General features: G+C 38.6%; 3 protein-coding genes and 1 non-coding gene across 7 annotated transcripts; all 4 read right to left on the bottom strand.

Annotated features, from left to right (window-relative positions):
- Positions 1 to 10,681: 10,681 nt before the first annotated feature.
- Positions 10,682 to 12,766, bottom strand: LOC104609330 (trihelix transcription factor ENAP2-like). The gene is made up of 2 exons (XM_088888133.1): positions 12,746 to 12,766; positions 10,682 to 11,437 (listed from the first exon to the last, which is right to left on the bottom strand). Exons 1-2 carry the CDS (start codon positions 12,764 to 12,766, stop codon positions 10,682 to 10,684), a joined length of 777 nt encoding a protein of 258 aa, XP_088744259.1.
- Positions 12,767 to 13,814: 1,048 nt separating this feature from the next.
- TRNAI-AAU (transfer RNA isoleucine (anticodon AAU)) lies at positions 13,815 to 13,888 on the bottom strand. The gene has a single exon. It is a non-coding gene; the product is annotated as a tRNA-Ile (tRNA).
- A 1,157-nt stretch (positions 13,889 to 15,045) lies between these two features.
- AGP10 (arabinogalactan protein 10) lies at positions 15,046 to 15,931 on the bottom strand. The gene has a single exon (XM_010268531.2). It carries the CDS (start codon positions 15,721 to 15,723, stop codon positions 15,265 to 15,267), a length of 459 nt encoding a protein of 152 aa, XP_010266833.1. The 5' UTR covers positions 15,724 to 15,931; the 3' UTR covers positions 15,046 to 15,264.
- A 5,386-nt stretch (positions 15,932 to 21,317) lies between these two features.
- On the bottom strand, positions 21,318 to 104,010 carry ISA3 (isoamylase 3). Of its 4 annotated transcripts, XM_019198910.2 has the most exons (25): positions 103,875 to 104,010; positions 103,145 to 103,524; positions 102,296 to 102,350; positions 102,017 to 102,085; positions 99,374 to 99,528; positions 94,547 to 94,628; positions 93,271 to 93,507; positions 92,735 to 92,839; positions 89,512 to 89,616; positions 88,739 to 88,873; positions 88,542 to 88,628; positions 75,967 to 76,024; positions 73,773 to 73,836; positions 72,988 to 73,087; positions 51,612 to 51,712; positions 36,617 to 36,668; positions 34,749 to 34,811; positions 34,025 to 34,114; positions 33,863 to 33,935; positions 32,475 to 32,554; positions 31,540 to 31,644; positions 31,345 to 31,443; positions 26,011 to 26,072; positions 25,305 to 25,413; positions 21,318 to 21,677 (listed from the first exon to the last, which is right to left on the bottom strand). In XM_019198910.2, exons 2-25 carry the CDS (start codon positions 103,291 to 103,293, stop codon positions 21,564 to 21,566), a joined length of 2,349 nt encoding a protein of 782 aa, XP_019054455.2. In that variant the 5' UTR covers positions 103,294 to 103,524; positions 103,875 to 104,010; the 3' UTR covers positions 21,318 to 21,563. The 4 variants fall into 4 exon arrangements, with proteins under 4 accessions (XP_019054455.2, XP_019054463.2, XP_019054461.2 ...); XM_019198918.2 differs by lacking the exon at positions 103,875 to 104,010 and having other exon boundaries at positions 99,374 to 99,524; positions 103,145 to 103,341; XM_019198916.2 differs by lacking the exon at positions 103,875 to 104,010 and having other exon boundaries at positions 103,228 to 103,336.
- Between the last annotated feature and the right edge of the window lie 6,938 nt (positions 104,011 to 110,948).

The raw sequence follows: 110,948 nt of genomic DNA, 5'->3' as shown, positions 1-110,948 counted from the left end.
CTTAATCAAACAGTCCATTTTGATTTTGATTTTGATTCGGACCACAAACCTAACATACTCTTATAAATAAAAAAATTTTGACTTCTTCAAAACGAGCTTATTTTCTGAAATAATTACTTATTTTACTTATTCTTGAAATGCATTTTTTAGTAACATTAATAATTCTTCTAGAAATAATGAGAATTGATAGGAGAATTGTAAATAGCATACGTGGCAACCGAACCACCACTCGGTTGGCGGTTATTGCTTTAATTTTGGGACAAAGAATCAATTAATCCAAAGGTGAGGATGATAATTTCTGTGTCGTCACTAGTCGGGATGGGGTTTGGTAAAAACTAAAAAGGGAAGGGAGTTGGTATGGCAGCAATTTCCCCTGTTCTGCATTATTAGTAGTGTGTGCAAATTAGCGTTCAAAAGTCGCAATAACTTTGGTACAAAGCAAAAAAGAAGCAGCCATATCTCATCTGTTGAAAATTATGTTTTTAGGAATCCCTTACTGCCCAAGCTTTTGACGTGTTCCCCGTTCAAATCAATCATCCATCCAAAATATTCTTCCAATTTTGTGAAAGCGCGTGAACATTCGAAAGCATATCAACATCTCATCACAAATCGGAAGAACCATTCCAACTTCCAAGAACCGAAGAGTATGGACTCCAACTGAGGATGGCTATCTATCTGTTAAAGTGAAGGGCCGGGGGATGCTTTTTCCTAACACTGATCAGGTTATATTTTTGTTCTGAAACTTTGGGTAGTCTGTAAATTCCAATGAACCCTAATTTTCTTTCTCACGTCAGTGGGGTGGTGGTTGTAGTCTTGTAGACTACAATTATTAATCCAAAAGCATCAAGTTTGTCATGATACATCAAGTTATCAACAACTCAGACTCCAATTGTCATAACTTGTATGGGCCCTTATAATAGTAGTGAGTAGTCTATACTCTATAGTATATATGTGAAAGTCATGCATGCAATTGAACGGCCGGCCCTACATGAAAGATGAAACACTCAACATGCATTCATGCATATCTTTCTTTTCTTAATTAAATTGCGTTCAATCGTAGGCCATACCATCAATGATTTGGCTTAGGGTTCCATAAGTGGTCAAGCCGAATTTAAGCCGAGTATCAATTCATTAGCCTGTCTGGTTTCTAAAACAATATTGCTTTCAATTGGGAATTAGGAATGACAAATTCCACCCCTCCATCTGCCCCTATCGGTCCAGGTATGTGTAGGGTACAGTATTAGGTTAAATTCTAGTCTCCCTCGATATATAATATATATTATAAGATATGCATATGAATTTATGTATTTATGTATTGAATTTAATAATATTTTGAATTTTATGTTCATATTTTATTTGTTCATTGGTTATATATATCAACATGAAATTAGATATGGATAGAGTAGGGCTGAGAGGGTTTTGCATTTTCATGTGTGGGAAAGAATTGGATTTTGAAAATTCAACCTGTTATAGGTTTTGCTGGAGGCAAAAAAGGTCTAAAATTTTCAAAACACTATTCTATAAATCAGGTGTTTGGAATAGTTTAATTTTCCCACAATCTTCAAATTTCTCACGCTAGAAAAGAAAGTGAATATGGATTTGCTGAATGCAATGGCTAATTAACCAACAATAATGCGCCATGCCAGCAGTAGAACCCATATACCAATAACCACCCAATCTCTCACTTTGAGTGCATGGCTGGTGTGGGGCTTTATTATTGAATTACATCTCTGGCCTAAAGCAGATTAGCTGAACTTGACAACTGTGTTATGGGTCGTAGGACCAATTATTATGCTCCACACAAGCCATAGATGAGAATTGAGACATTGATTGGTTGTGGGCCTTGTTTTGCTTGTAAGAGATCCCTTCTAATAGTACAGGGACACAGGGGAAAGAGAGCAGAGCGGCATAAACATGAGACCCGCTACTACTAGCCATAGCATGGAGAATCTGTGATTCTACGGGTTTGATATTGGGCCTATTATTTTTATTATTATTATTATTTTGGAGGGATGGTAATTGAGCATCTAGGGATCATAGACCAAAGTAAGTTTGCCTCAGCTTTTTATTGGTTTTGATCAAGTCCAAAAGCCCAACTAATGAGCTAAACAAATCTATGCTATGCCTGGCTTACCTTGGGCTCAACTCTGGCATATATAGTTGGTTAAGCTATCACATTTCTTCGGTTGGTAAGTTGGTTTTTCAAATAATGTACGCTTTTGAGCTACTATTATGCGTGCAAAATATTGGCACACGTTTAATATTGACATCATTGGGACTTTGGGACTGGTACTGTCATCGAAAGATGTTTGGGGATATATTGTGGGGTGGAGATGTGATCTACAACTTAATAAGCTTTCATTTGTCTTCTTCCTTTTTTTTATCCAATGGTTATAGCATTTGTGACATCAAAATCTAACAAAAAAATGAATTTGACAATGCTACAGCTTCCAACGCAATTCAAACCTTGATTATCATCAATGGGTTTGACAGTTGAAGTGGCTGACCCGAAAAACTTGTTTTTAGTTGCAAGAACTGAGAATATTGCTGACTTTCAGTGAATACAATTTTAAAGAAGTTTCAGGCTTCTTAATACCTGAATCTAAAGTTGTGTAAATCACATGTTATAGGGGATTTAAGGGGTGAAGACTGAGCAGGGTGCACGCAGGCAAACTCACCATATCTAGGGGTGTCAATGGACCAGTTTTGGATTGGACTCATTCAAACCAAAATTAATTTGGACAGATTAGACGGACCAATAAGACATTGAATTGGATGAATCCAGACTTAATGGTCCAAAGTATTTATTGGTTTGATTGGACCTGGTCCATTGATAATGAATTTATATTAAATTGGATTGGATTAAGCCAATATATGGTCAATTGATATAGAAGATAAGAATATAGGTGTCAAACTGTCAATGATCCACTTTTGGGTGAGAATTAATCTAAATTAAAACAAATTTGAACAGATTGGACAGTTCAAACATTGAATTGGATCAATCCAAAATATTCATTGGATTGAATTGGACCTGGTCTATTTATAATGGAATCACATTGGATTGGATTGAATTAGACCAAATTCAGTCTAATTGACACCTCTAACCATACCGCAAGAGTGCCTGCAGATACACCAGTTTAATCCTTTGAATATTTTTATTATTAATCAGGACCTGTGTGATGCACAGGTTCAGCTCTTTTAATAGAAAATTGGTCACATTTCTAGATTCAATTACCACCTGACCCATTATTTTTCAAAATTGAAAATATAGTTGATTTGATCAATGAACCGTTGATCCGGTCCACAGGTTGATAACTATTTTTCATAAGAGTAAATTACAAAGCCCCTGTAATATAGGTCAGTGAAAAAACATGAAATCAATAGGTCGTTCAATTCAGCAACTTAAAGCTGTTACTATACGGCCCTTTAACATTTATTAGTGAGTATCAGCTGGTATTAATTGATACTCATTCTGTATCAACCGGAAAATTAAGGAAAAAAAAATATAGAAAAAACAGTTGATCAGTAAAATTAGTATTTTTAATTCTTTCACCATTTTCTGAAATTTCCCAAATTATATATATCTTGGTAATTTAACCTCATATAGACTATTAAAATATGTATTTATTATGTTTATACTTATAGTCATCTAACCCTTAAATTGTCTGATTAATGCATTCATGAGATTTAATGAATTTCCTTAATGTCTTCATATGTATCTTAATCATTCGGGCTTGAGCTAGGCTTGGGTTGGTCAAGATAAGATTGGCTGAATTCAGCCTACCAAAGGGTTAGAAATGGACTCAACCCAAAAAATTTAAAATATTGCAGATTGGATTGATCTGGGCTCAGATTGGGCCCGCCCAAGTTGCACCAAGAAAACTGTCAGGAAGCTTTCAAGCATATCTTTGCAATCTGCCAACTGAACTCGTAGTGCTAATGAATTACATTAAGGCTCAGGAGTACAAATGCAAATAGGTACCATACAAATAGAGTCTAAATTGCAATTAATTTGCTGTATTACATGGACTTAACTTATAATTTTTTAGGGAATATAACAATATAATATTATTGCTATTCAAATCCAAATATGAATGCGACAACTAAGATTTGATTCATATCCAGACATTAAGGTTGTGTTTGGTTTGAGGAAAAAAGTAGGGAAAGAAAGGGAAAGGTTTTCTTGCAGCCAAAACTTCTCTGAGGTTGGAAGGAAAAACCTTCCTGAGGTTTCTGACAATCATAAAAATCTCCCTCAAGTAGTCAAGTTTCATTTTAACAAAAACCTACTGAACTTTTGGAAAATTCGACAAAAACCTCTCTTCTGTCACTGACCCAGATGAAAAATGTTTGACTAATGCACTATTTTTTTTTTTTTAAATATCCATTTTACCATTTATATGATTTCAGATAGAACTTCACTAATATAACCCTAAAAGAAATTTTAACTTGAATAACCCATTTGCCAATCCACTTCTTCTCTTTCCATCTTGGAGTTCACATTAGCGCCCCAAAGAGCACCTCATGGTATATCTCAACTGTGTTTAGAAGCCTCTTTCAATGACAAGGTGTTCCCAAAGTACCCTGAGATATTATGTGGGTTGTCTATGGGGCGTGTCCTATTGGGTGCTGATGTTATCTCTCCATCGCCTACCCCAGAAACTCCATCGTGTCAAGAAAAGATAAGCATTCAGCCACTGTAAAGTAGTGCGACCGTCAAGAATGGGGGGGATTGTAGTTATCTTCATTCTTGCAAGAAGTAGAAAAGTGTTCACAGATTGCGACTTGAAATCTCCCTATAATTACGAAAGCGCCCTGCTAGCTCAAAGTCGAGTTTCCCTGCAACCACAAGAAGCCACTTCCTGACATCCAAATTGGTGGGTTTTGGGGAAGTAGGACCGAAAAGTGAAATAGAGCTAGAGGCTTCTCCTTCTTGTGTGGTTACTCTGAAAGCATTATTCAGAGAAGAGGAGTCGCCTGACCAAAGAAATGCACAAAATGGATCTTCCAAAGAAAAGCCGATTCTATCCAGAGAGGTCAGCTATACATACAAAAAGAGCTCGCATGACGAATTTGAATTCTCAGACTCCCATTTTCCAAGTTCATGGTGAAATCACTGAAATGGATGTCAATTCCTCAAAGGACTTCAGTTTGAATGGAGATTAACAGAGTCTGTTGTAGCAGGTTGGTCTTCTTCCCTTCTAGACTTCAGTTTGAAGTAGCCTTCTTTTTCCCTTGTTCATTTTGAAGTGACTTTCAGTGTAATGAATTTTGCAGTGATTTCACTTCCAAATTTCGATAATGAATTTTGCAGAAATTTTGTAGAAATCAGTTGTTTAATTTAGGGGTGTCGGCGGTTCAGTTAACTGAATCATGGACAATTTTTTCAAATTGAACTGGTCTTACCAGTTTTTCAATTTCTCCAAACTGAAACCGAATTGGTACCACTGGTTAACTGGTCTGCTAGTTTCGATTTTTAACTGGTTCAGTTCTTTGGTTTTTTTATATTTATAATATATATTATATAAATATATGTATAATATTATATTATAAATAATAAATGATATATAATATATAATATATTTATAAATAGATTATTATAAATATTATATATATAATGCATATATATTTATATATAATATATAGAAAATATTTGACATATATTAAAAATATATAAAATATACACATAAATATATATGCCAGTCGGTTTAGTTAACTGTCAGTTTATTTTTTTTTAGATTAACTGAAAACCGAACCAATTCTTCGGTTTTCCAAAAAGACCAAACTGGTTGGTTTGATTAACTGCATTTTCTGGTTCAGTTCAGTTTTCGTTTTTTTATGAACACCCTTAGTTAAATTTGAGAACATCAATTCTTTGGGGATAAAAAAAGTTGAACTTCTCTAGTATGACGACACAATCTACTTTTTGTTAGTCAGATTATTATTAATGGCATAACATAAAATGCAGTCGTTGTAAACACAGTGGTTGTGAGAAGATCTTTTTGTATCCAGATTTCATTTTCTTTCTGAATTTGATTATAGTAAAAGCAGTTGTTGTAAATGCCTTGCAGGTCACAATGAACGCCCATGTTTCATTTGTTTTCAGCTATGGTGGTTGGATGCTTCATCTTTTCTTGACCAGAGTTTCAGGGGTCAGAGATTGAAAGAGGACGATCAATGGGTTATTCAAATTAAACGTTCTTTTAGAGTTATTTTAGTAGAATTGTATGCAAAATCATATGCAAAAGGATAAAATGGATATTTTAGAAAAAATAGTGCATCAATCAAACTTTTTGTCTGGAAGGGATGTCAGTAATGGAAGGGAGGCTTTTGTACTTTTACCCTTATTTCAAACCCGTGAGTGTTTATAGGGATGATCATTTTCAGCCAGCCCCAGAAATGTAGGCCCATTCCAATCCAAAATTTTTGGGGTTCGGCCTAGGTTTTCTGTTTAGGCCTGGCCCAGGCCCGGGCCCACATCAGGCTCACAAATTTTAGGGTCAAGCCTAGGCCTAATACTTCAAGTTTGGTCTGAGCTTGGCTTGCTTATTTATAAAGATATATAGTTTATAAATAATTTATACATATGTATATATTTTACTAGTCAGGACCCATGCAATGTACGGGACTTATTGTAAGAAATTGAGCTACTAGTCTCATATAATGCTAGAAGTCACTGTATGAAAACCCTCCCAAATAGGCACAAAGGCCTCTTTGAGCTAGAACTAGGATGGTTGAGCGTGTATAAAAGAAAACATTTTTATTATTTATGAAGCTTTAAGTTGTTATAGGACCCATTAGAAAAAAAATTATGTTATATTGTATGTTTTATATAAATAGTATAAGATGATACCTATAATACATATTACATATAATATTTTATATTACATAATGTAAAAAATAAATTATGTATGCATATTATATAGCATAACATATAATATAATAATATATGTAGTATTTTTTAACATAAAAGGAAGATCCCTAATTAGGCCCAGGCCTGGACTTAATTTTCTGGACTGCAACCTGGGACGGACTGGGCTGGGCCAAGCCCAGGCTATAATCCTTATCATCCCTATGTATTCACCATTAATTAGAGGTCACATGTGACCATGGTCGGAGCAGAAATTTTTTTTTTTCTCTCTCACATTCAAATCCAGGGAAGCACAGGCTTGATGTATCTGTCTGCATGTGTACTCTGCCACCATTAATCTACCCGCTGAATGTATGCGTTGGGATATCTCAAAATTGTATCTATTTGATTCCGTTTATGTTTATTGAGTAAATGTTTTGTATTTATGTGGTTTTAAAATCAAGAAAAACAATTAATGAGGGCGTTTATGACACATAGGCGCCATTAGGCACCACATCAGAAAAGGTGCCAATAAATACTTACCCGTTGGGGAAGCTCCAAAATGAAGCTTCCTGAAACGGGAGAGGTGTACAGAAATTGATGTTTACTTTTGCAAACGACGATACGTAAGGATGCACATAATGAGGCCTTTACTGATGGAGCACCTATGTGGCAGCGTTTACTCAATAAACATAAACGAAACCAAACACATACGAGATGTATGAACACATCATGCCTGAAATGTCTTTTAGTGGGAGAGATATGGATTCCTAATATGAAATCGGATTTGCTACTCACATAACGTGTCTCACACCAACTTTACAATGCATTGCAGACATACATTAAGAACATCTCCTATACATTGATGTTATCATTCGTGGAATAGATCCGAACTCTCCTAATGTATAGCACGCTACCCTTGTGGGAGCCAAAATTTCATCACATGTACCAAGGGAAAAAAGTCATTTACCTGGAAGTGTTTATTGTGATAAGAGTAGACAATGATGAAGGCTTGTGTTTTTTTAAATTTTTGCTTTATTATTATTTTTATTATTTCTTCTTCTTTAAAAGAACTTCATACTATTTGAATGGACCAAGATCTTTCATATGGAAGCATCGACTGAGATACTCTTTGAATTTCATAATGGCTATAGTATCATTTCCCCCAACAATCAAATCATCAACATATATCAGCATGTGCAGACGAACATTGTGTTTGAAATAAGTGAACAAAGAGTAGTCAGGACACGATTGAACAAACCCGAACTGTATCAAGGCCACTATTAATTTCGAGAACCGATATCTGGGAGCTTGACGTAAACCATAGAGAGATTTCTTCAGTTTGCACACTTTTGTTCGATCCTTAGATGCGAAACCTGGCAGCAACTTCATGTATACCTCCTCATCCAAATCCCCAAGTAAGAATGCATTATGTACATCCATCTGATGCAACTCCCAGTTCTTAGTAGCAGCCACGACTAAGAAAGTGTAGACTGTCGTCATTTTGAACACAGGAGCAAAAGTCTCATTATAATCTAACCCCTCAACCTGTCTATTCTCGAGAATAACTAGGCATGCCTTATGCCGTTCAACCATCCCATCTGAATTATATTTGATCTTATAAACCCATTTACTCCTTATTGCCTTTTTCCCGGGAGGTAGAGTTTCCAATGTCCAAGTACCATTGTTCTCTAGAGCCTGGATTTCCTTTCTCATAGTTTCTCTCCATTTCTCACTTTTCATTGCCTCAGAAAAGCTGGTGGGCTCGGCTTCTGCAGTGGCTGCAGCTAAGAAAGCTTGATGTTTAGCAGAGAAGTTAGTATATGTCACATAATTCGCTATGGGATAGGGAGTCGTACCTGAAGACTCTGATTCAGGGTTGGCTTGAGTGTGAATGGGGTCTTTCAAACATCGAGCAGTGTAGGTCACGCAGGGCTTTAACAAAACAGACGGCGTGCGGTGCCGATGTCCCCTACCAAGTTGCTCTTCCGGTGTTGTTGGATCCACACTAATTTTGTCCTCACTGCCATTAGTTCCCACTTCCTGCACACTTTCTTCATCTCCGTGCTCTTCCTCTCTTCCATCATCATTAGTTTCAAGGCTTCCCCTATCACAAATGTCGGCTACATCACTCCCCCTATTTTTATTTCCTCTGTGGTTGTGAAAAACATCATCATCAACCACAGTATCAGCTGGTGCAATGGCTGGGACAGGGTTGTCTTCCAGAGTTGCTTTTAGATTAGCGACATATGGAAATACATTCTCATGAAAGACTACATCACGGGAGACAAAATATTCACCTCTTTCAACATCATATACGCGCCAACCTTTCTTTCCGTAGGGATAACCCACAAAAACACACTTCCTACTTCTTTTTCCAAACTTATCCTTGTCTTGAGGACTCTAATGAGCATAGCAGCGATAGCCAAATACTCTCATGTGCTCGTATTGAGGTGGCATCCCGAACAGTACCTCATACGGAGTCTTCCCGCCAAGTACAGAAGAAGGTGTCCTGTTTATCAAGTATCCGGCGGTTAAGGCACACTCCCCCCAAAAACCAATGGGCAAGCCTGCTTGAAATCTCAATGCTCTCGCAACATTCAAGATATGCCTGTGTTTTCTCTCCACCCGACCGTTTTGTTGTGGTGTCCCAACACACGAAGTTTGATGCAAAATGCCATGAGTCTCAAAGTATGATTTCAACCTTTTAAATTCTATTCCATTATCACTTCGAACAGTCCTGACTTGCTTGCCAAACTGACGTTCTGCCATGGCACAAAATTTCTCAATAATATGTGCTACTTCACTTTTTTCCAGTAACAAGTAAACCCACACAACACGAGAATAATCATCAACAATTGTTAGAAAGTAAACTGCACCACAAAAGGCAGGTACTTTATAGGCGTCCCATGTATCACAATGAATTAGAGAGAAACAATCATCAGCTTTATGTTTACTTTCAGGAAAAATTTCCCGTGTTTGTTTTGCTCTGTAACAAACATCACATGGCTTATCTCCTTCAGTTCTACTATTTAATTTATCTACTTTAGAAAGAAAAGATAATATCTGTTTAGATGGATGCCCTAATCTGCGATGCCATAACTCCCATTCATCCATACCTTTTGTTCTATTCGCCAGAACTGGTGCTGCTTCTCTAAAATGATAGACCCCATCACACTGCTCACCCACTCCAATCAGAATCCTCGAGGTTTGGTCCTGTATCACACATAGCTTGTCAGTAAAAGTGACAGTACAATTTATCTCTTGCAATAATTTTGCTACGGAAATAAGGGTGCAGTTCATTCTTGATACAAAAAGCACATGATGTAGATAAATATTTCCACCCAAATGTAAAGTCCCTTCCTTCATTGCAGTGGTTTGCTTCCCATTGGGAAGTCCCACCGAACACGGTGTAATATTCCGTGTATCCATCAGTAAGTCAATTTCTCCAGTCATATGGTGCGACGCCCGGAATCAATTATCCAATCAGTAGAATTTTTCTTACCAGAGAGTTTTTCATTAGTCCTGATTTTGTAAGCATCAAGCATGTTTACAAGAGTCTGCCACTACTTCTCATTAAGCCCGTTTAGTCCGGTCTTGTCTCCGTCAGTTACGGCTGCATTAGCAGCCACCTCATGCCCTGCCGATGATTGACCAGCATACGTTTTTGTTGAACCTCGCTCACGTCCGCCAGAGGGTCCACCCCCTTTTCCTCGACCTGCTCCATGCCTGGTCGATGTAACGCGGGGTCTGTCTCCGCACCATTACGACTTACTTGAGCTCTCACTGTTCCGATCGTTATTGGCAGCCACGGTGACCAATCAGTAAGAATTAGTAAGAAACACGACAATTTTTGATTATCCTCTGCTTTTCCAATTCAATCATCTGCCTTTGTTTCGCGCCCTCCACTCTCTCATAAATCTCCTCAAATCTTGTTATAGCTTGAGCCAGCTGTCGAAACCCATCCGCCTCCCCATCTCGACGTCGACTCTCCGTGATCGACCTCGATGGCTCCGAATCCGTGTCGTTCTCTGTAGCCACAGCTGCAGCAGCAACCACCGAATAGTTCCGCCGGAAGAAGGAATCATCGACCGCAGGAGACGGCCGCTTCTCCTTCGTCGACCGAACGGCGACCGATATCAGAGAAGCGTGCGGCCGCGAAGGAGGTGTCTTCCGGTAGAGCAAGGGAAGGGCAAGTGGAGGTGATGGCTTCTTCACCGGCACGGTCGAGCCAATCAGGGGATCGAGACAATAATAGAAAGACCAACTACTGGTTAGGGTCTCGTCCGAAGCCAAAATCCTACCTTTCTCAATCTTGTACTTCTTCTTCAAGGTATCGATCCGGTTCTTGCACTGAACATCGGTGCGACGATTCTTCTTAATGGCGCCATGTCGGACGTTAACGGCGTTAGTGACCTCCTGCCAATCCTTCCGATGAAGGTTCCCGCGGTTGAGCTCGATATACCGATCGCTCCAGGCTTTGATCAACGTGTAGGTGGCTTCCTCACTCCAGCAATCCTCATAGAAGGGCAACGGATTGTGCGACGGGGTGGCTCTGATACCATGTGAAAATCTTTGTGGAGAATTCTATCTCATTGTTATGCAACGTTCAATCATATATATACATACAGTCTACGCCTGAATTTTAGGAGGAGACTCACTTCTAGTAGGAACCTAACCTTGTAATCACATCTAGTTAAAGACGCCTAGGGAACTACCAGGAATCTGCGCCTAGATACATGCATGAGAGGAGTTCCCATGCAAAATTTCCCAGTCCATGATGAATTCCCAGTACATGACAAATTCCCAATATGTGTAAATGGTATTTGAAAATTTGATTTTGAGTTCAACATTTGATATAATTGAATCAGATTTGGATAATTTGAATCTTTTAATTATAATCGGTCAAATTTGAAAATGATATGATTTGATTTGATAAATATCCAAATTTATTCGATTATTTAATTATTATATATAACATAAGAAGTAATTAAATGTTCTATATATAATTAAATTATATAAATAAAATGTTTAATTTATCTATTTACTAATTATTTAAGATAATTAATTAATTGAATATGAATTAAATCAAATATTAATTTTTAATACTACTAAATATCAATTTTTTTAAATCAAATTTGAATTTAAATGTTACTTGATTCGATTCAAATTCCATCCATTTACACCGCTTATTCGCATGCCTTGGCCATATAGCCTTTTAGGCTGTAAATGTGAAGTGAAGGCCTGTAGACAGTTGGTACTAGACTTGTTCATGGGTCGGGTAGCCCGATGGCCCGGCCCGGCCCGGATCGCACCTCGGTTGGGTTTGGTCATGTAATTAGGCCCGCGGGCCTGACCTCGAGCCTAACACAGTAAGCCTGACTATGTTTCGGGCCGGGCTCGGGATTTATCGAAAAGCCCGGCCCAACCTAACTCAACATTATATATTTTATAAAATATATAATATGTATTTTATATATTATATAAAATATATAAATAATATATATATTTATAATCTAATATATACATTTTTTATTCTTTTCTTTATAATCTCTCTCTATTCAGCCGCTAACAATATGGGCTAAATTTTGGGCTCGGGCATAGGCCCGGGCTTCGAGCTTTTTATGAGGGCCGAGCTCAGGCCCAAGTTGTAAGCCCAATGGTCGGGCCAGGCTCGAGGCCTTAGAAAATTCTATTAATCCAGAATGAAAGCCCAGCCCGAGCCCGATCCCGATCCGACCCGACCCATGAACAGGTCTAGTTGATACAGTTGGTATGGACGGTGGGTCAGGTGCGCAAAGAGAGAGAACAAAGAAAGTCTATTTCGCAAGGAAATAACAAGTGCACTCTCCCAGTCTCCTCTATTGTTGTTTCTTCTCAACGTCAGCATCTTACCCATTTCCCCTTATCTGCCATTCATTCACTCTTTCAGATATGCCAGTTTTAGTATCCTTTGAATCCGTAAACACTCCCACCAACTATGTTGATTGTGTTGAGTAGGTGGTGTTTGTCTGCTTTAGATTCATTCTAAACCATGTCATTACTATTAGGAGTTTCCAGGTAGCCCAATAGCCCTTACCTTAGTCAGCCTTGTCCTGTTGATCGGTTGATGCCGATGAAGGGCCAAAAAAGAGTAAAAGAATTCCCTTCTTTTATTTTAGGACAACAATCATTAATACAATATTTCATCACCTCATTTATTGTCCCCTATTTCTTAGCAAGGATATTTGACATTTTCTTCAAAAGGACATAATCAATTAATCACACATTAACAGTTTCACACGTTTGTCCCACTTGACAATTGCTCGATGTCCCTTTTGGTTAGGCGACAAATGTACATGTAACACTGCTCATCAATAAGGGATCATTTCATAATACCCTAATGTTTTTTCTGGTTGAAAATTGAAATGGAGTTTGTTATACTATAAAGTTATTTTTGCTTGATTCTTCGGGGTGAGCAAATGGGTAGGTTATACTTAGAATTGAAACCTATTTTAAATTATCTTTGAACTGATATTATTCAGAGTAGGGTATGATTCTAAATTATATATTTTTAAGAATTTATTACAGATTTGAGCTCAAACACTCATAGTTACAATGTCTCATTAAGTGATTTAATCATTTATTTTTATTTTAATATTTATATATAATAAATAATATTTACAAGATTAAAATCATAATGACAAATTTTCAACCATATATTAATATACTATGATAATTATTATTATTATTAAAAATCAAAATTTTAAAAGATTTCATTTTTTTCTTGAAAACGAAAAAAAAAAAACAAAAAGTAAATAAAAAACAGGTTAATAGATCCTAAAACCAACCCCAGAACAATAGATCCTAGAACAACCTGATCCATTCTCACCCTTAGCTCTTCCTGCTTTTCAGGTTTGAACCGGTCCAATCCTGAATCCACACCACCTCCTGTTTAGCAGTCGCAAAAACTAAAAAGAAGAGATGGCCCATGCAGGTCTCGAACCTGCGACCTTCGCGTTATTAGCACGACGCTCTAACCAACTGAGCTAATAGGCCCATTCAAAATAAGTTTCTAGACGTTATCAGAAGAAAAAGAAAATATTAAGACGACAAAGGCGAAGAATTAATCTGGCTGCAATCCGCACTAAGAGTCAGAAGATGCCGGGCATGAGATAAGCCTAATATGCCTCGCATCACATCAATCTACTACAAAGGCATCTCTGGCAAGTGATAAGCCTGGAGACCCTACTTATTTGCAGAGATAATAAAAGATTCAGCATAATTCTTCATCTTCTGTCGGGATTCTCTACTTCTATAAACATGATCAGAGGCCAGTTGTTTCGTGAAACACCCGAAAAACGATGCCAAGGGTTGGCCTAGCCCAATAGAAGGCCAAGGGAAAAGTGAGACCGGCAGGCTCTGCCTCTGTGATTGTCTGTCGATGATCAGCCTCAGCCAACTTACTTGTCTCTCCATCATTTAGCCAAGTACATAAAAACCTATATTGTTTTGTCGGTTTGCAAAGTCGTCTTCCTCATCCTCTCGTTTTTTTTTTTTTAAACAAAAAAAGCAATTAAGCAATTGAGAAACCAGTTAAAATTACTTTTGAAGTTGTGACTTGTGACGTGACCAAACCAATATTAATTACCTAAATTAATTAAGGCGCGTTTGTACTAAATTGAAAATTTTTCATCGAAACAAAATCTATTCTTAATTTCTCCTTTTGCTCTTTCCTCGCAACCTGTCCAGAATGCACATGGAGGGGGGGGGGGGGGGGCACTCTTAAAACCAGCTGTGAAGCACGTGACCATCTGAAAAGACAGCATTTTTTATTCTTCTACGAAGTCGATTATATTATAAATAAATGGATATCACAACGTTGGAACGAATAACTCCAGCTGGCCCTGACTGCACAGTCTGCGCTTCACAAAGGACAAAGTAACTCTGATATAGGCGTCCATGACCCTCCCTTTCTTTTCCCATCTCTCTCTTCGTCCTCTCCTGATCTTCATTTTAGGCTGTGTTTGGTTTGAAGGAGGAAAAAGTAGGGAAAGGAAGGGAAATTTTTACAAACTTTGCATAAGTTTCTTCCTTAAACCAAACATAGCCTTAACGACACTAGAATGTTCTTCCACATTCATCACAATTCACACAGCAAAGAAAGAGTCAAAGAGAGGGTAGGGAGTCGTCAATAGTCATCATAATCGAAAGAATAAAAAGAATCCAGCAAGTAAAACTGCGATTAATGGTAAAAAACGAATAAACATAATCACCATAGCCCTAATTCATCATCAACATCGACCACCGCCATGGTGATACCCAAAATAAATAAGACATAAAATTAAAAGAAAACGGTAAAAAGGGCAGAATGAAACAAGATAGAAAGGAATAACTACTGTGTCCAACTCTAATATTTCACTCCCGCAAGAGATCTACAGCAACACAGCGGCTGCGAAGATTCCGACAATCGCAGATCCGCCGATGGTCACTCTGTTCAAGGCAGCGTTGTTCCCAGATGGGGATGATGAGGGTGTCTCAGACGGAGAGGATGAAGGTGGTGTTGATATCGGCGTGGTTGGAGCGACGCCGGTGGCGGTAGGAGACGAGGCGGAAGGAGACGGGGATGCAGTAGGAGGAGCCGGTGGAGACTGAACGGTGCTTGGGGAAGGAGCAGAAGCCGGTGGAGTGGTTACGGTTGTCGGAGCAAGAGATGAAGCCGGGGGTGGTGATGAGACCTTGGTCGGAGACGGGGCCGGGCTAACTTTAGGTGGAGGAGACGCTGGTGGCGATTTGGTCGGTGCAGCAGTTGGTGCTCCTGTGGGTGCCTGTGCGATAGCAGATCCAACGACCAAAGCAAACATCATCAGAACCACAGTGCTCGAAGAACCCATTTTCCTCTCTCTCTTCCCACAGCACTAAGAGCGAGACAGCGGAGTAGAGAGCGAAAGAGATGTAGCGCAGAGATACGAAGGTAGAGAGAACGGAGAAGGATTGACACACAGAGAAAGGAAACAGGGCGAGAACGAGAAAGTTGGGGTTCTGGAGTAACAAGGAATTGAGCGTACACGTACAACTATTTATAGGGGGAGTGATGGTTCCTTGAGTCGGTTTGAAGACCTTATTGTCGTTTTGATTTATAAGGAAACCATTCTAAGACCCAAGACTTTCTGCAAATAATTAGCCAACTAAGCACCTCGGCCCCACCACATGCAATTCAATTATGCAAATCTCCACAGACCACGCTCTTTTCTGTTACTGCCACGTCATTTTCCCGAGGATGTGGCGATGTTTATAACCCGTGAAAGCCCAAAAACGCCCTTGGGATCAATAGTTATCCCCTGCCAAGTGTCAATTACGAAATGTAACAAGAGCGGTCGGGGTTTGCGGTTCCCTGCCAGCTAACCCTTTTAGGGTTTCGAGTTTCTTCCTAATTTTTAATTCCTGTCTCCCCTCCAATCCGTAGCAGCCTGGATTTTCAAATAAAAGGGAAGGGAAATGTTTTCGTAGACAAAAGTCTACGGTCTGTCAATAAATCACCGGCATATCTGGGACCAGACGTAAGGACAGTTGCTCGTTCAAAGCCGTTCAACAGACGAGACGATCGAGAGGGCCAGGCTCTGTGCACCGGTCCAATGGTATGGTAGTCTCTGCCTGCCGCTCAAGTGCTCAACTGTTCAAATTCTACCAAAAAATGTAGCCGTTGGAGTTTCAAATTTACAATTAATTTAGGAATATCTCAAATTCTCGACTCAACGTCGGATTTCCAGTAAGATGCCACGTCACGGACACAAAGACATCTCTGTCATTCGATTCGACTTTCTGTTGGCCAAGATTGAGTAGAGGAAGAAGACATGATGAATCAAAGTTTTTAACCAAAGCCCAAAAAACCGTCAAAGTTAAGCTTAAAGCTGTTAGTTGAGGACTAACACTCTAAGTTGTCACGTTGACGAGGTCTAACAGCTATGACGTGGTTTTAATCCATTGGTATCAAGTACTGGAATCATGCATGATTTATAAATGAGACACGTGGCAAGTTAAGCCATACGGCCCATTACCGTTGTACCGGTTAACACAGACCCGGGTCCCGGGCCCAAGATATTGCCTGGTTTTCTTGGTCGTAGGGACCGAGTCTCTCTTTCTCTATTCTCCAAGCGGGTTTCGCCTTTTCCATTCATCAATGAAAGGCGAAATTTCAACGGATCCAGTCCAGCGGGACTGAGCAAAATGATGTTGCATCATCCTGTCCTGCAACTTTCAACTTTGTAAACGAGTCATTCATTATTCATTAGGATAAAATTATTAAACATTTATGCTTTGAAATTAAATATAAAACTGCTGGTAAGTGGTAACTACATTATGTATTAATTTGAAATAAGATTGGCAGACTAACTACCCCAGCTCCAGCTAGAATCCTTGTTATTAGAACCAACTTAAATATATTATTATTGACTTGAGGAGGGCAATTTGGTATTTAAGCCGATTGATTTTCATTTTACTATAAATATAAATATTGCATGTTCCAAACCAATCATAATCTTGTAGCCGTTGCCGCTTGACCTTAAAATAATATGATTTTTAATAAATATATTTATTGGGCTATTTTTTCCAAACAGCCAAAGTGACATCTCACTAACTAAATCGTGTTTCTTTCACCATACGCATATATGAAAGTGGTGACAGACAACGGAGGGTTCACGATGTCAATGTGGACCCTGTACCCGTTGTGTTTCCCCTTCACTTTTTGATTTGCTTCGGCCAAAGCCAAACGGGACCTCTTCACTATCACACGTGTTGTCACGTGGAGATCTCCGTTAAAGCGACTACCTACTACCTGCCTGGAAGTAGGAAAGAAGCTTCTGGTTCGGGTGGTCCCCCTCCGCGTAAGGCGGAGCCACAAGAAAGCTGTAGCCTGTAGGAATAGGATTGGCCAAGCCACCGCCGGCCGCGGCCGATGCCGGTCCTCCCTACCGAAACTAAAACAGAAGTATTCAATTTCAATCAATCTCTATTTCTAAGTTAGTTGAGCAAACCCACCGCGTTCCATCAAAGTAAACTGTAGACAAAGACAAGGTGTGGGTCGCATGGGGGCAAAACATAAGGAGCTCTGGAATCTGGACGGTGCCTAATCCAAGTCCAAGGCTCCAAGCATTTGCATTTGGTTGCTAACCAGCTTTAAGCATTTCAGGGTAAAGAAGTTCTCCAGAAAAAAAAAAAAAAGGTCAAACTTGAAAAAACAGAGCAAACCAGTTGGGTGGTTCACTTTTCAACAATAGCTGGCCTTTTTTACATTACCAAATATCATTCAAGATATTCATGATTCATCTAGAAACTTTTTCGTTTTCTCGATAGAAACATTTAGAAACTAATACATGGTCTCTGCTAATACCAAAGAATAAAGGTTTTTACTCTCTAACCAAAGTTTTTTTTTAATATACACGGCAAAGCTCAATGTGGTTAATTCCGTCCATCCTTCAGTTAGGGGGGAGGGGTGAGTTAAGAGTGGTCAGGTCCCAACTATAAACAGCCATTATAGACGAATAATCTTTGTTTTAAGGAAGGAACGGGCATGATCAACAGATGAAGCTCTCTATAGTCTATACATACAACTGAAATGCCACATCACATGGACGATTATTAAGTCACTAAAACTACATATTTACATATTTTAAGGTATCATAATTTAGGCTCAATTTGGAGAGAGCATAAATACAAGTATGTACAACACAAATATATATATATAAAATAATACAAAATGTAAAATTTTACATTATATATTTGCATTACTCCTTCCAAATTGAACCATAGTGATTTCTATGGCTATGGCTATGGCTATGGGGTTTGAGTTTTCTTTTGGTAGAAAGGTTTGAGATTTTGAGCTCTTAGATTATTTTTAGATAGAATTTTGTTTTGAGGACTGATGATGGGTTGCATTTTCCCGCGATTCCCTTTAAAAGAAAGAAAAGAGAAGGGGGTAAAAAATGGAATAACCTTGCGCATAATGATCTTGTGTGCCAACTGCCAAATGCCAATTGTAAAGGGATGCAAATGGTATTCGATTGTTCAGATTTTGAATTCAAATTCAACCCCTATTAAGAATGATCGAATTCAATCCTTTTATAATTGGATAAAATATGAATCCACCCCTATTTCATCTGATATAATCTGATTCGATTCAATATAAAAATATTTTTTCATATACACTTGAAATTTATATTGGATCTGCTAATAAAGATGGTTTGAATGTTGTGTTTGACTGAACTGTCATATGCTCAAAGTATCATGCAAGTAATTTCCTATTCACTTTGTTCATGAAATACAATGTAAAAGTCATTTTTAATTTATTTTATTAGTAATGTATAATACTTTTATGATTTTTAGAATTTATTTATGCTATTCAATGTCCAATTGCAATTCGAATTCGACTCTAGTCCCAGTATACATTATTGATAAAATCCAATTTGCATTTGAATATAAATGAATCAAATTCGAATAGTACCTCTATTTGATTTGATTCAATCTGTTTTGCAGCGCTAATATGGATCTTATTTGTAGAGCCTTTCCTTTCATTTTTACATGAAGTTTTCTCCAATCCAATTCCCAGGAAACACATGACAAGCTGCAAGGATACCAAAGACAAGTATCCAAAACCAGAAGAGCTAGGTATGCAATAGAATTGAGCTTAAATTGAATAGTTTGGGATTGAATTCAATTAGGCCCAGTTTGGAAGGAGCACAAATGCAAATATGTAGAGTGCAAAACCTTATATTTTGTATTATTTTATTTGTATTTGCACTATACATATTTGCATTTGTACTCCTTCCAAAGTGAGCCTTAGGTTCTATTCGAGTATGAATCTTAGAATAAGTTTGATTAGTTTTTTGCACTCAAATTCAACCAATATATATATTGGCTGTTATATTCTATTCATTCGTAACAAAATTTAGTGGAGAACTTGACTTTTAGTTCTATGTGTTGTTGTATTAGAATAAACGATATTTCTTGTTTATTTCAAATCTGAAAAAGCAATGTTGATATGTCAAATTTAAGCTCGAATCCAAACTCACGAGTTCAAACTTGCAAGTTCATTTGGTTTTTTTCTAACTTCCAATCTAAACTAAAACTTAGGCCCTGTTTGGTTTATAAGAATAGGGGTATGGAATCGGAATCGGAATCGGCTATTCCGATTCCAGCTGTTTGCTTGGGCAAAACGGAATCTCATTCCCATTCCTGCTGGAATGGCATTCCCCAGTTTGAAGGAATAGCCATTCCCTGCCCCTCCCTAAGGAATGAAATCTCATTTCTGTTTATTCCAATTTCCATTCTCATTCCCATTCCTGTCTAAACCAAACAGACTATGGGAATAGGCCATTCCGATTCTAATTCCAAAGAATTCTAATTCTGTTTTCAAACCAAACAGACCCTTAATGAATATTTAGTCAAACTGAACTCAAATAGGAAACTAAGAACATATTCACATAAAGGATTGTTGAGCCAAAACATGCAGGGCTTGATTCGACTGCACCCGTAAAAAGAACTAGACCCTCAAGCATGGTTCTAACTGTCAATGCGTTGGATATGCAAAAATTGCATGTCTAGCACAATACTTTGAACCCTGCCCTTGAGTTAAAAGAAGAACAAAAATCTTTAAATTCCTAGGAAATTTCGGTTTCTTCTTCGGAGATGCTATTATTCCAAATCGGAAGCCTGTAAAAAATTTCTTTTACAAACATAGACAATCAGATTCGGCAACATAGAGGATGCTATTGAGAAGGAAAACAGGATTAACTACTAAAAGATTGTCAGGAGTCAGGATGCTCACAATCAAATAGCGCTGGATAAACTGAGCAAACCGTCTTCAACCAGAGAATGTTCATGAACATTAAGAGGCCAAGGGTTGCGAGTAAAGCAGGTGAGAAACCACCGGGTGGGCTAGAATTCCCAATGAGGGATCATGGGGCAGGGGTTGGCACTTGGCAGGTACTGAGATTGGAGACGGGATGGGCTTCCTACAGAGCGCGCCCCACAGCCCATCCCCTCTGAATTGACTATTGAGAGCATCTCTCCATGACAAATACGGGAAATGGGCTGTGGAGAGCCCATCCGAACTCCTGACATTGGTAAGCTTTTATGACTCCCCATTCTGCTCTATTCTCGAGAGACGTAGGAAGGATTGGTTTATTTACACCGGTATGGTCCATTTATCTGCCTAGATTTTTTTTTCTTCTGGTTAGAACTAGCGAACCTCTACTTTGGGATCAATTGCAAAAATTAAAAAAAATTAAAATTAAAATAGCTAGCTCAACTATAATGATTAAATAAATTGATAAAATAAAGGGGGTTTTTATACTAGGAGGGGGCTGCAATTCAGATTTCTGAGGTGGATTGCAGTCCACTTATCCCTAAAATAAAATGAACTTGTTATGATTTATCATGTCATGTCAGTTTTTGGACTAGATCACGTCATAAGATTGCACAAACAAGAGCATTTCCTGCATGTGAAACCATCCTTAATTATGGTAAGATGCATAGAATTATGGAAATGCAATATTTTCATGCATAAATCTGCAATTCAGTAAACAACTTCCATCCCTGGAGTCCGTTCAAACTTTGAATAATGCCTCCAAGGAGTGCTACCGTAATATGCAGGTGAAACTCCCAACTACCTCCTGGTACTCCAGAATGGAAAGCCCTGTATCCTTAAAATTTTCATCCCGGGAAATTCATGCTGTTTTCATGGTTTTGCTTCGAGCAGAATTGAAGAATAAGGAGCAATGTTGTATGTACGTTCAATGCCTGGAACGCCTTCTGGAACAAAGTCATCAGGGGACTCGAGATTCGTGTCTACCTGCAATTCATTAACATTATGGTTGCTTAGGGAACTATATTCACGTAATTCAGGTAATACATAGTTGAGATAGAAAGAGAGACACGTCATTATCCTATCTACAACATGCTAGACCAACACTGTCAAATCACATGAAAGTTAATCACAAACTATCATCATCCAAGCCTTACACCAACTATATGTTAGTTACATGAATCCTGTTTTGCCATTCCGTTGTACTTAATTCCACAACCATTGTTCACTTATGTGTGCTTAAATCATTTCTTACTAGGACCCATACCCTTTTGTAGAACAAGTTGCTGAAAGGTTTTCAGAGGCCCAAAATTAAAAAGAAAAGAAAAAAAGAGGCCAAAACAGGCACTGATACTTCAAACAGCCATAACTTTTGATTTGGGCATCTGTTTTCAACATATAATATGTTAAATGATCATCTCAACAAGCACTGCACACTGGGAGATTAATCCTTCGAAATTTGAATTTATTTGCATTTTCTGGAACCAAATTCCATTTTTTGGCCTCCAAATGTTTTTTTCCTAAAAATTTTTCCTTTATAATAAGTTTCATATCTTCGTTGTTTTAGCTTGTTTTGAGTCAGAGTTTGATTTAACCCCAAACATTATCCCACTGGAGGGGCAAACACACACACACACACACAAAAGATCTTCAGCTCATAATATATACAACGAATAGTTTGAAGATACTTTACACAAGCAAAAAGGCTAATTAGTTCTAATATAAAGAAGAAGTCTATCACGCCACAAAGCCGACCTAGTTGCTTCATTCAAGGCAGGAGTATTGGGGGTGAACAAATGGGTAGGTTCTACCTGGAGCCAAATGGAACTGACCCTACCCAATGTTACCGGGTAGGGTCTGGTTCCAAATTCTAGGAACCGACCCCCACCCAGGAAGGTTCTAGGGTTAGGGGTTTACCCTACCCGAACTGACCCAAAGAAGCAGCCTTGGTTGGCCTTGGTAGAACCGGCCTTGGAACCAAACTTGTCTTGAAATAAATCCTAAAATACTTTGAGGGTGTGAAGATTTGAACCCAAGTACTCATGGTGACCTTGGAACTGACAAGAAGACTAGAACCGACCCTAGAACTGATCTTGACAGGGTAGGTTCTGGTTCCAAAATCACCAAACCGAACTGACCCATGCCCACCACTATAGGAGTTCAAAAACTATAAAGTTTCACTCATCACATGCAATATTAGCCAATGGATCAACCACAATGTTCCCTTCACGATAGATATGTATGATATTCCAGTTGATTAGAAAGTCTTCTTTCATTAAAATATCTTTGGAAAATTCAAGTACGATTAGCAATTTTACTATTTCAGGAAAGTTGGGCTTTGGCTATAAACAGACCATTGTACAAGCTCGAATTCAAGTGAATTGAATATAATCTTCTTTGAGTTGTCTCTTCTCTCCTCCTTGTATCCAAGGCTTTCTTTTTAAAGAAGACAATGCTTTTCTTCCTACACGCTTCCTGCTAGCCATCTATTCTTTAGCCCTTTAGCCCCTTCAACATGCAACAGATCATTTCTTATGGGTGTTGTCAATGGTCTTCTATGCACGTGATTCTCATAGAAGTTAGTTTCGTGTTTTATTAATGACATGTAAAGATCAAAGTTCTTTCCAGTTCACTTTATTAATTAAACATAAATTAAGATAATTTTAGTTTATTTATTTAATCACATATAATGTCCAAATCCAGTCCAAGATTGACCCGAATCTAACAAATATGATGCAATTCAAATTGGAATAAGGATCAAGTTGAGATTCAGGTGGGGTTGAGCATTATTCGGTTAAAACCGAAAATTTCGGTTTTTGGCTTTGGTTTTCATAATTAAAAATTTGGTTAACCGAATTAACCAAAATTCATTATATAATATATAATATATAATATGCTATATATTTATATATTAATATATTATATATAGTATATTATAATGAAATTCAGTTTCATAATATATAATATATATTATACGTTATAATATACAGTATTTTATATATGTTAATGAAATTCAGTTTTAACCAAAAATTGAACTGAAAATTTTGGTTTATTCGGTTCGGTTTTTAACCGAATGCTCACCCCTAGATTCAGGTATATCTGATTTGAATCCAATCTATTGACAGCTCTAATAAGTGGGCATTTTTGGTCTATATCTACAATTCCGTTATCTGCAAAGCTTCATTGTTTCTATGCATGTCCCTAAAATGTACTGTTATAATTCTGTACAGAGAAAGGCTTATTTGATCAATCATATTTCACCCAAGGTTCTTCAGTTTATATTTCCCACCATCTTATATATTTTGATCAACCTATTTTTGCTCTCTTTGCATCTTTTGGTTGTCTGGTTTATGCATATTCCTGGTCCAAGTCCAAGCTAGATCCTAATTCCTACAGCCATTCAAAGTATTTTCCGAAGTTAAAGCTTCAACTCATAAGGGAGTATGGGTGCTTTCATTTTGTTTATATAGTAGAAATGTTTTGTCACCATGGATATCTTCTTTTCTGACTTTGACTCCACTTTTCTCCTTCTGGTGCCTACTTTGTAGGGGAGAGCAGTTCAGAAAAAACTAAATCATGTACCTCTCCTTGTCTTATGCCTGTGCCTATGCCTATTCCTGATGATGTTTCCAATCCTCTTATTCTTGGTTTTCTACAGGAAAGAAATTGCTCATGCCGACAGATAACTCACAACACTAATCCTTCACAACCATCAGAATTCCAATAGCTAAATCCAGGTATTCTTAATGTTCCCTCCATGGTTATGTATTTAATGAAAGGGAAAGAAAATAATCGGAGTCCATTCCATTTCCAAAGTTACATGCGGAGGAAACCTCCATCTATAGTTTTCAGCACCAAGAGATTGTGGAATAGCACAACCACCTTTAAGGAACCTCTGCACAACCTTATTTGTAAAAAAATGAATAATGGACATATCAGATAAGTGTTTCTAGATTCAAGACAGAACCACAAGGACACAATGCGATCCAATGTTCCTCCACCAGCCGGTAAAAGATGCACCATCCACATGCCCCTATTCCTTTCAAGCAACTCACAAGAGTTAGTTTTTAGATTAGCCACCTCCCAGAAAAAGCAGGGATGGTTGTTGCACTTCATTTTTTTTATTACTTGAAAGGGCCATTGACAGTGTTAAAAAGGATCTCTCTCTCTCTCTCTCTCTCATGCTTTGTTCTTACAAAACCCTCTAGATCACTGTGTGAAGAAAATCTAGGTGGCATTACTAGATTAGCATGAAATCATGGCAGTATAAATTTAGGCAATGCAGAAACATACATGGCCTATTGCTATTAGTTCTATCTGTTCATATAAGTTTCTCAATTGGTCATTCAAATCTACTCGGTAAAACTCCTACCCAATGATATAGAAAGTATTGACAGAACAACTAGAGTAAATGACTTTGGGAAACTGAATAAAAGATGCTACAAATGAATGGGAAACGGATAAAAGCATATACATTAATGAGTTCAATTATGAATTATCTGCAGATAATGGTTCTCCAAGTCTACCTTTAGCTGTGATTATCATCACTTTTCCATGACCACTGAAAGCCAGACAATTTGGCAAATTAACAAAAAGGATAGCAGAAAAACATACCACCCGAAACCAGCGTCTTTTTTGTGGTGGTGAGGGAATTATGGCTCTTAAAAAGTAGTCATGTGCATTGAATGCCATATAGATATCTCCCCCAAGATTATCATGAAGCCTGAAAATTTATTTCATCAATGAAAAGTTTTAGGTAACGATACCATATTTTTTCTTAGTAAAAGGCATGTCAAACACAGAACAGATTCCGATTCTCTAATTAAAGTTGATTCCAATCCATCCATTACCTTGTTTACTATATGTATGTTATATATTTATTAATGTTGCATGGTCATATGGATATTCCATCTATACATTGTTCAGTGTTGCTCAGTTACTACTGGAATAGCATGTCGAAGTCCTAAAAACAGCACAAGCCCCTTCTATCTTATATAAAAGAATTTGTAAGTCTACCATTCATAGTTGATTTAGTTAATTGATGCATGGCAGGTGTTTATCTTGGTAATTTACAGAAATTGCAAATGTAGGGAAGAAAACCAAGAAAAATGGACTAAGATCTATACCTTAATTGTGAGAGAAAATGTGGAGACAGTAATTGACTTGTGGAACTAACAAGATATTGATTAACTTACAGAAGTATCAGGATACCATGCACATGGCTACCCATTTCTCAAAAATATAGCTTGGAGGTAAGCAAGTAAGGAATATGAGTTCATTTTGTCAACATACAAAATCTGCACTTGAGAATTTTTCTTACGTAAAGGCAAGGAACTTGCTCTCATAATTGTTCCAATTGTCTTCGTGCCATGTCACATCATTCTGCAGGAATTAAAAGGTGAATATCATATTTCATTTATTTCAGAACATACCTGGAAATGAATTAGATTTGGAAAGTGGATCTGCAATAAAATGAAAGGTCTTCCAGCATATTAAAGATTGAAAAACAATTCCTTTTGAGGTGGTCACTGGGCATCACTCTCCAAATGGAAGCATGGGATTTGTTGAGTGGGCCGATTTATGTTTAGTTTGTTTTCTTTTAAATTAAGAAGTTGTTGGGCCTTGGGCCCATTAGTTTTTTATTTTTAAAAGAATTGTAAGTACTTAGTTTGAGTTGCCGCCCTACTAGGGGCATCTTTGTAATATCTCATATTTAAGTTAATTATAAATAGAATGAGGGGCTGGCGGCTAGGGTTAGGCATTACTATCCTAGTCGACCTTCTTCTCCTTTTCTTCCCTTTCCTCTGTCTATTGCTGAAACCCCCAACTTTCTCCTCTTCCTTTCACAAGAAGCTTGGCCGAATCAGCACATAAGGCTTTCTACTTGGTATCAGAGCAGGTTGAAGGTTCTTGAAGAGATTCGCTCCTGCAGCCCTAGATCGGCCGACTGCATGGAGATTTAAGAGGCTGATCAAAGCTCTCAGGTAAGCCCAGTTTTTGGATTTTCTTGATGGATTTGTATGCCCTGTAGCTGGTCTAGGGTTTCTCATCAGAATCAGGAAAAACTGGAGAAAGGGGAAGAGTCCTGATTTTGTGGACTCTTCAATTTTGACCTAGGTAGTGGCGCCCTAATTTTTTAGGGTTCCTCTGGGTTTTTGTAAGGGGCAATTCAAGTTCCATGTGGTTTGGAGGCTTCTAGAGAGGGCAGTTGCTTTTTCTCTTTCTTCTCTCATCCCACAGAAAAGGAATCTTTCGTGGGAAGAAAGTCCAGGACACCAAAGGAGTGTCGTTGGTTCCAGAAGGTATTCTGTTTGTTCTTGCTGCATTTTTTGGTTGTTTTTTGTACCTCTTTTGAGACACGTGGGGGGACACAGAGTTGAATATAAGCCCGGGAATGAAATGGAACCAGTGGGAGGAGGTGCTGGAGACCCCTTCGGAGCTGGGACCATTACTACAGTTAGGTTGGATGGTACAAACTACTTGGAATGGTCCCAATCTGCAAAGATGGCCATTGGGGCTCGTGGAAAATTGGGGTATATTACTGGTGAAGAGGTGAAACCCGAAACTGGCAACTCTCGATGGGTGCAGGAAAATTATATGGTAATGACATGGTTGTGTAATTCTATGTTGCCACGTATAAGTAAAATTTTTTTATGGGCAAACACTGCTAAGGAGATATGGGATGGGGTTGCAGAAACCTATTCACAAAGGGAGAATGTTGCTAGGGCTTATCAACTGAGAAATCAAATTATTGCCACAAGGCAGGGAGATAGATCTGTTGCAGCCTATTTTTCAGTCCTTAAGACCCTGTGGCAGGAGATCAACCACCTAGAGACCTTTGCTTGGGAAACCACCAAGGATGCAACTACCTATCAAAGACATTTAGAGAAGTATAGGGTGTTCAAATTCCTTGCTAGCCTTAACCCTGAGTATGACATTGCACGACAACATCTTCTTTCTAGGGACAGTGTCACTCTCTCCCAAGCATATGCCTTTGTGTCAGGAGAGGAGTGCAAGAGGGATGTAATGATGAAAAATCTCAGTTCTGATCAGTTTGCTATGGTAAGTGCCGTGAGATCTAAACAGAATGGCAATGAAAACAAAAAGGAAGACAAAAGGGACTTGGTCTGTGACTACTGTAAGAAGCCTAAGCATACAAGAGATACTTGTTGGAAGCTTCACCCACATCTTGTGCCGACCAGATTGAAGAATAAGAAAGGAAATACGCACATGGCAGTTACTGGTGATACTCCGGCCCCCCTACTACAGCTGCTTTGGAGTCCGTTGCAGCTGCTGCAATAAGGGCCGAGCTTGAGAGGTTTGGGTTACTTTTGAATTAGAGGGATACAACTAGTTCTAGTTCAGCCGTAAGCGGACAACAAGGTACAGGTAGCACAGGTGGAGCTCACTCTACCTCCTTTGCCCATACAAGTAGTTCACATGTCACTGCAAACTATGTTTCTGCTTCAGGTAAGGAGAGATCTCCTTGGATTATAGACTCTGGAGCCTCAGAGCATATGACCCATTGCTCCACTATTTTCTCCTCTTATCAGCTCTGTTCTAGCAGAGATAGGGTCTCCACAGCTGATGGATCCCATGTTCCTATTGCTAGGAAGGGATCTGTTAAGATTAATGATTCTATTTGTTTACCCTTTGTCCTCAATGTTCCTAGATTGAGCACTAATTTGTTATCTGTTAGTAGTTTGACTAAGAATCTGAACTGCTCGGTAATTTTTTCTCCTGGACGCTGTATTTTGCAGGATTTGGATTCAAAGAGGACGATTGGGAGTGGTCGTGAAGTGAATGGAATCTACCTCCTGGATGCTCCTCCTCTTCACCAAAGCCATCATGTTTGCGGAGACAGTGAGTCAAAATCTGTGGGTCAGATTATGCTTTGGCACAACCGTCTGGGTCATTTATCCTTTTCTTCTTTGAGTTGTTTGTTTCCAAAACTGTTTGAGTCTGTGAGTCTGTCAAGTTTGAAGTGTAAGGGTTGTGAACTTAGAAAGCATTGTAGACACTCTTTTAAACCTAGTAATAAAAGATGTTCTTCTCCCTTTGATGTTATTCATTTGGATGTGTGGGGCCCTTATCATGTTCCCTCTATGGGCGGCTATCGCTATTTTCTCCTGTTTGTGGATGATTTCTCTCGATATTCCTAGATTTACCTGATGAAATCACGCGATGAAGTACCATCCTTGGTGAGGCAATTCCACCAGATGGTACTAACACAGTTTGGGACGAGAATAAAGATGTTCAGATCTGACAATGCTAGGGAATATTTTGAGAGACATCTTGCCTCATATCTGTTGGAGTATGGTGTTGTCCATCAGAGCAGTTGCTCCTATAGTCCATACCAGAATGGTGTTGCAGAGAGGAAGAACAGACACATAGTTGAGACGGCAAGAAGCATGATGATCACAGCCACAGTTCCGGTTCGTTTTTGGGGTGATGTAGTTCTCACGACAGTATATCTGATTAACAGGGTGCCCTCTCGTGTACTCAGATTCAGGACCCCATTCAGCCTTCTTTTTCCTCAGGGGGAGATGTTTCATATTCCTCTAAGGGTGTTTGGATGTGTCTGCTTTGCGCATATTCCTGCTATGATCCATTAGGCATCGAAGTTGCAAGATTGAAACATGGAATTTTTATCTCTCAAAGGAAGTATGTCTTGGACCTTCTCCAAGAGACAGGGAAGCTTGGAACAAAGGCAGCTAGCACCCCCATTGATCAGAACCATAGAATCAGTGCATCAGAAGGTGAACCAGTGAAGGACCTTGGGAGATACCAAAGACTTGTGGGTCGGCTACTATACTTGTGTATGACAAGACCAGACATCTCCTATACAGTAAGTGTAGTGAGTCAATACATGCATTCTCTACGAGACCAGCACTGGAAGGCAGTTGACAGGATCCTTGCTTATTTGAAGGAATATCCAGGCAGAGGCATATTGTTTACCGATCATGGACAACTGAAGCTAGAGACCTATACAGATGCGAATTGGGCAGGATACCTTGATGACAAAAGATCAACTTCAGGAGTGTGCACCCTAGTTGGGGGTAACCTAGTCTCATGGAAGAGTAAAAAACAAACAGTTGTGACAAGATCAAGTGCAGAAGCGGAATATAGGGCCATGTGGCACATGGAGTTTCAGAACTTCTCTGGATCCATTATCTGTTAGAAGAAATCGGTGTACAGGCAGAAGAACCTATGATGCTATACTGCGATAACCAGGCAGCAATCAATATTGCCCATAATCCAGTCCAGCATGACCGAACTAAGCACATTGAAGTAGATAGACATTTTATCAGAGAAAGGGTAACTTCTGGAGAAGTTTGTCTTCCATACATTTCTTCTAATCTACAGCTTGCTGATGTTCTCACAGAAGGCGTTGTGAAGAATAAGTTAGAACATGACCTACGCAAGTTGGGAATGTGTGACATCTATTCCCAACTTGAGGGGGAGTGTTGAGTGGGCCGATTTATGTTTAGTTTGTTTTCTTTTAAATTAAGAAGTTGTTGGGCCTTGGGCCCATTAGTTTTTTATTTTTAAAAGAATTGTAAGTACTTAGTTTGAGTTGCCGCCCTACTAGGGGCATCTTTGTAATATCTCATATTTAAGTTAATTATAAATAGAATGAGGGGCTGGCGTCTAGGGTTAGGCATTACTATCCTAGTCGACCTTCTTCTCCTTTTCTTCCCTTTCCTCTGTCTATTGCTGAAACCCCCGACTTTCTCCTCTTCCTTTCACAAGAAGCTTGGCCGAATCAGCACATAAGGCTTTCTACTAGATTGACCCTGCAGAATTGCAGGCTCTCCATGGTATGGCCAGTGGACCTGATGTGCACCTTGCAATATCCCCACCTAAGTTCCTGCTAACACTAACCTGCTAGTTACAGGTCTAGTTAGCACCTCACTCTTATGGGGGCCAAAGCCACATTATAGATCCAAAAACAAGTAAAATGAAATTTGTTAATGAATTATATGATGAGGAGGACCCTTTAATGGAAATCAAGCTTCTTATAGAAAGGAACAAAAAAAATCCCATATGTTGTCAATGGCAAGCATGAAGCAAGGGCCAACAATCTGCTCCAAAGAATGACTGATCAATTTATTCAGACTCCAGGTGCAGCATACCAATCCATGATGAGGGATACAATTGCAAATACATATTTGCCACAACTATATATACAGTACCAAGGGGCACAAAAGTAAGTAAATTTTAGAAATCTAAGATATGTTGCATGATTAGAATCAAAATACATAGATAAAGCTGGAAAATTAAGAGACACATGGAATTTGAAAACACTAAATGAAAAACTGTAAATAATAATATAATGAAAACGTTCAAACAATTAAAACAAAACATTATCCCAGATAAATGCCATCCACCACATGAATCCTATTTTGCTATTCTACTTTACCAAGGGTCATACATTTGGTAAGTTCTGAATCATAAGAATGCATGATACATGCATATGAACAATTGATGTATGGCTATGTGAATGTAGTTTTGGGGGACACTACACACTATTATTCAAAAAGATAATAAAAACTGGAATTTGATAGTAACTAGTGGTAATTAAAAAAACTTAAATAGATACATATGCTGATTCAAAATCAATTTCAACGAGTAGAAGATGATTGTGAATTACTTCACTGAGAAAATTCTCCTTTCTGAACACAGAATGCTTTTGTCGAAATTTTATCATCTCTGAGAAGAACCTAAATTGATTGCTTCTCCCGGAACCCAACTGTTTGTGAAAAGGGAGAAAGAAAAGGAAAAATGCATTAGTCACCCACATTAGTTGGGTAAAATCCTATATGAGAAGAGGAAAGGTAAAGGCTACCAGTCTCCACTGGAAATGGTTTATAGCAGTGTCGTGTCCATAACTGTTGTTATTTCCATAGCGAGTATGACCATACTCATCTCCCATTAGCATCATTGGAATTCCCTGTATGGATGCCATTATATGCTCAGATATGTCAAGATAATCAATGTTTTTGATCTAGCTAGTCAGCTCAGATAGAGGTGCAACTTGGGCAGGCCCAACCAGACTGACCCAAATACACACACACACATGCATAAATAGACACATATTTGCATGCATACATAAATATATGCATAAATAAACATATACATTTGTGTTAAATTTTAGTTTGGGCTGATTGACCAACCCAAGCCTGGCCCAAGTTGGATGGACTGATCAAGCTTGATCTTAGGCTTTGGGCCTTAAGGCTCAATTCTTGGGGTTTCTTTGATCATCAATAGAGAAAAGTCTTTCATTAATTGAAGTCAGAATTACAACATGAAGCTGGGCAAACCATCCAGATGCCCATTTACTTGTGTATAACCCATATTACAATTTTGCTCTGAACAAATGCTCCTATAAACTCTTGCTTAGCTAGGACATCTGCCAAACCATTTGCAGATCTTTTTACCCATCTGAAATCAGCTTCAACCTCTTTTGCTGGTTTACCCATCTCCCTTAGAGTTTGACTGTATATCCAAGCACCTGTCAGTTACATCTCATCCAAGAAATGACCAATCTTAGGGTTGGGCCTCGGTTGAGCTTAAACCAGGTCCTGCCTGCCAGAATTGCATCCCTAAGCTCAGATGGGGCATCCACTTAATTCAAGTGTTCAAGCTTCTAAACACACAAAACACTTGCATAGTTGAGTTGCCCCATTACCTAGAAAACCAGCCTATATCATGTATGCATGCTACTTATGTATTGGAACAAATGGTGGAATATTAAGGTCATAAAGAAGTAAATTGAGTTACCTGGGAAATCATTAAAGCCATATGGAAGTTTTTCATTTGACGCGACCGTAGGGCTTTAACATTAGCATCAGTAGTTTCTCCTGTTCAGTACATATAAAATGTCTGCCTGTGATTTCCATTAGTTACTAGGGAAAACATTCAAGGGTTAACACTAACTTGTACATTTGACTCTTCATCTAACACATTGATCCTAACAAAAGAGAACAATGAATTATGCATGAATTTTGTTTAATAATTGAAAAGAAACCACAGAAACCTTAGTTGTGCTACAAACTATAATTTCTTTAGTCATAAATATAAATTCTCATAAAGTTCTAAATTGCAAGAGAGAAGAGCTTAAATATGTTTATGTATGAGGATGTTATCTCAACTTTTCTCCTTTTTGTTATACCTTTCATAATTCTTGCTGACTCCCAAGTTAACACCTCAACTCCACTGAGTTGACTCCATTTCCAATGATGGGGAGTCAAAACATTGTGATGGATCCAAACGTAAATGACTCCTTCAAGTTAAGTAACTAATTCCTCTGCATCAACATTAAGTTATAACATTGCCACTCTCTGCTTTTTGTTTGTTCAGTTCAGCAGAAGAGTATGTATTTGGGGATAATCATGCTCAATATATAATGAAATCCTTTACCCTTCTCAAAAGACAAAAGTGATTAACTACAATGATTCCACTTACCCTGAGTCATTTGACTTCCTAGTTGGTAGTGTACCTCTAACAAGAAAATTTTCTTTGATTAATTCCTATGATCTTATGCCAATATTTAAATGCATGTGGGTGCTTTAAAACATATATGGTAGTTCTTTGAGTTTTTTTTTTTCTTTTTTGCATATTTTCTAATGATATTAAATAATAAAATTAAATATTATCAAAAATATTTTTTCTTTAATATTAATAATTACAATTGTTTATGATTGGATTAAAATTTGTGGTTATAGAAATGTAAGATATAATATAAAACATAATATAATGTAGCTTTCATATTCTATAAAATTCTAGAATTGTAGTGTGACTCCCCAAATCACTCCATGACCCTAGAGTCAAATCCACTACCAACCTTTCCAAGCCAAGTAAATAAGGGTTTTGCAAGTGCTTTTCTATTACCAAACATAGCTGGTAATGATAGCATTGTTTAAAAAAATGCTACAAGGAAAATTTTGCCCTTTCTTGTCACTTATTATTTATACCATGTAAGTAGACTTACCTGACTAGATGCTTACTTCCCTTGATAAGCCATCAAATATTGATACCATCAGATTATATGTACTCTTGGAGAAGTTATTGCATCTTCTAATTCTAAAGATCCATCCAGTTTGCTTTCAGCACAGCAATGAGAAAATAAAAAAGAAAAGAAAAGAAAAAGCAGAAAGCTATGATATTACCTTCAAAACCACAATTCCAACTTAAATTATCATTGCTTCCATCTTTCCCACCTTCTCCATTCGCTTCATTGTGCTACAAATTATCCATTATATAAGCAGATTTATTTATAAAATTTGGTTTAAAGCATCACAAAAGAACTTGTATTGGTACTGCAAGAATACCTTGATGTTGTAGGAAACAAGATCATTTAGTGTAAATCCATCATGTGCAATGACAAAATTGACACTATGGTAAGGCTTGCGCTTGTTTACCTATAGAACAAGTTAAAATATCAAATCAATAAGGTTGATAAGTCTTACTTTCTGCATAAGGAGATACTTATAATTGCAAGAGAATCTTTTCCTAATTATCTAAGTAATAGTATACTAAGTTTTTTTTTTTTTTTTTGAGAAGAAAGTAATAGTATACTAAGTTATCAACTATGTGGTTTTACTTTATCCCAATATTTATTGTTTAACTTCATATTTCATTAATAATTTAACATTCTCCTTTAAAACAATGATCAAATCATAAAGCATTATAGTGCTTTTGATATCTAAATCTGATATGCTTGATCCCATCTTTAAAATATTTTAACCCCTGAATTTTCTCAGAAAGCTGTTTCATATGGTTTTTTGGTCACTTTCTCAATACTAGCATTTTATTTTGCCTTTTCTTTTCCATCAATAAAATATTTGTTTTTCTTCTCTATTTTCATTCATAATAAATTCAAGTTAATATATGTATCTATGCATATAAATAAAAGGAAAAGGAAGAAATGTATAAAGTGGGGTGTTTACAAGCAACAGACATGAGGAAAAAAAAACAAGTAACCACATTTTCCCAACCTATAGAAAAGTCACATTCAATTTATGGAAAATGAATTTAATGTTATTCAACTCTTACTTTGTATAGATCAGAAGATCCAGCTACACAAGTTGCAAAACTCCCCTTCATACCCTGGTCACCCTATGAGTATGGATGTGTTGAATCCAAATCAGTAAAGAAAAATATGAGCACATCAACAAAATAGGCTACTTCTTCATAGTTTGAGATTCCATTTCCATTGTCTAGTAACTTGACTTTAGCCAACTCGCTAACTCATAAAAGAAGCATCAACCCATCTTTTCTTTCAAAAGTAATCACAATGGGCAAATGGGGAAAGTAAACATTAGTGAGAAACATCTAATGATACATGTATATGTATATATAAGAAATCATGGACACCTTATGGCTCTAATTATGCTTGAAAGAATATGATGCCCAGAATCTGATGTTGAAAAGCTTCTAACAGACATCCGATTCTAAATAGTTGGCACTTGGGACAAGGCTTAGTTAACCTGAGTTTCTTTTTCTTTTTCAAATGAAAAAAAAATACTAATTCTTAATATTCTTCAATCACTATGATTTAAAACCTTAAATGGCCAAATCAGGATAGAGATAAATTTAACATAACATAACTAAGAAATAATGAATTTATTGCTTTCAATTCTGAAGAAGAAAAATTCAATAGATATCCTTTCAATGATTTTTGAATATCATACAGCCCCCGACCCCCCCCCCCCCCCCCCCCCATAGAGAATCAAAATGCCAAAACCCAATACTGTAAGCCGTAATCAGGATATTGGCAACAGCTTATATAAAAATGAATATAACTTCTATGTAATTTTTAAGGATGAGGGAAGGCTTGCCTGGGGGGTTCATGGCAGGTGATTTTGGCCATAATTGTCTTTGGCCCTTACACTTTTTTTTTTCTTTTGCCCAGAATAGCTCAGGGTGGGATTAGGGTGGGGTAAACTTTTTTTGGCTGTTGGTTGTTTAGCCTTTGATGTAATGTCATTGTCCAGCTCTGGACTCTTGGGGTGTGAGTTTGGGGTTATCATGTTTATCCAAGTGTTATTAGCTTCTCGGTGTAAAGGGTAGTTTTTTCAGTATTTGCCTTTTCCTTCCTCCCATTTGTGCATACCTCTTGTATAAAACTTCCTCTTTTTCAACATAACAAATGCATAATTACATTGCAGTTTAAAAAATTGTTGAGGATGGATCTTCAATTGTGTCATGTTTTAATCATTTACTTAAATTCAAATCATTCATTTGCATTAACAAGAGAGTCAGGAAGGCCTCATAAATCATTAGACAGTATATTTATCAAGAGATCTGAACAAATTTCCAACTTTTGACACAATTTTAGAGCTTGTGCACCTAAAGCAGCTCTAATGAGAGGACTAAAACATGTTCTAGAATAATTTTACAAAAGGTATCACTACAGATCATACACTCTGACATGTTGTTCATCAATTTATCAATAACTTGAAAAGATTGGTTGGGACACCATAGCACCAAATTCTTGTAATTGACAAGGAACCATATTAATGCTCTATTTAAATATAAATTATCCTAGATTGCCTTGTTCAATATAGAAATAATATCTTAGTAACTTTTACCACTCCTTGCACAAGTAACACCAAGAGATGACACCTCATCTCAATTGTTGTAAACAAGTATCTAAGGGGTAAGGTGGTAGGATCCAGCCTTAAGTCAAAATTCCCAAATATTGTACACAGCATTCTTTATCAATCACAATTAACAAAGGTCCAATGTTAAATGTTACCTATCAGGAAAAAAATATTCTAGAAATTTCAAATGCTGTAATCTTCAAGTGCATTACCTTTTGCACTGTAAACTTTATATTCTAGTGCATGCTAGACCATCTCCTATGCTACTAATCAGTATTTACAATACATGGTTGAAACTTTTATTGCTGTTGGCATCACCTTTATGAATCTCCTGATATCGTCACGGTATTTTCCATTCCATTCAGCCCACCTGCAAGATAGGAATCCAATTTAGCAAATGGTTGTAAAGTGAATATCCTACATATGCTCCAAATAAAAACAAACAAGTTTCTTAACCCACAGATTGTCATAACATAAACACACTTAAGTATAGAAGTTAAACACTTTACTTTCTCAATGGTTTGGTAAGGGGATGGTCATAGTATGCTATGTAGAGCAAAATAGAAATGTATCGAAAGAGGCAAAAATTTTCAGGGCTGAGAATTTTATTCTATAATTATGTTCTTGAGGTATATAACATTAAAATTCAAAAAATATGAACTATTTTAATAGCATATACTTGTCTATAGACGCTCATGTATTTACAAGTCCATGTTTTCTCAACTTGCTGAGTCGGACTCTTGGACATGCATCGGATTCTGGCTCCCATTTTGTGTCCATACAACATTTTCGGAAAATAAACTTTATTGACCTCATGTCCACTTCCAATCATCTTCCCTGTGTTAAGGTAAAAAGAGACAATGATTAGGAAAGAAGGTTACACGACACATTTATATATGAACCTCATCCCCTATACAGCCAAAAGACCACCTTTTGTTTTGGATGCTAGAATAAATGAGAAAAGACACCACTGAAAGCTCAACACTCCTCAAAACCTGATGAAAACACTTTTGTTGGTTTTAGAAAAGTTAGAAAGATTGAATCCAAGCAGAAGAAAACCAGTCCAAGAATTTCCTACTTGTATAACAAGAAAAATAAGAAGGAAGAAGAGAGAAAGAGCTGTTCAAGAGAAAGAAGAAGAAGTCGGAAGAAAGACGAAGAGAAGAGAAGAGAAAAACGTCCCTCTGTCACTCCCTTAGTCTCTTTATATATGTGCTGGATTAATTTAAAGGAGAAATTACATGAGTGCCCCTGGTTAGTCAGCTGACCCAATAAACATAAGAACTAATTTGTCAAGGGCCCATTACAGCATTGGCAGCAACATTTTAGCCTTGTTCTCAGGCCCCATGGGTATAGGAGATTCTAATAGAGCTGAGCTTCTAGCAGCTGTACAAGGTATTCGGATTGCAGACCAGTTAGGAATTCAGAATCTGCTTATTGGAGGAGATTCCAAAGTTGTTATGCGATGGCTAACAAATCCAGGTTCAGTTATTTGGTGCTACAGGGACCTTCTGAGGAAAGTTAATTGGTGTTCAAGGAACATGACTGTTACCTCACAGTAGGTGGGTAGAAGTAAAACAGCTAATACCATAGCGGATGGGTTAGCTAAGCAAGGGGCCTCAAGGGAACAATTATTTTGGGAAGCTCTGTAACTTTTTGTTTTCTAGTCTGATGTAATACAATGTTGTTGTTTAGGAGAGGTACCAGCTTGTGTCTCTCCTTGGGTAGCCTGTATTGTCTTATCATCTTGATTTTTCTTTAATAAAATATTACTTGTAGGTGTTCAAGACTGCTATCAGTCTTGATCACTAAGAAACTTCAGGTTCGAAAAGAAGAGAGTGTGAAGAAGAAAGAGGAAAAAAATAGTGAGAGAGCAGTAGAACACAGGCTTTGAAAGGAAGGACAGAATCTCAATGTTCTGCTGCCGCCACTTCACTTTAATATTTATATGTTATGCTAGTTACATGAAAGGACCATCAGCTATGACTAGATACATTCTACCCTACGGACAGAGTGGGACCACAGCTGTGGGGCCCACATCAGTGTTCTCTACACTCCCCCTCAAGTTGGGAGTAAATGTTCATCATTCCCAACTTGGATAGATCCGCTTCTAGCTTCTTTCTTGATACGGCTTTAGTGAGGATGTCTGCTAGTTGCATACTGGATGTGATGTAAGGGAGGCATACTTCTTGAGATGAGACCCTCTCTCGTACAAAATGGCGGTCAACTTCAATGTGTTTGGTTCTGTCATGCTGCACTGGATTATGTGCTATATTAATGGCTGCTTGATTATCACAATACAACATCAGGGGCTTCTCATACTCAATACCCAACTCCTCAAGTAGAGATCTTAGCCATAGGATTTCAGCCACTCCGTTGGCCATGGACCTGTATTCTGCTTCAGCACTAGACCGGGAGACAACACTTTGTTTCTTACTTCTCCAGGAGACAAGGTTTCCTCCCACAAGGGCACAATATCCTGAGGTAGACCTTCTGTCATCAACACTCCCAGCCCAATCGGCATCCGTATAGACCTCCACCTTCATGTGGTTGTTGTTCTTGAACAGTATATCCCTACTCGGGCATCTCTTCAAGTAGGCTAAAATTCTTTATGCCGCAAGAAGATGTGTGGTTCTAGGAGAATGCATGTACTGGCTGACAACACTAATAGCATAAGTAATATCTGGCCGAGTGAGGCAGAAATATAGGAGCTTTCCTACCAATCGCTGGAACATAACTTTGTCTTCAAGAAGCTCCCCACTCTCTGCACTAATCCTGTGGTTCTGTTCAATTGGTGTATCTGCAGGCTTGACACCTAACTTTCCAGTTTCTGCCAACAGGTCTAGAACATATTTCCTCTGAGAGATAAAGATCCCCTGTTTGGATCTGGCAACCTCAATACCCAAAAAATACCGGAGTACACCAAGGTCTTTCACCTCAAATTCTTGATGAAGGAGTTGTTTAAGGGACTCAATCTCATGGCTATCATTCCCTGTGACCACAATATCATCAACATATACTGTCAGTAGTGTCAAGGAGGACTCCACCCTCTTGATGAATAGAGTATGATCTGACTGGGCCTGTACATAACCAAATTTCACAAGGGCTAGTCTGAATCTATCGAACCAAGCCCTAGGTGACTATTTCAAACCATACAAAGCCTTGTTGAGCCGGCAGACCTTCTTACCTGTTTCTGCATCATAGAATCCAGGAGGCAAACACATGTAAACCTCTTCCTGCAGATCTCCATTCAGAAAAGCATTTTTCGCGTCCATTTGGTATAAAGGCCAAGTGTGACTTGCTGCAAGGGATAATAGGACTCGAATAGTGGTCATCTTGGCTACCGGGGCAAAGGTCTCCAAGTAATCTATGCCATAAGTCTGTGTAAACCCTCTTGCAACTAACCGAGCTTTATACCTCTCAATGGATCTATCTGCATTATGCTTCACAGTAAATACCCATCTGCATCCAACTGGTTTCTTTCCTTTGGGCAGATCAACTACCTCCCAGGTGTTATTTTTCAACAGGGCATCCATCTCAACCTGCATTGCATCTTTCCATTTCGGGACAGATAGGGCTTCTTGCATTGTTCTTGGAATAGGGACATTGGAAATGGCACTAAGGTAGGACCTGTAGGTAGGAGATAGGCGATTATAGGATAAAAAATGGGAAATACAGTGGGTTGTAGATGTGGTACAATGTCGTTTCCCTTTACAGACTGCAATCGGAAGGTCAAGGTCATCTGTAGGAGGTGAAATGGCAACAATAGAGGAAGTCTCTGTGGGCCCTGGGACTGTAATACATGGACCTGGAGCTGCAGATGAGATTGGAGCTGGCCTGGACTGCTGATGATCGGGGTCAACTTGCCCACACCGCTTGTGATAGACCCTCAACTCCTGATCCCTCTGACCACCCTCACCATTGCAGCTCCCCCTCAACTCCTGATCCCTCTGACCGCCCCACCATTGCAGCTCTCATCACCCAATGGAATAAGTAAAGGAACTACCCCACTCCCATTGTTCTCCCCCTGAAGACAAGGACTCAAACCCTTACTCTCATTGCTCTCCCCCTGAGGAGAAACCCGAGGATAATAGGGTGTCTCCTCGAAGAAGGTGACATCCATGGAGACAAACTTCCTCCCTGATACAAGATCATAGCAGCAATAACCCTTTTGAGTTTGTGCATAACCAAGGAAGATGCATTTGGAGGCTTTGGGTTCGAACTTGGAGTGATGGGGTCCGAGAAGCTGAACAAAGCAGGTACAACCGAATTAAGGGGAATAGAAAACAAGTCCTCACGTGGGTGTAGAAGGGAAAAAGGAGATCTCATGTCAAGGACCCGGGAAGGAACCCGATTAATAAGATATACCACCGTGAGGATAGCATCACCCCAGAAGCGGATAGGAACATTGGAAGTAAACATGAGACTTCTAGCCACTTCCAAGATGTGCCTATTCTTCCTTTCGGCAACTCCATTCTGCTGAGGTGTATGAGGGCAAGAGCTCTGGTGTGGATAACCCCATGATGAAGAAGATAAGATGTCAATGGTTTAGCAAAGTATTCATTTGCGTTATTAGATCTGAGAACTTTGATCTTGGCATCAAATTGGGTTAGGATCATTTGGTGAAAGTTTTGGGTCAGGGCAGGTACCTCATCTCGTGAACGCATGAGATAAACCCAAGAGAAACGGGTATGGTAATCAACAAATAACAAGAAATATCTGTACCCACCCATGGAAGGGATGTGATAAGGCCCCCAAACGTCAATATGCACAATATCAAAAACAATTATCACTCCTTTTATTACTCAATAAATAAGGCTTCCTACAATGCTTAGCAAACTCACAACTTTCACACTGCAACTGAGACAACTCAATAGACTCAAATAAAGCTGGAAATAGACTCTTTAGAGACCGAAAGGACAAATGACCTAATCGGTTATGCCAAAGCATAACCGAACTCACACTCTGAGAAACAAAAGACATCTTCTCTACTGACTCTTCCTGACGGAACCTCTCCCCGAGCAGATAGATCCCATTCGTCTCACGACCAGTCCCAATCACCTTCTTCGTCTCCAAGTCCTGAAAAACACATCGGTCAGGGAAGAAGATTACTGAGCAGTTCATGTGCTTGGTAATACTACTGACTAAAAGAATGTTAGTATCAAACTTAGGAACATGCAAGAAAGATGACAGGGAGATAGTATCTGATAACTTGATGTCACCATTCCCAGAAATAGGAACCAGGGAGCCATCAGCAATAGATACTTTATCCCTACCAGAAGACAAATGGTAAGTGGTAAACAGTGAAGGCAAGCTAGTCATGTGATCGGATGCACCTGAATCTATTACCCAACAAGGTTCAGTAGTACCTGGAGTTGAGGCATGGTAGGCTGAAGCTCGAGTACCTGAATGTGCGAAGGCAGATGTGGCAGGGGCTGATGGTGACTGCGGTGGCTGAGCTGAATTTCCAACTTCCTTTTCTAACTGTATTAGGGCAGCCCGAACTGCAGCTAAAGTCTCTAAAGATGTTCCTTTTGTGCCAGATGAGGATGCTGAATTAGTGTTCACAGCCACATGAGCAGTGCCCTTCTTGCTTCTCAACTTCGCAGGAACCAAGTGAGGATGCAGTTTCCAACATGTTTCTTTTGTATGTTTGGGCTTCTTACAATGTCCACATACCACATCCTTCTTGTCTTCCTTCCTCCTGTCCTTCTCTGAATCACCCCCTGATTTGGGTGTGACCGCTACAAAGGCTGGTGTGGGGGGCTGAGGTTGCATCATAACTTTCCTTCTGGTCTCTTCACTGTCTACGAATGAGTATGCCTGAGAGAGAGTCACACTGTCTCTAGTCAAAATCTGTTGCCGCACAATATCATACTCTGAATTTAGGCTTGCCAAAAACTCAAATACCCGGTTTGTCTCAACCTGCTTTCTATATATCTGTGCATCTTTGGGACTCTCCCACTCAAGAGTCTCTAAGTGATCAATCTCACGCCACAGGGACTGCAAGGTAGAGAAATATACTGAAACTGGTCTCTCTCCTTGTTTAAGATTTTTCACTTCACATTTCAATTCATATGCTCTGGCAACATTAAGGGGTTGGGAATAAGTTTCTTTCATAACATCCCATAAGTTTCTTTCATGACATGGTTATGACACAACCATGTCATAACCAAGTAGTTTTCTTGGATCCACTTGGTATATGTCGGGTCTCCCTTGGGGGGTTCTTTCATATCTCCCAAGAGGTACCCTAATTTACCTCTTCCCCCAATAGCCATCACGGCTGATTGAGCCCATTCCAAATAGTTTGATCCATCAAACTTTATGGTTGTAATCTGACCACCCATCTCAGAAACACTACCATAACTGATGTTCCCAAAGCTGCCTTCTGTCTGATTTTTAAACTCCATTTCTGTCAAGTCTCAAGACAGCACTTGGACTACCAATCACAATCAAAAAACAGTATAGGCCTGATCTGTATTCACAGTGTATGTGCACAAAACTGGGATAACTCTGATCTGACTAGCCAACACAACAGTAGCTGTCCGTAGAGCTCTAACCCCTTAAGAGAGTTCGAAAACCCCAAAAGACTCTGAAAAACAGCTTAGAAGTAGGTCTGATATGCTTGGCAGATTTAGGGTTTTAATCAGTCCTTAAAGTGAACAATTCAGTTGCACAATCCAATCAGTACCGTATAGATAGACTTGCAGTAGGGTTAATAAGAAACCCTAGAATCTGATCAATGCTAACAATAAACTTGAGGACAGCTCTAGGTAGATCGCAAGGTTCAGTCTAACACTAGGGCTTGCCGCAAGATCACTTTCAAACCCTAGAGCAAAGAGAAACAAAGTTGAGACAGTTCGGCCCAACAGTAGGGTTTGCTGTAAAACCCTAGTGAATCGAAGAGAGAAAACCCTAGAATGGTTCGGCCTCCCTCTCTAGATAGGTCCAACTATCTTCTCTGATAGAACTTCTCTTATAAAATAAATAACTTACAAGGAAAAATTGTTCGCTGCCTTCTAAGGTTACCCGAACCCTAGTCTTCTCTGATCCTTCCTGACCACCAACACTCTGCAACCCTAACAAGCTTCCAACAACTGCTAGCACTTCTAGCGATCTCCAAGAATCAGTCTGCGAACTCCTCCTTTTCAGCTTCCAGTCCTAGGAGATTCTCATGTGGTCGGCTGGTATTAGACTCACATGAGAAACCCTAACTTGGCTCTGATACCATGTAGGTGTTCAAGACTGCTATCAGTCTTGATCACTAAGAAACTTCAGGTTCGAAAAGAAGAGAAAGTGAAGAAGAAAGAGGAAAAAAATAGTGAGAGAGCAGTAGAACACAGGCTTTGAAAGGAAGGACAGAATCTCAATGTTCTGCCGCCGCCACTTCACTTTAATATTTATATGTTATGCTAGTTACATGAAAGGACACATCTGCCCTTGGTGTTTACATCATAACACAACAACAATATAAAACTGAAAAGTAAATAACAACTAGAATAACAGAATAACAGAATAACAGATTGACCATCAGCTATGACTAGATACATTCTACCCTACGGACAGAGTGGGATCACAGCTGTGGGGCCCACATCAGTGTCCTCTACATTACTCATTTATCAAAAAAAAAGGGCCCGTTACAGCATTACAGCAGAAACAAAACAATAAATAACTGAACTAAAGCAAGGCCCATTCAGCCACCAAACTAAGGCCCATTTGGCCCAATCTCTCTGCACAAGCAAACATCATTATAAAAAGTCCCCGACTTGAACTCATAAATAAAAAAAAAAAAAACATTGGAACTATATTTCCAATTTTTTTCATAAAAAAAAAAATCCATAAAATTACCATAACAGTTTCAAACCCACTTGAAACTTACATCAAAATTCTTATAAAACCAAGCTTGACCAGGATTTGAGGCTTTCTACTGTAGATGGTGTGGCCACCATACAGGCTGTTAAAGTCAACAGTTGACCGTGATGATTCCAATTAGTGATGAAGGGTATTTGTGCTCTAATATCAAGAAGTTAGTATTAGAGTGGTTCTTAAGTGATTTGAAGGAGAAAACTTGGGACTGATGTCATTTCATTAGGCTTTATAATAAATAAAGTAATTACAAAATGACCTGATAAATGAATACTCACCAAAAAAACCTGATTAATGAATAACAAAAATACCCCTATAGAAACACTTGAATATCTCAACACTTTACATGCATGTTGTATTGTTGTTGCTTTAAGTAACCGTGATGAAACAGGGTTGTGGTTGATGGTATATAGGATAAAAAAAGGCATAAAATAAAGGAGACCATCAGGTTGTCACTTCATGGCAATAAACAGGAAAGGAAGTCCCATTGGTCTTCAGATTCATTGTTAGAGAGATCAACTCATTGGGAAGACAAATGAACTGTTCATTCAGATAGGTCCCATGAAGTGCTAATGTAGCTGCCAACAGTTTAGCCAAACCAGGGGTTTCTTCTTGTAGAGAACACTGATGTGGGCCCCACGGCTGTGGTCCCCACTGTGTTCGTATGACAGCACATGTAACCTTTGTTAGTTATGTCAGTGTTAGTTGGTAATTATCTTAGACAGCTTGTTATTTCAGTTTATTATTTGTTTTATTTGCCATGTAAGCATTAAGGGCAATTCTGCCCTTTCCTACATTCAGTGAACATAACCTATAAATATTGAGAGAGTAGCGGCGGCAGATTCATTCGATCTGTCCCTCCTTTCAAAACCCTTGTGTACTTCTGCTTTCTTCTCCTTTCTTCTCCCTCTTTCTTCTACTTTTCTCAATCCAAAATCTTTTGGAATTCAAGACTGACTGTAGTCTTGATCGACTACTTGGTATCAGAGCCTATCTAGGGTTTCTCATGTGAGTCTAGTCCAGCCGACCACATGAGAACTGTCTAGGGCTGGAAGCTTACAAAGGACTGTTCGTTGGATGATTCTTGGAGGTTACCAGAAAAGTTTAGCAGCTGTCCGAAGACTTGTAGAGGCTTGGAGAGTGTTTTGGTAATCAGGAAGAATCAGAGAAGGTTAGGGTTTAGGCCATGATTGAAGGTAGCGATCAGAGTTTTCTGGGTAAATCTTCATTTTTCCCTTGAGATTGTTGTCAGTCAAGATAGGTTGGACCTATCTAGGAGGAGCGGCCGAACTCTCCTATTTTTTCTCAGAGGTGATCAGTTTTTTAGGGTTTGTCATTAACCCTACGACTAGACTTGACTGTGAATTCTTTTGGAAGGTGCGGCCGAGCACTGTTTATGTTCTCACAAAGGTTTTCCTAACCCTACGATTAAAACCCTAATTCTGCTTCAGCATTACAGATTGCTTTCTAAGTGGTTTTCAGACCTGTTTTGGCTTCCGAGCCTGTTTTGGGGGTGAGAACTGTTATTGGACTGCTTATATTCTGATTGCCGATTGGTTTCAGATCAGATCTGAACTGATTTCATACAGATTTCTGATTGTGATCAGTTGTTTAAGTGCTGTTTTCTATTGCAGTAACCCTAATAGTTCTTAACTACTAATTCTTAACCAAGAATGGAGTTCAAAAATCAGGGAGAAGGTGTTTTTGGGAACAGCAGTTCTAGTAGTATGTCTGAGACTGCGTTTCAGATTACAACTGTGAGATTTGACGGATCCAATTACTCGGAATGGGCCCAATCAGCCATGATGGCTATTGGAGGAAGGGAAAAACTTAGCTACCTATTGGGAGATGTGAAAGAACCTTCCAAGGAGGACCCAATGTATACCAAGTGGGTTCAGGAGAACCACTTGGTTATGACATGGTTGTGCAACTCTATGCAGCCACATATCAGCCGAAATTACTTGTGGGCAAAGACAGCCAAAGAGATATGGGATGTCATGAAAGAGACCTACTCCCAACCCCTTAATGTTGCTAGAGCCTATGAACTGAAGTGTGAGGTGAATAACCATAAACAAGGAGAGAAACCAGTATTATTTCTCTACTTTGAAATCTCTGTGGCATGAAATTGACCATCTAGAGACTCTTGAGTGGGAAAGTCCAAAAGATGCACAAACCCATAGAAAGCAAGTCAAGACCAATAGGGTGTTTGAATTTCTGGCCGGCCTGAATTCAAATTATGACATTGTGAGACAGCAGATACTGACAAGAGACAGTGTGACCCTATCTCAAGCCTACTCCCTGGTGCATAGTGAAGAGACCAGGAGAAAGGTTATGATGCAACATCAGCCCTTCCCCACAGTTGATACATGTTGGAAGGGACATGAAGAAGGAAGATAAACGGGATCTAGTATGTGAACATTGCAAGAAACCCAAGCATACAAAAGATAGATGTTGGAAGTTGCACCCACATTTAGTCCCAGCAAAACTGAGGAATAAAAGGGGTAATGCTCATATGGCTGTGAATACTGATTCTGCATCCTCGTCGGGCACAAAAGGCACGCCCCTAGATACCTTAGTTGTTGTTCGGGCTGCCCTAATACAGTTGGAAAAGGAGGTTGGGAATTCAGCTCAGTCATCTCAGTCACCATCAGCCCCTGCCACATCAGCATTTGCTCATTCAGGTACTCGAGCCTCAGCTTACCATGCTTCAGCTCCAGGTAACATTGAACATTGTTGGGTAATAGACTCAGGTGCATCTGACCATATGACTAGCTTGCCATCACTGTTCACTAATTATCACTTATCTTCTGGTAGAGATAAAGTATCCATTGTTTATGGCTCTCTTGTTCCCATTTCTGGCAAGGGTGACATCAAGTTATCTGATACTATCTCTTTATCCTCAATCTTGCATGTTCCTAAACTTGATACTAATTTGCTTTCAGTCAGTAGTATTACAAAACATCAGAACTGTTTAATAACCTTTTTCCCTGACCGATGTGTTTTTCAGGACTTGGAGACGAGGAAGGTGATTGGGACTGGCCGTGAGACGAATGGGATCTATCTGCTTGGAGAGAGTTCTCATTGGAAAGAGCTCGTGCATAAGAAGTCTTTTGTTTCTCAGTCTGTGAGTCTAGTTATGCTCTGGCATAATCAGTTAGGTCATTTATCTTTTCGGTCTTTGAAGAGTCTGTTTCCTACTTTATTTGAATCTGTTTAAATGTCAAATTTGAGATGTGAGAGTTGTGAGCTTGCCAAACATTGTAGAACATCTTATTCCTTGAGTAATAAAAGAAGTGGTAATTCTTTTGATATTGTGCATACAGATGTTTGGGGGCCGTATCACATCCCTTCTATGGGTGGGTGCAGATATTTTCTGTTTTTGTTGATGACTATACCCGTTTTTCTTGGGTCTTTATGCGTTCTCGAGATGAGGTTCCCACTCTGACCCAAAACTTTCATCAGATGATTTTAACCCAGTTTGGGGTCAAAATCAAAGTCCTCTGATCTGATAATGCCAAAGAATACTTTGCCAAGCCACTGGCCTCTTATCTACTCGATCATGGGGTTATTCACCAGAGCACTTGTCCTCATACACCATAGCAGAATGGGGTTGCCGAGAGGAAGAATAGGCACATTTTGGAGGTGGCTAGAAGCATTATGTTTACCTCCAATGTGCCTATCCGTTTATGGGGTGATGCTATCCTCACGGCAGTGTATCTCATTAATCGGGTTCCTTCATGGGTTCTTGATATGAAGCCTCTGTTTACCCTTCTATACCCAGACGAGGAGTTGTTTACTGTTCCTCTTAAAACCTTTGGTTGTACATGTTTTGTTTAGCTTCTCGGACCTCATCATTCCAAATTTGACCCTAAGGCCTCCAAATGCATTTTTCTCGGTTATGCACAAACTCAAAAGGGTTATTGCTATTATGATCCTGTTTCAAGGAGGAGATTTGTCTCGATGGATGTCACCTTCTTTGAGGAGGCACCCTATTATCCTAGGGTTTCTCCTCAAGGGGAGAGTAGTGAGAATTTGGGTCTTTTTCCTCAGGGGGAGCGCAGCGAGAGTGGGGTTAACTCATCTGAGGTTGTTCCTTTACCCATTCCATTGAGTGATGAAGGTTGTAATGGTGAGGGTTGTCAGAGAGATCAGGAGTTGAAAGTCTATCACAGGCGATGCAGGCAGGTTGATCTCGGTCATCAGCAGTCCAAGCCAGCCCCAGTTCCTTCTGCGGATCCAGATCCAGGTACTACAGTCCCAAGGCCCACTGAGATACCTTCCACTGTTGCTACTTCCCCTCCTTCTGATGACCTTGACCTCCCTATTGCGGTCCATAAAGGGAAACGGCGTTGCACCACATCCATAGCTCACTGTATTTCCCAGTTTCTATCCTATGATCGCATGTCTCCCTCTTACAGGTCCTTTCTCACTTCCATTGCTGATATTCCTATCCCCAGAATAGTGCAAGAAGCATTATCAGTTCCAGAATGGAAAGATGCAATGAAAGTTGAAATGGATGCCCTTTTGAAAAATAATACTTGGGAGCTAGTTGACCTACCCAAAGGAAAGAAACCAGTTGGATGTAGATGGGTATTTACTGTGAAACATAATGTTGATGGCTCCATTGAAAGGTACAAAGCCCGGTTGGTTGCAAAAGGGTTTACTCAGACTTATGGTATAGACTACTTGGAGATTTTTGCCCCAGTAGCCAAGATGACCACTATTCGAGTTCTATTATCCCTTGCAGCAAGTTACTCTTGGCCCTTGTTCCAGATGGACGTTAAAAATGCCTTTCTAAATGGAGACTTACAGGAAGAAGTCTACATGCAGTTGCCCCCTGGATTCTATGATACAGAGACAGGTAAGGAGGTTTGCCGACTGAATAAGGCATTGTATTGATTAAAGCAGTCCCCTAGAGCTTGGTTTGATAGATTCAGACTAGCCCTTGGAAAATTCGGCCATGTACAAGCCCAGTCAGATCATACACTGTTCGTTAAAAGAGTGAACTCTTCTTTGACCTTGCTTGTTGTATATGTGAATGATATTGTAGTGATAGGGAATAATAATAGTGAGATTGAGTCCCTCAAACAACTCCTTCATCAAGAGTTTGAGGTGAAAGATCTGGTGCACTGCGATATTTTTTGGGTATTGAGGTTGCTAGATCTAAACAGGGGATCTTTATCTCTCAAAGGAAGTATGTTCTAGATCTGTTGGCGGAAACTGGAAAGTTAGGTGTCAAGCCTGCCGATACACCCATTGAACAGAATCACAAGATCAGTGTAGAGGGTGGAGAGCCTCTTGAAGACAAAGTTATGTTCCAACGGTTGGTTGGAAAGCTCCTATATCTCTGCCTCACACGGCCAAATATCAATTATGCAGTCAATGTTGTCAGCCAATACATGCATTCCCCTAGAACTACTCCTCTTCTTGCAGCTGAGAGAATATTAGCATACTTGAAGAGATGCCCAGGTAGAGGTATACTGTTCAAGAACAATAATCACATGAAGGTGGAGGTCTATACAGATGCTGATTGGGCTGGGAGTGCTGATGACAGGAGGTCTACCTCTGGATATTGTGCTCTTGTAGGAGGTAACCTTGTCTCTTGGAGGAGTAAGAAACAAAGTGTTGTTTCCCGCTCTAGTGCCGAAGCTGAATACAGGTCAATGGCAAACGGAGTGGCTGAAATCACTACTTGAAGAGTTGGGTATTGATTATGAGAAGCCCTTGATGTTGTATTGTGATAATCAGGCAGCTATTAATATAGCTCACAATCCGGTGCAGCATGACAAAACTAAACATATCGAAGTTGATCGACATTTTGTCAAAGAAAGGGTCTCATCACAAGAAGTGTGTCTCCCGTATATCACCTCCAACATGCAGCTCGCAGATCTTCTCACCAAGGTTGTTCCAAGGAAGAAGTTAGAGGCAGACCTATTCAAGTTGGGAATGACAAATATCTATTCCCAACTTGAGGGGGAGTGTAGAGAACACTGATGTGGGCCCCACGGCTGTGGTCCCCACTGTGTTCGTATGACAGCACATGTAACCTTTGTTAGTTATGTCAGTGTTAGTTGGTAATTATCTTAGACAGCTTGTTATTTCAGTTTATTATTTGTTTTATTTGACATGTAAGCATTAAGGGCAATTCTGCCCTTTCCTACATTCAGTGAACATAACCTATAAATATTGAGAGAGTGGCGGCGGCAGATTCATTCAATCTGTCCCTCCTTTCAAAACCCTTGTGTACTGCTTTATTCTCCTTTCTTCTCCCTCTTTCTTCTACTTTTCTCAATCCGAAATCTTCTGGAATTCAAGACTGACTGTAGTCTTGATCGACTACTCTTCTGATTTCATTTGAGGCCGTCCAGGACGAAGATCACTATTGTAATCACTAAAATACCCAATACCTGAATACTGGTCAGGCTATAGTTGTTTTGTACATTAGTTTGACTCTTGTGCTCACCATTTTTTCTTGATGACGAATGGAATTAGTACTGTTAATTATCAAAAAGAGGCATAAAATAAAGGAAGAAAGTGGACTTCTTTTAAATTTTATTCCAATCAATTGTGTGGTGATGATAAAAAGTTGCCACGAACAAGGGTAAAATCCTTCTGGAAAACAAAGGATGTAATTTCCTATCCCAACCTATCCAGCCTAACATACTATGTTTGGAAAACAAAAATTTGTCTACTATTTGATTGCATACATACAGTCTAAACTTATTTATAAGGTAGGATCAATATCTTAAATTCGGAAATATATCTTCTTTTGGGTGACTAGTCAGCACCTTGGCACCAACTAGTCATAACATCCACTACAGAGGCCAACATCACTAGGCATCACCTCATCACACCAATAATACTGCATATCTCTTTCTTGCATCCTTGTCAAACTCAAGCCCTACTCTCCAACATGATATCAGATCCCCCTTTCATATTTTTTCATTCCTTTTCAGATTATAAAATAGTCTAGTTTTCTTGAACTGATTATCATAACACTTTTATTTTCTTGAAACTTGTTTTGTAGTTTATAGATACTACTGCTGGTTGCAATTATTTAGCACTTCTATTTAATATAAATAAAAAAGGAAAGCAGCATGCCAGATTCTATTATGGTTTGGAGTTGTTTTTTATCTATTTCTTCCATATATAAGTTCTAACTTCTAACAACAGGGTTGCTATTTATGTTCATATATGCAAGGGAAATATTGCCTTCACCTGCATGTCAAGCAATGGATGTTTTACTAATTATTCCTAATTTTCATAGAATTTCTATGTTCTGAGTAATGTAATATACTGCCAAGATACATTCATTTACCAGGGTAATATTTCCAGCAGCATCAAAATTTAGAATCTCAAAACAAAAGACATAAAGTCAGTTTATTTAAGCCATCTTCTTGAAATAATTTAATGCAACAAAACAAATAATATGGAAAAAGTAAATTACTTATCCCAATTTGGAAATTTTCCAACAAGATAAAGACCTCCACAATCCCAAGGTTCTGCAATTATTTTGCACCTTGATAGAGTAGCATCTTTAGCAATTGCCTGGTCCATATAACCAAAGCAGAAAATGAAGATATGTTAATGAAGCATTCAACTTAGATTCCTAAAAGACAAGTACTTTTGGTTCAAGATAATTGTTCATTTTGTAGTTAAAATAATAACATCATAATATGCAAATTATAGACATACAAAATTAGTTTTATAGTATGCAAATTCAAGGTCACATCCCCACTTTTTTTATCAGTAACACATTAACTTTTATTAGAATCTATACAAAAAAATGGTATACATCTACTTTCAGCCAAGCACCCCATAATGTAGCTAGCCTTGGCTAACTACCATTCTGTTTTCCTTTTACAAGTTTCTCCTTTTTTTTTATCAATAACGGCAGATGGCAGAATTTATTAATAATAAGGAACTTTAATTACAAGAGGGGGGAGGTAAACTTTCTTAACTCCCCCATTTTAGCAAAAACAAAAATATAAGATTAGAAATGAGCCCAAAAGAGAGATCCCCTATTCACCCCTTGCTTGGCTAACCCATCCGCAAGTGAGTTAGCAGTTCTCTTTACCCAACTGAATTTCACCTCAATGTCCCTAGTCAGCCACTTGAATTTTTTCTTTTCATTGCTGTAGTTCCAGATGCCAGAGTTATCTTCCTTTAGCCATCTAACCACCACATCTAAGTTACCTTCAAAAACCACTTTTCTTAAGTTCAGCTCCCTTGCTCTTTGAGCACCTTCCAGAGCCGCAAGGATCTCAACCCTAAGAGAGTCTCCTTCTCAAATAGGGCCTGAGAACATGGCTATAATAAGCCCCTCGTCATTCCTAAACACTCCCCCTATACCAGAGAGCCCTGGGTTCCTTAAACTACTTCCATCAAAATTCAACTTCATGAATCCATGTGGGGGAGAGGTCCAAGAGGGAGAAGAGACCATATTAACCTGGGCAGAATTAGCTATCTCTAACCAATTCCTCATTAAGTCAACTCCATTACATTCCCAATGGTTCTCTCCTTTTCTGAGAAAGTACGTTAGTTTCTTTCTTCCTAGATAGACCAGCAGACTGCAGCCCTCTTACATCTCCACATAATTCTCCCTCTTTTTAAAGGCCAACTAAAGTAAGAAGGAGAGAAGAGGCTTTGCACATTCAAGGGAGGGGTCCAGCTGCACCCAAAAGGGGAGAGAAAACCCATTCCCAAATAGTTCTAGCAAACAAGCAAGAAATCGATAGGTGGTATCTAGTTTCCCCCTTCAACTTTACAAAGAATACACCTATGTGGGGATAAACAAGAATTGGGTCTCTTTCTTTGAAGCAGGTCACTTGTATTAATTCTTTCCGAGAATGCTTTCCAACAAAAACTACCAACCCGAGGAGGAACGGGCTTGCTCCAAACCTCTTTAACAGGGAAAGACAGACCACTAGAAGCAAAAGGCTATGATAAGGTCTCAAAGAAGGAAGCACAAGAGAAAGTACTAGAGGAGGATGGGGTCCAAATTCCAATATCTTCCTGAGAGGGGTCCAAGGAAACATTCTCAAGAATGGTTAACAAGTTCGAAGTACTCCCAAGGTCTGTGCCCCTAATGGCCCTTCTCAGGCCCAAATTCCACCCAAACCCGGAAGAGGACTTTGAAGGCACAAGAAAAGAAGAGATGGGCTCATTCTTCAAGTTAGAAAGGGCATACAAAGAAGGAAACTGGTCCATCAAAGGGGAATCCCCAACCCAAGTTTGCTCCCAAAACTTTATAAGATTGCTAGAATTCACATCATACCTAATCCACAGGGAGAAGATTGGAAGAAGATCATGGATGGCTTTCCAAGGAGAAGCACCTGTAGTCCTTGCTAGAATTCTAGGGTCCCAGCCATTGTCCTCCAGCCCATGAATGCTAGCCACTATCTTTGTCCACAATTTTTCCTTTTCCAACGGAAATCTCCAAAGCCACTTTCCTAGTAAAGCCATATTTCTTTTCCCGATATTCCCAATCCCAAGACCACCTAGCTTCTTACATCTAGTTACCACCTCCCACCCCACCCTATGGTTCCTCTTCTCCTCTCCTAGCTCCCACAAAAAAGTCTCTCATTAGTTTTTTCCAGATTATTAGAGACTTTTGTGGGAATCTTAAAAACTAACAGGAAATACGCAGGTAGATTAGCTAGGGTAGACCTAATCAAAGTGTCAATTTCATGTTCCTAATCCAATTAATGTCTCCACCTTCACAGAACAAAATGGTATCATCTGCAAACTCCTGGTGCATAAGTGGAATCTCCTCCCTTCCAACTCTCCACCCTCTTAGCAAATTTCCTCGAATCAGCTCTATGTATTAATCTCCCTAAAACATTTGCAATCAAAGTGAAAAAGAAAGGGGAGTGTGGATCTCCTTGTCTAATTCCTCTCAGTGGGAAAAAAATCCACCACAGTTCCATTAAGGAAGATTGAGTAGCGGAAATTCCTAACACATCCCCGTATCCATTTACACCATCTTTCCCCAAACCCAAAGTTAGCCAAGACCTCCAACAAAAAGGGCCAATCAACTAAGTCATAAGCCTTTTCCAGATCCAGTTTACACACCACTCCCTTCTTCTTGGTCTTTTTGAAACTCTCATTTGCAATCAAGATTTGATCAGAAATATGTTTGCTCTTCACAATAGCTGCTTGGTTGGGTGCAATAATAGTAGGGAGAACTCTCTTAATCCTGAGAGTCAACACTTTTGTGATTATTTTATACAAGTTGTTCACCAAGCTTACCGGTCTATAATCCTTCAATTGTGAAGCCCCTCTCTTCTTTGGGACCAAAGCAATAAAAGTGGAATGCCATCGTGAAACTCCGGGTCCAGCTATTCACCAAGCTTACCGGTCTATAATACTTCAGGTCTATAATGCTTCAATCGTGAATTCATCAAAGACTAACATTAAATCCCTTTCCAAAATTTCCCAACAATCCTGATAAAATGCCATCGTGAAACCATCTGGACCCGGAGCTTTTGTTTTATCCATTGAAAGCACAACCTCCTTTATTTCTTCCAATTCAAACATCCTTTCTAACCAATTCCTATTCTCATCCCCTATATTCGGCCAATCCAGTCCCTCTAACCAAACCCTCTCATTCAGTGGCTTCTAAAGATAGATTTGAAATGATTTACAAAGGCCCCTGCTATCTCTATTGGTTGGGAAATAACTGTTCCTTCCACTTCTAGATTTGAAATGAAGTTCTTTTTCCTTCTACCATTAGCCACTAAATGGAAGAATCTAGTATTTCTATCTCCCTCCTTTAACCACTTGCACCTAAATTTCTGTCTCCAACTTATTTTTTCTTTGTGTAGAATCTCCTCCAATTGCTTCCTTAAACTCCATCTAGCCTCCTTGTCTTCCTCTCCAAAAGCTCCCCTTTCTTCTTTCAAGTCTATTTCCTCAATTTGCTCAGACAAAAATTGTTTTCTCTCCTCCAATCTTCCAAACTCCAATAAGTTCCATTCCTTTATCTGAGATTTCAAGGATTGGAGCTTCTTGTGGAATCTCATACCTTCCCAATTTACTGTGGGGTTGCATAGCACCCACCATTCTTTGACTTTCTTGGTGAATCCCGGATGAAGCAACCACATATTCTCAAATTTGAATGGGGCAGGACCCTCACCTCTAATATCTTCCTTACACAAAACTATGGGCCAATGGTTTGAGGTAAGTCTAGGTAAAGCCCTAGAGTTTACATTTCCCCAATTCTCTTCCCAATCTGTTAAGAACAAGACCTGTCAAGTTTAGAGCAAATCGGGCTTGACTGGAAGTTGGACCAAGTGAACCTATTGTTCGCTAGTGGGGTTTCTTTAAGCCCAAAGGCATTCACAAAGAAGTTGAAATTTCTTATACTTGTAGTCACTCTCTATCTAGGGTTGTTGGTTTCCTTTGTGAACCTGACTACATTGAAATCCCCTCCCACACACCAAGGTCCTTCCCACAAGCCCCTTATATCACTCAGCTCTCCCCACAACATATTCCTCTACCTGTAATCATTGGGGCCGTAAACATTTGTTAGGACCCATTCAAATCCATCTTCCACCTACCTAAATTTCAATGAAGTTGAGTGGTCGCCTATTAATTCCTCCAATCCTACCATCACATCTTCCTTCCATAATGTTACTATCCCTCTTGAGGATCCCCAAGAAGGAGTTGTTGCCTACTTAATCGCCCTAGACCTCCATACACTCCTTGCCCATCTACTGTCAAAATCCATTCTTTTAGACTCCTGAAATAACACTACATTTGGGTTAAACTTTTTAATCACTTCTCTGATCGTTGCTTTTTTCCTTGCATTCCCCAGCCCCCTTACATTCCAGCTCAAAATTCTCATTTCAACCAAAACACTCGACCCTTACTACAGCTGAAGCTTATTTGACCCTTTTTCTCCTATCCCCCTTCACCCCAAACTTCTTATCCCCCTCAACATCCCTTTTCAATCTCTCAACTTCACTCAATTTCCTCTTTCTTGTCTTATTTTCCTCCTTTTTTTGTAAAAAGACTTTTAAATCATTTGGGTCCTTCAGTGTACACCCGAACCTGCTTACAAATTCTGCTACAGAGTCTTTTTCACTATTGTCCCCTTTCTCCATTTTTCCAGGATCTCCTCTCCTATTCATCTCCTCAATCCTTTGCCCTCTCTCTCTGCTGCTTTCCTCTTCCTTTTTATCCATATCCTCCCTCTGCAGTTCATTCTTTTCAAATTCACCCATTATTCTTTCAATGATTTCCCAAATCTTTTTGTTCCTGCACATTTCCTTTTCTAATGCCTCCCCTTTCTTCTTCTCCAGTAAACTCATTATGGCAACTTGTATATGGGCCTCCGACTCTAGGATGGGAAGGGAATTTGGAACAAGAGACACAAAGCACTCATCAGTAACAAAAACTGAATTGACAGGGTTTAAGGAGTTACCTGAGTTCATCTGTGGGTTCAGAGGAGGAAGCAGATTAGGACAGTTAGTTGTCAATCCCTGTGTTGGGTTTTGGGAGCTATCTGTCTCTCCGGTTTGGTGAGAAAGCATTCCCGTCACTTGGATCACACAAGGACCTCTTCCCTCACCCAATTTGTCACCCCTCTGCGGTGTATCCCTGTTTAGTTTTAGGCCGACTTGAGTTATTCCCTTCTGAACATCTTGCTCTGAGTTAAAACCTGGTAAGGGTTTCTCCATTCCTAGGGATAGACTTCCAGTTCCCCCTTTCTATAACTGCTCCGCCTTATCAATAGTTTCTGTTTTGTCCGTCCGACCCTTCATAGTCGTTTTTTCCTCTTCCAGCCTATCTTCTTGAAACATTCGCTCCAAGTTTAGAGCCTCCCTGTCTTCCTCTGTATAACATCTTTCATCACCCACACTTCCTAGGCTAGACTCCTCATCTGAAATCTCCTCACTTGTGTTTTCATCCGAACTGCAATCAACCCAACCTTCGTCTTCCTTTTCTCTCTCTTCCATTCGGTTCCTTGTGTACCGCGGATTTGGACAATCTGCAGCACTATGATCTGAAATCCTTTCTAGGTCCTTCCGTTAGACCCATTTCAGAGAGCTTTGGTGGCTTTCTCCACCTTGTTTCCGCCCCTGTGGTCTCCCCGGTTCGAACGTCCCCTTTTGGGACGATGATAGACGGGAGAAAGCCTCCATGATCTCCCTCTCACTTCCCCGACCCACGTGACCACTTAAGTTGTCACGTGGGTCATTTTGTAAGCTGCCCGGTCCATCACAAAGTTTGTTCCCTCCTGCCGGTTCAGACCAAGCAGCTCGGGTGATGGCAACCGATCTATTCCTTCCTCAGCCACATCAGCATAGGAGAGCCGGCCCACCTTTCCAGTTATTCGTTCAAAAAATTTTGATTTAATTTCTTTAAAAGGAAGACTTGAAATCCGGTTTGCATGCGCGACAGACTTGTTCTCCACTCCCTGAGAGCCAAGTGTTCTCCAGCCTGCCACCCCATCACCTTCTTCAACCTTCGTCCGTCTCCCCCAGAGCGACGCTTCAGCTCCTGAAGCCAGCCAAACATGATGCCAAGTGCCATTGGAGAAGACTTCGATCGATCGAGACAAATTCTCTGGTCTTATCCCTGCCACTGTAAGCACTACAGCACATAAATTAATCTGGTTTTCTCCCTTAGAAAATTAAACCCCAATATATCCAATTTTTTTTTACCCTTTGTTTTATGAATTCATCTTCTATGACATTGGCTGATCATGGTGCCCATTTATAGCTTGTACAAACTCCAAGGCTAGCTTCTTCATCTACCTAAACGTATGACTGCATTCCCATGAACTACCAACTTGATCCCTTTTCAACCAAATTCTGAAAAATTAACAGGTCATTATTAGGTGGAAATGTTTTTACCATTTGCTCTACAAAAAGGCGAACATAAGGTGACAAAGTCCAATACCCCCCCCCCCCCCACCACCACCAAAAAGTTCCAATGTTAGGCGGCACCAGTTCTTGTCATATGTCACTAACAGGACAACCCAACTAGAAATGAAGAATCCCAAGAGATGGCTTTCAAGTAGGAAGCACAAGAAAAAGAGCCTGAAGAGTAAAGAAACCAAATCCTACTAACAATTGGAAAAATCAAGGGAAAGATCATCCAAAAAGTCAAGAAGGACAAGGATAAAAAACGGTTTCAGAGGAGACAGGTTAATTTGTACAAAGAGCTAGGGTAGACAGAAGGAAACTTGTCCTTGAAAGGTATCTCCCCCCACCAAAGGTCTTCCAAAATTTTGTTTTGTTACCCAATAAGACATCATACTTGAAATATTGCAAAAAAAAGTAGGAAGCAATGAATCACTTCCGAAGGACTAGCACTGCTCTAGAATTTAAACTTGAATCCCAACCAATGGGTCATCACTCCAATGGACGCTTTTAATAACTTAGGGCATAGCTTGTCAGGATCATATAGGAACCTCTACAGTCATTTACCTAAAAGAGAGGAGTTTCTTACCTAAATTCCACTGCCCAAACCTAATTTTCTTTCTCTTTGCTATTGCACAGTTCCAATTAATCAAGTAGTCCCTTTTGGAGTCCCCTGGTTCCTACATACATAGTCATTGTTTTTCTCAATCCTTGTTGTGACTAATGTAAGGATTTTAAAAGCTGAAACTAGTGGATAGGTAAATTGGCAAAAGTCGATTTTAATAGAATAATTCTACCCTAGAGACATTTTTTTTCCTTCCAAGTACCCTATTTCTTAGAGAATCTCCCCAAGATAAAGTTCCAAAATGATGAAGAATTTGAGTTGCCTCCTAGAGAGAGACCCAAATACTTAAATGATCAGTTAACCACCAAACATCCCAAAATCTAAGTAAACCTCCTAGAATAGCCTCTTATAAATTCAGATCAGGTAAGCATCTTTTGCCTAAATTTACCTTTAGATTCAAGATTCATTCAAAACACTTTAGTAAAAGCTCGTTACTCCTAGTGTTTTAAAAGCGCAACACGCAAAATAAGCACAAGGGGCATTTTACGCCCAAGGAATGAGCACATGCCTTTTTGAAGCAAGGTGAAAAAATGCCAAAAATAAAAAAAAAAATCCAAATTTTTCAAAAAATGCAAAAAAATAAAAATATTAAACATCATATTAATTAAAAATATAAACTTAAATTTTAACATAAATGTTTAAAAAAACCTATTATCTCAAATTAGAATACATAAACATATTACGTAAAATATATTTAAAATGAAATTTTAAAAATAAAATAGTATAATATACAAAACATATTCAAACATGTAAAGCTCTCTATCTCTTCATTTTCCCTCAATTGCATTACTTCAAATAGCCAATTCTGATGTTAAACATTATGTATTCCTGATTTTACGATCAGCTTTTGTACCAAGGCCCTTGAGGCAAGCCCAAAAAAGACCACATTAGGGCCTTAAATTTTTAATCCCTATAAAAATTTATAATTTTAATTGTCTTTTGAAAATATCTTTTATTACTTGTGAGCTTCTTCAAACGAAAAAACCTAATTGCTGCTTGTCCCCTCACTGGTGTATCCTTTGTAAGGCAAATGGTGAATCCACTCATCACCTACTAATATTCTGTCCCCTTACACAGTCAATTTGGGAATGGTCTTCTTCCTTGTTTGGGTGGAGGTGGATCCCCCCGCCAAATCTTCAAAGGCTGTTTGACCCTACCTTTGTTAACTGGCAAAAGAAGAGGGGAAAAACATTATCGAGAGGTTTAAGGGCTGCAGTTTGTTGGACTATTTGGGAAGAGAGAAATCAAAGGCTGTTTGAAGGCAAAGAAAGAAGTTTGGATGCTCTAATTGAAGTCATTATAGTTAGGGTGATCCATTTGGTGAAAACTTTAAATATTTTTTATGGCATTCGCACGGTAGATTTGAGAAGGAAGTGGAGATAAGTGGCTGAATCTGATCCATTGAAAGAGTTAGTTGTACCTACTTGGTCTCCCCCTATTAATGGTTTCATCAAGCTGAATTTTGATGGTAGCAGTGAAGGAAATCCTGGACCTTCAGGTATTGGAAGTGATTTTAGGGATGAAAATGGCAAAACTGTGGCTCTTTTCTCTGCTCCAATTGGTGTTGGGGACTCATTAAGAGCAGAAATCTTTGCTGTGTTGGAAGGAGCCAAGAGAGCCAAAGAGCTTAACCTTACTAAGGTATTAATTGAAGAGGATTCTAAGCTGGTTATTGGCTGGATTCAAAAAGAGGAGAGGGGATTATGAGGTTTCATGAATGAGAAGGAAATTTAGATACTTGACGCAAGGAATGGATGTCAAGCTAAATTGGGTTAAGAGAGATGCCAACTCCATGGCTGATGCTTTAGCTAAACAAGGGGTGGGAAGAAACTCTAATTTTTGGGCTACATTGTAATTCATTTTATGGCTTCTATCTGGAGAAGTTAAGAGAGTCTATCTCCTTTGGCTTAATAATTAATGAACTTAAGTTATTGATCAAAAAACTATCTTTTATTAGGATGAATAAATGACAAATTTTAGCAAATATGAGGTTTTTGGAGGCACAAAAAAAACAAAATAAAGTGCAAATTTTCAAAAGGTGTGCACCTGGGCTGAAGTGCAAGGTGACCAAGCATACCCCTAGGCACACCAGGTGCGCACCTTTTGAAAGTGATGCCCCTAGGACCTAGGTGAGGCGCATACCCTAAAATGCACCTTGCATGTGCGCTCACACCTTTGAAATCGCTACTCACTCCTTCCTCCCCTTTATCTTGGTTGAAAATTATGATGTCATCTGCAAATTGTAGATAAGTCACAACCACCTGTTCTTTTCACCTTCCACCCACTAATTAAACCCAATGTATTTCCCATGGTAACCATCCTACTAAGGACATTTATAACCAAAGTAAACAATTGAGATAAGGTCCCCCTTGCCTGAGCCCTCTTCAAGATAAAAAGAAGGTTGTGTATCACTCCATTAATAAGAACTGTATAACTATATGACTATAAGCATCCTCATATCCCTTTTCTCTACATCTCTCTAAAATCACTCTTAAGTAACACAATAAAAAATGACCAATTGACATGATAGTAAGCTTTCTCCATATCTAGCTTACAAATCCAGCCCTTAAACAATCATAACTATGTACATGTACATCAATGTTTTAAAATATAGAGGCATGATAAGATCATTCCACTACTTGGAGGTGTGAGGTGTAGTTCAAAAAGCAAGAGGAGTTCTTCTGTCTTGAGGCATACCAAAGGCATATGCCTCATGCAAAAGGTGCTTCAGGTGTACAGAGTACGCCTCAAAGGCATCTACACTTCCAGCATACGCTTCACAACATTTTGAGTGCACCTCACCTCGGGGCACACTTCCAGGTGTGCCTCAAATGCCTTTTAAAACATTGATATGCATATAAATACATAACTCCAATAACGCATTCCTTTTTACAAAATCAATGGCTAAAATAATGATTTACAAGAAATAAGAAGGCCTCTAGTAATAATAAATTCTTTCTATTATAGCCAAATGAAAAAGATAAGGTGAAATATCTATTGATTTCACACCTTGATTAGATAACTGTGAATAAACCCTAGTTGTTTCTAGGTCAAAGTAGAGAAGAAGAAGAAGAAAGAAAAGAGAAAGAAGAAGAAGAAAGAGAGGAGAAAAGTATTCGGCCAAACCAGAAGAGAGGATGTACAAAAGTACCTCTCCTAGCCGACCCACTTAACTTTTATTCATGAAAACTTGAGTTACAAGAAAGACAATTTTGTCCCTCATAGAAGATGGGACACATAACTTAAACTCAGATACAATAGACATTTCACTTTCAATAAGATACACCAGAATGACCAAAATACCCCTGACTCGAGCATTCTAACACTCCCCCTCAAGCTGGAGAGTATATATCATATAGTCCCAGCTTGTTACAAATGTAATTTATTCTTCCCCGAGACAATCCTTTTGTGAAGATATCTGCCCACTGATTTCCTAAGCTCACATGAGATGTAGTTATTACCCCACTTATCACTTTCTCTCTCACAAAGTGACAATCCACCTCAATATGTTTAGTTCTTTCATGGAAGACCGGATTGGATGAGATGTGAACAGCAGCTTGGTTATCACAATATAGTTTCGTGGGTTTGTCAATTGAGAAACCCATCTCCTATAGTAGGTTCTTCAGCCATACTAGTTCACATGTGGTATGGGCCATAGCTCTGTACTCCGCTTCCGCACTACTTCTTGCCACCACTGTTTGCTTCTTGCTCTTCCAAGTTACAAGATTGCCACCCAGGAAGGTACAATACCCTGTGGTTGACCTCCTGTCTGATATAGAGCCAGCCCAATCAGCATCTGTGTACCCTACTATCTCAAGAGGTCCTCCTTTTTGGTATAACAGACCACGACCTGGAGCACCCTTTAGGTACCTAACAATTCTCAGAACAGCTTCCCAGTGAGGAACCCGGGGATGTTGCATAAACTGACTCACCACACTCACAGCAAATGATATATCTGGTCGGGTAATGGTCAGGTAGTTCAACTTTCCCACCAACCTTCTGTATCTTCCAGGATCATCAAATTCATTACCTGCATCCACACTTAACTTGGCATTGAGTTCCATAGGAGTCTCTGCTGGTTTAGCACCTAACAACCCTGTTTCTTCAAGTAGATCAAGAACATATTTCCTCTGGCATAGGTTGATCCCCTGTTTTGACCTCGCAACTTCTATTCCTAAGAAATACTTTAGCTTCCCCAGATCTTTCGTATTGAAGTGGTCCTGTAAGAATTTTTTCAGCCTGTCAATTCCATTACTGTCACTTCCAGTTATGACAATATCATCCACATACACGACTAGCAAGATTTTTCCATCTTTCAAGTTATAGCTAAACACGGAATGATCAACCTGACACTGTTTCATCCCAAAGGCCTTCACCACTTCACTGAACCTGCCGAACCATGCACGTGGAGATTGTTTCAGTCCATAGATTGCCTTTTTGAGCCTGCACACCTTACCAGCCTCCCCCTGAGTAACAAACCCTGGTGGTTGCTCCATATACACCTCCTCAACAAGATCACCATGTAGGAAGGCATTTTTTATGTCAAGTTGTAGGAGAGGCCAATCATACATAGTAGCTAATGAGATCAACACCCGAACTGAACCAATTTTAGCCACAGGAGAGAATGTCTCCATATAGTCCACACCATATAACTGAGAATAGCCCTTGGCCACTAACCGTGCCTTCAATCGTTCCACACTACCATCAGGAAGATGCTTCACTGTATAGACCCATTTACACCCAACAGTGTGCTTACCAGGAGGAAGGATGGTGAATTCCCACGTATGATTATGTTGTAGAGCAGAGAGTTCTTCTTCCATGGCTTGCCGCCACCCTGGAGAGGCAAGGGCTTCCTATACAGTCTTGGGAATGGGAACTGAAGAGAGTAATGATATAAACTTGCAATGGGAAGCAGAAAGGTGAGCAGTGGAAACATAGTCTGAAATGGGATGAGAAGTACAAGTACGTTTACCTTTCCACAAAGTAGAGAAGTAGAGAAGTAGAGAAGAAGAAAGAAGAAAGAAAAGAGAAAGAAGAAGAAAGAGAGGAGAAAAGTATTCAGCCAAACTAGAAGAGAGGATGTACAAAAGTACCTCTCCTAGCCGACCCACTTGACTTTTATTCATGAAAACTTGAGTTACAAGAAAGACAATTTTGTCCCTCATAGAAGATGGGACACATAACTTAAACTCAGATACAATAGACATTTCACTTTCAATAAGATACACCAGAATGACCAAAATACCCCTGACTCGAGCATTCTAACAATAACATATTTAAAAAATATATATTTTTCAATCATCTAGTCCATCACATTAGAATAAAGCTGTGATGAAGATAATTTGACAAAGGGAAATTAGAACTTGGGGAACCATTATCTGGATTCAACTAGTCATCAAAGTTGGATGTAGTGAAAGAAGATAGGGGAGAGGTATATCATCTTGAAGGAAGTAGATTGCATTGTAGATGCAAGAAGGATCCACAAGCCTTTGTCCAATACCAAAGTGGAGATATCTTGTCTAGATGTAGATGGAGAAAGAAAGGAAGAACCATCCAATCCCTAACATCTTTGGACATGAAAAGAATGCTTGTTTCCATTTTCATCATTCATCTATTTTTGTAGGGTCCTAAGTGTATGGTTGTGATTCAAGCCTTTTGAAAGTTTGCTAATGTTGGTCTAAGGGATTGATTAGGTGGAGTTGGTGGTGTGGTTGGGCTGTTATAATGTTTGCTCTCTCTTTTTCTAAGTAATTGTTGAACCTAAGTGTTTTAATGATAACAAACTCATTAAGACTGCCAATGATTTGAAAGATAAGTTTGCAGAGATACCAACTAATTCATCAAATGCACTGAAGCTTATCCAAGGAAATGGAAGCCTACTCTCATGAACAAGATGTCAAGTTCTAGAGCTTACAAGATTATTACATTTATTAGGACTTGATGTAATCAATCTGCAAGATGCACTACTATGGGCTAAACTCAAACCTACCTTCGTTCTACCACAACCTTAGAGACTAATGGTTAAGAGTTCTTAGGTTTTTTTATTTTTTCAGACTCTATCGTGGATAAGATCATGAAAACTCTTAAGTTTGGAAGCCCAAGGAGTTGACTACTTGAGTGATCAGATTGGGTTGTACCTAGTAGTCAACTACCCAAGTGGTAGTAGTCAACTAGTTGTGACAGTCGAGCCTGGTGTCACCTAGTAGTCAACTACCAGAAAGGTAGTAGTCAGCTAGTTGTGACCGCCAAGATTGGGATTATCTAGTAGTCAACTATCAAAAGGTAGTAGCCTACTATAAGAGAAGAAAGATTCCTTCTTGCACATAGTAATCGACTACTAGCTCTCTAACAGATTGATGCAATTGACTACTTGGTCATCATAGTCAACTACTTTGCGATGCTAAGCTAGATTTTTTATCGTTTGAAAGTTCAACAGCTCTTTCCTCTTTTGGTAAGCCTTCAACCTTATTGGGAACAAGCCCTAAATGTTTCCTAGAGTGGTTTTATCCTCTCCCACCGGATCAATAATGGCCATAAATGTTCTACCATTGACTCATGCTATTTATGCATGAATTCGAGATGAAAAATGTGGAAAGTGACTTGAACAAAAAGTTCTAAGTGAAAAAGAGAGAAAAATCAAAAGAGAAAAAGAGTGTAAAGAAACTTTGTGCTAAAAGAGTTTCATCTTTGTGAGAAAAGCTAAGAAGCCATTGGAGCTTAATTAATTGTCACTGAGAAACATGAATCTTTTCAAGTGTTGCAACCCATATATTGTTATGCATTCTCTTACATCTGAATAGTTTGTTTTGTAATTGCACATCAACCTTATAAAGGCATTATCTTGATTGTTATTTGTTATTTCATACATTTTACCTATTGTAGTTAATCAGCTAATGGATTTCTAGCTAGGTTAGTTGAGTGTTCTGGGATAGAACACTGAAAGATTCGAATAGCACCTGGAAAGCTATTTGGTGATTGTAAAAGTCTTGTTGGCACCTAGAAGTCCAACTGGTGTAAAGGTTTTGCTGGCACTCGGAAATCTAGCTAGTATAGTGAAATTCTCAGGGAGTTACCTGAGGAGAGGATGTAGGCTGGGTTTGGCCAAACCTCTATAAATTCTATGTGTTTTCTATTGCTCTTGTCTTTGCTCTTGATATTTATTGTTGTTCTTCATATTCAATCTTACAATCCTTGTACATACTGCATTTCACAATACTGTTCTTTATCACTTTCATCTTGCACTCACTTTGTGAAGGAGATGATCAAGAAACTTGTAGAACCCAATTCATATTCAGCTTATGGATCTGACTCAAATATAAGAGTTATTTAGTTTGGGAGTTTTCTCTTGTATGTATCTTGGGGTGTATTTGGGGTTTAGGGTTTTCTATAAGAAAGGTTGTGCACAACTCTGTATTCTTCACCATTGTTGATTCTATAGTGGATTTCTGCTCCTCCTTTGCCCATGGGCGTAGGCTATAAGCCAAACCACGTAAATTTGTGTGTTATCTGTTCTTTCACTTCTCTTTATCTCTATTTTCACTTCGTTTTGTGTGCTACACAAATCTGTATTTCGGAGTTTTTCACAACATATGGATAGCAAACCAACCACTGACCACCAGAATGGAAAGGAGTTTCATGATGGAAAACCATATCATCTATGATAAAACAGGAAAATTGTAGACAACTTTTCATTGATTGTAGGATGCCTTTGCACTTATAAACATCCTTCTTTAAATTGTTGAGAATGAACTGATTTATACAAGTATTAAAGATATTGGGAGATATCCTATGAGATCTTCTCAAAGTGGCAAACCTATGATACCCAGTTATCTGTCCATGCTTCACCTACCTATATCAGACAAGTTATGTACCCAATGGGATAAGGGATACTGCATGGACACTTCTAGAGTAGATAGTAAGAATATAAGTGTTATGTTTTAATAAACCATACTATGGAAAAGTTGTAGGCATTAGAAGTTTGAAGTTTATAAAATGTAAGCACTGATGAATTATATTTAGCTTAAAACTAAATTAAAAGGCATTGTATTGTGAACAGATGGATGCATGACTTGTATATAGTAGGGTCTATTGTACTAGTTTAGGGCTGATGTATCATTTTTGTGTATAATCCTTTTGTTTTATTCTCTATGAGTAGGCCTTTAAGGGCACTTTGGTAATTGATCATATTTTTCTCCTTTCATAGGAAATGGCTCCATGGAGTGATGGACGCATGACTTGTTCTTTCTCTTCTTTCAGGATTTACAGGTTTGAGAGTTCAGACCAGAGACCAAATGGAGCTCTGATCCCCATAGGATGACAGGTATCAATCACCATATTAAATGGGATACATGTACACATATCCAAGTCCTGGATCTCAAGAAATAGAGTCATATCCTTGTTTCCCTCATCCATGCTTGTTTCCATCTCTAGTGTCATAGGCTGTCACAAGGCAATGCTATGGTAGAGTGTCATCTTCTCCAATAGCATTTTGGAGGATTGGAAAGAAAAGAACCAAGGGATTTTTTAAAGCAAGGAAATTGTTGGAAAACGTGGGATTACTGGTGTAGATGTATATGTAGTTAGCATTTATATTTGGTAATTGTGTAAAAAATAGAATTATGTGAATATGTATTCCTAGGATTGTGGAAAAATATAATCCCTTAAATATGGGGATTAAAAAGGTTAGTCCCTTAATTATAGGGATTGATTAGTCCCTTAATTATAGGGATTGATTAGTCCCTTAATTATAGGGATTGATTCCCTTAATTATAGGGATTGATTTAGAAAGTTTTTTTTTCTATTTATTGCAGCAACTTACTGTATAAATATGCCGGTTGGCAATGGAATGAAGCAGATCAGTTTTCTACCATTTCAAGCATGGAATCAGAGCTCTAGGTTTGCCAACCTTGAGAATTTTTTTCGGCCTTCATTGCCAGTTTTTTCTCTTCGTGTTTTTCTGGTCTTCAGTGTTGATCTGTAACCAGAAGTGTTTCTTTATTCTCCTTTATTCTGGCCAGTTCTTCCCTTCTTTATTCTCCTTTCCTGCTGGCCTTATTCTTCCTCCATTAACAATATCCGACGTGACTGTAACTAGTGCTCCCGTCCAAACCGAAGAAGTGCCTCCATTGAATGAAGCCATAGCCCTTGTCAGAGATGAGGAAAGCCGCCGTGGAATCATGCTTGAGCCTAAGGATCCCGAAGGCTCAGCCATGGTGGCAAGGGGAGGAAATTACAGTGGTTCAAAGGGTGAGAACAATCACAACTTGGCTCGTGACACAACCACCTGTGACTCTAACGATAACCTCTGGTGCACCTATTGCAAGAAGCCCAAACACACAAAAGATCGTTGCTGGAAACTTCATGGGAAACCTCCCACATCCAACAAGGAATGGGGAAATCGAGGAGATTCGAAAGCAGTTCAACAGGCCCATAATGTCTCCACAATCCCGCAGCAATAACACTCAATTCAGGGGCCATTTAATGATGAAGAAATTGAAAGGCTAAGGAGTTTCCTGAAATCCTTGAAACCAGGAAGTGGTTCTACCTCTCTTGCCCTCTCAAGTGAGTCTTTATCTCTAGGATTACATGTCTCGGCTAGTGTTTTTCCATGGATTCTTGATTCTGGAGCTACTGACCACATGACACCCTCTTCACTACATTTTCTCACCTATACACCCTGTCCTAGTAATAGAAAAATTTATGTTGCTGATGGTTCTTTCACCACAGTGGCAGGGATTGGGAATATTCAAATTACTCCATCCCTATTACTTAAAAATGTGCTTCATGTTTCTAAGTTATCCACTAGCCTTATCTCTATACATAAATTCACCCAGGATGTGAACTGCAATGTTGTATTCTTTCCTTCTTACTGTGTATTTCAAGACCAGGTTTCGGGGAAGAAGATTGGACTTGCTAAGGAAAGGGATGGACTCTACTACCTTGAAGAAACCAGCAAACCATCTCACACTGTTATGCATGTCACACACGAGTCATCCTTATCTACCTCCAATAAAGATTTAATTTGGCGTCATCACTTTCGGTTCGGTCATCCTTCATTTCCTGTTTTAAAAACAATGCTTCCTTCCTTGTTTAAAGGAATTGATGTTGAAACCTTTCATTGTGATGTTTGTGAACTTTCCAAGCACAAAAGGGTTTCTTTCCCAATCAGCAATAAAAGATCTTCAACTCCTTTTTATTTGATTCATTTGGATATATGGGGCCCTTCTCAAATTCCCAACATTACTGGTTCTAGATGGTTTGTCACCTTTATTGACGATTGCACTAGGGTCACATGGATCTTTCTTCTTAAGTCTAAATCTGATGTGGGTACCATTCTTCCCAACTTTCATAACATGGTCCAAACTCAGTTTGGTGTGAGAATTAAAAGGCTTCGATCTGATAATGCTACAGATTATTTTAATCAGAATTTGTCCCCATTTTTTCAGAAAGAAGGCATTGTGCATGAATCCTCCGGTGTTAACACTCCCCAACAGAATGGGATAGTTGAGAGGAAAAATGGCCATCTTTTGCAAACCACCCGAGCCTTTCTCTTTCAAAATCGGGTGCCAAAACAATATTGGGGGGAAGTTGTCCTTACTGCTGCATACACCATAAATAGACTACCATCTAAAGTTCTTGACAACCGAAGCCCAATACAAGTCCTTTCTCAATTCTACCCTGATATTCGAACCTCAAATAATCTCACACCAAGAATTTTTGGCTGCACTGCCTTTGTTCATGTCCATAATAAAGGAAAATTGGATCCACGAGCAATCAGGTGTCTTCTTGGGATATTCCCCAACTCAGAAAGGTTATAAATGTTATCATCCAGCCACCAGAAAATTCTACACCTCCATTGATGTCACATTTGAGGAGGGACAATCCTTTTTCACTCAACCTTATCTTCAGGGGAAGCCCTCATTAATGGAAGATAAGGCCTCAGATCTACTCTCCTTAGATGTATTGCCCTCACAGTCATCCAACCGTCAAGAATCACATCCCTCTGAGTCACAATCCTCTAAGCCCCACATTTCCGAACCTCAACAAGAGTCAAACAACCCGACCATTGAACCAAATTCAAACACTGTTAACCCCACCAATGATGTGCATGATGATGTGAGATATATGCAAGTTTACTCTAGGAGAAGAAATCCAGATCCTCAACTTGTGCAAGTCCAAGATTCAACTCCTAATCCTGGAACTGAGGGATATGCAGAACCTGAACCTGCACCTTCACAGTCTGAGTATGACCTACCTATTACACTAAGAAAATGAACCAGAGAATGTACCAAACGCCCATTGTACCCTTTAGCCAAATCTGTGTCGTTCCAAAGATTCTCTAAATCCCATAAAAGTTTTCTAGCCAGCCTTAACACCATTCCAATTCCTAATACTCTAGCCGAGGCACTTTCTAATAAGGAGTGGAGAAAAGCCATGAGAGTGGAAATGGAGGCACTAGAAAAGAACAACACATGGGAAGTTGTGGATCTACCAAGAAACAAGAAGACTGTAGGTTGTAAATGGGTGTTCACAATTAAGTACAAATCTGATGGGTCGTTAGAAAGGTACAAAGCATGATTGGTAGCCAAGGGATATACACAGGCTTATGGGGTAGATTATCAGGAAACTTTTGCCCCAGTAGCAAAAATGAATACAGTAAGGGTGTTGCTGTCTTTGGCTGCTAACTATAATTGGGATTTGCAACAGTTTGATGTAAAGAATGCATTTCTCCATGGTGATCTAGAAGAGGAGATATACATGGACATTCCACCGGGTTTTGGAGAAGGCGTTAAGGGGAACAAAGTTTGTAGGTTGAAGAAAGCACTATACGGCCTCAAACAATCTCCGAGAGCATGGTTTGGAAGGTTTACAAAGGTGATGCTTGGTACAGATTACAAACAAAGTCAAGGTGACCACACATTGTTTATCAAACACATAGCCTCAGGGGGAGTTACTACACTATTAGTCTATGTGGACGATATAATCGTTACTGGGAATGATAAAAAGGAGAAGGAAGCATTGAAAAACTGCCTTTCCAGAGAATTTGAGATAAAAGATTTGGGGAGACTAAAGTATTTTCTCGGAATTGAAGTTGCACATTCTAAACAAGGCATCTTTATCTCTCAACAAAAGTATGTTGTTGATCTTTTGAGAGAAACAAGAAATATGGCATGTAAACCAGCTTCCACGCCTATAGATCTCAATCATAAACTTGGAGAAGCCAGCGAGAATGCAAGTGTAGACAAGGAGATGTTCCAAAGAATGGTTGGAAAACTCATTTATCTTGCACATACACGGCCAGATATTGCATACGCTGTAAGTGTAATAAGTCAGTTTATGCATAATCCTAAAGAAGTTCATCTTCAGGCTGCTCATCGAATTCTGCACTATTTGAAAGCCAATCCAGGGAAAGGAATTTTATTCAGAAGAAATGGGGGACTGGCTCTTGAAGCATATACAGATGTCGAATATGCAGGATCTCCAGTAGATAAACGGTCCACTTCTGGTTACTGTACCTTCTTGGGAGGAAAATTAGTAACTTGGAGGAGTAAGAAGCAAAATGTAGTGGCTCGATGAAGTGCAGAGGCAGAATTCAGGGCTATGGCACAAGGAGTGTGTGAATTACTCTGGTTGAAGATAATTTTAGAAGACCTGAAGATTCCACGAGAAGAGCCTATGAAACTATATTGTGACAACAAGTCAGCCATCAATATTGCTCACAATTTTGTTCAACATGACAGGACGAAGCACATCGAAATTGACCGACACTTTATAAAAGAGAAACTAGACAGCAAGTTGATTTGCACTCCCTATGTATCTACAAAAGGGCAACTGGCCGATGTACTTACTAAAGGGCTCAATAGTACAGACTTTAGAAGAATTATAGCCAAGCTGGGAATGGAGGATCTCTATTCACCAGCTTGAGGGGGAGTGTTGGAAAACGTGGGATTATTGGTGTAGATGTATATGTAGTTAGCATTTATATTTGGTAATTGTGTAAAAATAGAATTATGTGAATATGTATTCCTAGGATTTTGGAAAAATATAATCCCTTAAATATGGGGATTAAAAAGGTTAGTCCCTTAATTATAGGGATTGATTTAGAAAGTTTTTTTTCTATTTATTGCAGTAGCTTACTGTATAAATATGCCGATTGGCAATGGAATGAAGCAAATCAGTTTTCTACCATTTCAAACAGAAATGTTGACCTATAGTACCTTTGTCTGGATTTAGTCATTTCTGGATTGGATAATGTAAATGGATCAACTTTTAGGAAGTGTTGCATGGACACAGGCACAAGGATCAAAACCCAACCATAGTTGTCAAGGTGATGCCTAGGCGACAAGGCACCCTTGGAGTCTCACCTCGCCTAATCGCCAAGTAGTTTTCTATAGCGTGTTATAACAAACTTTTATATTCTTAATTTTTTGAGGTTATAATTATAAAACAGACATTTTTAAACTAAATTGTTCATTTTGTGTGTTTATATACTAATTTCTTTTTGTTATTTTCTTATTTGTTAGGGTTTAATCAGCACAAACATTGCTAAATGCTGTATTGAACCCTCAAAGACTTCAAAACTTGAACCAATAAGTAAGAAAGAACATAAAATGTTGTCCAATCAACACATTTTCTTTTTTTTCTTTACTAATTTTGTGTTTTTATATACCAATTTCTTCTTCTTCTTCTTCCACCTTTTCTTTCCTTCTTTTCCTATAACAGAAACAGGGATTCGGCCCCTATATTTTTCGAATTTTATTTTCTTTCTTCTTTTTCTTCTCATGAATATGTTGGAATATGTTGATTTTCTATACTTTAACATGAAGTTTATACTTTTCTTATGAAAAATATGGATATTTATTAAGGAAATATGATTATGAAACCTAGGGAACTACCCTAGGATACATGTTTTTACTTAAAAAAAAAAAATCCATCACCTAGGTGCCCCCCTGTCGCCTAGCCTCGCCTTGGCGCTTTGAAAACTATGAACCCAACATGTGCCCAAGAGTCTAACCCAGTTAATGGCATTCATCATGCACATCAGCTGTTTATTTATGTCAAATAAGCAAGGAAAAAGAAGGAAGATGTTACATCTAAGTGTCCATCAAATGGAAGTTGACAGGGACATGCAACTTGTCACTGGACACATGAAAGAGGGATCTGAGAATTGCTGAAGGTACATTTTTCTAGCTTTCCTCATTCTATGTAAGGAGACAAGTGAAGCTCTTTTTACATCTATTATTACATTCTGTATTACTGATAAAAACATAATTTTCAAAGAGAAAATCTTGTATTTGGTTCGTAAATGATGAAAAATGTAAAAATACCTTAATAATTGGGGGAGCATTGAGTGGAGATCCATCCATTCCTCGACAAAGAACACTTGCAAGATCAAAACGAAATCCATCCACATGGTACTCTGTGACCCTATTAATGGTTACCACCCCAGGAGGTACATAAGTTTCAAGATTAAAATGAGAGAATGAGAGAGAGAGAGAGAGAGCTTGGCCTTAAATGATATGAACATCCAAAATAAAACAAAAAAAGGTATAGGTTTCCTAATGGTGTAGAAAATTAGCAACTTTTAAAAGGACACGACCAAGAAAGCAATATAAAAGTTATAAAATAATATATGAGAAGGAGAAAAACTGCAATCCAGAAATCTCAGAAAACATTGCAATCACACCTAAAAGCATGAGAAAGAATATTGCTAACCAATCAACCCCATGAGCCCTGAAGCTGAGCTGAATACCGAAATATGATGGCTTCCAAACAACCATGTTTCCCCATGCAAGCAATTTTTAATTTGCACTAAATGACAGGATGAAAATATCTCATGACATCTCACAACAAGATGTGCATTCCAAGTTTATGAAATAGTCTAAACCACAACTTCAAATATAATTGAGGTTGAAATCAAGTAGCAATAACATAGTTTAATAACACTATATTCCATCGGACAATTTATCACATCACTGCATGAACTTTAGGAAATGTTGTACAATACAACTTAGATTTATCAGAAAACAACTTGCACATCCAGAGTTCTCATAGAACAGAAACTTATAAACAAAGAAGATGCCATTTGAATTCCATAAGCACAAACTCGTACCAATGTCTTAAACTACCAAGTATAAGTTCCATGACCACAGGGTGGTTGCAATTTAATGTGTTCCCTGAAAACAAGAACAAAAGATGCAGATGAGAACACCCAATAGGCAAGAACAAAACCATTTTATTTCTGACGCAAAGCAGTCAAAAGATGGTTGGCTAAATTGAAGGAGCAAAAATCAAGAAGGGCAAGCACAAATAAGATACACCAGTTAAATGTGCTCTCTGATTATCATCTTTACTCTCCCTTGTTTCTAGGAATTATCAAAGTATTGAATAAACCAAAAATAGAAAAGGAAAAAAGACAAGAGAGAACAATAAATATTTCTCCATGACTACATTATCACAGCATTACTTAAACTGAAGATCTGCATAACCTCAGAAGCATATTTTTCTTCAATCAGAAGGTATAGCTGAACCCTCTGCCAAAATTCACAGCCGACATAGACACTTCACTTTGTCTTAAGGAATCATGTCAGAATAGAGATGATAGCTGTACACTCCTACCTCTAGAACTGCAAGATTTGCTGCAAGAAATTATAAACAATGGAAATAACTAATTATAAACAACTAGCTCTTATAAGTAGATATGGAGATTCAGCCAGATTGGTCAAGAAATTAAAAACTCATTTCGTTATTTCAGAGAAAGTCCACATATTCAATGCCCAAATTATAAAGAAATTAACTGATTTCACTTGAAAGATAAATCCCTATAGCCAATGTTTTAAAAGCACAAGGCGCAAAAGAAACACAAGGGCATTTTTGCACCCAAGCCGAAAGGCACAAGGTGAGGCGCACGCCCTTTTGAAATAAAGCACAAAGTTTTCAAAAAAAATGTATAGAAATTCAAAAGAAAGGAAAATTAAAAAAATAATAATATTAATTAAAAAGTATACTTAAATTTAAAACTAAATGTTTTAAAAATCCTATTAGATCAAATTAAAATACATAAACATGACATATAAAACATATCGAAAGTGAAAAACTGGAAAACATAAAATTAAACATAATGTATAAAACATATTCAAACAATTCAAGCACATGGACTTTCAATCTATTTATTTCCTTCCTAATCACATTCCTCTAATTCTACCAGCTATACATTCCACTCCAGCTCACTCGCCGACGCTCCGAGAACCCTCTCCTTTTGCTTATATTGTCAATTCATTCTTCTTAAGACAATTTTTAAGAGATAAGGAACATCAATTAAAATTAAAAACTATTTTCCATGTATGTGTTAAGAATTTAAGACCCTAACATGGACTTGTCGGGGTTTGCCTCAAGGGGCTCGGTCAAGGGTCCAGGGGCTCTGCCACCATGCTTCAAAAAACACAAAAAGTGCAAAATTTCACTCAGGTGCACTCCTGGGAAGAGGAGCAAGGAGTAGAAAAGTTTGGAACACCTGTTTTGATGTAAAAACTGTAAAATAAAGAAGAAAAGAAAGAGAATAGAAGGTTTCTGCAAAGAAAGAAAGAGGAGAGAGATTGAAGAGAATGGGAGAAGCCAAAAATTAAGTCTGGCCACCCCTTTCATTAGATTATATACTCACAAATAAAAGAGATTACAAAGACAAGTATGCCCTTGGTAAGTCGGCTACTTGTAAGAACTGAATAAGCACTCTTAACTTAAAACATAAACTAATGGGCCTAAGGCCCAATAACTCCCTAACTATGCTATGTAAATAAAACAAGTAATATCAGCCCAAAAACTCAACACAAGGCATACCAGGCGCACCAGGCTGGGCTGAAATGCACCTTTCCTATGCACCCAGGTGCACCTTTTAAATCATTTCCTATAGCATATCTTTTGTCTTCTTATTAACAAGGGAAAACACAATAGTGCTCCATTTTAAGGATTTATAGGGAGAATTAATAGGAAAAAGGCCATAAAAGGTAAACTAGTTCCAACAATAGATTGCATTATATGCTCAAACAGGCCTTCACAAGTAACCCTATTTATGATACTGTAGGTCCTTTAGCAAAAATTAGTGTAAATGAGAAGTCTAAAGTGAAGTGTCTTTAAGTTTTATAGCTTCTTTCCTTTCTTAACACACACTAATAACTCATCAAAAAGAAAACGACAAGCCTAAAGTGAAGAAAATACATGATTATGTTTTCAAGAATTGCAAGTAAGAGGTATTTTAAGTTGTAACAAACTTAGAAGATAAAGAATTCATGGAAGATAGAGAAAATTACCACATCCTGAGAAATTAAGCAATTGACCATTGTTGTTGAAGTCAACCATATAGTAAACCTGCAGATGGATTAGCATAAAAGTTTTTGATTAGTCTGAAAATTATAATTGAGAGATAAAGCTGAGAGCACCTAGTTAAAAAACTCATATGCATATTCAGTAAGGACCTTCCACCTCAAACTAGAAAGATGTGTGTCTGGTGAATAGCAGGATATAGACTTATACTTATTAGACAAAGAAATTTAGGAAAGCTGCTCAGACGAAGAGCAGGAATGATGATGATACTTGGGAATGGGTGATAACAAAGTTCAACTAGGAAAATAGTTCATTCGTTCAGAGTCCTGGACAGGAAAGTTCTCCTCTGCAAGTTGGACCTTATCAAGAAGACAAAGCATTGGAGAGTTTGCTTTCTACTGATTCGGAGGTTGTGGATGTTAACAGCAGCCAAGAAAAAAGCCAGGAGACTCTAACAGCGCCGAAAGGGGTGGAGCAAGAGCACCTTCAGGTTGTTTGCTTTGGAGAGGTAAAGTCTGCTATTCCCCTGTCTATGATTGAAGGAGAGAAAGTGGCAGAAGCTCAGGATATTAGGAACAGAATTAGTTCGCAGCAGTTAGATGAGGTCTCTGTTTTGGATGTTCCTCTGACTTCAGTTTTGAGGTCAGTTACTGCTGAAGAGGATATTGTAAGTGATCAAGTTGATAAGTTTCCTGAGGTGAAAGAGGTTTTTTTTATCAGAAGTTCTAATGGAGAAATTGGGAAAAGATCTTGGTAGGAAGAAGCAGGGAACAGGAAAAGATGGGATGTTGAGACTGTGATTCCTTTTCGAAATCCTCAGGGAATGCCAAGAAGATGAAGAGCACGAATATGGGGCATCTAATTAACATTACCAAGATCTTCTCTAGGTTGAAAGATGGACTCAAAATGATAGGCCCAAGTAGCAAATTCAAGAGTGTACAGAAGGGAAAAAAATTTAAAAACAAAACTTGCTTGCTTAAAGATTCTATTGCTGAGAACCTTTCAAACCAATTTCCAGTTTGTGGTGATAAAGGAGTTAGGCCAGTAGATTTTACTGAAAAATCCCTGGCAAAAGAAGGGGTTTTGTTGGGGGAAGCGGATAGCTCAGAGGAGGAAATTGATGAAGCTGAAGAGGAAGGAGTGGAGTTTGATAGAGTTCAAAAAATTGAGAAAAAAGTGGATGTGGACAAGGTGATCGAAACTGGCCGCCAAGTCAGCAAAAAAATGGGCTTATTGGTTCTAGGAGGGGAAGACTACACTAGGAAAATGTTTTGGGAATTAGAGCTTCAGTACCCAATCATTGTTGAAATGTCCTAACTCGGAGTATTGTTAGTTTTGAGGTTTTTGTTTAGGTTTCTCTGTTGGTTGGGTTTTTTCTTTCTTTTTTTTTTTTTTGTTCTGTTTTTGTTGAGGGTTGCATGCTTTGGAAGCAAGTGGGGGTTATTGTCCGAGGATTAAAATTAAAGCTGTTTTTGCTTGGGCTCAGAAGTTTGTGCTGTTCTTGGGTTCCTTCTTTTTTCTTTGTGGGTGATTCCTTATCACCTCCATTGTACTTTTTCTTTTCCTTTTTTTCTTAATAAATTGCCTTTTTATTCTACTACCAGAAAAAAAAAGACTCATACTTATCAGGAAAGGAAATGCAGAAAACTTCATGTAAAATCAAGGATTAATTTGACACTCTTCAGTATGAACACAACCATCTATAAAACAAAAAAGATGACGATGATGATGAGAGAGCAAAACAGTAACCACAGCCTGCACATTTTACCAGGCTACCATGGGTAGTGCCAACTTATATGCTAATATGCTATCTACAACATCACAACACATCAATCCACTGTTCCGCTCTACATCCATAGAAACATTAATTGGACAGGGTCTAACTCCTAGAGGGATTTTTTGGTCAAGAAAATCAGCTAAACCGAAGAACAATCATCTGGATTTGAAAGATCAATGCTGTAAATTATGTATACCGGATATTTTCTTAATTATATATTGTACCCGATATTTATGCTTGAAAAATACATGCTGTACATATTGCATGCTATTCACAACACTGCATCTAAAACCAAAAGGTAAACTTATTCTTCTTAACTAAGACCTATTTATATTGACCTTCACAAGACTGATTTATATGATGCAAATATTTCTCCAGCCATAGTCAAGGAAGAGAAGCTTTAGTAACTTACCTTTTCAACAAAAAATTTCCTCGGTAAGATTGTAGATGAGCACAAACTCAAACTGGTGTTGATCAAATATAGTTCTCAACGAAAGCAAGCTCATGACAGTTTTTCCTTTTTTTCTCTTTGTGGGGTTGGGTAGGGTGTTTGGAGATGTATTAACACCTAATGGAGATAGTGAAGATGTATTGAGCATTTTAGACAGTAAAGCTTGTAGATAGATGGTTGTGGGAAAAGTATCATGCCATGGGAGATCTGAGAAATGTAGGGGGCCTCTCTACTCACTAGAGTGAATCAGACATATGAAAGGAAGGGCTCCCAAGGTACAAGAAGATGTAAAGATAATGAATAACCGGTATGTTATCAGTACCAAATTTCCAATCTTTGGGCTAGCTAAGTCTGACCAGCCAAGAGATGTAGAGGGGATGGAGTCTTACCACCAAGAAGAGTCTCTAACCCTTCAAATGACAGAAAAGTAGTGAAGCACAAATTTCAATAATTTTCTTTGAAGTTGAAAGAGATCATCACATTGTTTCATATGATAGTGTTATCAAAGTGTCAACTAGCTAATAACTAGTTGACCAACTAGTTAGTTGAGGGCCAGACTAACTGCATCACCAACAAGTCAGTTGGTGCTCATGGTACAACCTCTTAAGATGACTATCAACTAGGGATTAACAAGTAGTCGTCCTAGTCACCCACAAGAGGGTGGGCCTTGGCACAACAGTTAGGTTGCTCCATTGCGACCTGGGTGACCAAGGTTCAAATCTTGGAAACAAACTCTCTGTGTATATCTAGGGGTAAGGCTAGGGGTAGATTCAACCCAAACCAAGCCAAATAACTGGCTATTCGAGTTCAGCTAGGCATAAAAACATCAGGCTTGAATTCAGGCTTGAGCTCGATTCAAGCTAGAGACAAAAGTTCAAATTTGGCTCAACTCAAAAGCTCGTATGTTCAATCTCGACTCAGCCCAAGTTCGATGGTGAGCCAAACTTCATATAAAAAATAAAAAATTATTTGTTATTATATAATTTAAAATATTATATATTATATAATCTTGATTAGGCTCACAAGCAGAGCTTCATTAGGCTCGAGCTCGGCTCAATTAGCAAACGAGCCTACATATTGGGCTTGAGCTCAGCTTAAACTGAGCCAAATCAAGCTTTCCATGAGCCTAGCTCGAATAGCTTGTGAAAAGCTCAGTTTATATCCCCCTAGGTAAGGCTACATACATTTGTCCCTCCCTAGACCTTGCATTGGTGAGAGCCTCATGCACTAGGCTCCCCTTTTTAATTATTTGAAACAATACGCTATTGCTTAATATTTGTGATGGAATCATAAACATTTGGCTGATGGTATATATAATAGAGAAAAAAAGGAATAAATAAAAGAAGACAATGGAGAAGTAAATTTAAGCTTCCTTCCGATCAATGCAGTTCTGGTATGAAGTTTCCACAAAAAAAGGGAGAATCAAATAGTCAGGATTGCACTCTTTCTTTGGAAAACAAAGGTTGTAATTCCCTACCCCAAGATAGGCTTAACATTTTTATGTTTACAAAACAAAGACTATGTAGAGAACACTGATGTGGGCCCCACAGCTACAGTCCCACTGTGTTCGTAGGGTAGAAGATGTTCTAGTCTGCCTAGGGTTAGCTATTGGTCATTTAATTGTTTCAGTTGTTATTTATTTCAGTCTTATTTTTTGCTCTATTTGTTATGTAAAGACTAAGGGCAGATCTGTCCTTTCCATGTAATGAGCATAACCTATAAATATTAATTAAAGTGGCGGCGGCAGAACATTAAGCTTCTGCTCCTCCTTTCAACTCTTGTGTTCTACTGCTTCTCCTCCCTCTTCCTCTTCTTTCCTCTTACCTTTCTTCTTATTTTCGATCCTGAAATCCATTAGGGTTCAAGACTGATAACAGTCCTGAACTTCTACTTGGTATCAGAGCTAGGGTTTCTCATGTGAGTCTAGTCCAGCCGACCACATGAGAACCATCTAAGGCTGGAAGCAGAGAAAGCAAAGTTCTTTGACTGGTTCTTGGAGATCTCCAGAGGATTAGCAGCTGTTTGAAGAAGTGCCACAGTTGCAGCGAGTTGGTGATCAGGAAGAATCAGAGAAGGCTAGGGTTCGGGTAACCTTGGTAGGCAGCGAACTGCATCCTATTGTAAGTCTTTTATTTTCTGAGAGAAGTAATATCAGAGAAGATAGGTTGGACCTATCCAGCAAGGGTGGCCGAACCACTCTAGGGTTTTATCTCTCTATTCTCTAGGGTTTTGTCTTATCCCTGCGGCAAACCCTAGTATTGGACTGAACCTTGTGATCTTATCCCTGCGGCAAACCCTAATAGTTCTCCTCAACATTGATCAATTTTAGGGTTTCATATTAACCCTAATACAAACCTTATCCGTACGGTACTGTCTGGAGTGTACGGCTTTTAGGACTGATTAAAACCTCAAATTGGCTTCAGCATATCAGATTGTTCTTCAAACAGTTTTTCAGTTTTCTTTTGGGGTTTCGAACACTTCTAAAGGGGTGAAAACAGTTCGGCCTGTTGCTGTTGTGTGTGGCTATTGATTTCAGATCAGTTTTATACATGTTTCATGCACATCTACTGTGAGTACAGATTGGTTCTATACTGATTTTGTGATTGTGGCTGGTAGTCCTAGTGCTGGTTTTGACTGTAGTAACCCTAATTTTGAGACTTCTGGTTCTTGACCGAAATGGAGTTTAAGAATTCGGCAGAAGGCAGTTTTGGGAACAGCAGTTATGGTGGTGGTTCTGAGACAGGTTTTCAGATTACAACCGTAAAGCTTGATGGATCAAACTATTTGGAATGGGCCCAATCAGCCATGATGGCTATTGGGGGAAGGGGCAAAGTAGGGTATCTCTTGGGAGATGTGGCAGAACCTTCCAAGGGAGACCCTATGTATACCAAGTGGGTCCAAGAAAACTACTTGGTTATGACATGGCTCTGTAATTCTATGCAGCCCCATATCAGCCGAAATTACTTATGGGCAAAGACAGCCAAGGAGATATGGAATGTGATGAAAGAGACTTACTCCCAACCCCTTAATGTTGCCAGAGCATATGAATTGAAATGTGAGGTGAATTCCCTTAAACAAGGAGAGAAACCGGTGTCGGTCTACTTCTCTACCTTGAAGTCCCTGTGGCATGAGATTGATCACTTAGAGACTCTTGAGTGGGAGAGTCCCAAAGATGCTCAGATACATAGAAAGCACATCGAGACAAACAGAGTGTTTGAGTTCCTAGCAGGACTGGATTCAGAATATGATATTGTGAGGCAGCAGATTTTGACCAGAGATAGTGTGACCCTCTCAGGCATACTCCTTAGTGCACAGTGAAGAGACCAGGAGGAAAGTCATGATGCAACCTCAGCCGCTTACACCTGCCTTGGTAGCTGTCAAACCCAAAACAGAGGGTGATTCAGAGAGGGACAGAAAGAAGGAAGATAAAAGGGATGTGGTGTGTGAGCATTGCAAGAAACCTAAACACACAAAAGAAACATGTTGGAAGTTGCATCCACATTTGGTCCCGGCAAAGTTGAGAAATAAAAAGGGTAATGCTCATGTGGCTATGACTACTGATTCAGCATCCTCATCTGGCACAAGAGGCACACCATTAGAGACCTTAACTGCAGTTCGGGCTGCTCTAATACAATTGGAGAAGGAAGTTGGCAGTTCAGCTCAGTTACCGCAGTCATCGTCAGCCTCGGCCACATCGGCCTTTGCACACTCAGGTACTCGAGCCTCAGCCTACCATGTCTCCGCTCCAGGTACTACTGAACCTTGTTGGGTAATAGATTTAGGTGCATCCGACCATATGACTAGCTTGCCCTCTTTGTTTACTACTTATTACTTATCTTCTGGTAGGAATAAAGTATCTATAGCTGATGGCTCTCTTGTCCCTATTTCTGGCAAGGGTGACATCAAACTGTCGGATACTATATCCTTGTCCTCTGTCTTGCATGTTCCTAAACTGGATACTAACCTCCTTTCCGTTAGTAGTATTGCCAAACATTTGAACTGCTCAGTAACTTTCTTTCATGACCGATGTGTTTTTCAGGACCTGGAGACGAAGAAGGTGAATGGGACTAGCCATGAGACGAATGGGATCTATCTGCTCGGGGAGAGTTCTCGTCGGAAAGAGTCAGTGGATAAGAAGTTACTTGTTTCTCAGGTTGTGAGTCCGGTTATGCTTTGGCATAACCGATTGGGTCATTTATCTTTTCGGTCCTTGAAGAGTCTGTTTCCTACTTTGTTTGAGTCTATTGAGTCATCTCAGTTGAAGTGTGAAAGTTGTGAGTTTGTTAAACATTGTAGAAACTCTTATTCATTGAGTAATAAAAGGAGTAATAGTTCTTTTGATATTGTGCATACTGATGTTTGGGGGCCATATCACATTCCTTCTATGGGTGGGTACAGGTATTTTTTGTTATTTGTTGATGACCACACCCGGTTTTCTTGGGTTTATCTTATGCGTTCACGAGATGAGGTGCCTGCTCTGACCCAAAACTTCCACCAAATGATCCTAACCCAGTTTGATGCCAGGATCAAAGTGCTTAGATCTGATAATGCAAAGGAATACTTTGCTAAGCCATTGGCATCGTACCTCCTTAATCATGGGGTTATCCACCAGAGCACTTGCCCTCATACACCTCAGCAGAATGGGGTTGCAGAAAGGAAGAATAGGCACATCTTGGAGGTGGCAAGAAGTATTATGTTTACCTCCAATGTCCCTATTCGCTTCTGGGGTGATGCTATCCTTACGGCGGTATATCTTATTAATCGGATTCCTTCCCGGGTTCTTGATATGAAACCTCCTTTTTCCCTTCTATACCCCAATGAGGAGTTGTTCACTATTACCCTCAAGACATTTGGTTGTACCTGTTTTGTTCAGCTTCTCGGTCCCTATCACTCCAAGTTTGAACCCAAGGCCTCCAAATGCATCTTTCTTGGTTATGCACAAACTCAAAAGGGTTATTGTTGTTATGATCCTGTCTCAGGGAAGAAGTTTGTATCCATGGATGTCACTTTCTTTGAGGAGACACCCTACTATTCTCGGGTCTCTCCTTCAGGGGGAGTGCAATGAGGACAGGGTTAATACTTTTGGGGTTGTTCCCTTACCTATTCCAGTTGGTGATGAGGGCTGCAGTAGCGAGGGTGGTCAGAGGGATCGGGAGTTGAGAGTCTATCACAGGCGATGCAGGCAGGTTGATCCCGGTCATTAGCAGTCCCGGCCAGCTCCAACCTCTTCCGCGGCTCCAAGTCCAGATATTACAGTCCCAAGACCCACAGAGACTCCTTCCATTGTTGCTACCTCACCCTCTGCAGATGACCTTGACCTTCCCATTGCCCTCCGTAAAGGAAAACGGCATTGCACCACATCTACAGCCCACTACATCTCCCAGTTTTTGTCCTATGATCGCCTATCTCCCTCCTACAGGTCCTATCTTACCTCCGTTGCTGATGTCCCTATTCCGAGAACAATGCAAGAAGCCCTATCAGTCTCGGAGTGGAGAGGTGCAATGCAAGTTGAAATGGATGCCCTGTTAAAAAATAATACCTGGGAGCTAGTTGACTTGCCCAAAGGAAAGAAACCAGTTGGATGCAGGTGGGTATTTACTGTGAAGCACAATGCGGATGGTTCCATTGAGAGGTACAAAGCTCGGCTAGTTGCAAAAGGGTTCACTCAGACTTATGGTATAGATTACTTGGAGACATTTGCCCCGGTAGCCAAGATGACCACCATTCGGGTTCTATTATCTCTTGCAGCAAGCTACACTTGGCCTTTGTACCAAATGGATGTTAAGAATGCCTTCCTGAATGGGGACTTGCTGGAAGAGGTTTACATGCAGTTGCCTCCTGGATTCTATGATACAGAGGCAGGTAAGAAGGTTTGTCGGCTCAATAAGACATTGTATGGTTTGAAGCAGTCACCTAGAGCTTGGTTCGACAGATTCAGACTAGCCCTTGGTTCGACAGATTCAGACTTGCAGGAAGAGGTTTACATGCAGTTGCCTCCTGGATTCTATGATACAGAGGCAGGTAAGAAGGTTTGCCGGCTCAATAAGGCATTGTATGGTTTGAAGCAGTCACCTAGAGCTTGGTTCGACAGATTTAGACTAGCCCTTGGGAAGTTCGGTTATGTACAGGCCCAGTCAGATCATACACTGTTCATCAAGAGGGTGGAGTCGTCACTGACACTACTTGCAGTATATGTTGATGATATTGTGGTGACAGGAAATGACAACCATGAGATTGAGTCCCTCAAACAGCTCCTTCAGCAAGAGTTTGAGGTGAAAGATCTGGGTACACTACGGTATTTTTTGGGTATTGAGGTTGCTAGATCTAAACAGGGGATCTTTGTCTCTCAGAGGAAATATGTTTTAGATCTCTTGGCTGAAACTAGAAAGTTGGGTGTCAAACCTACAGATACACCCATTGAACAGAACCACAGGATTAGTGCAGAGAGTGGGGAGTTGCTTGAAGACAAAGTTATGTTCCAGTGGTTAGTGGGAAAGCTCCTATATTTATGCCTCACCCGGCCAGATATCAGTTATGCCATTAGTGTTGTCAGTCAGTACATGCATTCTCCTAGAACCACGCACCTTCTAGCAGCAGAAAGAATACTAGCATACTTGAAGAGATGCCCGAGTAGAGGTATACTGTTCAAGAACAATGACCACATGAAGGTGGAAGTCTATACGGATGCCGATTGGGTTGGGAGTGTTGATGACAGAAGATCTACCTCTGGATATTGTGCTCTTGTGGGAGGTAACCTGGTCTCTTGGAGGAGTAAGAAACAGAGTGTTGTCTCCCGATCCAGTGCTGAAGCTGAGTACATGTCAATGGCTAATGGAGTGGCTGAAATTCTTTGGCTGAGATCACTACTTGAGGAGTTGGGTATTGAGTATGAGAAGCCCCTGATGCTGTATTGTGATAATCAAGCGGCTATTAATATAGCACACAACCTAGTGCAGCATGACAGGACTAAACATATTGAAGTTGATCGACACTTTGTACGAGAGAGGGTCTCATCACAAGAAGTGTGTCTCCCATACATCACCTCCAACATGCAGCTGGCAGATATCCTCACCAAAGTTGTACCACGGAAGAAGCTAGAGGCAGATCTATCCAAGTTGGGAATGATAAACATTTATTCCCAACTTGAGGGGGAGTGTAGAGAACACTGATGTGGGCCCCACAGCTACAGTCCCACTGTGTTCGTAGGGTAGAAGATGTTCTAGTCTGCCTAGGGTTAGCTATTGGTCATTTAGTTGTTTCAGTTATTTATTTCAGTCTTATTTTTTGCTCTATTTGTTATGTAAAGACTAAGGGCAGATCTGTCCTTTCCATGTATTGAGCATAACCTATAAATATTAATTAAAGTGGCAGCGGCAGAACATTAAGCTTCTGCTCCTCCTTTCAACTCTTGTGTTCTACTGCTTCTCCTCCCTCTTCCTCTTCTTTCCTCTTACCTTTCTTCTTATTTTCAATCCTGAAATCCATTAGGGTTCAAGACTGATAACAGTCCTGAACTTCTACTAGACTATAAAGTGTAAACTAAATTTTTTTTTTGATAAATGAGAGTAGTTTTATTAATTCAAAAAATAGCAGTACATTCAGCCTAGGAAGAGGCATGAGGTGTTACCTCCCCCTAGGACTGAGTCATAAACACTAAACAAACACAAGCCTGAAGCACAGTTACAAAGTGGCCCAAAACAGATCTCCCCTTGATATCCCTTCCTTGGCCAAAGAATCAGCCATTACATTTGCTGATCTGCTGGCCCACTGAAACCTGACTGACATATTCCTTGTCAGCCATTTAACTTTATTTAACAGATCCCCGTAGCCCCAACAAGCTGTCTCTGGACTTGTTAACCAGCCCACTACTACCTTGGAATCCCTTTCTACTATCAAATTATTCACTCCAAATTGACTGGCCATCTGTATACCTTGTACCGCTGCTAGTATCTCTGCCCTTACAGAATCACCAACACCCACCGGTCCCGAAAATAAAGACAACATGTTGCTATCTTTGTCTCTCAGAATCCCTCCTATTCCAGATGGCCCTGGGTTACCTTGGCAGCTACCATCAAAATTCAGTTTTACCACCCCATCCAGTGGGGATTCCCATTCAGCTTGTGATTTGTTCTTTGTGGAGACTGTAGAAGCCACTGCTGCCCAGTTTCTCCTTAAGTCATCAAAGGATGACACGCACAAATTGAGAAATGGTCCAAAGTGTAAACTAAATGTTCAGTATCATTCTTTTCCTGCATAGTTGTAAGTTGTAACCTATATTAACTTATTTATGAGATTGCATCAATATCTTAAACTTAGAACACATTTTTCTCATCAACTAGTCAGCACCTTAGCACCAACTAATCATCACACCAATTAGAGAGGACAAAAGAGAAATCACCTCACCGTCTTGATAATACTATTATATGATTAAGATAAGGCAACCATGTCTTGCACAAGTACCAAATTTACAAACAAAAAAAAGCATCTTAATAATATTCTCTAGCATACGCTCTTCCTCAAAATAGAAGTAGGAAGAATAGAGTTTATCTTTAAAAAAAAAAAAAAAATTAGGAAGAAGAGAATTAGAGCCATGAAAAAAGCTCATCAGGAAGCTTTGGAGATTTGAGACTAAAAGAGAAACTTTATAGAGAAAGCTTGTGGTCCTTAACTATGGGTGGCCCATTTGAATAGAAAACTAGGTCTGTATTATCACCTTTGCAGTATGTGCTAGGAAAAGTTGGGTTTTCATCACCTATTTGCCAAATGCACTAAATTAATAGCTTTAGAGGAAGACAAGTGAGGCAGAATTGGAGGTGCTGCTAGTTGCATCCAAGACTTTATCATTTATCACCAAAGCTCTGTACGTATTATAGGCAGTGTTTAGAACCATGGTGTTGCATTCCCATTTTGACTCCACCTAAGTGCCACATGGATGATTTGACTTCAACATATGAAAAATGCACTTGGTTGGGAAGATTAAACTAGAAATGGTTGTACTATTTTTTGCATTAAGTTATGTGCATTGTGGTGTTGGGGGAAACACCAAAAAAAAAACATTTCCAGAATTCCGTTGTCCTATTTGGCAACTAAGGTTTTTTTTTTCTGAATGGCACCTGGCACCTAAATATTTGAATCTGTAATAAGATATTGTGTTGTATATTTTGGGATAAAACATTTCAATTTCTTTATTTCCAATGTAATGATTGTTGAAACATTAAGACAGAAAACACTATGGTACCCAAGGCAATAGAAAGAATGCATAAATGTGTTTCATGGTTAATTAATTTGATGCATCTTTCATTAAGGCATTGAGGGGAGATTTATTAGGTCAAGGCTGTTTAAAGAAAGAAGGCTAAAAGCGGAGGCAAGGCTAAAGCCTCAAAATAGTCTATCAACAAAAAGAATGCATACAAAATTGATCTACATCCCTAATATAATACTGTAGAAAATTTGGCAGACTAACATTACAAGTCCCACTATTGAGGCAGACCCACAGATTGAACACTTAAACTTACAAGAATGTGAGCCCTTCAAATGCCAGTATTTGACATGTGATAGAAGCTTTTATTAAAATTCATTAAAGGAACAGATACAAGAAAGCAAGGGGAGAGGTAAACTCTCTTAGCCCTCCATTAAAAGAAAATAAAATTACAACAAAGCCCAAAACTAACTATCCCTTCCTACCCCTTGCAAGTGTATCAGCAAAAGAATAAGCATTTCACTTTACCCATTGCAACTTTATCTCCATGCCCTGGATCGGCCACTTAAACTTCTTTTTTTTGTTAGCAAATTTCCAAATACCATTCTCCTCTTTTTTGTAGCCAACTAATGACCAGCTTTAAGTTTCCTTCAACAATCAGCTTACTAATATTCATTTCTTCTGGTCTTTTTTATCCCTTCCATTACCGCCAAGATCTCAACTCTAAGTGAATCACCTATACTAATAGGGCTTGAAAATAAAGCAACATCCCTGAAAAGTCCTCCAATGCTTGTAGGTCTCCCTTGGTCATTTTTATTCTTTCCCTGCTTCAGTAGTCCCGTAATTGGATGGATTTTTTTTTTTTTGCCAAGTGTTTTTAGTGGCTTTTGTATAGGGTGTTTGGTTGGAAGAGTGTGGCATTCTATTTTCTCACACTCCTTCCTCCATATTAGGGCTATCATGCTACCTTTACCTTTTCCAAAATAAATTATTTGTAGTATATCAAAAATCTCATAAAATTGAAGTGAAATGATGACAGTCTTGAACTAAGATTTTAAATCATATTGTTTAATATTACAAAAGTAGAGAAATGATTAAGCACATATTAGAATTCTGAAAAGATCTCAAAAAGAACCTTATTATCTATGCCACGAAATGAGGTTGTGTAAGGATTCTTGTCATCAGCTTCATTTGTATGGTTATATACCACATCCAAAATGACCTGTAATAAGCCAGTAGATACCACTATCACATGGAAACCCTAGATGTACTCCATTAAAGTAAAGATATATCCAGAAGTTTAAGCCAGGTAAAATAAAAAACTTGACCTACCTCAATCCCAGCAGCATGTAAGGCTTTTACCATTTCTTTGAATTCCCGAGAAGCAGCAATAGATCCACCCCCAGAACTGGCATAGCGACTCATAGGAGCAAAGAAATTTATTGTAGAATAACCCCAAGTATTGATCTCCATGATTACCAAAACCCAAAGAATCAAAATTACATTGTTTTCCAGAACAAGTTCATTTAGAGAATTCAAAGAAAGAACAAAACCAATACTGCATGCAGATAAAGTGCAATTCATTTAGATAATAGAAATGGTATAGAGCATTTGAACCATGAAAGAGGGACTTACTCAAAAGATGCAAGGTTAAAGGATGTATAAATGAAATGGAGTGCCTGTTGAATGCTCCATTAAATTAAATCTTGAAAACAAAAAAAAAAGAGTTGTATAATAATTTTATTATTAGTCTGGGACTGAGCTTTAAAAAAACAATAAATGGACTTTCATCAATGAAGAAAGAAAACAAGTTTGGCAATAGGAAAAATATAGGTGTTGATCCATTCCTTTTGCAACCCATTGATGTAGAAAAAAAATATTTTGGGATCAACGCCCAAATAAGCCCAAATCATTAGACAAAGATTATGTTGGTAGGTGGGGAAAAGGAGATAACTTCTATGAAGGCAACAATTTAAAAAAAAAGTGCATGGTAAAGATAAATTCAATATGCAAACCCTGAGTCTTAGATAATATTATCAAGATAAAGAACATAACATAAATGGTTGACTTTTGTTTCTAACAATAAGTAAATGGTTGAAATTTACCATGTGATCTCTAGGGTTTGGACGCCTCTGAAATTCCAACTCATCAAACTCAAATACAGGTAAAAGTTCCACAGCATTGATTCCAAGCTCCAAAAGATGTGGGATCTTAACAAAGAAAGGGGAAAATGTCAGGGAAATTAGGCAATAGGTTAGAAAAAGTCAAATAGTATCCTTAGTGAATTACTGTAAGCATAGCACAACTGAGCTACATATAGATGAGTAAGAGATAAATAATAACTTGGGTATCATGCAGGAGATCTCCAAAGTTTGTGTCAAAACGAAAAAAATAATAAATTGTGAAGCTACTTAAAAATGTTTATCTCATCAATGTCAAAAGTCAAGATAGTGGAGCATGTTATGAAGATCAATGATGCAATAGATTACAAAACTAACTGAATGAACTATATAATGATCCAGTTACCATATCATAAACCAAAAAAGCAAATTAATTCCATATCATTAAGTGTAAATAAACAATTGAAAGACAATTACATATGTTCAACAATAACCATAACATTAAATATTATTCATAACAAAGGAGGATTGAGGAGGATATTGCCAATAGAATTAGAGTAGGATGGGCAAAATGGAGGGATGCACCCAGAGTCTTATGTGATATGCAAATCCCACTTCAGCTAAAAGGAAAATTCTATAAAACAGTTGTAAAGCCAGAAATGTTGTATGGAGTGTTGGGCAGTTAAGAAACAGCATGTCCAAAAACTGAGTTTGGAAGAAATGCAAATGCTTTGCTGGATGAGTGGTAAAATTAGAAAGGACAAGGTTAGAAAGTAAGGGATATGAAGGAACATAAGAGTAGCTCCAATCAGTTATAAAATGAGAGAGAGTAGATTGAGATAGTTTGGTCATATGCATACTTGCATAGAAGACCATCTACAGCACCTGTTAGAAAAAGTGATCTGTTACAAGTTGAGGGAGGACAGAAGAGCTAGGGGCAGAGGAGAAAAACCATTATGTACAAATTTACTATCCATGTTACTATTTACCACCTTTAATGAAAGTGACTAAGACTTACTTGAAACACTTCCTTATATACCTTCAATTCCTAACAAACAGTAAACAACAAGAAACTATTAAAGACACTGAAAATAGTCCCCACAGTTGGAGCTGCATCTAGCCTCTCTCTTTTGGGAAGTTGCCCCTTATTTTTGAATATAAATATACTTAAAAAACAAAAATAACTCAAAATTAAAAAAAAAAAGACAGATAAAAAAAACAAAAATTGACTGGCATGGAAAACCCCCTAAAACTTCAAATTTTGTGAAATTCACCATAGAGCCTCGATGGTGGGGCAACAAATCCTTTAAGTTCTCAGGTAAATATGTCAATGTCGATTTCTGATCCAAGTTTGACTAGCTTGCTGGATTTTCTGAGTCAGAAGAGAAGACTCTCACTCAAACTACAGTTCACACCATCTAATAGTCTTAAAACTTAGAGAAAGCTTATAGACTTTCTAATATTTTGTCTAACAAAGGATTCACTCAATTTGGGTGGCTGAGATTCAATCTGGAGCTGACTGAAAATTGTCTGTTCAGCAGCCAATCAAAAAAAAAAAAAAACATTGTCTGGTCAGCATGCTTTTTCTAGGAAATCTCAGACTTGCCTCTAACTTTAGACCTTTTCCCTTATCATCTGGTTCATGGGTACCATGATTAATAGGCACAGCAACTAATGTACAAGTATAGAGCCTATTAAAGCAGTCTAATTGTTTCAATATGGATCCCAATTTCAATGTAATTTCCTCTATGGAAGTTTTAAAACGTCCTCAGTGACAGTTTTAAAGGAAAATGAGATACTTTTTAGAGTCCACTTTAAATAGAAAAGGCTCTTAGTTATCTCTATCCAGCTTGACAAGTACTAAAATTTTACCATTTTTAGTGATATCTATTTTTATTGATAGTAGTTTTTGGATCTAACATTTATGACTTACTAATTCTAGCAAGTTTTAGGCAGAAATGTAAAACAAGGTTCTAGGAATCTTAAAATGTCAAATCCCAAAAAATAATCCTTGACGTATGGAAAGTCTATGACTATAGTCAAAGTGATGGATAGCATTCATTATTTTTATCATTGATCTTTCGTAAACAAGTAGTTAAATTATGTATAGTAAAGTGCTTTAAATGAAAGGACATGATTTCATATACAATACAAATCAATATTTTTTATTAGTAACAAATGTATTACTAATAGATTGAAGTTATAAAAAAAAGGATGGTGAGTGAACATCCTTCTACAATATAGCCTCTTACATGAAAAGGGCCAAATCAACTAAGCCTTGTATCAACAATATGGTCAAATACATCAATCTTGTTGCCACTCAACTCTGTTCAACCGGTCTAATCAGCCGGTCCGGTCCAATTTTCTAAACACTGGAGCCAAGCCTTGTCTATGATATACCTTTGGGCATCTTATGAAATGGACAGGATTCTTTTACAAAAATTCTGTCCTTCCAAGTTCCAAATACCCCCTAGTGTTGCAGAAGGAGAAATTCTCCAATAATATGACCCCCACAGTAATTCTTTTTTATCAATCAGTTCAAAAGCTATTATTATAAGACAAGATTGTAATAGTTAAGGCAATTGACTAAGGCCAAATCGGTCCTCTTAGGGAATCTGTATAGTGACAGTTCTTTGCCTATGTAATTCTTGAGTTCCCTTATGTGAGCCTTGATGCTGTTGTACATCTCCTCATGTATCAGTTTCTATCTTAATGAAATTCTGTTATCTCCTTTCCAAAGAAAATGACTAAGGAGTCTCCAATCCACATAATTATTTTTCTCCATCTAGTTGTATTGACCATATCCCCTTGGACCCCTTTACTTGTTAAGGGCATTAGATGAGATGGGTTAGCAACCTGAGCTCCTACAAAAAAGTAAACACCTCAATCTTTCTCAAGTGTGCACTAGATGGGACCAGTAAAAAAACCAAAAAGGTAAATGGGCCTTGTTAACTTTTTACCTAAATTTTCCAGTTTCCTAGGGTGACCTCAAAGGTCTAGGTCTTTGATCTTCTTAAATGCTAAAGCAACTCAAACAGTGAAAGAAAGTCTAAGTTCAACCTAGATAAAATATTAAAAAGATTAGAAGAACATAGACTTGATGGTCTTATCCTAAGAATTAGAGTGAAGTTCCATGGAAGTAACAAGACCCTGGATCCTTTTTCTTCATCTCAGATACCCTATCCACCTAAACTCAACAAACCAGTACCTTCTCAATCACCCCAAGGTAGCTGCCACGTATGTCTGGATCCAGCCCACTTGATTCATCAGCAGTAAATGAACGAACATTCATTTCATATATAACAAGATCTTTCTGCACATAAAGCACAAATATAAAACAAAACTGATGTCAGAACATAACAAGATGCACCAGACACAAGACACATGTAACTTGGATACAAATTCAAGGTGGTGAATGCAGCTACCCACAAAACCAATATATTGATTCATCCAATATGGTTACATGATGACAACACCAAAGAATACATTACATTGATAAATGGTTTTCAGTTAACATAAAAAGCACCTATTCAAAAATGTTTAGATTAACAGATATACATTAAAATGTTGTTTAGATTAATAGCAAAAGCAAAAGAAGCGTGCAAACAATCTGACTACTCACTTGGACATGCATCAAAGAGCAGATTGAACTTATACCTGATACAACAATCAGTCATGGAAAAAAATGTATATTTTAAATAGAACAATTGAAACAGAACCATACATGAAACTTATTTAATTTACCTCAGGAATGCTTGGAAATTTGTAATTTTCTCCCCAATCAAAAGGCAAGCTAGTAAAGTCATAAGTTCCAAGAAACTTAGACATCTTATCTTTGGAATCTCCAAAAAATCTGCGACCCTCAACTAGTTTTGCATAAGGATCTATAAGGACAACACTGCTGTCAAATCGATGCCCTTGCTTCCATTCTCGAGGGCCATCAATACGATAACCATAAAGAACACCATGTCGAGGCAGGTCCTACATATCATGCATATTAAATGATATTAATATTTTAAAAAGTAAAACATCAACAACCGAAACATTGAACAAATTGGGCAAAGAAGATAATGCATTGGAACAATAGCATCATTAATCATTTATTTAGAACTGTATACTTAATTGTGCATACATCCCCTAAGACACCACATGTGGAAGTTGCAGAAAGAATTCTTAGGTACCTAAAGAAGTATCTAGGAATTGGCTTCCCATTTCATAAGCACAACCATCTGAAAGTGGAAATCTATACAGATGCCGATTGCGCAGGTGTTGTGGATGACAGGAATCTACAAGTGGTTACTGCACTTTTGATGGAGAAATCTAGTGACATGGAGGAGTAAAAAACAAAATGTGGTTGCAAGATCTAGTGCTGAAGCTGAGTATAGGGCTATGGCACAGATAATAAGGCAGCCATAAACATTGCTACTAACCCTGTCCTACACAACAGGACAAAACACATTGAAGTGGACAAGCACTTCATATGAGAGAAATTAGAAAAGGGTGAAATTTACACTCCATATGTTAACTCCAAGGAGCAGTTGGCCGATGTTCTCACAAAGGGACTTCCATACTTGCCACATAATGAGCTATGTGACAAGTTGGGCATGATAGATATATTCAGCCCAACTTGAGGGGGAGTGTTGTTAGAATGATTTGTTAGTTGTTTCGGCGGTTATAGTCTTTTATGCCATTAGTCTTAGGGTGTTTTCAGTTTGTTTATTGTTTTTTATTAGGGTGTGCCGCCAGGGGCAAGCATGTAACTTTCCCTCTTTTATTTTTATCTCATTAATATAAATAGAAAGCTGGGTGCCGCCAGCTAGGAGTTCTGGCTCCCAAACAGCCATTCTCTCTTCTCCTCTTCTCTTCCTTCTTCTCTCTTCTTCTTCCTTTCTTCTCTTCTTCATAGAATAAAACAAGGACAAACAATCCTTGCAAACAACAGAAAGACAGAAGTAAGGTAGTACATGTCAAAATCTGATTTCAAGATTACCTATATTTGAAAATCTATTATCAGGCCTACCTCCACAAATATGTGCCATATGTCCCCTGTCCTGTTCATTTGAGGATCCAAAGTTAGTTCCACTGCTGCAGAATCAAGTCTCCTGAGAAGTATAACAGTATGAGAGAGTTGAAGCTAACGAAAAAGGGGAGAGAGAAATCTTTTCAAGACCAATATGAATCAAATTTGTAGTAGAAAATGTTGTTTGGTTCACAGAAAAATCTACTAAAAAGGGTGTCAAGATTATAAGATCAAACCAAGATTTAGTAAGGGAAAGATAAGCAAAGTTGGAGTGTAGGGCATTGGCAAATGTGTGGACTACATGATTTAGGGTAGGGTAATGAGGGACAAGGTTGAATGATTAACTTTTTAGGTTTAAGAGATTCAATATTGGTTTCACTAACTAATCAGAAATGGTCTGACACAAAAGGACAAAAATTGTTGATACAGGAAATTTTCATTTTTTCTATATAAACTAAGGAAAGATGTAGGTGGATAAGTTTTAGTCTTATGAGGATATTGGATAAACTCATTAGATGAAGAATTTGTGGATTATGGCTACAATGGCTGCTTGGATATTAAAGTAATGATAGAAAAAAAAAAAAGAGTGAATCCGGAATCATTTAATGGGGACCTAAAATCACTCTGAGGGATGGGAACCATTCACCACTGTTAACAGAAGCTTTAAAAAATTTAATAAGTCAACTCATTAATGTATAAACACTCAATACATATTTATAGACTATAGACCAATACAAAGCCTAATAAAACTAGGAAACAGAAAATTAAGGAGTTGTCACTCCCTTACTTTAATTCAAAGAAAATTCAAAGGTTTTTTTTAGAAAAGGTAATGAATGATTGTTAATTCATCAAAAAAAGTGATACCTGAATTATCAAAAAAAAAAAAAGTGATACCTGATATGCAATCCTATCCTTTTCAAGTTCTATATAGTAACAGTACAAAGCCACCTGTATATTAACATTTTGCAAAAAGTGTTCCTTAGAGAACATGACAGACGCCTCTATTCTCTCTATAATTGAATTCCATATCCTGCTAAAGGTACATTTTGCCCCTAGAGGCAGGCCCAAACATTTTTTTGGCATTTTTCTTACCTCACACCAATGTTTGTCATATTTCTAGTCCTTCCGAGTTACCAATATGGCACAATGCACTCTCATTGAAGTTGACTTTTAGCTTGGACACCACTTCAAACCATCTAAATATGCCTAACAGGTTGAGGACCCACTCTTCTGATACCCTTAAAAAGAAAAGGGTATCATCTGCAAGCTGAAGTATCTCTATTTTTGTTCCCATTTCCATAAAGGATTGTCTTGCCTGACTCCTCTTTAACTTCTGAAACCAGACAGGGTTCCACTTAGGAGTGAGCATGAGTTGGTTCGGTCCAGTTCCAGGTTTTTGGAACCAGAACCTACCCTGTGAAGCTCAATTCCAAGGTCAGTTTTGGCCTTGACAGTTTCGAGGTTGATTCCAAGGCCTACCCATGGAACCTGTTCTTTCTTTACTCTCCCGCTTCAAAGAAAAATGAAACATGTCCTTTAAAAACTTGATTTTCAATAATGATAATATATAGTTTTAAAACTTATATTATCTTTATTGATTAAACTAAGTAATTTGATATGTAGATTATCATAATATATTAACATATGGTTAAAAATTTGTCATTATAATTTAAATTTTGTATATATTACCTTTTACATTCAAATATTAAAATGAAAACAAATTACCAAATCACTTAAGTAACCCAATGGTCAAGTGAGACCATGGCTTTTGTAACCATGAGTGCTTGGGTTCAAATCTTCATATCCTTAAAAATATTTTGGGGTTTATTTCAAGGCAAGTTCAGTTCCACCATGGCCACCCAAGGCTGGTTCATCGGGTTGGTTTGGGTAGGGTAAATCCCTAGACCCTAGAACCGACCTGGGTGGGGGTCAATTCCAAGAATTCGAAACGAGACCCTATCGGTTCAAGATCAGTTCGAGGTCGGTTCCATTCGGTTCTGGGTAGAACCTACCCATTTGCTCACCCCTAGTTCCACTTACTAAAATATTATTTTTAGTATTCAAATTCATTGGAATTACGTTGTACTTGAGATTTTGATAAACTTATTTTTCCATTTATAGTATATTTTTGTTTTATATTTAATTTTATAAATCTATGCCAATAATATATAAAATATATATGTATTTATCTATCAAAAAAACATAAATATATATATGTATTTACTGATAGTTCAATCAAATTGGATTCAAATCAGATATCTAGATATGTTAACTAATTGAATTCAAATCTATGCTTTACATATTTGTCAGACATAAGACCAAATTTAGATCTCTCGGATTATTTCAATCCAATTATTTGCAGCCCTAAATCCCATGGTTGCCACTTCTTCTCCTTGAGTCAGTTTGTTTGTTTGCATATCACCTAATCAACGATAAACAAAAGTCCCTTGTGAGTCTAAAATTATCATAGGCAACACCTTCATTCTTGAAGTGAGCACCTTAGCTTGGCCAAAATCTTATAGAAACTGCTTAGCAAGTTTATGTAGGGGTGCAAATGGATAGGATCATGATCCAATTCAATCCGAAATCCGATCCTATTTTGTTGGATTCAGATATATTCCTGTTGGATTTACAGATCAGATACTAGGATCTGATTGAAAATCAGAGCAAATTCGAATCAGCTCCTTATTTATTTATTTATTTATTTATTTATAAATATGTTTATATTGCATTTTTGTAATTTTATATTGTTTATTTTTTACATATATGATGAAAATAGTTGAAGAAAATACTTGTATTTTTTATTTTTTCTTTATATAAATCTGTTATATTTTAAAATTTTCAGATATTAAACCAGATCAGATCATATTCGGATATCCAACATTATTAACGGATTCGGATTTGAATCTGTGTTTATGAGATCCGGTTGGATCTTCTGATCGGATCGGGTTCAGATATACCCTGATTTGAATCCGATCCGATCCGTTTGCATCCCTAAGTTTATGGGTCTACAGTGGGTCTATACTCTTGAAGCTCCTCAGGACCCCCTTTCTTTTCTATAAGAGTGATGTGGTTTGCATTTAGAATTCTTTCAAGCTTGGAACAAAAGTCCTGGAATTCATTCATTACTTCATTCTTCAACACCTTCCAGCACTTCTCGTACAAGTTTATAATGAACCAATCAGTCTCTATCAAGGATCAAAATTTTGCAACATATGGTGTATTGGGTTGTTGATATATTCAGGTAGTAGTCAGGCCTAAGACTGAAACCCTGTAAAATTAAAAAAAAAAAAAGAACTAAAAAAATAGTTGTGTTCCTTTGTTTCACCCGATACACAAGTTCATGTGCATAAGGTTTTTTTTGGAGTAAAAAGAAATTTCATTAACCTTGATCCTTACTGATTTATCACCATCCATTTCTTTGATTGAATTCCAAACTTCCTTTTCTCAAAAGGGTTTCCAGCTCCTTGTGCCTCCAATAGCACTTCAAATCATAACCCTTCCACTCAATAGCCTGTAAACTAGTTATGCAATGACCCTGAAAATTTAAATGCAAACCAACTATAACTAGACAAATCCGATTATACACAAATTGTGAAATGAAAAAATTACCACTGGTTTCTAAACCTGTTCATGAGCCAGGGCCGGGCCAGGTATTACCAATTATCAACAGAAAATGTCCAAGCCCAAGCTCGGCTCAATAATCAGGCATATTATTGAGCCTGAAGCCCAGTCTGAAGAGGAAGTAAAACTGCATAAGTATTGAGACTCAAGCAAAATTTATTATATGTTACTAATATATATAATATTATTATATATTACTAATAATAATATACTAGTAAATGCTAATATATATAACTGCAAAAGTAAATTTGAGACTCAAGCAAAATTTACTATTTGTTACTAATATATATAATATTATTATATATTACTGATAATAATATATTAGTAAATGCTAATTATATATATATATATATATATTACTGAATGCTAAAATATATGCTTTATTATATGTTACTATTTACCGATATATATTTTCATTATTGTTAATTGTCAATAGTTTTGTAATCTAACCATGTTGCCACAAGGGCACTTAGTCTTTTTCCCTTCTTTTTTCTGTATTGGGTTGCCCTTATTATAAATAGAATGGCTGGCGCCACCAGCCCACCTTTTGGCTCTCAATCAAACTTCCTCTCTTCTCCCTTCTCTTTCCTCACATTCTATTGACTTTCTACCATGATAATAATTATATATAATATTTATTGGGTTGGGCTCAGGTTTTACTTGCCCATATACTTACAGACCGAACCCGAGCCCGAGCCAACAGGCTTCAAAATATGTTCCCAAGCCCAACAAAGAACTGGTCGGGCAAGGCAATCCCACCAGGCTACCCAGCCCATGAACAGGTCTACTGGTTTCAAATTCAGCCTAAATCCCAACTACCACTTTGTGCCATATCAACACCATTTTATGGCAATCTTCCTTCTAGAGAATTTTCAGTCGTGCTGGATGAATCCTATCATGTAATTTCCTAGTTGGCGTCAAAATCAAGCATATGGAGATTATTTTTACATATACAATGAATGGCAAAAGTTCTAGCACACACATACACATGGTTGAGTGGCACATGTTTATACATGTAGAAGAGGCGAGAGAGTGGAGAGTAATGAGTGCTGAGAGGAAAATAAATGGACTAAAATCTTGGGTTAGTCATTTGGACGTGGTCGAGAAAAGTACCAGCACCATATGGTAAAGATATGAATGATAATACCAAGTGGCAAGAGTACTTTTGGTAAACTACAATTCACAATTGTTTAGAAACTACACCTTCCAGGAAGTGATAAGCAAAGCATGACTGCAGTTGCATGTTGTGAAAAGATAGCAAAGTTGATTCCATTTTCCATTTCAGATGCTCCAAGTGGAAAAGCTTGGCCTGGAGAGACTTTCATTGGTACGTTGAGTTCAGACCTTTCAGCAGCTTCCTTATACAGTTAACAAAAAGAAGCATTCAGTTATATAAACCAATATGTTTATATCATTGTCTTCAGTCTAGTAAATCCACATATGCAACTCTAAAGTAAGATATCGAGCACAATTCCTCATTCACCTTTTAACTATTTGAACCAAACAAAACCATAAAGAAGCATTTAGGACAACATAACAATTATCTCCATTTGGAAGTAAGAATAAACTGTTGCAACAAACCTTCATAACAAAGTGCAAAGTAGGCAAACATTAATATGAAGTGTTTGACACAGAAACCTTGAAAACCCAAGAGGAAGAGAAAGAGATGACTATTGATCAAGTTAGTAAAATAGAAAAAGAAAGTGATACTGAAAAGATAGCTCTAACTGAAATTCAAGTTAGCAAAACTTTGGGACTATTTTTTCTGGGAGGGGAAGATTTTGCAATAAAAACTTTTGGAGTTTGAAAAGAAGCATGTTATGGGAAAGGCTAGTTCTACTGTAGAAGTTTGATTATATTCAGAGGGTCATTGGTCAGATCACATCCACGGCTTGAGGCATTAGGAGGAGAGTTTTGGGTCTTTTGTGATAGTCGTGGATCATGGGAGTTGAGGTTTTCTGTTTGTCTAAGGTGGGGGTGGAGGAAAGTTGTGGTCTGGGCTTTAGGTGGGCAATTGATTGGGGGGGGGTTGAGTTGTTTCTTTCTTTATATTTTGGGTCATACCTTATCACCTTTCTTGTAGTTTCCTTATTTCTTAATAATATTGCCTTTTCATTTATTACCAAACAAGTATTGCAACTGGAAACAAGCTATGAAACCTATGTGCATTAGCACTGCCGCATGATGGCCAAAATGGTAATTTGACATGGCCTGATGCTGAACTTGTTCAAGATGCTTTATGTTGTATCTTGTAAAAACAGAGGAAAAAAACTAAACCTTCTTTATTCTTCAATTTGATCCTGTATCTTGTACAAACAGAGGATAAAAACCTGTTCAGAAGGGGAGTCAGTTTCAAAGTTGGGGATGGGAGAAGGACCAGGTTCTAGTTGGATCCCTGGACTGGGGAGATAACTCTTAAGGAACTATTTCCCACTCTGTTCAGTCTGGCTGTAGATAAAGAGGCATTGGTAGCTGATACCTTTGTGTTGAGGGACAGTGCTATATGCTGGGTTCCAGCCTTTAGAAGGGATTTCAATGACTGGGAGATTTAGAAGGTTGGAAATCTCCTAACTTTGCTTCAGTCTCAGGTGTTGAATCTGCAATAAGAGGATTCCTTAATATGGAGATGGAACAGAAGCAGAGAGTTTTCAGTTAAATCCTTCTACAACTCCATAGTGGGTGGGCCTGAAGCTCTCTTTCCTAGCAGGGCTATTTGGGGGATTGTGGCACCCTCCAAAGTCAAGTTTTTTGTTTGGGTGGCAGCTTTAGACAAGTGTCTCTCTAAAGAGATGTTGGTGAAGAAAGGTTTTAATTGTAATGATCTGAGGTGTAGTCTCTACGGTGTGTTTACAGAATCAATAAACCATCTGTTTTTACACTGCAAGTTTGTTACAAAAATCTGGAACCACTTCTTAAGAAGTTTGAGTTTAAGCTGGTGTATGCCAACCTCAGTTAAAGCATGCCTGGAAGGGTGGCAGATTCAATGGATGACAAAAAAAGGAAAGAGGTGCTGGTCTGTTATTCCCCTAGCAATTTTGTGGGCAGTATGGACAGAAAGGAATAGCAGGGTTTCTGAGCTGAAATCCTCTTCAGAAGAAGAAGCCATCAATTCGGCTTTAGGCTTCGATAGAATTCGGTTGCCTATTCTTGCTGACTTTAAAGAGGTTACTTCTGACTGTAATTTTTTGAGAATGGCCTTCTTTTGAGGTCCTGCTGGCTTTTTGTACAACTTCTCATTGTACAAAGGACCTTTTCATTAATATAACTATACTTTACCTTTTGCTCAGGAAAAAAACAGAGGATAAAAACCAAACCATCTTTATTCTTCAATTTGATCCTTAAATTCCCAAACTTGAAAACTAAGTTCAACTCTGATTTCTTTTGTTAATTTCTTGAGTCTTTCCTTGTCATTTCCTATTACTTTAGTGCTCCATAAACAGTCCTTGCTTGTGAATCAATAACCATCCTACTAGCACTGGCCTAAAGCCCCTTCTTGAACCTATTGAAGCCCTAACCAACTAGCTTGACTGCCAATCATTCGAGTCCCTTAAATTTCAGTCTACTTACTCTATCTATTTTAGTTTAAAATGAAACAAGCAGAACTTTCTATTAGGTTATCCTATATCTGTGTTTAAGATATGACAACTTGTACATGAAGTTTATTGGTGCAAAATTTTTTTTAAAAAAAAGGAACAGTACAAAGAGATAGAAAACCATGAGTAAAAGACTCAAGAGTTTTAAAAGTTGTGAAACATTTAAAATTATTATAACCAACTTGGAAGTGCAAGGCTATGAAGAAAATATGATCTAAATATATGTATCATTGCAAGTGAAAGAAAAAAGTACCTCAATCACAGTTTCTTGAGCATGGCGCTCATAAACATTTGTAACTTTATATTTGGCACGACCACTTACCTAACATATGCCAAGAATAAGGTCATTTATACAATACTCATATGTCTGTATGCACATAAAGCATTTATAGATGCCTTCAACAAAAAAAAAAAAAACATTTATAGATGAAAAGAAATCATTAATATTTATCGAGATGTTGGAATACATATACATATACATACATATATGTATGTATGTATGTATGTATGTATGTATCGAGATGACACATGCCTCATTGATGAGACTTCGCTTACTGCTTTGAAGCATATTCTTGCTTGACCTTAATCTGTAAAAAACATTTGAAATAACATAAGAGACTTAAAAAAAGTATCCAATCAAAATAAAATTGCAAAACTAGGAGTCAATGAAAACTAGTTAGAAGGCAGGTAAGAAATCATCCAACATAATTTAAATTTCTTTCATGATGAGGAAAAAACAATCCCTACTTTGTTTTGCTTTCATCAAAGGCCTGACAGCAAATTCAATGAATTACAAGTCCCCAGAAACCTCTCCGGGAAAATTATCCATTTATTTCACTTTCCCTTTGCTGTAGACGTTTGACGCATAACATTAATTCATTAAAAGTATCTTATGATTTTATGGATTTAAAGCCCGCTTACTGATCCATCCATGTAAGCTGTAGAAGATTTTGTTTCTTTTCTCTCTCCTTTTTTTTTTGGGGGGGGGGGATCTGGTTTATCTCCATTCCATGTCTGCAATTCACATTCCCTTTGCTTTTTCGTCTTCAATTTTCAACTTTGCAATACACTGTATTCTAATTCCCAAAAGCACGTGTTGCTCTTGCATGAATTTTTCCAAGGTTCAGCAATGAATTTGTCCCACCTTCTTATCTTCCTCTTCTCTATTGCTATTTTATGCTAAAAAATGGAGGGATGGAAAAGGTTCGACAATAACGAAAAAAGAAGAGTTCCGTGTCCTAATAACAATGAATATGGTAATAAACAGAATGGAATGGCGGAACAGGACTCATTTAGCCGACGCATAAGGCTTACATGATGATGATTTACGTTTAATTCCACTAAACAAAGAACAGCGACTTCAAAATTAAACCAAATTTACCCCATAGGGAAGAGACAACAAGCTCCAACTGGAGAACAACTATGTTTACTCGAAGCAGCAGAAGCGAATAGAGGAAGCTTGACCTTCGAATAACGTATGGGCGAGTAGGGCATCTCTATCCCTTGCTGCGAGTACAATAGAGCATCCATGAAAAAGAGAAGAACAAAGAACCAGAAAGAGAAGAGTTTACGAATCTCACATGGAAAGAAGGAGAAAGGGAATATATAGGGAGAAAACCAAATAAAAGTGTCTTTCCCACGTGAACAGATGCTGGGTTTTTGTCCTTTTCAGGCCACGTGTTCCTCTGCTTGTAGGAATATGCTGAGAAACCACGAGAATGAAGGCTGAATCCTACTTGGTTTCACTTCGGAATCCGATCCCTGTTGAGCGCAACGCAAATCGTTTTAACTGCCAACACTGACCGTTGCTGAAACATACTCTGAAATTTGTTAAATAGTTTTCAAGAAAAAAAATGTAAATTGCCGAAACCTAGCCTGAAGTTTTGACAGTTACTGAGAATCTGAGACATACTCTGAAATTTGTTAATAGTTTTCAAGAAAAAAAAATGTAGATTGCAACATAGCATGAAGTTTTGACAGTTGCTGAGACATACTCTGAAGTTTGCTAATAGTAATCAACTCCCCTTAGTACACCCTTCCCGTTACAATCCACTAATGAAAGACGGAAAAGGACTAAAATACCCATTCCCTGATTTTTGTTCTATTTTTACCTTCCCAAAATGGCCTTTATCTTGCCTCAGATACAATGCTGACGATGCTTGTTTGTTCTCTGTCGTCTTCTACCGAAAAAGGTTGGTTCTCTGTCGATCCAACCCTTAAAAGCCCTCCCAAAACATCCCTGCTCCCTCTCCAAGTATTGTATCAGATTTGAAGTTTTTATTATCGTTCTGAGATATCCAAAAGTGAAAACTTTCAAGTCCGGGCCGGGGCTCGGTAAAATGGGCCCATTCGGGAACTGTTCATCGATGCTCTTGTTTGTCAAATACTGGGTGCCAGTGCTACGGCTATCGAGGGAAATGTTGCTGGTGTTTTTCAATGTCCATGTGCAACAAACAAGAGAAAAAATATATATATAGAATTGAAGCTATGGTATAAGAAATGAGAAAAAGAGGAAGAACATAAAACATAGGAGATGAAAAGAGAAAAAGGTCGAAGGAGGGAGGAAAGGAGGGGAAGAATCCATTCCTAATTAAGGTTAGATTGGGCTTCAACCAGTGTCGCTGAAAGCCAGAGAGAAGACTGAAGAGAATGAAATAGTGTGACATACTGACATTAGCTAATAGCTACGAGTTGGAGATTAAAACAGTGCCGTTTTCCCTTCTCTTCATCCCTCCGCTCCTTAATTAAGGGCAAATTGGGGATTTTAAGATGTTGGAGTAGCAACACAAACAGAATTCGCATTTCATCCTCACAAGTCACAACTTTTTTTTAATTCATGGGAAGATATTCCTAATAATACACGGATACAAATGGCTATAAGGACAGTGTTGTGAGGACCAAATTCAAATTCCAACTAGCATATATGATAAGCATGACATCATATTTTGGTTATATTTGCAGAGGCAATCTAACAGAAGGGTAAAACAGAAAGGTGTAGATGCTATTGTGTCAAAAACATTAGGGAAATTGACCGTTATTAACAAACTTCGTGGTATGTTTCAACAACTGTCAAAAACTTCATGGCATTGATTTGTGTAGATTATTACATATTTATAGGATACATGCCCATTCAATAAGACCGTTTGGTTTACAAGAAAAAGTAGGGAAATGAAGGGATAGGGAGGAAACCCCCTTCCTTTTCCTACCTTTTCCTATAACCCAAACAGACTAAAGGAAAATCACTTCAACCTTTTTTTTTCATAACAAACTCCTTTTTACTTTGCTCTCTGCAAATTTTCAAATAGAGATGAGCAAATGCACCCCTCCTATCCTTATAATTGTCCTGGAACCGATATGTTCAAGCTGCAACTATGCCCTTTCTATGAATGTGTATTTGTATACTGAATATATTGTTGTTGTTCATTCTCTTTCCGAATTATATGAATATAGTATTTGTGCTAATATCTACCAAAAAAAATGCTAATAGGTGGCTGGATGAAGTGATAAAGTGGATCACCTATGTTTCATATAAAGTGGATATTTGTCTTGAGTTGGATATTGGTCATAAAAGCTAAATTCAAATATCACATATCAGGAAAATTCTTTATCAGTATCCTGTACTTTGGCTCGAGTGACAATTTGGTCCTCGAACTTTAAAATGCGGCAACACAGTATCCAAACTTTCAAAATGTGACAATCCATTATTTACCTTTAACCAGTCCATTAAACAGCCATTAAGTGACATTTGAAAAGTCAAAAACGCCCTTTGAATGATGTATAATTATCTTTATCAACCATTCAAACGTTGACAAAAAACTGAACATTCCCAAATCCTAACCTCTTCTATTCAAAAAAGTTGGTGACTATTTAGAAGAATCTAGAATTTAGGAGTGTTCATTTTATTGTCAATGTTTGAATGGTTGATAAAAAGAATTATATGGCATTCTTAGGGTATTTTTTACTTTTTAAATGTCACTTATCAGCTGATTAACGGACTGGTTAACAACAGGTATTGGATTGTCACATCTTAAAAGTTTGGATACTGGATTATCACATTTTGAAAATCCAGGTACTAAATTGTCGCATTTTAAAGTTCAGGGATCAAATTATCACTTGAGCCAAAGTACAGGGTACTGATCAGGAATTTTCCCATAATTAATACTCATACATACATATCTTACATTAATCTATACTATTATAAAGTTAAATTCACTATACAATATCAACGTAATGTTATTTTCCTCAAAAAGAAAATCCTTTGCTTACAAACGTGTTCATGCCTCTAAAATACAAATGGAGGTTTTAGATATTAAAATACGAAGAAGTTTTAAGTATTTGTCAAAAAAAAAAAAAGTTCAAGTAACTTTTCAAAATAAATAAATAAACATCTAGACAAACTCTCGTATTTTCCCCACATGGATGGACAAGAAAACAATCTCTCGTACTTCGGGGCATGGAAGAAACATGTGACCAAACAAGGCCACCAAGTAACAAAGAGCCACCTCCAACTAACCACAGTACCACATTATTACACGCTCCAACCTCTTTCCGATGCTTTTTGGAAGTGGATGAAAAACAACAATTTGGGCTTTCATTCTCGAGAATTGTGCTTTGAGCTGAGCTTCAACATGAAAACTTAGATCGTGTTTCAATAGGCTTTAGGATTTGTGTTATTAGAACCTAAAATCGTCTCTTACCAAACGCTCAAAAACACTTTTGGCTCATTTGTTGTATGTTGTAAGTTACAAAGATCAAAAGCAAAAGCTTAATCAAACAGTTTATTGACATGGTTTTGGATTAGACTTGGATCAAAGCATGTGATAGCACTGGTTTGGAGCAATCCAATTCACCCAGCTATCTGTTTATGCAACTTATATATGTTAATACACACGAAAATAGGGTTGGGAAGGGGATCATCTACAAGCATGTATATCAAGAAACAAATCAGGCCAGTGATTGGCTCGCTCACCATGCTCATGAAGTCCAGTTGCCAAGTGATAGCTGTGTATCTCTGAGTCTTTGTAAGTTGCCTTTGCAGTTTGCATTTATTTGTTATAGTGATTTGTTGAGACATGTTACCCCACTCTTGTAGAGTTCGGATCTCCTGCCCACACAAATTCTGCCCATGCTTATCTCAGCCACACATGGAGAACATCTCAACCTCTGCATAGTATTATGCACGAGGAGATATTTCCAATTCACGGAGGTGGTGTGTTGTGGATAGACAAATTCTGCCCATGCTTATCTCAGCCACACATGGAGAACATCTCAACCTCTACATAGTATTATGCACGAAGAGATATTTCCAATTCACGGAAAATCTGCCCATGCTTATCTCAGCCACACATAGAGAACATCTCAACCTCTGCATAGTATTATGCACGAGGAGATATTTCCAATTCACGGAGGTGGTGTGTTGTGGATAGACAAATTCTGCCCATGCTTATCTCAGCCACACATGGAGAACATCTCAACCTCTACATAGTATTATGCACGAAGAGATATTTCCAATTCACGGAAATTCTGCCCATGCTTATCTCAGCCACACATAGAGAACATCTCAACCTCTGCATAGTATTATGCACGAGGAGATATTTCCAATTCACGGGGGTGGTGTGTTGTGGATAGACATGGGCAGAATTCTCATGGGCAGGAGATCCAGAGTCCCTCTCTTGTATAGCCCCCTTATTTTTATTATCCAAAAAAAAAAAGTAGGGTTGGGTTTAATTCAGGTTGGACTTAGACTGCCAACACAAGCAATGACCTCACATTGGGCCGGGCCCATGCCCAAGTCCAGGCCCTTGAGTTTCCAAAGGCTTAAACCCAACCCGTTCAAATTGCATTCCTAGTAACCTAGTAACTTTGATGCACAAAGTAGCATTTGAACTCTTGCCTTCTCTTGGCTCAACCAAGACATTGTATCTTTCGGAGATGGTTCTGCAAACCACGTCAGGAAAAAAAATGCTACATGGAGAAAAGAAATAGAGAACACGGAAACAATAACCAAGCACAAAGTAGCAGTAGCAGGTGAAAGATTTTCTTATTTGTGTGAATTCATCTTTCCGGATGATAATTTTGTGGTGTTTTTTGGGCATTCGACCTGTCCAGACCTTATAGGACCTGTTTATTTGAGTTTGGGTAGCCCATCCCAAATCCATAATCCCCTCCAACCCTAGTATAAGCAAGATTCAACGCAAGTTTCCCTGACAATCGGCTGGAGACCTTATCGACTAATCAGTTGGCATCTTGTTTTTTAGGCTCCATTTGGAAGGAGAACATATACGCAGAACCTTATATTTTGTACTTTTTGCATGTATTTATATTATATTATATATATATATATATCATCGTCAAGCTCCAATTTAATATGTCTTATATTTTGTATTCTTTTGTGGATGTCTTACAGGGTTCCACTAGCCAATCACATCATTTTTATTTAATAAACATCACATTTTACTCTCTCAAATTGGGAGGAAAAATTAAATGAATTTAGGATCAAGAAATTTTACATGCATTTGATAATGGAAAAGGGCAATTTTCAGATGTACCCTCCTGTTATTTTCCCACATCTTGTTGCTTTACTATTGCATACATACATCCCACCTTATCGGAGTTTGGAGTGGCTTCCTACAGAGTGCGTGTGACGCATGTGAGATGTGTTGTGGGGCCACTCTGTATGGAGCCAATATGAATTAATTTTATCAAGTTAGTGATGGCTTTCGGATATGCTGACCAAGACATATTGCTGGTCACGCGCATCCTGCCGCACATTAGTAACATTTGTTGTATTTTAAAACACCGATACTTGGGAGATTAGGGAGGTTAATTGCACAAAGTTTAGGTGTGGTGAGACTAGGCCGACGGGCAATATATTTGGGGATGCCTCTTTGTATTGGACATCGAAGGACTGAAGCTACCAAGAAGTTGCGGATAGGGTAAAGACAAGACTGAGTGGCTGGAGGGCAAATTGTTTATCACAGATGGGGAGAACAGTGTGTGTGCTGTCAGCTTTGCCTACATATACTATGTCAGTTCATTCCTTGCCAACCCAGACATGTTCTAACATTAAAACCACTATGAAATCTTTCTTTTGGAATGGGCATTCGGGTCCAGGTACTGATCTGTTATGGCATAAAGCTTGTAGGCCAAAGAGATGTGGGGGATTGGGTATTCGGAAGATGAAAGAAATTATTCAATAATGCATTATTGGCCAAAGTTGGTTGGAGACTTATGACAGAGAATGAGTCCTTCTGGAGTAAACTGTTAATAAACAAATATGTTAAAGGTGCTGATTTCCTAACAGTCTCTGTGGGGACTGGGGAGTAGCAACTCACCTTTTTGGAAAGGTCTCTGTAAGACCCGTAATCTATTACAAATAGGTTGTTGTAAAAGGGTGGGGAATGGGTTTACTATCAAAATATGGAGTGACCCTTGGTTGCCAGACTTAGAAGGTTTTATATTGCAGAGGCCAACAGAAATTCATGATGGGGTTTCTTATGTTGCTGATCTTTTTACACAAAGTGGGCTATGGAACATGCAACTTATTTCTTCTATATTCCCTCTCGATGTTCAGCAAGCTATTACAAGAATTGGATTACCAAAGTATACCTCACAAGAAGATGAGTGGATCTGGACTTACGAGAGGGATGGAAAGTTAACTGTTAAATCAGTTTATAACTTGTTGATATACAATGGTGGAGAAAATTCTGGAAATTAAATTTTTATCCTCGAATTCAATTACTTATGTGGAGACTGGTGCAAGGGTTAATTTTTTCCAAAGGCAGATGGTGGGGACAACATATTGACAGGAGGTGTGCTTTTTGTGCACAAGAAGAAGAAACACTTGAGCATTTATTTTGGTGGTGCAGTTTCTCAAAGGCTATCTGGTTTGATAGTATCGATTGGAGGCCGGATGGGGTGAGGGAGAACACAATTGCTGAATGGTTAACAAATAGTGTTCAGCGAGTGAGTCTAATAGCAGATGCAGATGTTTTATTGTTGCAGTGTAATATGGATGATTTGGCTAGCTAGGAATGATATTATGTTCAATGGTGTTACGATTGTACCAAAACGAGTAATTGATAAAATAAGAAAATTTATGATAGAGTTAGTGGGGCTACAAGCACTTGTAGGGGATGGGTTATGATGATGCGCATTTCGGCAACTCCCGGATGGCAGGTGATTCGGATGCCTTGCAGTGTAATATGGATGATTTGGCTAGCTAGGAATGATATTATGTTCAATGGTGTTACGATTGTACCAAAACGAGTAATTGATAAAATAAGAAAATTTATGATAGAGTTAGTGGGGCTACAAGCACTTGTAGGGGATGGGTTATGATGATGCGCATTTCGGCAACTCCCGGATGGCAGGTGATTCGGATGCCTAGCTGAATAATCCCTACTTGAAATGTGGCTTCGATGCCTAGCTGAATGGTTTCTACCTGGAAGGTGGCTTAGATGCCTATCTGAATGGTGACGAACTGGAGAGGTGGCTCTGACGCCCAATTGAATGGTGACGAGCTGGAGAGGTGGCTCTGATGTCTAGCTGAGTGGTGACGAGCTGGAGAGGTGGCTCTAATGCGACCTGCAAGGACACAGTGTCAGAGTTCCCGGGTTGCTTTACTCGGGGTGGGCACTCCGATGCTTAAGTTAGCGAATCAGAGATTTTAAGATAACTAAATGTGAGAGAACTGGAGAGCTGCGAGACTAAGTTGCGCCTCTCCCCCTGGGGTTGGAGGTAAGGCCTTTATATAGGCATTGTTTGGCGTGAGCATCACGTAACACGTCTGGGGTCTCCGAGAGGACGTGCCTAACTGCTACGAAGTCCTCGGAGGTAGTCGTGCACGTAGGCCAATCTTTGCGCCTTACTTGATTTCTCCCAAAACATTCGACGTGAGAGTTGACTTTCAAGAGACCCGGGAGTGATGGGATGCATGTAGAAATCGATGGCGAGCACGTCTCGTAGGTCGCCAGGTCGGCGCTAGAGGCAAGTCGCCAAGTCGGCGATGGAGGCAGGTCACCAGGTCGGCAACGGGGGCAGGTCGCCAAGTCGACGCTAAAGGTAGGTCACCAAGTCGGCGCTAGAGGCAGGTCGCCAGGTCGACAACAGGGGCAGGTCACCAGGTCGACAACAGGGGCAGGTCGCTAGGTCGGTGCTAGAGGCAGGTCGCCGAGTCGACACCA

Source organism: Nelumbo nucifera, chromosome 5 (assembly GCF_055504915.1).
Source record: "Nelumbo nucifera cultivar China Antique chromosome 5, China Antique-T2T, whole genome shotgun sequence".
Lineage (NCBI taxonomy): Eukaryota > Viridiplantae > Streptophyta > Magnoliopsida > Proteales > Nelumbonaceae > Nelumbo > Nelumbo nucifera.
This window is presented reverse-complemented; position numbering and strand designations above follow the sequence as displayed.

Excerpts from the sequence above, each read along its gene's own strand:
- AGP10 (XM_010268531.2), bottom strand. The coding sequence starts at position 15,723 with ATGGGTTCTTCGAGCACTGTGGTTCTGATGATGTTTGCTTTGGTCGTT.
- LOC104609330 (XM_088888133.1), bottom strand. The coding sequence starts at position 12,766 with ATGGCAGATAAGGGGAAATGG. Across the intron at positions 11,438-12,745 it reads TGGCAGATAAGGGGAAATGG|AATTCTCCACAAAGATTTTC; the intron begins GTAAGATGCTGA and ends ACAATGAGATAG.
- ISA3 (XM_019198910.2), bottom strand. The coding sequence starts at position 103,293 with ATGGATGCTCTATTGTACTCGCAGCAAGGGATAGAGATGCCCTACTCG. Across the intron at positions 102,351-103,144 it reads TGTTGTCTCTTCCCTATGGG|ATTAAGGTCAAGCAAGAATA; the intron begins GTAAATTTGGTT and ends TGTTTTTTACAG. Across the intron at positions 34,115-34,748 it reads GATCTTCTGATCTATACAAA|GTAAACAAGCGCAAGCCTTA; the intron begins GTAAGAGTTGAA and ends CTTGTTCTATAG.